This window comes from Engraulis encrasicolus, chromosome 16, assembly GCF_034702125.1.
Source record: "Engraulis encrasicolus isolate BLACKSEA-1 chromosome 16, IST_EnEncr_1.0, whole genome shotgun sequence".
Classification (NCBI taxonomy): domain Eukaryota; kingdom Metazoa; phylum Chordata; class Actinopteri; order Clupeiformes; family Engraulidae; genus Engraulis; species Engraulis encrasicolus.
This window is the reverse complement of record NC_085872.1, coordinates 42,321,688-42,464,080: the sequence shown is the minus strand read 5'-3', so window position 1 is coordinate 42,464,080 and position 142,393 is coordinate 42,321,688. Positions and strand designations below refer to the sequence as shown.

General features: G+C 42.9%; 11 protein-coding genes across 13 annotated transcripts in view; 7 read left to right on the top strand and 4 right to left on the bottom strand.

The window, feature by feature from the left end:
- The window catches only part of LOC134465796 (tyrosine-protein kinase JAK1-like), a 13,452-nt gene extending 13,377 nt beyond the window's left edge, over nt 1-75 (bottom strand). Inside the window, exon 1 of the mRNA XM_063219672.1 lies at nt 1-75. This exon is cut by the window's left edge and continues 138 nt beyond it. The gene's annotated coding sequence lies outside the window, so the exon portion shown is untranslated.
- A 182-nt stretch (nt 76-257) lies between these two features.
- LOC134465795 (leptin receptor gene-related protein-like) lies at nt 258-4,845 on the top strand. The gene is made up of 4 exons (XM_063219671.1): nt 258-632; nt 1,261-1,336; nt 1,705-1,891; nt 3,556-4,845. Exons 1-4 carry the CDS (start codon nt 617-619, stop codon nt 3,670-3,672), a joined length of 396 nt encoding a protein of 131 aa, XP_063075741.1. The 5' UTR covers nt 258-616; the 3' UTR covers nt 3,673-4,845.
- Nucleotides 4,846-7,586: 2,741 nt separating this feature from the next.
- pde4bb (phosphodiesterase 4B, cAMP-specific b) lies at nt 7,587-54,994 on the top strand. 2 transcript variants are annotated; one of them, XM_063219669.1, is made up of 17 exons: nt 7,587-7,894; nt 14,854-14,966; nt 17,263-17,492; nt 23,843-24,037; nt 24,730-24,766; nt 25,680-25,750; nt 28,421-28,470; nt 39,445-39,557; nt 45,113-45,206; nt 47,561-47,778; nt 48,071-48,169; nt 49,288-49,452; nt 50,271-50,370; nt 50,649-50,803; nt 51,074-51,196; nt 51,922-52,104; nt 52,851-54,994. In XM_063219669.1, the coding sequence occupies exons 2-17, from the start codon at nt 14,925-14,927 to the stop codon at nt 53,205-53,207; spliced, it is 2,232 nt and encodes a 743-aa protein (XP_063075739.1). In that variant the 5' UTR covers nt 7,587-7,894; nt 14,854-14,924; the 3' UTR covers nt 53,208-54,994. The 2 variants fall into 2 exon arrangements, with proteins under 2 accessions (XP_063075739.1, XP_063075740.1); XM_063219670.1 differs by lacking the exons at nt 7,587-7,894; nt 14,854-14,966; nt 17,263-17,492 and adding an exon at nt 19,385-20,757.
- Nucleotides 54,995-66,105: 11,111 nt separating this feature from the next.
- On the top strand, nt 66,106-88,610 carry sgip1b (SH3GL interacting endocytic adaptor 1b). Its single transcript, XM_063220497.1, has 23 exons — nt 66,106-66,402; nt 68,622-68,685; nt 68,896-68,920; nt 69,084-69,140; nt 70,769-70,826; nt 71,943-72,118; nt 72,808-72,819; nt 73,979-73,990; nt 74,464-74,488; nt 74,607-74,670; nt 74,895-74,980; nt 75,099-75,179; nt 75,317-75,391; nt 76,181-77,035; nt 77,422-77,543; nt 78,697-78,838; nt 79,576-79,687; nt 80,225-80,380; nt 83,191-83,323; nt 83,991-84,193; nt 84,882-84,946; nt 86,167-86,331; nt 88,355-88,610. The coding sequence occupies exons 1-23, from the start codon at nt 66,393-66,395 to the stop codon at nt 88,375-88,377; spliced, it is 2,721 nt and encodes a 906-aa protein (XP_063076567.1). The 5' UTR covers nt 66,106-66,392; the 3' UTR covers nt 88,378-88,610.
- Nucleotides 88,611-91,337: 2,727 nt separating this feature from the next.
- On the top strand, nt 91,338-95,174 carry dynlt5 (dynein light chain Tctex-type family member 5). The gene is made up of 5 exons (XM_063220495.1): nt 91,338-91,373; nt 91,962-92,079; nt 93,078-93,169; nt 93,620-93,744; nt 94,429-95,174. The coding sequence occupies exons 2-5, from the start codon at nt 91,967-91,969 to the stop codon at nt 94,630-94,632; spliced, it is 534 nt and encodes a 177-aa protein (XP_063076565.1). The 5' UTR covers nt 91,338-91,373; nt 91,962-91,966; the 3' UTR covers nt 94,633-95,174.
- A 1,817-nt stretch (nt 95,175-96,991) lies between these two features.
- insl5b (insulin-like 5b) lies at nt 96,992-97,584 on the bottom strand. Its single transcript, XM_063219999.1, has 2 exons — nt 97,398-97,584; nt 96,992-97,131 (listed from the first exon to the last, which is right to left on the bottom strand). The coding sequence occupies exons 1-2, from the start codon at nt 97,582-97,584 to the stop codon at nt 96,992-96,994; spliced, it is 327 nt and encodes a 108-aa protein (XP_063076069.1).
- Nucleotides 97,585-105,508: 7,924 nt separating this feature from the next.
- On the top strand, nt 105,509-113,245 carry bcl6ab (BCL6A transcription repressor b). 2 transcript variants are annotated; one of them, XM_063219666.1, is made up of 9 exons: nt 105,509-105,591; nt 106,893-107,063; nt 107,570-107,791; nt 108,286-109,062; nt 109,348-109,424; nt 109,529-109,687; nt 110,263-110,393; nt 110,920-111,057; nt 112,017-113,245. In XM_063219666.1, the coding sequence occupies exons 2-9, from the start codon at nt 106,903-106,905 to the stop codon at nt 112,167-112,169; spliced, it is 1,818 nt and encodes a 605-aa protein (XP_063075736.1). In that variant the 5' UTR covers nt 105,509-105,591; nt 106,893-106,902; the 3' UTR covers nt 112,170-113,245. The 2 variants fall into 2 exon arrangements, with proteins under 2 accessions (XP_063075736.1, XP_063075735.1); XM_063219665.1 differs by having other exon boundaries at nt 105,522-107,063.
- A 175-nt stretch (nt 113,246-113,420) lies between these two features.
- On the bottom strand, nt 113,421-118,770 carry cmpk (cytidylate kinase). The gene is made up of 6 exons (XM_063219668.1): nt 118,523-118,770; nt 117,488-117,634; nt 116,112-116,264; nt 115,652-115,728; nt 115,200-115,296; nt 113,421-114,906 (listed from the first exon to the last, which is right to left on the bottom strand). Exons 1-6 carry the CDS (start codon nt 118,664-118,666, stop codon nt 114,865-114,867), a joined length of 660 nt encoding a protein of 219 aa, XP_063075738.1. The 5' UTR covers nt 118,667-118,770; the 3' UTR covers nt 113,421-114,864.
- A 1,110-nt stretch (nt 118,771-119,880) lies between these two features.
- fam78ba (family with sequence similarity 78 member Ba) lies at nt 119,881-121,147 on the top strand. The gene is made up of 2 exons (XM_063220494.1): nt 119,881-120,215; nt 120,625-121,147. The coding sequence occupies exons 1-2, from the start codon at nt 119,881-119,883 to the stop codon at nt 121,145-121,147; spliced, it is 858 nt and encodes a 285-aa protein (XP_063076564.1).
- A 4,780-nt stretch (nt 121,148-125,927) lies between these two features.
- Nucleotides 125,928-135,693, bottom strand: LOC134466598 (UDP-N-acetylglucosamine transporter-like). The gene is made up of 9 exons (XM_063220493.1): nt 135,660-135,693; nt 132,755-132,809; nt 130,933-131,196; nt 129,608-129,762; nt 129,066-129,188; nt 128,340-128,514; nt 127,328-127,446; nt 127,091-127,224; nt 125,928-126,514 (listed from the first exon to the last, which is right to left on the bottom strand). Exons 3-9 carry the CDS (start codon nt 131,126-131,128, stop codon nt 126,418-126,420), a joined length of 999 nt encoding a protein of 332 aa, XP_063076563.1. The 5' UTR covers nt 131,129-131,196; nt 132,755-132,809; nt 135,660-135,693; the 3' UTR covers nt 125,928-126,417.
- Nucleotides 135,694-139,562: 3,869 nt separating this feature from the next.
- The window catches only part of LOC134466596 (U3 small nucleolar ribonucleoprotein protein IMP3-like), a 6,733-nt gene continuing 3,902 nt past the window's right edge, over nt 139,563-142,393 (top strand). Inside the window, exons 1-3 of the mRNA XM_063220492.1 lie at nt 139,563-139,823; nt 139,915-140,022; nt 140,131-140,205. Of these exons, the coding sequence (XP_063076562.1) occupies nt 139,687-139,823; nt 139,915-140,022; nt 140,131-140,205 (320 nt within the window). The 5' untranslated portion in view covers nt 139,563-139,686. The remainder of the gene's footprint in view (nt 139,824-139,914; nt 140,023-140,130; nt 140,206-142,393) is intronic.

The following is a 142,393-nucleotide window of genomic DNA, read 5'->3' as shown; positions in this document are numbered from 1 at the left end:
CTCTGCTGTATTTTCCTAAGAACACGTCCAGGAAAACAGGTTTGTGATTATGTCGATTCCCGTAAAGTCTGACAGTATGACTCCGCCCCCGTGTACACTGTCGCCGCTGATTGGCTGTGGTGTCTAGTTTGCTCAACATCACAATAAGGAAAATAGGACTATTACTTTGGATTAAGTGTCTGTCTTTTGTACACATATATTTGGGATATTATATATTTGTCACTATTAGAATGTTCTATTGACATTAAAAACCAGTAGACCTAAGATTTTTTTTACCCTCTCCGAATCCAAATTATTTACAATTTTACGCACAAAATTACGCACGACAAGGCTGCATAACAAGGCTGCATCTTACAATAACTTCACGTTGATTATCAATCATTAATAACAGACAATGTTGTTCTGTATCGTAGACTAAACGTGGAATGCATTAAGTAGGCTAATTTAGCACAAGCAGCTGGGGTTCCGAAGCTACCACAGAGGTTCACTTCACTTGGTTTCTGTGGCTGTTTCTTTAAGGACATCAGCTGGTGGAACACTACGAAAAGGAGGAAATAGGAAGTGGATTGTGAACTGTGTTCGCACAAAGAAAAGAAACTGGTAGAAATTACGAAATATGGCGGGGATTAAAGGTAAATATGTGATTCTTGAACTTTTGTGTCGACCATGTGCTTTGTTCGTAACTAACGTATAGTAGATGGGTTGTCTCTGCATTAGGATTGTTGTCTACTACGTTAATGTGTCAAGTTATTTTTTATGGAATAACGTCGTCACACGACAACTCAAAACAATCAGGGCGCACACAATTCATGCTGAAGTTAAGGCTACGTTTGTCGCTACGTTCTTGATGATTTAGCTTTGTTTCCAAGAAAATCCTTTCCACAAGACCTTTGCCAATTTAACGTCCTAAAAAAATCCAGTCAAAGTCCCTAGGTAAAGATGATCAACAATAGCCATCTTTATCAGTGCTCATCATCATCATCATCATCACCATCATCCTCATAATCATCAAATAAAACGAATTAAAACAACGGTGTCAAAACACTTTCCACAGTTTAAGTTTGAGTGTAAGGCAACAAGTTCCAAGGTTAACATGCAATGTGCTGCATTTTCATCTTATGTCCTCTAGGGGGCAGCACATAATTCAAAATGCACAATTCAGATTTCTACATCTCTGTTTAATCTATTCTTTAAAAAAAATCGTGACATATACAACCATACTGCAGAAGATATCTCTTTTTTTTGTTTTGTGTTTTCTAGCATTGGTTGGGCTATCATTCAGCGGGGCAATCGGTTTAACATTCCTGTTGTTGAGCTGTGTGTTGGAACAGTATGGGTAAGTAAAAGTTGGAGCACATCAGTGGTAACTGAACCTAGATGTTACAGCTGTTAGGCTATACATTGTTGTGTATCAGAACTGTATTTTTTATTATTGTATTCTGCTGTGTTTGAGTAAGATCTCTCTCCTTGTTGGTAAGGTTCCAGCTCATTTTCAGGCAATTGCTGCTAAATTATTATGGATGGACCGATCTGTGTATTTTCCTAAGAAACCTACAACAGTGGGCATAATTCATACACAGTTACAGTTTTAAAATAGCATTGATGGGAAAGGTTTGGGGTGAAATGTTTTTTTTTATATATGTGTGTGTGCATTCGTGTATTATGTCGTCAAGAAGTACAGTTGTTCTGTTGTATATTCCACAGGGTGTACTGGCCATTTTTCGTCCTCATCTTCTACGTCCTGTCTCCCATCCCTCACTTCATTGCCCGGAGAGTGAGTGAAGATACAGACTCTGGCAGCAATGCATGTCGCGAGCTGTCGCTCTTCCTGACAAGTGGCATCGTGGTGTCTGCTTTTGGTCTACCAATGGTCCTCGCTCACAACAGTGTGGTATGTGTGTTATTATCAGTACTTATTCATTTTACGTGTTTAAAGTTGACCGCCGTCGAATGTTGTGAATTTCATGCCACCCCGTGCCAGTGAGCTATTGAGGGCATAAATGCCTAAGGGTGCTGATTATAGTGAGAAGAGTATTGAGTATGTCAACATTGTTTTACAATATTGGGAATATCAACGTGACATTTGCAGGACATTCAAACGTCTCTGGGACATTGAAATTGGATTTGGCCCAAGAAATCTAACTGTTCAGAACCCATTGATAAAGTAAAATAAAGTGTTACAAAATGAAAATGTCATTGGTGAGAACACTAGACACACACAAAAAGAGCAGTAAATCAAAGTATGTAAAATAAAGAATGAATTGAATTGAATTGAATTGAATCTAAAAGCGCGTTTAAAAGCAGTGCTGTCTATCAGGAAAATATAGATATTTTGTCCATACAAAAATGTTATGCAGATGCAACAACAGATGCTACAAACAATAGTAGGGATCAGACACTTGCAACCTTACTTATTTAAATATAGTTCACAGCAGTGTAGCTGTGTAAAAAAAAAACGTATTTCAAGACTTCACTCACAGGGGCCCTTATCTGCAAGTGGGAGGAACATCGCTGCACTGAACTACTGGGCACCTGGAGTGTTTCTTGCAGCTTTTCTATTCTGGGAGTCAAACGGATTGCCAGAAAAGTAGAGAGATCTTGAGGACATGGATATAGCAGATATGTTTGTTAGTACTACACAGCAAAGAAAATCCAGTAGGCCTACACTTAACTTAGCCTGGGCGAGAGCGACTGTTGACTCTTTAGGTGGAGTACATAGGATGGCGACGCCAGGCTACACTTAACTGCCATTTTTCTTACAAATAAATCTAGTTTGTTAAAAGGTTTGATCAAACTTCAATCTTGGTACTTTATACCTCATCCAAATGCTACTTAAAACTTAGCATGTGTCTTTCTTTCAGTACTTGGGGGTTAGGGTTATACACGTAGGCACACACAGAGGGAGTTGCAGCTTAATGATAAATAATAATTATAATACATAGGCTTTATATAGCGCTTTTCATGACACTCAAAGTCGCTAGACACATTGGGTCTTTCTCAAATGCAAGGCCAGTGTCCTTCCAAGTGTATCAGCCTAATTAGTCACGCCCAGTGATTGGATACTTTTTGGTGAACTCTACAGAATATCCAATGACTATTGGTATGACTAATAAATGGTATCCAATCACTGGGCGTGCCTAATTAGGCTGATACACTTGGAAGGACACTGGCCTTGCATTTGAGAAAGACACATTGCCTATTGCCTGATGGTCAGTTGGTCTTGTAGCAGAGGTTTGACAGTCTCTTTGACTCCCCGAGTAGAAAGCTTGTAAGAAGCATTTGTGGTTGTTCATATGGTGGATGGTAGAAAAATCAGTATTTTTAATGTTTTAATTATTTTATGGAAATATCAGATAGCATTAAACCAGTCCCAATTTTCCTGATACTGTCTTACAATCAGATTTTAAACAAATATATGAAAAATGTATTGAAATTGCTTTTACAGCGTTTTGAAAAAGAGGTCTTCATATACAGCATACTGCACATAAACATATAATAATATTGTTTCTCTTTTCTTCTCTTCTTTTCTCATGCAACGCTACTTATGTGAACTAGATTCAGTGGGGCGCCTGTGGGCTGGTTTTGGCTGGAAACACGGTCATCTTCCTCACCATCCTGGGCTTCTTCTTGATATTCGGCGGTGGGGATGACTTCAGCTGGGAACAGTGGTAGGACTCCCAACCTTCATGAAGACAACAGACATCCAGAGAGAGGAGGGGGACACCCCCCCCACCCCTTAACCATTCTCCCCAAAACCCCTATATAACACTGCATCTAGGTGCGGGAAGGACTTTATTATGGGAAAATTAAAGGCTAAACTGTACTACTATAATGCAAAATGTCACTATGCTTTTGCAAAACAGAACCCCTGTTTAAAGGGAAGAGGAGGAGGACAGTGGACAGGCAGCCCATGAGGCTGAAATAAGGAGGGGGGGATGTACAAAGGTGGGCTGTTTTTCACTATTTCTTTTCAAGGTCTGACTGTGAGGAGATTGCGGCCTTCCAGGCCTTTGTCCGCCTCTTCCACAATCCCTCATTCTCTCTCACACACACTCACTCATTCTTTCTCTGTCTCTCTCTCTCTCTCTCTCTCTCTCTCTCTCTCTCTCTCTCTCTCTCTCTCTCTCTCTCTCAACACCATGTTGTGGTGACTCTCTTCCATCCATCTCTTAGACCTCTGTGGTCCTTTAGTTTCAGCAGAGGTGTCAACTCTATCTTGCCTCCTGCGGTTTGCCTTTTTCAAATATGTGATGCCTCTTCATGTTGGATATGATGGCGGGGATGGTCCTACTGGGTGGATGTCCCCATCACCATTTTGTGAGGTTGTTGCCTTTTGTGATTGTCTTTTGTAATATGATTTGTTATCTTTTTGTCTACTTTTTGTGAGTGTGGGTGGCATGTGGAAGTCACTGTTATGCAAGTTTTAAGAGTTGACACCAATCTTGTAATTGACAGTGTATTCTAATGTCAGTTATATTTATTGATGTTAACTATGGTTATCAGGACTTTTCATTACACCCCTTTGTAATATTGGAAGTTTTAAATGTTAAAGTTTACACTACACTAGCCAAAGCTGACTGGGATTATGTTCAGATCTACACTCTTTTAAAATTGTACACCTTAAAAAACAATTCTTTAAACGATGGCCACATATCGTATGTATGCATTAACACATTAACAAAGGGACTTACTTTGACTGCAATGCAGCACACAGCTTTTGTAAAACTGACAAATTGAATATTTTCAGTTTAAATTTGTTGAACGCAAAGATCGATTTTATTTCTGTTTGTGTGTATTTTAGTAAATATATTGCACTTGTTGTAAATACAGAATGTCATGGTAATATTTCCTTAGTATTAATTTATTTTAAGGGAAGTGAATTGTATTTTTCACATTGTCGCATGGCAAGCATACTAATATGAAAAGGACATGTGCAGCAGCAATATTGGCACCCCTCCTTCATATTTGGTTGCACACCCTTTTTCCCTTTTCCAACCATTTGTGTGCTTGGGGTTTCTCTCTTTCTGGAACACACATGATTTTCAACTCAAACCAAGTGTTCATGCACAGAGTTAACCATTATGCCTCCAATACCAGCTGCAACAAAGCAGTAATAATATTATGGATCTGACACCATGTATGATTTTTAGGGTAGGGTAAAGACTTTTTTGCAGAGCATTCAAGCATACTGTTTGCATTACCAAAAAGCAGAAATGTGGACTTGAGTCAAACTTCAGTCACAAAATGACTTCACTTGGCAATATTAGGAATGACTTGACTCGGACTCTGACTTGCAATGACATACCAAGTCGTGATATATTCCATCCCCATATCCTAGGAAGTTCTTTGCAGTTCCACGATTTTCAGATTTCTGAATAACATAACTCACCGTTGAAATTAGAATACCTTAGTCTTATGAGATGGCCTCTTATCATTTTGAGGTCTTGTTGTTTTTGCAAAAGCTACTCTGTCTTCACCTCTGTGAAAGAAGAACAAGATGTAACAGGTGACTTTTTAAAACAGAAATGTCAGCATGAATTGGCTAATTCATGTCCTATAGACAAAGAAAGTTGATCAAAGATGATTCCCATTTCTGATTTACCACATTTGAGTCAAATTAGGTTTACACAGTGATATCAAGTTGCCTATAGGGTGCCAGTACCAGTGAAACTGGAAAGTTCAAGGGTGCCAATACCGCTGGGCGGGGCTGTATACTGATGGACATGAAGAGCTGTGTTCACTACTCTGGCAGAGGCTTTTCTGAAGTAGGAAATGTTGCACCTGACTGGAAATCAAAATTGGAGGGACATCAGCCTGACATTGGAAAGGAAGGGACAGTAATGGCCTCGCACTGTAGCTACCCTACAGCATGCAGCAAGGATTCACATGATGATTAAATGAGGTATTTGGCTCCCCTCAACCTCACCTTTCAGTCCTTTGCCTGAGACACTATGACAGATATTGTAATGAAATGGACGATTGGACTTTGACAACAACACAACAATGGTTTAAGATCCGACTCTGCCAATAAGTGGAATAAGTGAAAGATATGGTTTCTCTTTTTCATTTTGCAGATCGCACAGGTATCCATTTTAATGTGTCTGACATTAGTTGTGTATGTCTTTATGGGCCTTGTTTTTCATTACAAAAATGCTCCCCAAAGTGCCACATGTTTTATCTGTCTTCAGAAGCAGCCAAAAAGAGCACAAAAGACCTTACTGGTAGACTAGCTTATTACAGTGAAATCTCCAGGGCTGCATAAGGAAAACATATCTGGGCTTTTGCTTTCTAAAACCAGAGTTGCCACCTCTGGTATACTGCATCACCACCCAGAGCTGGTGTACAGGTGGTGTACTCCCCTGATGCCTGAACTGCAGCTATGTATGATGCTGTCACCTCATCTCTGATCAACTGCATGCTCACTGACCTGTCAAGGACAGTGCATTGGTCTGGCTGTGGGTACATGGCCCTGTTGTGCATCGCTGATGGTAACTACTGCGGCTGTCTGTTCCACAAGAGGATACAATATTCATTGGGAAAGGTCTGAGTTGGTGGGCAGAGCAGAAGCTGTCTCTAAAGCATTATCAGATTTCTCTAAATTTTCTGTTCTCAAGCTGTCTCTTCTGTCTGCAAAGGCATAACTAAATGACTTCCAAATTCAGCATACAGTTGCTTTTATAACAGCCTGCCCTGTTGTCTACAGTTATTTCTTTGGAAAAGATTAGACCACACAAAGCCAGCGTATGATGAGGAACAACCTTTAGACTGTGTGTGTGTCAGTTGGAGGACTAAATAATGGTCCCTTTGTGAGAGAAGACTGTATATTGATAGTAAAGTGGTAAATATTGTATGCAGCCGCAGGCTGTGAGGAGATGAGTTGAAATGGTAGGCAGGCCTTTGTTCTCGCTTGAGCTGATTTTCAGCACACAGTCATTACAATTTGATAATGATCTTTGCAGCCGTCCACTTCAGCATCAGTGGGCAAATACAGTAGATCACAGTCAGCAACTTAATTGACTCCACGACTCCCCGGCCCCTGCAGTTTGATTTTTGTCAGCTTTTACAATGATAATAGGCTAACCGCATAATTAATTTGGGTACTGACCTAGACATGGGGAACAGCAAGATTATGGGGAGTCTGCCAATAGTGGAAATTTGCATATTCAGGTTGTTCGTGCTTTTCCACATAAGGATGTTAATTTCCCCAAAATTGGATTTATGCTGACAATGTACAATATAGTAGGCATTGACTTTGTATTTAGAAAAAGAAACAAACAAACGAACAAAAAAACAAACAAAAAACAGAATTTGATGACAGAAATCTAAATGTATGAATATATAATAGGACATATTATAATATAATACATATGCCTAATATAATATAGCCTAATATAATATAGCCTAATATAATATAATTAATATAATATAATATAATATAGGGCCTACACTCATGAATGAATGACATTACTGTAGTCATAGGTTCTAGACTACATAAGTTTATTCATGTTGTTACTTGCTCCATAGGATTGTCTGAAAAGCCAATCGCAGTGATGATAGACCTAAAACTCCCCCACCCAATGGAGTCCAGTGTGCCTGTGAATCGAATGTCTTCTTACAGCATCGACAGAGCATCTTCTGTGGGGTCGTCGTTCAGCACTCATAAAGTCTGCAACGTCTAGGAGGAGAGCATGATACAGGTATGCATGCAGCATGGACCAATCGGGCAGGGTATGGTCCTTGCTATGTGGGCTTGCGCCGTAGCCCACTCTTGTAGCGAATGAGACCCGGATCCGGTGCAGGTTCGTCTTTCAGTGTTCAGATGGGATGCAAAGCCTAAATGCGACGTACACTTCTGCACTGGCCGTTCTCTGAAGACTGCCCAAAGTGAAAAGCGGTAAGATTCCAAGTCATATTTCCAATCTAGCTATCTTATGGTTCTTGCCTTTTCAGTCAACTTGCTTGCGAGTAGACAAAGAAAAATGAAATTGCCTGGGATAGGCGTAGTTGCATCATGCTTTAAGTGAGGAACTTTTCAGTCAGTAGCCCACACGTGTAGGCTAATCCACGATACCTCACCCTCGTACTAGCACAGACTGATTATTTAATTTCTTTGCTGTATCTGCATTAGCCTATAGTAATCCCTTTCCTTTACTGCAAACTTGCATGCCTGGAATTTCGGCTAGACAGTGCGGTTATGAAGAACGACGTCTGTCTGATACCTGTTTTCACCAAACTCAGATCAGTAGCCTACTGTATTTGAAATTATTCAATGGTAGAGTGTCATACGTCGTTGTCGTGTAGGCTATACTGTACTACTAAAGTTGAACCGTATTGGTCTCCTGCAAGTTAGCTAAGCTATATGACAGTGTACTTTTGCAATTGCACCCCACCTCTGTAACTAGCGTTGCCATCTGGCCAGGTTTTTCCTGATTGTCCAGGATTTTAATGACCTCAGACTGTCCAGTGTCCAGGAAAAAGGCTACTTTCGTGGACAATGAATGAAGGACAAATAAGGTGGATTCACCTTCTTTGTGAAGGATACCAGCATTGCGTGCAAGCAATAAGGTCAATTGAGTTTGAAATGTGCAGGATTTTTTCAGAGGTGGCAACCACTGACTTGTATAGTATAATATAGGCTATATAATTATAGTATACAAGTCAGTGGTGGCAACCCTATCTGCAACTATTCTTTCAGGAATTCTTGAGATCAGTAGAAATTTCAAGAATCCACAATTTGTAGGCCTACAGACATATGAAGACAAATAAACTACTGCAATGTCAGGTTATGAGACGTAAACATTAAATTAATAGTGTGCCTGAAGCTGCAGAACTGTTTCACAGTATGGAACAATACATATTTTTAAAGCTTCTTTGTCTTGAACTTAAAGTACTGTTTTACCAAAAGTATTCGCTCAACTGCCTTGAATCATATGAAGTGAACTGGCATCCCATTCCTAACCCAGAGGGTTCAATGTGATGTTTGCAGCTATAACTGGGAAGGCTGTCCACAAGGTTGAGGAGTGTTTTATAGGGCATTTTGGCCATTCTTCCAAAAGCACATGGGTGAGGTCACTCACACTGAGCCTGGTCAAGAAGGCCTGGCTCTCAGTCTCTGCTCTTATTCATCCCAAAGATGATCTATGAGGTTTAGGTAAGGACTGTGCAGCCCAGTCAAGTTCATCATACCATACTCTGTCATCCATGTCTTTGGATGGACCTTGCTTTGTGCCCTGGTGCACTGTCAGACCCTGAGCTATAGGGAGGGTGAGCAGGGCATTTGCTCCTGGGCCCAGGGCCCTCCCGTATTCATGAGGGGGGCCCTGTTGCGACCTTGGCAGACAGTATGGGGGGCCCCGTACCTGTCTTGCCCTGGGGCCCTGTGTGCAATTATTATTTCACTGTGCACAGTCATGTTGGAATAGGAAGGGGCGCGCTTCAAAACGCTCCTACAATGTTAGGAGCATGGAATTGTCCAAAATGTTTTGATATTTTGATGCTGTTCCTTTGCGTGTCTAGCATACAAATGCTCATCTCCAGATTTGCTAAAGCACGCCTCAGCAATGGGTGCTGTGAAATGTTGTCTGCATGTCCAGGAGTAATTATGACAGGATGTAGGTCCATCAGGTCATTTGGCACAATAAGGCCTCTAGATTTTTAAAATAATCATCAATTGTTTGGCCTCTCGTGTTGCATGGAAATGATTCATCCCATCAAGTCCTTCATCCAGTAAATTACCAAAAAAAAGGAGCTGGAAAAGGACATGCGGTCGAGTCTGGTGGCTCTCCGGGGGGCCGTGAAGAGAAATCTGAGGCCTCTGGAGTTGTACATTTGCATCTGAATAGGGAAAATGGACAAAAACCTTTTACAATTCCCTAACAAAGGCTTGGTATTTTCTCACATAAATGTGTGAAGTATAAGGAACAAAATTCACGGGTAAGCGTTTAGGGCGTCAGACTTGTAGCCCAAAGGTTTCCGGTTTGACTCCCGACTCGCCAGGTTGGTTGGGGAGTAATTAACCAGTGCTCTCCCCCATCCTCCTCCATGACTGAGGTACCCTGAGCATGGTATGGTCCCGCCGCACTGCTCCCTTGGGGCGTGCCATTGGGGGCTGCCCCCTTGCACGGGTGAGGCATAAATGCAATTTCGTTGTGTGCAGTGGCATTGCTGTCGCAATGACAATGGGAGTTGGAGTTTCCCAATTGGGCTTTCACTTTCTTTCACTTTTCAAAATTCAGGAATTGCATAGCCTAATACAATCAAACAACATCCATATACTTGCAGTAACTGAGACTCATCTGGACTCTTTTATTCTTGATCCAATGGTTGCATTAGATGGATACTCTTTATTTAGAAATGATAGAAACAGGTATGGAGGGGGAGTGGCCATTTACATACAAAATCATTTTCCTTCTAAAGTGTGTCAGGAATTTATGTGCAGCAACGTAGAAGCGCTGTGGGTACAAATACATCTATCGCACTTGAAAACTGTTTTAGTTGGTTGCTGTTAACTTACAGGCCTCCCAGTGAAAATTTCCCGTATTTTAACGACGTGTGACATGATTGACAGGGTTGCTGACTCAAAGACTGAAATCTACCTGCTTGGCGACATGAATATTGACTGGCTAGATAGTAATTGTTCTTTTAAAAAAAAGGTTATCATCACTGGATAATGCATGTAACTTGACACAAACTGTTACTGCTGTAACCAGAGTAGTCACTAATTATGTGGGACATACTATATGTCAGTAATGTGAATTTATTTCCATAAATGGCAGTGTTTGGAAAAATGGCATGCTAAAAAAAATGGTATCAAAATGTGTATTGTATCAGGTGGGGGGAGTTACAAATCAATGCCACCCTTCAACCTAAAGAAACACTCTTAATAACACCTTAATGCTTGGTATTCCTAAAATACTGATCTCAATTTCCTTAACCCTTTAAACATACAGTGCAAGCATCTTATTGTAGAAGCTATTTGAAACTTTTTTTAATAAATAAAATATTAAGAAAGTATTTATGTACTGGATTAATTTCCAAGTACAGCAATACTTGGTAAAATTCACTGCCAAAAATCACATTTTGGCAGCCATTTTGTTTATTTAAATTTGACAGTCATAAAATCCAGCCTGGGAGCAGGTGTAGTTGAAATCAGAACACTTAAATTATGCAGAGTCAACATTTTCCCACCTTTTTAATAAAAATGTTTACAACATTCACACATGTCAAATATGTCTCCAGTCTACTATGCTGCTGCTTACTGTGTCTGAGGGCTGCAAGTAATGGGCCATGTTCCATTCAGGGCGTTGTCGTGATTCTCACAAACCAAACCAGCCACCTGGCCATGCCCTCTCTTCACACATGGTAATCTGATCTCAGACCAAACTTTTGTCTGTTGTTATCCACACTGTAGCCATGAATACACAGCATTGTGTATGATGTGTACTATCCAATGGTACTGTGGACTAAAAAGTAGGCTTGCATTGAAATTCAATGTACGGTACTGTAATCTCATGCAATAATGGCAGAGGAAGGGAAACTGAAGTACATAAAAATTGTTAATTGTTTTGGCTCAATTATCAAAATTAGTTGTTTTTCTTTTTCAAATGGCTATGACACGTACCTTGATTGCATAGTAACAAGCCACAGTATCACTGAAGAAACCTAAATGAGCCTGAACATGCATTAGGTATCTTTTTGATAGTGCCAACTATAAGTTGGTTGGAAGTAGGTAGTGACTGAAACAAGTTGTGCAGTATAACCCAAGATATGGCTTTTGTTGTATGTTGCTGCCGTTAGAAGAGATACAACTAACACGATTGGGTATGGGTTAGGTATGTGCCAAATGACAAGTTTGTAACGCCCAATAAACGGCCATGGGCCATCATAAACCACACCTTCTTTCCTACAAGAAATTGCATATGTAACCTCCGGACTATCTCACTTGTGAGATCGCCTGGAGTTAATCAGGCAAACAAGTATCAGCATCAAAGTGGGATTCGGTATCATAATACATGCCAAGAGAGGGGTTTCCCCCAACTCATTGAATGGAGTTTATTTGCTACACCCTTATGTATTTAATCGAATTGAAAGCAGTTTTATAAATGATCACTTTTGAATGTCAGGCAACAGAGGCCCTCTTTGTTCAGGCCTTGTGTTGACCTTGCAGCATGATGTTCACTCCCTCCCACCACCTCCTTACTAGCTTTAGGGAACTTTTCTTAAACGCTTTTTTAGGGGCTTTTATGCCTTTATTTAACAGGACAGTGTGAGATGGAGACAGGAAGCGAGTGGAACAGAGAGACAGGGGAGGGTCGGGAAACGGACTCGAACTGGGGTCCCCGAGGGCATGCAAGCTGAAATATGGGGGGCTTAGCGCGCTGCGCCACAGTGCCCTCCTGGGGAACTTTTCTTGATACTTCCCAGTATTTTTTTTGTCTGACATGGCAAGCTGTTTGCATCTTGGAAAAAAGATAGTTGTGGCATAGGCTTTGAGAAATCTTAAATTAATTCTAAGAAACTCAAAACATTTCTGGAATACGGGGGTTGTTGTGAGACCAGGTGATTGTGTACCTTGAAAGGGTAGACAGCTGTGACAGAAAGCCAACGCGCTGGGTTTTTATGTGACGTATCCATCTTGCCTGCCGTTTTGTCCCCTAACATATGAGACCTGCCTCCTTGGAGATGCGGTGCCCTCTCCTTGACCTCAACAAGCAATCTTCACCACCACTTTGGCAGTTGATGGCAATAACCCAGCAGTTGGATATGTAATTGAAAGAGCCAGACCATCAAATTGAAATGACACGAAAATGTCCCCGTCGGAACGAAACCATTAAAGTCAAATCTAAATTGTATCAAATGGGATTGCTCAAGGGACGTAGAAAAATAATTTACCGCTTTACCAGGAAATTGAATTGTCGGTCTAAACGTACATAACCTCCTGAATCTCATCACCATGACCCTTAAAGCTGCCTTTGGGATGAAGTGCTCCTCAGACGTTCCCAGTACTTACTATCAGTTATCATCTCTCCCATTAGAAAGAGAACCGGCAACCTTTGGGCTACAAGTATGACACCCTAACCTGGATATGGGTGGTTATGGGTAAGGGGTTAGGGCGTCATACTGGTAGCCCAAAGATTGCCGGTTCGACTCCTGACCTGCCAGGTTGGTGGGGGGAGTAATTAAGCAGTACTCTCCTCCATCCTCCTCCATGACTGAGGTACCCTGAGCATGGTACTGTCCCACCGCACTGCTCCCTTGGGGCGCCATTGAGGGCTGACCCCTTGCACGGGTGAGGCGTAAATGCAATTTCTTTGTGTGCAGCGTTCACTTGTGTGCTGTGGAGTGCTGCGTCGCAATGACGATGGGAGTTGGAGTTTCCCAATGGGCTTTCACTTTCACTTATCGAAATAAGATTCTTGAAACTTGGGGTTACAAGCTAGTCTTTGCAAAATCCTTGTGCTATTTGATAATACAGTAGATAATACAGATAATCTATTGACATCTGTCCTGGTTTACTGTGCAACTTAGTTCTTTGGGATCACAGGAACTTGTTCAAAAGTAAAAACTGCCTTTACAGCAGGACCTTGCTAAAATAAATCACCGGAATGTATTGAGTCTCATTCTGCTCACACGCTGCAGATTGAATCTGTGTCAACCGTGCTGCTGTTGTTGGTTGTACTGTAATTAAAGTTTCTTGGTTGAGCTCAAGAGTTTCAGACACATGTCACAGAGTAACACTTCAGTCTGATTTATGTCCACTCGTCACTTTTACATTACAGCTGAAACTAATGGAATTGCAAAAGGTGCACAGTCAGGGTTTGAGGCTTGGTTGCATTTATTTTTTTCGCAATAAGGAACCAGTAGTGTTTAAATACAGTACACTGCAGAATGTACCATCTGCGGCCAGATATATTTAACATTCACGCAAGAGAATATGATGCCTCTGTACGTCATTTTTGTGGGTGATAAATGGCTCCAGAATCATGTGCCTACTACTGTAAAACGGCGAAATGACAAAGCATTATGTAACATTTAATTTTTTTCTAGGTGTTTTTACAGCGTGCATAGAGATTTTCCTGCATGGTCCACTGCTCACTCTCTATTATCATTATGTATGCTCCCCCAGACTCTAGTCAAGGTGACGTTTGCACACTGCCCCAAAAGAGATTAAGTATAGTCGTAGCGGCACTGCTAAACTGCAAGAGCAGCCTACCTAAACGTGGTGTCTGTCTGTCTGCAGTGTGGGATGTTTTCATCCTCTAGTATAATGCAGCTGATTCGTGCCACAGGAGCCGAACCCCTCAGACCAGAGACGCAAATCTTTTGGAGATTGAGCTCTCTCTCTGCATGCTCTTGTCTTGTGAGAGTTTTCGCTCAAGCAGAAGGTCAGTTTGACCTCTCTCATCTGAGGAAGAATCATCGGTCGACTTGGATCTCACTCCATCTCTGCTGCTTGATGACTCAGCAGCAGAACTTTTTGGATCTCTTTGGATCTCTCAACTAGCTTAGATATTGTTTTATATTACTGTTTTAAGTAATTATTTTAAATGTAGTGTTCCCTTGTGGACAAAGTTTTTTTTTTTTTAAAATAAAGTCTGAAAATGTAGCCAAATAGTGTTGTGAGGTAAGTAATGGTAAAACATAGATGTCAATGAGTTATGTACAGTAGATATAGCTATGAGTGAGTTTAGGAACTGCTTTTGTGTTATTGCACAAAATATGCTCTAACAAAAAATATTTTCACTTAGATGACCGAGTAATCAAAACATAAATGAGAGCAGAGTGCAACAACATGTGCATATCATCAAACATAACAGACTTTTGTTGTTGTCCTCTGTCTTTTCCCTTTCCCAGGGGTCCCGTCCTTTTCCAGTTGAAGGAGGGCGAGGTGTTGGCTGCACTGTGTCCGCCTGGTTCATGCCAACATGAAGAAGAGTCACAGTGCCCTTACAGTGACTCCCAGTGAGGTGAGAGGAGTCTTGTTAGCACCAACTGTCTGATGTGTCTAGCCTCCTCATTAGATTACATTACATTACCGGTACATTATATAACATTGCATTACATTACCGGTACATTATATAACATTACATTACACTTACTGTAGCTGAGACTTTTTTCCAAAGCGACTTACAGTTATTTACTGGGTTTTGCTTATAGTCCCTGGAGCAGTGTGGAGTTAGGTACCTTGCTCAAGGGCACTTCAGCTATGGATGGAGTTGTAGGGGGAGAGGTAAGGGTGGGATTCGAACCGGCAACCCTCTGATCTTAAGACCACCTCCTTAACCATTAGACCACGGTAGCCCCACTATTAGGCTGCCCCACTCCTCCTCCTCCTCCTCTTCCTCAGTCTCCCTTCCGCTCTGACGCAGGGGGAATACATTGACTGTATGCAGGCCCATCGTCAGGGGGGGCAAAGGGGTCAGTTGTCTCGGGCCCAGGGAATGGAAGGGCCCAGAATTGGGACCCCATTACATTGTAGGTATTGAAGTGGGGGGGCCTTTTCATATGGTTTTGTCCCGGGCCCAGCAGAAACTGTCAGCGGCCCTGACTGTATGTACAGTCATGAGAAGCCACACCTAAGCTGGGCAACTGGCAAGGGAATAGGGGCAGGAGTGTTGTTGATGAGTCACACAGCCACATGACCACAGGAACAGACTGCCCACCCACAGGGAGCAAGAGAGTGACACAGAGAAGGCAAGCTACCCCATCTGTTTATCCTCTCCTCTCACAGATGAATTATCGTGTGGTTCATTTTCCGCCACCAATTTTTTTTTGTCCCATTTCTGTGAAGATTACATTTGTTTTGCTTACCTTCCTGTTTTTGTCATGGAATAGTACATTTCAGTTTGTAGCTCACTGGCATAGAATATTGAAAAGGAACCGCGGGGGTTGCCATGGTAACTTCGCTTGTCCTTGAGAGAGAGAGAGAGAGAGAGAGAGAGAGAGAGAGAGAGACTCTGTAGTCTCTGACAGCTTCCTCTTGTCCGAATGCGTTTCGGATGATTCCAGCCTGGTCTCATGCAATTGGACAGTTGCATTTTATTTTCGTTTGTTAAAATTGCACAAAGTTGTCCATAGCGCAAGCCATTTCATTCAGTTGGAAAAAATAATTACCTTCTTGACTTGACGTTTTCTCTCTCTCTCTCTCTCTCTCTCTCTCTCTCTCTCTCTCTCTGTTTATCTATCCCTTCATTTGTTTTGCTTTCTTTCTCTTTCCTTCTTACTTCCTTCTTACTCCAGCTCTGGCAGTCTTGCAGTCGTTGCCATTATTTTCTGAAGACACTAATAATTTGTTGTCTATTCTAGTTCTCCTGTACATGAATATTACATCACTCTGTGTCAGGCCAAACTGAAGAAATGATGCGTGATTTGAGATTAGGGTTGCACCACCAGAAATGTTGTACATCAAACTATAAATAAGTGGCCGTATGTCACTATTAAAAAGAATAATAAATGAGTAGTGCTGGTTGAAGAATATGACACAGACCTAAGTCAATGTCATTGGCCATGAATAATTTAAACATCTTCTGTAAGCCATAGCTTTGAAACATAAAAACCTCTCTGCAACAGCACAGCATGTCATGGAGACAACAGTTAACTACAAAAGTCGCATAACACATTTCTAATTTTTAATCAATGTGTTTTGTGCGTTAAATTTGAAATTGAATTGTGTCCTTTCTTGAGTAGCAATTTGTTAAGGACTTTGATGCAAATTGCATTTTTGGCCAATGTCTTGTTTCTGCTTCTTTTGTGGTTTCTACTCTCTTGTCACAAGTTACTTTTGCTGTATATAAGTTGTAACTTGTGTGCTTATAACTCAGTGTGCATCGAGTAACTTCAGATTAATTGGCTGCCATTTATCAGCATGACAGAGAGTGCCACCCAGTGTCCAAATGAAGAATCAGTCAAAAGATGAACATTTTGAGGCTGTACTTGTTTTTGTTTGTGAGGACCATCGACTTTGTGATGTGATTTCTCTTCCGTATTACATGTATGTAGTGTTTCTTGTCCTCTATATGATAATTGAAGTACTAGCATCTCTCAAAATATTCTCTGTACAATCTATGATGTGAAGATTTTAAATGAAAGGGAAGAATGGAATATTGCCGATGTCACTATAAAGTTTTTCCACTTAATCCGTGTAATTGTGCAATATTGCACACATCAGTCTGCTTTCACTGTCTGTTCAGGGACTCCTCTAGTAATTGAAACTTGTATGTCAGTCTGGTTGCGGTAGTCTCACCGACACTGCCCCCTTCACAGGAGAACAAAGACCTCCTGACGGTGTACCCGCCCGGCAGCACGCTGGGGGTAGACCTCCGCCGGAACCGACGGCGCCACTCGGGCACCCTGCAGCTGCCTCCGTTGTCATGGAGACAGGCGGAGTGGGCGGAGAGGGCGTACACGCCAGACGAGGACCCCGTTTCCAGGCCGTCCTCTCTGGTTTTCCCCAGCCCCCCGCGAATCGACATCACACCCGTCTCCTTTGAGGGGTGAGTGCTCGTATAACCCGCCACCTGACATTCTCACACAGGTTGTAAAATCACCAGCTGGGCTGGGCTGTGCATGTGTTGACAAAGAACAGCTAACATGTAATCGGCAGTGCAGGCACGGCGCATATTAGTCTGAATATAAACAAATATACAAATTGGCCTGTATGTAAATGATTTGCACATTTGAAAAATGGGCATAATGTCTACTTATGTGTTAGACTCTTACTGTTCTAGTCATTTTACGATATGATACGATCAGACTTTATTTTCACTGAAATTCATTTTGCGTCCCTTTTATCGCAAGATGGCTTACAAAGACTCTTATTTTGTCACCTTCCAAGCTGTGGATTGGATTCAGTTATGAGGTGTGTTGTTGCTTAATCATGTGTATACATTTGGGGTTCAAAGTCAGCTGAACATTTGTTTTTCTTATTTTAACACCCCCCTGGTGTGTGTGCGTGTGTGTGTGTGCGCGCGCGTGTGCGTGCGTGCGTGCGTGCGTGCGTGAGCGTGTGTTGTAAAAAAGCCCTGGTTTCATTACACTGGAGATATTTTATGGTGCCATATTTCACGAGCAAGTGTCTCGCAAGTCCCAGGGGAACAGGGGAGAAAGAGAGGGGAATGCAATAGAATGCCTTCTTCCCACAACCACCCCAGACCTCGTGTAGGGCAGAGGCCAAAAGGCAGTACTGTAGCATTCAGATGGACTAACTCAGACAGCGAGGCAGCAGTGCCATTGCCAACCACTGCTGAAGCCAGGGAAGGAATGGACCAAATAAGTATGTCCAGGACACAAAATATAGGGTGGGACGTACATGAAGAACAAAAAGAGAAGAGAAGGGAAGGTACAGTGCAGTAGTGTTGCTGCTGTAAGGTGATGCCTCTGGTGTTGTTGAGGGGCGCCTGGTGATTCGAACATGTCGTCTGAAGACGTCAGACCGAAGCCCTCGGACACAGCTGATGATCCTGAGGGTGAGCAAGGGCAAACCTCCGTCCAGCACGGCCCAGAAGATCACCACCAGCAGAGCTCTTATGGATCCACAATCCCCCCAACACAGGCTGAGCTGGAGGCCGTGGGACCCCCCGCAATCCCCCCAACACAGACTGAGCTGGAGGCCGTAGGATCCCAAACAATCCCCTCAACACAGACTGAGCTGGAGGCCGTAGGATCCCAAACAATCCCCTCAACACAGACTGAGCTGGAGGCTGTAGGATCCCCAAGCCAAGGGAGTCAGACGCCATCTCAGAAAGCCTCACCTAAGACTTCACCGAGCCTCTTCCGCAAGTTGGTGGTGAAGAAGGGCATTCGCCAACGTCGGCGTTTCACTGTTGCGCACACATGGTAAGGTGGATCTTTGAGGTCGTGATTACTGGCTATGAAGTATCTTGATGGTAGTCAGATCCTTACTTTGTGGCTCCCTACTTTGTGACAAGGGCATCAAACAATGAAGGACAACACTGGAAATGTAGTTTTTTGATACATAGTTTGATAGTGTAAAATGCCTCTACTTTATATGATCCTAGATTCATTTATGATAGATTATCTGATTGTCTTAGATTGCCTAATTCAAAAAAGATAATTTTTCAAATCGAAAAAGAATAAAAATGAAAAAATGTGTAATTACATTCACTTAGTTATTGCTCTCAAGAATATAAACCATATGCGTTACATTTGCTACAAGTTTTAGTAGACTTTCTCAAATTACCCATAAAGCCCTTGTCTCATTAACAATATAAAAAACACGGAAACTTGGGGAACATGGAAAACGAAGAACACAGAATGTACAAATGACTGTCTGGCCTTGAATATTGCTGTAGCATTGGTCATCTTGACTGTTCCCAGTTCCCAGAGAGAGATGGGCCCGCTATTCTGTGTAGTTGCCTTTAGTCTTCCTGCCCTCTGCCTTACATGTGTGTGGCAACACTGGAGCGTCCCCATCCTAGCCTCTCCTCCTTAGGGCTGGACTGGGGCAAAAGAATCAGGTTGGGCATTTCCTTTTTTTACTTTTTTATTTACACTTTTACATACATCACACGAACATCACACACAACGTTGATGGTGACCAAGACCGGTCCGCCAGGCAATTGAGAGAGACGATGGAGCCTGTGACAACATTTTAGTCATCTATTATGAGCTGTTTTGACCACAACAGGCAAAATGACTTAAATTAAATTATTATTTCAATCTGACTCGGACAGGCCAGCTGTAGCGGCATGAGGGCTAAAGGGCCGTACACACACATAGCTCCTATTTACTAGCTTCTCGCTTGCTCGCCTACTCGCCTCTATTTCATGGAACGTTCGCCGAAAGTTCCCGCGGTTTTAACTGCCAATGAACAGGCGATAAGTACCGAACTCTGCCTTCCAATTGGTTACTCGCTTACTCGCCTCGCTCGAAGATAAAATATTTTCAACTCGGGATCCGCCCACATCGCATCGCTTGTACAGTACTCGCCTACTCGCCTGCTAGTCTCGCTGGAACACATTAACATTCTATTGAGTTCATTCGTTGAGCGAGTAACTAGCAGCGACGTGTGTGTACGGCCCTTGACACCACTACACTGAGGGAAGGACCAGGCCAAAATCATCAACAGTCTATCGGGCAAATGCCCTGTATGCCTAATGGCCAATCCAGCTGTGCTCCTCCTTCTTCTTCCTGTCAGCTTCACACTAGCCCAAAATGCTGCAACTCTTTTGAGGAAACTGCTCAATGATTCCACTGAAGCTTTCTGTTTTGGTTTCCCACACATGTGCTGTTCCTATTCGCTTTGGACAGCGTTCATCTTTCAGTGTCACAGTCATAATCACCGCTTTGTCGAGATTAGTATGACAAAGCGGTATGACGTTAAAGCACTTTGGATATAGCGTAAGAGAATGACAGATCATGGGGGTGGGGGCAGAGAGAGAGAGAGGGGGAGAGAGAGGAGTAGGAAAGGGAGAGAGACAAAGGGTGAGAGACAACGGGAGAGAGAGAGAGAGAGACAGAGGTCCATTTTCAGCTAATCCACCCCAGACCTCCGGGCTCGTCCGCTGTGATCTGTGTGCTTTACTCTGTGCGCTGGGATCTGTGATCTTTTCACTGTGATGTGAGCTGGCATCCCTGGGGGCAGTCTGTGTTGGATCGGAGGCGGCCGTGGGGGGCTCTGGTGGCCCCTGTCTGAGCCACCATGTTCAGGGTGTCCCCTCGGCCCCGAGGCCGGCGCCCGTACTTCGACTTCAGTGAAGAGGTGGTCAAGGCCAAGGGGACTGACCTGCCCACTGTCAGGTGAGACTCAATTACTCTCTCTGAGAAGGCTTGAATGGCCTTTGCTGTGATTGAAGTGGGTGAGGTTGGAGTGTGGTTTAGTGGGGCAATGGTCTAGAATAGTATGTCAAACACAGTTGAAGTCCCCTAAAAAAAAAAACAGTGATGTGTATGAGGTCAGGAAGGAGAAAAACTCTTTACACGTGTCTCCGGACCTGAGTTTGTCAGCAGTTCAAAGAATGAATGTGATTTGATTTCTTTTACTATTGTTGCAATCTAAAAATACTTTATGTGTCAATAGTCGTTCAACTATTGCCATCATCAACACGTCCTCGACAGCAAGAGATGGCCTGTGTGCTTTTCCTTGACATTATGTGTCAAACAACTGTATCACTGTTTTTTCGTCCCATATTCAGAGTGCAGTCTGAAGGTGTTGGACTGCGAGTTCCATGCAACTGTGCATAGATAATCCCTCATGTTCAGATTAAAGGGAGAATCACCATTTGAAAAAAAAATCATTTGACTGAAATGCCATTACCATGTTGAAATGTCTTAATCCATCTACCAAATGACGTGGTGGGATTAAAAGGATATTAGAGCAATGGAGGTGTCTATGGTGTGAATCATAATGGGTGGATGCGCAGAACTGGTGACAATGGTTACAGTTTCATATGTACAGGGTTCCCACTGGTGCTTGAATTCCTTGAAAATGCTTGAATTTCAATTAAGTATTTTCAAGGTTGTGAAAATGCTTGAATTTTCGGTGAAGTGCTTGAAAATGCTTGAAATTTGTGTCAAGGCAAACTCAATAAGCCAAATATTAGAAATCAATTGTTTAGGTACATAAAAAATCTGAGGGAGTGAGATGTCAGATGAGATTTGATTTGCCATTCGACATCTTAAAATTGATTAGAATGCAGGAAATTGCATCTTAAAACACTGAATTTTCTGGGGGAGGACCCCCACTCCCCCCCTCCCACTCATAGGCGACCTTTAAATTTTAAAGGTGCTTGAAAACTGAAAAAATGGTGCTTGAAAGTGCTTGAAAAGTGCTTGAATTTGTTCATGAAAAGGAACATGATAGAGAGTGCAAGCCGAAGGAGTTTCTTTTGTGTTTTTTGTCTGATTTTATAGTAGAGGATAAAATTGAGATAGTGAGTGTCCAGCAAACTAATCTGTCCAGCAAAATGTTACTCTGAGCACTTGGGAGGGTTGTTTCAGAGAGTGTTTATGGGTAGTACGAGAGAGCAATCTCGCTACTTTTTCCGGGTGGTACTGTCCACTAAGTGGCGCCATCCAGACAGCGCAGAGGAGCGCCAAGGAGCGCAGAGGCTGTTGAAATGAATGTGGTCCCATGGAGCTCAACCACGATGCTGCCATTGCTTTGGGAGAGAATTGGTATCATCGTTTCATTTTATTTTTCCAAAAGGCAGGATAGATTATCCTTTCAAACAGCAGTTAGTTTGAATGTTTAAACTTGCTGGATCTTTGTAAAATACGTCTTTATTGTCAATATGACGTCACGAGTGGCTTCACACACTGCGTTTGGATTGGTCGGCCGGCTGCATTGCTGTGATCACGACGGCCGTAAAGCAATTTTGTTAGCAAGATGCTAGCGGAGCCTGACTCATAAATGCCAAAGCTGTAGGAAATCAGAAGGACATAACTCCCATGTTATTGTACATGTAATTGAAATCCACATTGGTTTCACAGAACTTACAGTAATATTGTCAAGTTTCAGCAGACAGCGAGCACAATTGTCAGTTATTAGCGCCAGCCTTATGACCTCTGCTGTCTCGACAGCGCTCCCTAGGTGAACTGCAGGCACGGGTTTGAGGGCGAGATTCAACACTGTATATAAACCCACTGTGGTTGTTTTGATAAAGTCATTCATTATTTTATCTATGGGGTCAGATTGGGGTCAGTAGGTGCCTGCTTGGAATATTGTATGGGGGTGGCGGGGGGGCGGCAGGGTGTATGTGCTTTTCTTTTTTATGTTTTTTTTTTCCAAAGCCAGTAGTGATGAATGCAGATGTATCACCTCTGTTATTACCTTAATACGCTGTATTTGGTATACAGACATCTCTTGGTTGTTAATGGTTACACAGTGACTATTAAGTCCACATTGATCTTAAGATGATGTATGACATTTTGCATCTCCTCTCAGTAGCCACTGTCAAGCACAGGCCATTATTTAACCTCAAGACTTCATCAAGGCCAATATCTGGTAGTTGTACTTTTACGCGTTTCAGTGGGATTTTTTTGTTTTAATAATTCTAACAAAAATGCTTAGTGGCTGTTAAATGATTTTGTTACTATTTTAGATCCAGAATTAAGCGGAAACACTTCTCTTATACCCCTACCTGCAGCACAGCACCAGCTTATTAGTAGCCAACTGTAATTAGTAGCCACTGTAGTGTAACCCTGTACAGGGAGCCTGTAATTGTGCACAAATGTATGATGTGTAGAATCGACGGCTACACTCGCTTACATATGTGCAAACTAGGGATGCACGATGTATCGGCCAGATGTATCGGTATCGGCCGATATCGGCCAATATTCAACACATCGGACATCGGTCTGATGGGTAAAACTGGGCCGATGTTAACGCCGATGTTTTTTTTAATATGTTACGGTTCTAAAAGAATGGACTTGACGATGACTTTCACTGTTTGTCTTCTATTTTGTCTCTATTTTTTATCTAATTATCACAGGGAGTTAAAAAGTGTTTTTGGAAATAAGACGACATTCAAAAATTCTGTTTGTTTGCATCATTGTCATGTCTTTTTTTTTTAAAAGAAAGAAAAACATCGGTATCGGTTAATATCGGTCATCGGCCAAAACCGCAATATCATAATCGGATATCGGTATCGGCCGAAATTTTTGACATCGTGCATCCCTAGTTCAAACCTTTATGCAAACACTGATGCATCTGTTGGGGTATTGGTGTAGGGGTCAGAGGGTTGCCAGCTCAATCAAATCCCACCCTAACAAGTTCGTACGTAACGGCACCTAATATTAAATTGCTCACGGACTGGATAAAAGCTTCACCTACTGTAAGTGTAATGTAATAGAAATTGGTCCTGCATGTGTGTGTGTGTTTCAGCTTTGACGTTGAGAATGGGGCGTCGGGCGGCTGCAGCCCGCTGGACCCCCAGGTGTCCCCCGGCTCCGGGCTGGTGCTGCACCCCAACATGGCCAATCACGGCCAGCGCCGAGAGTCCTTCCTCTACCGCTCCGACAGCGACTACGACCTCTCGCCCAAGTCCATGTCCCGCAACTCCTCCATTGTTGGCGAGCTGTGAGTTTCAGACATGCACGCGTACTACTATGCACGCACACAGGCATGCACGTGCAGACACACACACACACACACACACACACACACACACACACAAACACACACTGTACACACATATATACACACAAACACACACACACACACACACACGCTCGAGCACGCGCTCGGGCGCACGCGCGCGCATTCATTGACTCTTAAAAGAGAGGTTCTTGAAACTGGATGTCACACGTTCATATCAGTGAAACTTTTCAAACTACTATTTACTTGTAAGCTGTAGATAAACTGTGTTTAGTCGGATCACACCGCACTCTCGATTAAAAGGTGCCAAACATAAACAAAAACTGTGTAAAATTGAAAGAAAAAATGTGTGCACACTTTTGTGTTCTTCCCCTTTGTGTTCTTTTTAATAATAGGCCAAGCTTTCGGTCTACTGGACCCCTGAGGAAGGTCAGTAGACCGAAAGCTTGGCCTATTATTAAAAAGAACACAAAGGGGATTTAAGTGTGCAGACATTTTTTCTTTCAATTTTAAGCTGTAGATAAACACAATTTGCTCAAAGACATTTGATACTTGCAGCATCCAGAAATTTAACTGAATTTAACTGAAAATGAAATACATTGTTTGTTGTATTATTTCGGCTCATGAAATCGACAGCATTCTCATCTGTGTTTTTTATCATTATTATTTTCTAGACATGGAGAAGACCTGATAGTCACACCATTCGCTCAGGTTAGTAACTTTAAACTTTTGCTGAAAGAAAATTTGGTGAATTGGAAATCGAGCACTCCACCAACTGCAGCGCGTAGGCTGCAAGATGTGATGATGTTCTTACACTTTGTCAGAGTTTCTGTTAGTGTCGGGACCTTTAATCTCATATTTTGATGGACTTGATACATTACCAAAGTAGCATGCCTTAATCCAGTGTTTCTCAACTGGAACAGTCTTGGGACCCACCATTTTCCACTCTCATTCGGTTGCGACCCAATTTTTTTAGCGATACTCGAATGACTGCTTGCACACTACTATGTCGCATAAACATTCTGATTTTATCTATGATGACAGATGACACGCGTTCAATCGCCTATCAAAATAAAAGTTGTAAATTGTTTTTTTATTCTTTTTATTTAGCGAATCAATGAATTACGATTTTTTTTTACACCAAGGCTCCGCGACCCACCCATGGCCCCTCCGCGACCCACCAGTTGAGAAACACTGCCTTAATCAATGACTGTATTTGGTAGTTTTGGTACAGCCACATTTCTAGTACAGTATAATCGAGTAGCCAACTCCACACAATCCAAGCTATAGCCTGACATGGCTTCAGATTTGATCTGAGTTTTATTTTTTTTCTGGACAAGCCTATACTTGTGATTCAACATTGGGATTTCTATTGTCTTATTTCTCTTCTTTTATAAAATGTCTACTTATTTTACTATTCAGGTCCAGTCAGGTTGTGTTGAGGGTGGTGTTATCTGTTCTGTGTTTTAAAAAAACACAAACAAAAACAAAAACAAAAAAACTTTTCTTGTGTATTTTTACACTATCACTTTCAATAACAACACGTTTTTTTAATATAAAAAAGTAAGTTTCAATCTGATTGAAGAATGGACACAGATTAATTTACTTTGGTGTATATCTTTAGGTACTTGCCAGTCTTCGGACCGTGAGGAACAATGTCACCGCCTTGACGAATGTACAGTGTCCATTAAACAAGTAAGCCTACTTACTTTTCTAAAAAAAAATGTTTGTCTTTATTTCGAGGTTGGACAGTGAAGACTATGACAGGAAGCAAGTGGGGAGAGAGAGATGGGGAAGAGTTGGCAAAGGACCTGGGCTGGAATCGAACCGAGGTCGCCAGCGTAGTAACCCAGTGCCCTACCGATAGGCCACGGCTGAAATTAGCTATTACTTTGTCTCCTGGAAGTCTTATCTGCTGACGCTACATGTGAATTGGAAATGTGCCTGTGGGAACGTTTCAATTTCAGGCATTGCACACTAGAGGGTGCTCTCATCCCTTTGTTGTGCACAGAATATGTACTTTCTACAAGTTTTGGAAGGAAACCATTCAGCCAGCAAAAGCAGGGTAGAGACACACTGTCTTGAAATTACCTGGACGCAGATGTTTCCCTAATGCCTTGCTAATTGTGTTCTGACTTTAAATAAAAGTTTGGTGTAGATCCGTCCAATTCATGTAAATATACAATGTCTCTGATTTTGTAGTTCTTGGAAAATATTATATCTGTATCAAACCCAATTAGATGTGTCTCTCCTCTGCCATGAAAATGTGCTATAGGGCTAGGTTTGATATTTATGGTACTTGGAAAACCAATAATTGACTGTCAAGATGACTCAGCAATGGTTTGCCTTAGTGGTTGTCAGGCATGAGTTGTTTTTTTTTCTGTGGACGTCAAAACCATGAAACCATCATTCAGTTCTCCGAAAGGCGTCTGTACAAAATCGACTCACTGGAATTATTAATTTACTGAGGTACGTATGTGAGGACTACTTTAGTCTAATGAGGCATTTTTGTTCTGTGCCTGTTTCGTCATAATCTAAGAAAGTAGTTTCTCAGATACGCAGCCAGAAGCCCAGTTCTGTATAACAATCATTTTAATTATTTGAGCTCAGTAAAAGTTGATGTGGCTCTTAGAATTTGCTATTACTGACTCATGCCACCATGGTTTAGAAATGTCTTACTCTATTTTTTAATGAAATTCCTTTTTAATGTGATTCCTTTTACTTTAGATGGATGCATATCCTTGTCAGAAACAACTTCATTGTTAATCAATGAAGCCCATAGTTTCTTGCTTGCTTTAGACGATATACTGTTGCAGTGTTTCCCCCAGAATATTTGTTAGTCAAGGTGGTGGGGCGGTAGAAAAATATATTTATTGGCTGAACAACTTTAGAAATTACATTCACAACATGAAATATATTACATAATGTGTCTTTTCAGGGGACCTAGTCAAGTTGGTCAGTGTTTCTTGTCAAGGTGGCCACCTTAGCAATAAAGTGCTGGGGGAAACCCTGCAGTTGCAATGCTGCGTGCATACATGCACGTGTGTTTGCGTGCGTGCGTCCGTGCGCACGTGTGTGGTATGGACTTGTCGCAGACTGAGATATTGGGTCAGTGTACTGAACAAATAGACATAATCCAACATGAACTCTGGTCACGGTCTGTTTGCTGGGAATGGTCGTGTGAGTGTAAAAGAGTTGAAAGGAGTCACGGAAGGTTGCTAGACCCCATGCACCGTCCCTAACCCCTGCTGCTGCTGCGCTCTACACTCCGCTGTACACTCCTCTACCTTTCCCACCTTCCTCCTGATTCCCAGCTAGGGCTGCCCGAATATGAGAACAGTCAATATCGCAAATATCTCAGTCAATATTGACCTCACAATATTTTTAGACAATATTGCTCTTAAAGACATTAACTGTGCTAAACAATTCACAATCTTCCCTCCCTTCAGCAGTTGGAGTGGAGGGCCATAGAGAAACACACAGTGGTGTTCTGCATGAGTGTTGGGTAGCAAGTCTGCTTTGTGCTCACAATGGCTCAAGTGGAGGGGAATGTATTGCACTTAGCGTAACCTACCTTTTGGTAGTATAGACAAATGGCAAAAATATTGTTTCAAATCGACATTATGAAATTTTATATTATTTGAGTATATCACTATATTATTACGATATATGAATTTGCACAGCCATATTCCCTGCTGCTCTCTTCACATGCACTATCCACCCCCACCCCAACCTATCACCACCACCTACATTCCCTCCTCTCCACAGCTCACACTCCAGGGCTACTGAAGGTTGACAAACATGTCTTGGTTATCTTGGTTTTGGAAGACAAATCTTGTTTTTTAACCCTTTGGTTTGTCTCATATTAATTACACACTGTTGACAATATTTACTATTTGATATGAAAATGCGTAAGCAGTGAAATGTGTGAGCATAAAGGAAAACTGTAAGGAACAGTGCAAAATGCTGTGGCTTAATGCTCAACACCAAGTTATAGATCTATGAAGACAGGCGTTACATTCTGACATGACCGTCAACCATTGCTGGGAGCATAACATGTCAAGCAAAACAAAATATTATCTGTGTCAGATGTCAGAGTTACAGCACATGGGAGATGTATGGCTCTGTTTATGACAAAAAACAGCATTCAGATTATATCAGTAGTTTTTGTCTTTCTTTCTGCATCCCGTCCCCCAAAATATGCCATTTTCAAAAGTGCATTGATTGCATCGCAGAACTGCCTTGAGGTTCAGTGCAGAAAGATAAACAAGGCGGTTGGCAAACTGAGCTTCTGGTCTGTGTCTTTATAATGGATAGCATGCTGTTGCCCCATTTTAATGACCTCTCCATTTGTTTCTTTTGAAGGAGGTCCCCAGTTGCTAATCAGCCTGCGTCAGCAAAGCTCTGTCCTTCAGGTGAGTGCTTCAGCGGAGCCACGGCCCTCTTATTATGCTATTATTTGAGTCTACTTTACACAGTCCCCCTTTTCCTCTAGTAGGCTGCTGTTCACTTTCGTTAATGTGTGTATCTGATGTGTGTAATACTGATGTGTATGATTTTAGACAGGGGCTGGGCAATGAGCCAAACATTTCTCATTGTAATGTTTCATAATTTATTTGGAAAAATGAGTTGCAATAACTGAAAGACGTTTTTTATAGGAAGCCCTGAAGAGTCTGTTTATCTGTTAAGAGTCAAACGCCGGAAGTTGCTCTGTTGCTCTGTTTTTGGGTTCTGATTGATGTGATTAAGATAAACCACAGTGTCAAATTTTAGCAGTTTGCAAAGAGGATAGATTTTATTTTGCTGAGATAGTTGTGTGTAATAATTTCAGCATTTGAGTCTAATTCTACCACTATACATTTGTAGGTTGTTCTTTTCAGGAGTTGACTGTTAGAACCCATTCAGATGTGTACATCTATGCATCTATGCAGTTGTGCTCACTTAGTTTCCCATCCTAGGGAATGAGGAAACTGTGTCAGAACAGGTTTGTGAAAGTAGGTTAGAAACCATAGTCCTGATTTCCTCTTATCCTTCATTTTCAAAGGAGAAATTCGCTTGTTTCAGTTTATCTCTGACTGACACATCTGCCTGTGTATGTCACTGTCTGTGTAGATAGATGATCTTCATGACAAAGCCTGACAAAAGCTTTCCACAAAGGGCTGTTTGCCTGTGACTAAATGTTTTTGTATGAGACCGAACGTAAGAGTATGTGTGTGTTCATCACCATTCATCACAACACGTGCAGTGTGCGTACATGCTCAGTGTGTGCGTGTGTGTGTGCGTGCGTGCGTGTGTGTACATGCTCAGTGCGTGCGTGCGTGCGTGTGTGTGTGTGTGTGTGTGTGTGTGTGTGTGTGTGTGTGTGTGTGTGTGTGTGTGTGTGTGTGTGTGTGTGTGTGTGTGTGTGTGTGTGTGTGTGTTCCTCTACCACAGTAGACCAGGTGGAGGTAGGGGAGAGAGGGGGATGGTTGTTTCGGTTCCTATTTCACGGGCACATTCAGCCTCATTGACGTCAGCCGCGGCCTACTCTCAGCTCCCTCAGCTTCCTGTCTGCGCAAATCAGCACACACTCACGTCCTGTGCAAGGAAAGATAGTGTACACACACACTCGCATACACAACCGCACTCTGCCTCTCTCCCTCCCTCTGCCTCTCTCCCTCTCTCTCTCTCTCTCTCTCTCTCTCTCTGCCTCTCTCTCTCTCGCTCTCTCTCTCTCTCTCTCTCTTTCTCTGCAAGGAAAGATAGTGTACACACTCGCTCGCACACACAACCGCACTCACCCTCCCTCCCTCACTCCCTCTGCCTCTCTCTCTCTGCCTCTCTCTCTCTGTCGCTCTTTCTCTCTCTCTCTCTCTCTCTCTATCTCTCTCTCTATCTCTCTCTGCAAGGAAAGATAGTGTACACACATAGTCGCATACACAACCGCACTCGCCCTCCCTCCCTCTGCCTCTCAATTTCTCTCTCTCACTCTCTCTCCCCCTCTCTTTCTTTCTTTCTTTCTTTCTTTCTTTCTTTCTTTCTTTCTTTCTTTCTCTCTCTCTCTCTCTCTCTCTCTCTCTCTCTCTCTCTCTCTCTCTCTCTCTCTCTCTCTCTCTCTCTCTCTCTCATGCGCACATATACACACGTACACACCCACATGCAACAACATAGTCTGAGACAGCATATGAGCCCATGAGCTGCTTAAATGTTTTAAGTAAGTGCAATGCACACACACTCACATGTGCTGTGATCTACCATGCTGAGGACCAGGCTTGTAGACGGGCTGCTATGCCTGCAGTGCACTATATTGTACATCAAATGAGAGGCTCTTAAAGACGTCATAAGGCTGCCCTTTCACACCCACACATGTTCTGAGCTGAGGGGTAACGCACATGAGGAACATGAGTATAAAAATCCCCCCACTATACCTTTAAGCAATCCCTCTCCCCCTCTGTGGCTTGTACGATGGAGCAGTTGTGTGTGTGCATGTGCGTGTGTCTGTATGAACATGAGTGTGCGTGCGTATGTGTGTGTGCATGCGTGTATGTGGCTATTGCATCTTCCAATTCAATGTTTCATGCTGTGTTTCATATACGATAAATGCTGTTCGCCTTTTTTGTAATGCCATTGTGTCAGACCTCTCCCTGTGTGCTGAGAAGAGGCGGTTAGATGAGATTTTTGTCGTTCTGAGATAAAATGTCATGCCTTTTTGTTGGTGTGCGCTACTGATACTGATCTCACCGTGTGCAAAACAAATGGTAGGTGGTGGCTGGGAAAAAAGGCATATGTAGTATGCTGTCACCACAGAGTGTACTAGTATGCTCTCACCACAGTGCAGCTGCATTGTGACTAACAGACCTGGAAAACTGTTTGGAAAGCATGAGGAGGAGGAGAGGGGAGGTTGCAGACTCAGAGCGAGACCCTGTCCACTCCACACTGCTCACAGCCGCCCAGGAAGAGAGGCCGCGGTGGCTGCTGCTGCTGCTGCTGCTGCTGCTTTGCCCCTGGTGACTGAGGTTTTCCAGGTTAAGGACTCTAGATATCATCCAACTGGCAGGTGTTTGCCTCACAGTAGGACGGTGTTAGTACTGAATAAAGGAGACGGAGCACACTGGGACTTCGGCCGGCATAAACATTTTCTTTTATTTTCGTTTTTTTCAAAGCACCAATTAACCCTTTTTAGCCTACGCACCAGCAGAAAAACCCTACTGAATGCCTGAGCCTTTTTTGGGAAAAAGGTGCACTCTGCCTAGTAAAACCTCTTCCTCTGAAGCACAGAAAAACATTAAATAAGTTGCATTTAAAGGCTAGGACCCTCATCTTGCGTTAGAATGTGTTCATTTCGCTCTAATACGTATATTTTCAATCAAAAAAGGCGGCCAAACAACATATACACAGCATCAGCCTAAAATGGGTTAAAAGAAAAAGTGCATTTTTGGGGGGGTCTCAGTTCGGTGCAAAATAACTCACTATTTATTCACCAAATACAAGTTTTGACTGAGGTATTCCCTCCGAGGCCATAGAGAGAGAGAGTCTCAGAGTCAGCAGGGAGGGACTGGCAGGAGGGTCAGAGGAGCCTTGTGCATGTGCGGAGAGCAACGCTGCTCAGGGCATGGTGCCTGCTGCATACATGTTTGTACAGGCACGTCTGCAGCCATGTGGCCAGGGTTTGTGTACACAATGACTGTTTCGTCTCAAGCCTGTGTACGCGTCACAGACTTGATTTTATCTGTGTCTGTGTTTAATTTGTTTTGTTGGTGCTACTAGTGACGAGTCGGTCTGGGTGACTGTTGATGTGAGATAAATCTGTGGGTGGTTATTCGTTCGTGCATGGTGGCACAACTCCGCTGTCTGTAGGCCATGTCTATACGCTTAACATTGACTCACGGTGCATGTGTTTGTGTTTGCGTGAGCACATGGGTGCTGGTGTGTGTGTGTGTGTGTGTGTGTGTGTGTGTGTGTGTGTGTGTGTGTGTGTGTTTATGCTTGCGGGTGGACTGTATCTATAGGCTGTGCGTGACCGTCAGTATACCCATTCTGAAATGTAGCACCTTGGTGGCAAATGTGCTGGGTCAGCACTAGCCCCATCCAGCAGAGAGGTGATGGGGCTGCTGTTTTTGCTCCTGACACACAGGGGCATGGAGGTGTCTCACACACACACACACACACACACACACACACACACACACACACACACACGAGCACATGTAACATGTACTGCAATACAGGTGGGAGATGCAGGGGCATGGAGGTGCCAGACACATACACACACACACACGCACGCGAGCACGCATACATGTAATTCAGGTGGGAGATAGAGTATATGCCTGTTGTGGGCATTTATATCAGTAAAAAAAAGACTCTCAGACTGTGGTAATTCTAGACGTTTTTCAAATAGCATTGTGCTGGATTTTCCTGTCACTGCGTACAAGATCAAACTGTCTCCATTTATGACCCTGATTGGAGCTACAGGCTCACCGCTGATTAAGTGGATTGATGTGATGGATTATACACCCCCTTCTCTCTCTCTCTCTCTCTCTCTCTCTCTCTCTCTCTCTCTCTCTCTCTCTCTCTCTCTCTCTCTCTCTCTCTCTCTCTCTCTGTGGCTCTGTCTCTCTACTTAGTTTTTTTTCCTAAGCTCAGCTGAAACATGTTGCTGACATCTTGCGCACCATACCTCTCCTTGGCCTCCTCCTCCGCTCCGCTCCGAACCACACCCGATCTGCTCCAGGTCTTTGCTCAGGCCCCGGACGCACACACACCAACTGGCTCCTCGAGGCTGAAAGCATGCAACCCTGGTTTTTGTTTGAATTATGCCATTGACGTCAGCAGAGCAGTAAAGCTGACTGTGGCCCTTCCCCAAAGTAATCCCCAGCCAAGAGAGCTCCGTGGCGCATTGTGGAAGCTGTCAGCCAGACACGAGAATAATAGCAGCCAAGGAAAGGAAAGGGGGGGTAGAGTGAGAAAAAAAATACTAAACTATGGGGTGCGGTGTTTGTTTGTATCATGTGCCATTTTGATGGTAGCTGAGATAAAGTCTGTAAATTGTTTTTAAAACCGCTGCGTGTGTGTGTGTGTGTGTGTGTGCGTGCGTGCGTGCGTGCGTGCGTGCGTGCGTGCGTGCGTAGGTGGGGAGTGTGGATGTTGTCGCTGAATTCCTGTGAGAGGAAGCACTCAATCACATGTCAGACTTGAAGCAATACCGATACCTTTCTTCTGCCTCATTTTTTTTGGAAACCACTCCACCAAGTATGCATGTAATTATTGTAGCTTTCTGTGAGCTTGTAACAACACATGTAATACACAACTTTGCCCTCAGCCAGGGGTCAAACCCCAATTAAGACACTTTTTGTCACCCAGAAATAGAAATGACTCTGTAAAGGTCTTAAGAGGACCTCTGGATGTTCAGCACTTTCGTAGCCCCTTAATGCACACCGTATCTCCAGTGGCACGCTGTAACAGTCATTGAAAGGTTAACTACCATAGTACTACAATACTATGACATAGCACAGGGCCGTTAGTAATGCAGTGCCATTCTAGTAACAACAAATTTATAACGCTGTGTTTTAACGGGTTAAACTTGTTTTTTTATGTCACATCTGGCCAAGAGCTGCTGTTGCTTTATGTGTCATCTACGCCTCATATCCCACCATAAGATGACCAGGCGACATAACGCAACGCTGTAAGGAAGCGTCAGTGTGTTTGGTGTTGTTGTCACATGCCTCTGTCGTCATTGACCCCGGCCACCGTCCCACCTCACAGGGCTCCTGTTTGCCTTGCCTTGGCTTGCCTTGCCACTCCGCTGACAGGTCCTTAACTCATTTGTTCCTCTCCGCTAACGATTGCGCTCGAGGCTCACGTGCCCAGACAGCCCAGCCCCATGAAGTAAACTAACAGACGAAGTGTGTGTGTGTGTGTGTGTGTGTGTGTGTGTGTGTGTGTGTGTGTGTGTGTGTGTGTGTGTGTGTGTGTGTGTGTGTGTGTGTGTGTGTGTGTGTGTGTGTGTGTGTGTGTGTGTGTGTGTGTGTGTGTGTGTGTGTGTATACTGTAGGCCAGGGTGGGGAATGCATGTCACGTGGCCAGACAATGTTATGCAGTTTCACATGAAATATGACATGTTTTGCTAAGAAAAGGTGAGGTCTGTTGTGAAGGTGACCACCTTCAATATAGGCAGATAAATTGCAGAGGGAAATCCTGGTCTGTGTTCATAGTATGGCCCTTGGAGGACTTAATAACATTTGAAGAGGCTCCTCGAATGTAAAACTGTTCCCCACCCCTGCCCTGCTGTAGGCGGTGGTGGTGGTGGTGGAGGAGGGAGCTTTGTCAGCTGGGGGCTAATCAGCAGCCGTGGGCCGGGTCAAAGGCACGAGTGCGTGCGTGCCTGACTCCTCGCTGGCCCTCAAACGTGTTTACTCACACAACTGCTCACGCACAGAGAGCCGTGGTGTGAGGTGTCTGCCAAAACACTTTCTTCACGGTCAGCCACTTTGTGTTTTTTTGTTTCCCGTCTCAAAGCTCACGGCTACAACAACAGGCAACAACAGAGTCCAGAGGAAATGAGTAGTTGCACATCAGTGCTAGAGTTCACCTGAGCAACACGCTTCCAAGGTCAGAAAAAAGGAACCGTCGGCCCCTTTGAAATGCATCAGGGAAAGTAATGCAATAACGAATACAGCTTTTCGTGCCATGCAGTACAGTGCCTGTAATATTCTGGGCCTGCGTGGCTTTGTTCTAGTGAGACCTGAGTGTTGCTCATGCTGTGCTTCGTTATGATGAATTAAGTGAGCATGCATTCACCTGTTTTGTATTTCCGTCAGAGGGGTAATCTGAAGCACTGTTTAATAGTCATTCTGCATTGTTTAGACCAATGATTCTCAAAGTGTGGTCCGGGGACCACTAGTGGTCCGCGACAGACCTCAGGTGGTCCACAAGGGGATTTCTACTTTTCCAAGACAAGCCAGCAGAAGGCTATATTTGTAACATCAATACAAAGCAAAACATGTCTGAAGTCATATTTTCACCACAATAAGACAGGCGTGTAAATGTGAATAAAAAAGTAAATGATCTGCATCAAAAATCAGCAAATTAGCACCCGTCAACTGCCAATTCAGTTGACAGGTGGTCCCTGAACCTTTTTGGGTGGACAAAGTGGTCCTCGGTCTGAAAAGGTTTGAGAATCACTGGTTTGGACGTTACAGCTCTCCCTGGACTGCATGTACACCTGGTGTATCAGCCAAATGAAACCATCTGCTGTTAAACGACATCCTCCTGGCATGTAAGACCATCGATCTCAAGTGCTCACCCCGGCATAGCTCATAAAAAAACCTGCCAGGTACAGATGCCCTGCGGACAAAGAAGAAAACAATTTTGGCGTGTAGCTTTTAGTAAGTGTGTATATCCTTTCCAGAACTCTTAACCATTCCTCACTAATAGTTTAAAAGGAAGGAAAGAAGTTAATATAGTTGCTGGAGTTGGGCAGAGTGTAGCTTTGTGAGATGCTGGGAAGTGTGGCTGGCAGTGAACACAGTCATGAAACGGCAGTTGGACTAGGCACCAAGTGCAGTGTGGAGGGAGGGATGGCGTAAAAAGACCACCTTTTTGAATGGAGTGTACTGGTTGCAAGCCGTTAGCCTTCATTACTGTATAAGAGAGAGGGAACATACTTGTTTACAGTATACTGTGTGTATGATGACAGTTTAATATGCCAGGAAACTCACAGAAAAAAACAGATTGTCCTCACAAAGGGGCTGTTTGTGGGCTTCATAGTATGTGGGCACTTCGGAGGAGGAGGAAGAGGTGGAGGGTCCACACTGTGGCCCGTTGTAACTAGACCACACGGGAAGAGTCAAATTGAGGCCGGACTGCGTGCGTGCATGCATGCAGGGTCGCTGACAGCTTTGACTGGGCCCAGGACAAAGTCATCTGAAAGGGGCACCCACCCAATACATACATGAATGGAATGTGAACCCAATTCTGGGCCCCCTCTGTCCATGGGACTTGGACAACTGTCCCCTTTGTCCCCCCCCCCCGTGTCGGCTTCCCTGCATGCATGCATAGAGGAGGAGACCTGAATGACCAGGTTGTCATGAGCAAGAGGGTGGCTTTGGGGTAATCCCTACGTACAGTACGCTCGCCAGCCCCCTCTGAGGGAAGTGCGTCAGAGCGCACCGGACCAAGAGTGCCATTGTGGAGAGGCAGCCTCACCGTTTCATTAATAATCAACATCAGACTCTGCTGCTATGCTTAAAACATTCCCTGTTGAATGAACCAACGTCACACGTCCGAACAAACGGGTCACCGGTTTACTATTTCTGTCTGTTTCCAGTTAGGCATCGCCTGTGTTTGAGTTGATGTGACCTTGGCATTGAAGTGACAGCACTCCAATTTGCTTGGACCTCATTTTCACAAGGGTCAGCTCAATGCTAACTACTCAAGTGGGTCAGCTTAAACTTAATTTGATTCCCCCCCCTTTTTTTACCCTTTTTTCAATTGAAAAAAGCACCTTTTTCCAACACAACTGGAGCGTGCGATGATCTGTTGGCAGGCAGTCTCCATGTGGCCGATATATAGCTATGCGCTTGAATTGATGGTTTCCATCAACACTTAAGCCGGTATGAATTTGGGTAGTGTTGCCAAAGATGTTTCATTAAACCACGCACACACACACACATGCACGCACACACACACATAGGCTACGCACCTACAAAGTGCATGCATACGCACAAGACGGGCACACGTGCTGCTTTTCTCCTCTGATGTGGCTGCGTGAGTGTAGCTGCGCCAGCCGTATGATTCCCACATGTGGACCGAATGGACTCCATATGTGAGTGAGCGAAACAAGGCGCTGGAGTCCGAGTCCGCCACCACTCGCAGTGCAGTGCCTCCGCTTCAGAAGGGAGCGATGGCCTCCAGGCCTTTCATGACGTCAGCACAGGACGTCCGCTCATGCCATGTGGAATCGCCTCTCTGTTGTTTGTTCGCTAATGGCAATTCATCTCACGCTCCATCAAGTTATAAACTTGTAATTACCGGCAGCCCAAACACTGGATGTAAAAAAAAAAAAATTGATCTTTTTACTTTATTTACGACTTTATTTGATAGGACAGTGTGAGAGGTGGACAGGAAGCGAATTGGGAGAGGGTCGGCAAAGGACCCGGGCCGGGAATCGAACCCGGGTCAGCCGCATGGCAGGCGAGTGCCCTACAAGTTGGCCACGGCAGGGCCCAAACACTGGATTTTGTCCCCTTTTTTTACAGTGCGCTTATGAACTGGGGCAGTATGACAGCATTTTAGTGACCTTTGCAAACAAAGTAAGGTCACTCTGATTTTTTTTTTTTTTTTAAATGTCGACCTGTGCGGCCACTCAGAATGTCACAGTAACCAGATGTCCCGAGTGACTCACATACAGACTAGTGCGTAGACATCTTCAATGTCACCACAGCTTGACATCAGTACAAGTCAGCGATGTAGTACAGATTCTGGTTGTGTGGTGGAACAACCAGAAATGAACAGAGCAATGTTTGGGATTCATTTAATTTCTCCCTGTCACTCGTCGATTATAAAAAAAAACAACCACCGCCATGTGTGTACAGTTAGTATGTGTACCTCTGTGACTGACACAGTCCTGTCATCAGTGTTGCCAGATTGGGCTGTTTCCCCGCCCAGTTGGACTGCTTAGGATGGCTGTGTGCGAGTACATTTTTTGGCCATAGAAATCAATAGAATTGGGCAGGATTTTGTGCTTCCAGGCGGGTTTTGAGCATTTTTTGGGCTGGAAATCATCAGCCTCATCTGGCAACCCTGCCTGTCATGAGGGACGGTCACTCCTCCATGACTCAAGTCCAGTCCAGCCTTTGGATGTGTCTTTACACGGAGGGGAAGTGGATCTCCTTTCTCTGGCAGAGACTCAACCGGGGCTGGACTGTTTCCAGCCGAGGGAGTAAAGTTTGCCTCTTGTGTTGCTCATGCAAACAGAACCCCCGCCCCCCCCCACCCCCCCCCCCTCCTGCCTCCCTCACTCCAACCCCACCCACCCCCCAATTTTGGGTGGATCAAAGGAAACAGTGCAGGCTCATTAACTTGAGTCTTTCTAGTTGCCGACGCAGATTTGAAGGGTTGTAGTGTGCGGAGCGGGAGCTCAGGAACATCTGCCTCATGTTACTGAATCAATCTCTGCTGCCCCCACCACCCCCCACATGCAAACACACATACACACACACACACAAAAGTGCACGCTCTCTCTCTCTCTCTCTCTCTCTCTCTCTCTCTCTCTCTCTCTCTCTCTCTCTCTCTCTCTCTCTCTCTCTCTCGCGCTCTCTCTCTCTCTTTCTCTCTCTCTCTCTCTCTCTCTCTCTCTCTGGCTCACACAAGCACACTCTTCCATTCTTCTTTTGTTCTTGTGATTACCCTTTTTTCTGCTCTTACACTAAACTAGTCACACCCAGTCTCACTGGTCACAGTACCTTACACTGTTCCACATCAGACATAACCTAGTATGACCGTCACCCAGCCTACGTACTTTGTGCACACCTGAACTGGTTTGGGATTGCGCTCTGGTTTCGAGGTAGACAATCTTCAACAGTGTAACACAGAGTCAGTCCATCCTCGGGCTGTGAGGTCATTGACACACTAGCGCTCCAGGGGGACGGAGAGGGAGAGAGACCCAGAGATGGAAGCACAGGAAGGGAATATTAGAAAAAAGAGAGTGATACTCTGCTGTTGAACTGAAAAACAACACTCCAGGAGGGAATGAGCCAGCAGCAACAGCAGTCTGAGAACAAGAGCCTCTGAGAAACACAGAGAGCGAGAGATACAGAGAGATACAGTACATAGAGATAGAGACACAGAGATATGGAGAGAGAGAGGGAGCGACAGAGAGAGAGAGAGAGAGAGAGAGAAAGGGGAAGCAGGGGCAACATACCACAGTTCACACAGAGAGCAGTGCTCCTGGGGTGACTGATGCACCAGAGGAGATCTTTGCTGCCAGAATAGAGGGGAGGGGAGACCACCACCACCACCACCACCAGCTAAACCCTCCCTTGGTGCTTGGAGTTTGGGCCCGATCAGGTAGTCACAGTGGGACCATGTGCTGCTTGCTCAGAGCACCTGAAGCCCCTGAGCTCCCTGGAACCTGGGGGGTGGTAGGGGGTTGGGGGGGGGGTCCTGACTATGGACTCGACAAGACACACACTGCGTTGAAACGTCAGTCCTATTCATGCACCTACATTTGAAAAAGATTCTAAATTTCCACTGATGTACCTACATTCCTGTGTCTTGTATTCAGTTAAGACGTAGGCTTGCCCAGCCCTTTGTGTATGCTGTAAGAGGGGGGATTGTATGCTGGCTGGGGGGGGTCTGATTATGTGTTCATGTGTGTGTGTGTGCTGTGCTGTGTTGCCCCCACCCCCCAGACGAGTCCTACCAGCGGCTGGCAGTGGAGACCATGGAGGAGCTGGACTGGTGCCTGGACCAGCTGGAGACCATCCAGACATACCGCTCCGTCAGTGACATGGCCTCCAACAAGGTCAGTGGTTGAATGGTGCAGAAAAAAGGTATATGTGTGCGTGTGTGCGCGTGCGTGTTCGTACGTGTGCGTGCGTTCGTGATTCTGCTTCGTGAATTATAAATCAATGTAATGGCACTTTGACGAATAGGAGTTATTGAAGTGGTGAAATATTTTTCTACTGTACAGCCTAACTTGATAAAAAAAAACATTTAAGAAGACTTTTGAAAGACAAAGAAAAACAGACAAGCAAATTAGTCTACAATAATGTGCGTGCATGCGTGCGTGCGCTCACAAAATTAACATCTAGATGTTGCCGGGGCCCCACAGGCTGCTATTGAGTGTGAGCGTGTGTCTTTGTGTGTACGTTGGTGTTTGTACGAGAGATGAGTATCTATTGTAAATGTCGTTGTGTGGTGCTGCAGGCCCACAGCCTGGTGTTGATCTGGCTGCACTGCCTGCATCCCACATGTCTGTCTGTGTCATCATCTGGGGGCTATAGTGAAAGTGGCCGTTGCAAAGGGGGAGGGCGATCGCTCAGAGCGCCTAACGTGCATGCAGGGTGGTCGTGACGTGCACTCGTCACTTGTCGTGCATGGGTGTGTGGCGGCGGCGGCTCTGTAAAATTCTGGGGGCTATAGTGAAAGTGGCCGTTGCAAGGGGGGCGGGCGTCGCTCAGAGCGCTAGCTGCCTAACGTGCAGGCAGGGTGGTCGTGCACACTCGTCACTTGTCCTCCTGCATGGGTGTGTGGTGGGGGCTCTCTAAACTTTCCCTGCACTGTTGATTTACATGGAGGATAAAGATTTTCATGTAGGGGGGTGGTGTATGGTTAACTGATACCCACTCACTGTTTAACGTGAACAGTGTCACTCGCTGAGAAAGGTCAGTTGGTTCAGAGGGAAAGCAAACTCTTGGACTGTTGACAGTTTTACAGGCAATTACTGTAAATGAACTTGGCAAAATAGGCAGGGACACAGTGAATAATGACCCTTAGCCTGGTGCGAATGGTTGCTACCACTTCATGGACACACACATTCATTCATTGTCAATAGGTCTTAAAGTCAGTAATTCTTAAAGGTCAGTAAGTTACTAGGACCTTGGTCGCTTAAACACATACATATGGGTGTGTTCAAAAATTAAACTGATGTACTGTCAAGGAAAATTAGATATATTATATATTATATATTACTTACTTGTTTATTTAGCTCAAGTTTTCATTATTTGTTTCCTGGATCCATGGCTAATAGTGCAAGAAAGGAAATACTTTTGGAAATTTCACATTTTTGTTTCGGCAAACCTTTGTACCTTTGAACTGTTGACTCTTGTATCAACACTGCGCTGGAAAAGTAAACTCTTGTTGACTCTAGCATAATCGCTCAATACTCACATAGAAACTCATTTGAAAATTTCTTCATGAGAATTATAAATAATACTTCTCTCATGCATGACACATTTGCTCTCCTGAGGCTGAAACTCTTGTTCCTTAAAGGGGTATGCCACTATTTTGGGGCTTAATACAGTTACAATCGTTGGCTGGGGTTTATAAAGGTGGTGAAGTGTCTTATTTTTCATGTTAAGCGTTGTCTTGCTTTAAGACAACTTAAAAGAGGGAATATGTCGCTAAGCTAGTGAAAGTCAATGGATCCGTGTAGCATGCTACAATGCTACACGGTTACATTGACTTTCACTAGCTTAGCGACATATTCCCTCTTTTAACTTGTCTTAAAGCAAGACAACGCTTAACATGAAAAATAAGACACTTTACCACCTTTATAAACCCCAGCCAACGATTTCAACTGTATTAAGCCCCAAAATAGTGGCATACCCCTTTAACAAGCCTGTAGCTGTAAGAAATCAACTGGGCCCTGCCGTGGCCAACCGGTAGGGCACTCGTCTACCATGCGGCTGACCCGGGTTCGATTCCCGGCCTGGATCCTTTGCCGGCCCTTCCCCGTCTCTCTCTCCCCACTCACTTCCTCTCACCACCTTCATTGTCCTGTCATAAATAAAGTCAAAAAGACCAAAAAAATAAATACATTAAAAAAAAGAATCAAACTGGCCTGGTTCAGTAAGGTGCAAACGGAGGCAGTCTGTCTGACCCCAATGCACATCAGAGTTGGTAAATTGCCAACGGGTCCGTCACCTGACCTGACCCAGGACCAGGTCAGCCGTGCCCCAACCTTACGAGAGGTCAGAAGCCCCCTAAGGGGTGACTATGTAGACCTCCCCTGCTTCTCTATCTCCTGCCACAGTCATTAGAAATTAGCATCTTTTTTTTGCAAAAAAATAATATTTTTTTCCAACATAACATAACAAAGCTAGTCTATTGCGTTGCTTAAAAATTAGTAACTTTGTTTTGCAAAAAAAAAGACTTTTTTTCCAACATAACACAACAAAGCTAGTTTATTGCCATTGCATATACCTGGGTAATTGTTAAAACAAAAAAATAAATGAATGAAATGAAATAAGAAGTCATTCCCTTCTCTATTTCCTTGAGTCATCTTGTTAAAACAGTAAAACATGAGAGAAGTGTGTGCATGTGTAGCTGCAGGGTATAGACACAGAGTGTGTGTGTGTGTGTGTGTATGCATGTGTGTGTATGCATGTGTGTGCGTGCGTGTGTGTGTGTGCGTGTGTGTGTGTACGTATGCATGTGTGTGTGTGTATGTGTATGCATATGTGTGCGTGCGTGCTCAGCAGAGCTTGCCCTGTAAGAGAGTGAGCAGCAGTAGTGTAGCGCGGAGCTAGAGGAGAGGAGGAGTTAGACAGGAGGCAACTGTGTGGTGGAGTTGAATCAGCCGGGACTTTGTCTCATGCACTTCCTGACAGCCGTCACAGTGAGCAGTCCTGTGCGAGTAAGCACAGCACAGAGCAGAGCAGAGCAGAGCAGAGCAGCGCAGCGCAGCGCAGCACGGGAACACACACTCACATTCACACACGCTCAGCCGCTGGAGCGCTGCTCGAACAGACATGGGATTGTGTTGTTCAGAAAAGACGCAGAAATCTAGAGGAGTAATGAAGGGCTGGAGAGAGGTGAGTGTGCACAGTGTTTGGAGCTGATCTTTTAAAGATTTTTCACCTTGCTTTCACTCTATGGCAAAAAGTGTGAGCCATGTTGAAAAGCGAGTTTTGGCACAAAGAAAGTGTCTTGATGCCACTGCTTGGATGCGATGCTGTGTGCACCTCAACTGTAAACTGTTGACTTGAGTTGGTTTCATATTTATTTCTTTAGTCTATGTTCTGATGCTGTCTCACCCTAATTTAATAGATTTATGTCATTCTCTGTTTTTTTATCAGTTTAAGTTTATTCTTTAGAAGTTTATTGCGAAGAAATTATGGGCTGGATAGAGATCGCCAGAAAGCTGATTTTGGAGTTGTTGTGGCTCTTTACATGGCTTGAATTAGGAAATGTTGAGCAGCTCTCATCTACACAAAAGAAAAATATTGTTGTTTGCCAAATTTCCAAATAATTGCTTGTGTCCAAATAAATTGCTTGTTTAGTTGAATTCGATTATACAGTAGTGCAGTAGTTTTGGGGTTTTTTTTGTTTTCATTTTTTATTGTTTTAAAAAAAAATCTGCCATAAAATGATTTACCGATTTTGTTCACGGAATGCATGGGTTGATATAATTGAAGATTGTGGGAAATCGGTCCCTTAGGTAGAAATGGTTTAAGTGGTCTGCAAGTTGCAAACCTGCTTGCAAGTCGTGCATAATCTCCACCTTAGTATTTATAAGTGTCAAGGCTTTAGGAAATCAAACCTGATCCCAAGACGGGACTTTGAAAACCTCCTTTGTGGAGCCATGTGACATAAACAAACTGAGTTATGTAGCTTAAGTTGTGTAACCTGTTGCAACCATAAACAATGTTTTGTAAATTTGAGTTGTTTTTTGTTGGGGTCAGTGCACTGCATGGACAGTGGAAGTAAGAAAAAGAATAGTGCAGGGAGACTCTAGTATATCTCAAACAGGAAGAGGAGAGACATGGTGTTGAAGTGCGTTTTGTGGATAGTGTTGAATTTTGTTTTGTGGATGAGTGTAGTAGACAGTTGTGTGTATTTAACCTTTTGAGAGAGTCATGACTTATCTGATAAGACCAAGCCAAGTGACTAATAACTGAATGTGTAGGTGAGGTGTTTCTGTCTGCTTTTCAGTATACTCTGTGTAATTGAAATGTCAAGATACCAGAAAGAACTCACATGCTCCAGTAATGAACATCAAGGTTTATTATGTTGAAAACACTGATGACGAAGAGTGGAGAGAAATATGACTGCTGTGCTCTATGTATTAGACATAGGTGAAACCATGACTCTCCTTGCAGAAAACAGTCAGGCAGTCCCTAATTTTTTCTCAAAAGCAATAGGCAGTTTCTAACTTGTAAATCGATTACCTCCAGAATGACACTATTAGTCATTGCACGATTGAAAGGGATCAACTGCATTTCTGTGTAGTTAATTACCATTGTGATAAGTTCATGTTGTTGATGCATCACCCTGAAGACGGGTAGAAAAGAGAATCAAGAGTGTGGTGCGCGTGTGTGTGTGTGTGTGTGCGTGTGCGTGCGTGTGCGTGTGTGTGTGTGTGTGTGTGTGTGCGTGTGTGTGTGTGTGTGTGTGTGTGTGTGTGTGTGTGTGTGTGTGTGTGTGTGTGTGTGTGTGTGTGTGTGTGTGTGTGTGTGTGCGTGTGCGTGTGTGTGTGTGTGCGCGTGTGTGTGCATATGTGTGTGCCTGCGTGCATGCATGTGAGTGCATGGGAGAGAGAGAGAGCAACAGCGGAAGAGGAGCGGGAGCGGGTAGCAGAGGGTTGCTAGCAGTAGCAGCGTGCTGATGTGCCGTGCGCACACTAGACTCAAGGAGACAGCAGGATAGCGGAAAAGAGAGAAACGTTATTTTGGTTGTGGCTGTTACTGCAGCCAGCTCAATACAGCCAGCGAGTTTTTTTTTTCTTCCTGGGATTGGTTGTCGGTGTTGCTGTGCTTATATGTAGTGTTGTGAGGCTGCTACTGAGGCTGGATGAGACGGGGGAGGATGAGAGGGAAGCAAAGGCTGAGAGCAAGAGAGGGGGCGTGTGAGGCTGGAGGCTGGATGCTACTGCTATGTGGTCCACGCATCGCTAACAGAGGTACTGTACAGATCAGCCACAGCGTAGCACGCTAGGATTTCAGGACGCCAAGATGCCAGAAGCCAACTATTTGCTGTCTGTGTCATGGGGTTACATCAAGGTGCGGCCACTTCTTGCGATAATATGTGTTTGTGTTCAGGGGGGGCCTGCGTGTTGTTGTGTTGATATCTCTGCTTCATGATTGTGCATGGCTGTGTACACAATTTTGTATTATTTTGTGTTTTGTTTTAGCACATAGAGCCTGTGCTTGACAATATGTCATGTTGTGCCCCAATGATTACGGTTTCAGCGTGCCCTTACACATCAGGCGACAGACCTTGCTGATTTCCCCCCAGTGTAGGTTTTACCTCGTTCTATCCATCAGTGTTTTTCTGTATTCAGGCACCCTGATTGCAAGCTTGCCTTACCTGACCCTCTCCTCTGTCTTTCTCTTTCTCTTTCTCTTCCCTCACCAGTTCAAGAGGATGTTGAACCGAGAACTTACTCATCTGTCCGAGATGAGCCGTTCTGGGAACCAGGTGTCAGAGTACATCTCCAACACCTTTTTGGGTAAGTGCCAGTCTGTCTCTTTAGAGTGTGTTAACCCCTTAAGACACAGCATTATAAATGAGCTGTTACCAGAATGGCAATGACCAAGTCGTAATGCATTACTAAAGGCCCTGTGCACTGTCATAGTAGTGTAGTACTATAGCAGTTAACTTTCAATGTCTATTACAGTGTGCCACAGGAGATACGGCGTGCATTAAGGGACTACGGCTGTGTCCGTGACAAAAAAATTCAGTCTGCCTTTACCTTCTACGCTGTTACATTATGTCGGAGAGAGAGAAGTCTGATGGGGCTATGCTTTTCCCAATAGTGGTGTCTGAGTGAGAGGAGTTAAGGAAGAGAGAGGAACTGTAACAGAGAGTAGAGAGAGAGAGGTGCCATAGAGCTTGAAAGTGACGTCACTTCCCCCGATTTCATGGGACCTCAACAGCGATTTTAGCCGAACATTGTAGCATGTAATCCAATGGCGGTATTAAAATGATGTTTCGATCACCTTCAAGTTGTGCCACGAGCTCCATATATGTTGTTTTTAATATTTTTGTTTAATTTTTCGTACGAACCCCCAAACTTTTTAGAAAGCTGTGTTTCTTCACATTTTTCATGCCGACGGCCTCGGAACAAAACATTGATACTTCTGCATGAATAATCTTTATCTAGCCTCTTAAACAGCATATTTGTAGCCCAGCGCATATCATGACTGAGATCAGAAGATATTTACTCTCTACCATGTTGTTAGATGGTCAGCTTAGGTACCGTGAAACGCGGAACTAAGGGGCGGGACTTTCGAGCTCTATTGGCCCATTGTTTCCGGGTTCTATTATTGGGGGGAGAAATCCCCCTTTAGGCAGACCTAGGCAGACCTAAGGAATGTTCTATTCAATGCTAGGAGCATTATGACACGCCCCTTTAGGCAGACCGGAACCTGGTCATGTTAGGTGCCCATAGAAACCTATTACATTGGCATATCTCTGTATACTTAAAGAATCTCTGACTGTAAGGGGGATAGACTGAGGGGATCCTTGTTGTTCGGACGTACGTCTTGCCTGCACCGCTGTGCTTACTGCTGCTTAACCAGTCTTATCTGGTCTACAGCTGCTATGCAGTCTATGATGAAGAGCGCCTATACACACACAAACACACACATGCACACAAACACAAACACACACACACACACGCGCGCGCGCACAAACACACAAACACACACACACACACACACACACACACACACACACACACACACACACACACACACACACACACACACACACACACACACACACACACACACACATACACACACACACATACACACAGGCATACATTGTCATATCTTTGTGTACTACATGCTATGTTTTAGTGCACTGGTTTGTTGATGACATTGTTCAGGGTATGTACTGTATATTCATCAGGGGATGGAGGAGTAAATGTACCCTGGCTCGGTGCCCTGAAATGAAGCCCTGAAATGGGCTTCTCATTAAAGTGTGACAAGGGAGTGCACGGCACTGGGAGACATCACATGGTGTCCCATGGAGCGATGCAAACACTCTCCGTCAACAACAGTATGCTGTACAGCCAGCATGGGAGCGAGCACTGGTGCCAAGACAAATAATTATGAACGGGAACATTAGTTATTCCACCATAGGCGAAATACAGCATTTCACAAACACTGGGATATTTAATGTGGCATACTTTAGCATAATTTACAGCATACTGTATATTACTGTCTATTATTACTCCAACTTGATGCCTATTGTCTAAATTATTTAGTGACAATACTTTCAACTGTTCTCGAGAGGTGTTTAAAGAAAAGCGTGACCTCGAACTGATTTGCCGTAGGCCTGACTGTGTCAATGGGCTGTAACAGTATCGGTTTGCCTGCATGGAATTGTGCTGACTGTCATGTGTGATGCCAGCATGATACAATTCCTCGTGAACTTGTTTCTTTAGTCCACATTTCGGCATCCGGTTTTCTCCGTATTATTTACAGTATGTGGTGATGAGAGAGACGGTGATGTTGACGATATCGACAAGTCCATAGTGGTTGCTGTTGCAAGGGGCTGTTTCCACATGAACTATGATACACTTTAAGAGGAAAGTTTTTTTGAGGAATAGTCAGCACATTTGTGTAAATGAGACTGGACCGAAATATAAAAAAACACTTCAAGTGTTACTTCGCACATCTACCAGGATCACGTGAAATTGCCCTCTCTCCTTCACACTTCCCTTAACACCGTTTCCTGCTCGCACACACTCCCCCGTTGCCTTCTTATCGCTCTCGTGGAGTCCCTCGTGCCTTGGAACGGAACAGTAAATCATTTCCTGTTTTGAAATTCTTCTCTCCCTTGTTTTTCCTCCAGACAAGCAGAATGAGCTGGACATCCCCTTGCCCCCGTCGAAGGCCCGTGAGAGGAAGCGACGGCACCAGCAGCAGCATCATCACCATCAGCAGCAGCAGCTCATGATGAGTCACATCACTGGGGTGAGGAAGGTCACGCACGGGCCCAGCATCACCGGAGGCTGCAGCAGCGTCGGCCGCTTCGGGGTCAAGACGGACATGGAGGACCTTCTGGCAAAGGTGAGACACCTGTGGCGCTGGAGATATTAACAAGGCGTTGATTAAACTCATTCATTCGTTGTTTTCGACCGCATTTCTTTTGCCCAAGTGGTAATTATTTCAGTTCCTTATGATTAGCTTGAATTACTAAACACAAATGAGTCACATACAGTAGCAGTCATAGCAGACATTGCCGTTGACAGGGTTGTCTTTGTACCTGCAGCATTCTTCTCTTTAGGCTTGAACAGTAAGGAACATTTGGAGACTGTCAAGACTGAGCATGTATGTGATGCCGAATATGTTTCTCTTACAGGACCTTGAGGATATCAACAAGTGGGGTTTGAACATATTCAGGATAGCTGAGCATTCCCATCGGCGGCCCCTCACCTGCGTCATGTACGCCATCTTCCAGGTGAGTCAGATCATCTCCCCCGAAGGGTATACTACGAAACTGCTTCAGGAGAAAACCAGGTTGATTTAAGGGGTAAATCATCTACTGTAGTAGAAGAGCCTGGAGTCATTATTTTCTTAAAGATGGCCTCTCAACGTCATTTAATTAATATTGCCGTGTTCCCAATTGTTATTGAATGTGTTACGCGTTGGTCCTGTTTTAAAAAACTTTCTGGTTGCTTTGTTTCAAGACGTTTTTGCAAGCTGGCAAGGTGGCTTGTGGAGAAACGAGAGAGTGTTCCGTGTTTCTCGTGGAAATGCGTCTCTGATTGGCTCACTCCTCCTGCTCTCAAAGAAACGCGTCTCTGATTGGCTCAGTCCTCCAGTTCTTGGAGAGAATGTAATGGGAAACAGAGTCGCCACTTCCCCGGGTGGTACTGCACTATAGGGGCGCCAACGGAGGCGTGTAGGCTCCATTCAGGGCTGTGCTCTTTCGACAGCGACCCCTAGGCGAGCTGCATGCACGGAGCAACCGGAGTGAGCAGGCTTTATGTATGAGGCTTTGTGCTGTGTGTGTACCTGAGAGTAGCAACCAGCTGATAGCTAAGCTAAGCTATGTTTCGGGCCACCAGACGTTGCTTGTTTTGAAAAGAAGCAGAAAAAAATTACTCGACATGTTTTTAGATAAATGGGTCGATATAAACCTTTGTGGGCAACGCCTTCTTTCGACGTGACGAAACACAGAAAGGCTTTCGTGATTCGCTCGTTTCTCTGCATTATTTATGTAAATTGGGAAACACCGGGAAACACAGCCAGGAGACAGAGAGTTGACGCACCGCTATGAGAGCCTTGCAAGTGAGTTTAACTTGGGGTGACCGTCCGATCTTCGAAAGGAGTGAGTAAAACTGAGTTTTATCGGAAGTTGGCCTTTAAGAAAATGAGGACTCCTGGCTCTTGTATTAGATGATTTACCTCTTAACTGAACCAGCTTCTTACTGTAGGATAGGCCCCTGATGACTGTAGGATAGGCCCCTGATGAGTCATCAAAGCAACACTCACAGCAAGTTTGAAAGTTACTGCTGGCTTAACAAAATCACACGGCAGGATGTAGTAAATGTAGCGTTTGTCTTCTGCTTCAAGGAGAGGGACCTGATGAAGACGTTTAAGATTCCCATGGACACGTTTGTGACGTACATGATGACGCTGGAAGACCACTACCACTCGGACGTGGCCTACCATAACAGCCTGCACGCAGCTGACGTGGCCCAGTCCACACACATCCTGCTCTCCACTCCCGCTCTGGACGTAAGTACACGCGCACACACTCACACACTCACACACTCACACACTCACATTAAGACGCACTCCGTAATCAGTCATAACAGTCATTAAATCGCCACCATGCCCAACTGTCATTTCAGCGGGTGTTTACAATTCCCGGTTCTTACGTCTTATTTCAATTGGTGTTTACAATGCCTCACAGCCGAGTCAAGTCCGTGTCAAAGGTGAAGGGGTGTTGGCCAGACTTTAGGTCTTTGTTTGCATTCCCATGTTGCGTAAATCTACTTAAGCTGCACATGAGTAAATGTACTCATATTTGTTTATACGGGAGGGGTCACTTCACACGACTCTGTTAATATTTGCTAAATAGTGAAGTGGAAGTGAACGCCCACTGGGAAACTCCAAATCCCATTGTCATTGGACACTGCACACTGCAGGTGAAAAAGTGGATCGCACTCGGGTTCTTCTTTTCTTCTTTTTTATTTTTTTATTTACATAGCAGCAGAAGTGTAGACAAACGTTTCGGCTGTTGCCTTCGTCAGTGTCTCCATTGGACACTGCACACAACAAAATTGCATTTATGCCTCACCCGTGCAAGGGGCCAGCCCTCAAAGGCGGCCCCTAGGGAGCAGTGCGGCGGGACGGTACCATGCTCAGGGTACCTCAGTCATGGAGGAGGACGGGGGAGAGCACTGGTTAATTACTCCCCCCGCTAACCTGGCAGGTCAGGAGTCGAATCGACAACCTTTGGGTTACAAGCCTGACGCCCTAACCGCTTACCCATGACTGCCCTGAATTGTGCAGATTGTGTTAACCCCTGTTCTCCTCCCGCTCGACAACAGGCAGTCTTCACTGATCTGGAGATTCTGGCGGCCATCTTTGCTGCTGCGATCCATGATGTGGACCATCCGGGTGTCTCCAACCAGTTCCTCATCAACACCAGTGAGTAGAACCAGAACTCTGAACCCCCTGCTGGTTGCACACTGCTGACAGTTGACATCCTAGACATTTTTGTCGCCAACTGGGTGGTAGCATAAAGAATAGGTTGACAAAAAAGAGATTGCATAAAACAGAAAGCAAAATGAAATGTTGCAAACAACTTATAAAATGAGGACGTATGCTAAATAAAACATGTGGGGGCAGGAGATAATCATTCTACATACTATACATGTGAGCACACATTTTTGACTTAACTCACTGCTCAATGTGTTACTGTGTAGATTCTGAGCTGGCCCTCATGTACAATGATGAGTCGGTGCTGGAGAACCATCACCTGGCTGTGGGCTTCAAGCTGCTGCAGGGGGAGAACTGTGACATCTTCCAGAACCTCACCAAGAAACAGCGGCAGAACCTGCGGAGGATGGTCATTGAGATGGTGAGAAGAACACAAGAGTTGTTTCTGGTGTAATAGATCAGAGTTGTAGAAAGTAAAGGTAGAGGTATTCTTACAGGTGTTATTACAACACTACTGGTATGATATTACATGGTTTCAACTATTTAATATCACACTACTTGTGTTGTTATTATATCTGTAAGAATACTTCTACTCCAACTTTATACAATTCTGTAATCTATTGCTCTTCTCTGGCTCATTTTGTTGGATGTATAATTTACATGTGATTTTTTTTTGTTGCTGTTTTTTCAGGTCCTGGCCACAGACATGTCAAAACACATGAGCTTACTAGCAGACCTGAAGACGATGGTGGAGACGAAAAAGGTCACAAGCTCTGGAGTGCTGCTGCTAGACAACTACACGGATAGGATACAGGTACATAACATAAACAACAACAGTGTTTCTCACATTTTTTACTTTATCCATCACACTATCGTGTTAGCAGTAACACCTGAGGGCGATGCTAAGAAGCTGGTTCAGGAGTAAAGCAGGTTCAGTTAAGAGGTAAATCATCTAATACAAGAGCCAGGAGTCTCAATTTTTTAAAGAAAACCATGCATTCCTCATTTTCTTAAAGGCTCTTCTATTAGAAGAGGCTCTTCTAGATGACTTACCTCTTACCTTAAAGGGGTATGCCACTATTTTGGGGCTTAATACAGTTAAAATCGTTGGCTGGAGTTTATAAAGGTGGTAAAGTGTCTTATTTTTCATGTTAAGCGTTGTCTTGCTTTAAGACAAGTGAAAAGAGGGAGCATGTCGCTAAGCTAGTGAAAGTCAATGCATCCATGTAGCATGCTACAATGCTACACGGATACATTGACTTTCACTAGCTTAGCGACATATTCCCTCTTTTAACTTCTCTTAAAGCAAGACAACGCTTAACATGAAAAATAAGACACTTTACCACCTTTATAAACCCCAGCCAACGATTTTAACTGTATTAAGCCCCAAAATAGTGGCATACCCCTTCAACCTGGTTTACTCCTGAAACAGGCTCTAAGTATAGGCCCCTGGCTGTACTAGTCTGAGTGTTCACTTAAAACCGTAAAAGATCTGTGTCTTATAGTGTCCCTCCTCTGCCCCTCTTTCCTCCCCTCCAGGTCCTCCGTAACATGGTGCACTGTGCGGACCTGAGCAACCCCACCAAGCCCTTGGAGCTGTACCGGCAGTGGACGGACCGCATCATGGAGGAGTTCTTCCACCAGGGCGACCGCGAGAGGGACAGAGGCATGGAGATCAGCCCCATGTGTGACAAGCACACCGCCTCCGTGGAGAAGTCGCAGGTGAGCAGTGAGCAGAAGCGTTCATGCTCAATTGTATTTATTTATTTATGGCATTGGACTGCTACGCCGGTGGGCGACCCGGGTTCGATTCCCGGCTTGGGTTGTTTTATTTATTTATCTTTTCATGTATGTTTTATTTTAATATTATGTTTTGGTGTTTGGGAGGTGGTGGTGGGAGCTGGTTAATGTTCTGGATGGTTGTTGTTGGTTTCAGTACCAGCTTCACCACTGCCACAGTGTAACACGAGTGCACTCGTCTGTGCAGTCATCTGTTGTTTTTCATTCATTGACTGTTTTCTGTTTCATGTGAAACTGTAATGAATGCTGCTTGTTCTGAGAATGAAACAGCACTGTATGGAAAAAGAGTTCAAAGAGTTCAAAAACTAATTTGGCAAAAACAGTATTGAGTAATAAGTAACGCTCTCCATAGCACTAGCTGTCATGTCGTAATGACCTCCGAATCTCATTGTTCTTGTTTCTCTCTCTCCCCCACTTTTGCTCTCGCTCTCCCACTTTCTTTCTCTCTATCTCTCTCTCTCTCACACAATCTCTCTCTCTCTCTCTCACACACACACTTTCTCTCTCTCTCTCTCTCTCTCTCTCTCTCTCTCTCTCTCTCTCTCTCTCTCTCTCTCTCTCTCTCTCTCTCTCTCTCTCTCTCTCTCTCTCTCTCTCTCTCTCTCTTTCTTTCTTTCTCTCTCTCTCTCTTCATATCTCTCTCTCCCTCCCTCTCTCTCTCTGTATAGGTGGGCTTCATCGACTACATAGTGCACCCTCTGTGGGAGACGTGGGCGGACCTGGTGCACCCGGACGCCCAGGACATCCTGGACACGCTGGAGGAGAACAGGAACTGGTACCACAGCATGATCCCCCAGAGCCCCTCGCCGCCCTACTGCGACGGGGAGGACGGCACGGGCACGGGTTCGACCGGGGACAAGTTCACCTTTGACCTGGGCTTGCACAGGGACGCGGGAGACGAGGAGGAGGAGCAACAGGGGGGTGAGCAGCAACAGCAGCTCGGCACACGGACTCAGCAGCAACATGGCGGGCACACGTCTCCGCCGCGCGTGGAGATCATCACCCCCTCGCCTGTGGACACGTAGTATTGTCTCAACAGCGCGCCGCTTTGATGACGGCAGCGTCGAGTTTAGAGTTTATTTTTCATTTCTTCGAAAAGGAGAAGCAAGGGAAGCAGGAAATAAAGGCCTCTCGGAGGTGCTGGTCTTCAGAGGAAGCGTTTGAGCACCTGAGCGAGGAAGACTGTCGTCACGAGGGCACTGCAGGTGGATGTGACGCCGTTTGCGCGTGTCACAGCCTCTCGAGAAGATGTGGGGAATTTCCCGCGCAGGCAGCCAGACGCAGTTCTCTTTTCCACTGCCGTGCCGAGTCAGAGAGACCTCACCTGCAGATGCAGGAAGTGAAGGCAAATTAAACTGAAGAGGAGAGGACTAACAGGTTCATGAAGTAATAAGCCTTTGGTATGCCGGACTGGGACAGGAACCTCCAACCACTAGGTCCTTAGATTTTGCATTGGACTTTAAGGAGTTTACTTTTGTACCACAAGCCTGAAGGACTTTATCTGTACAAATGACAATGATTTGTATTTTTTATTTTTTTTGCAAGTAATTTATTTTGAATTGCGACTCCAGTTTAAAGAGTCTTTTGTTAGTGCTATCTTGGTACTGAGAGCAGTTGTCTTCCAGGATGTATGTGCAAGAGTGGAGGATGAATAGACAGTTATTACTGTACAGAACACATCAGGCACTTCACTAGTGTGCAGAGCACACAAAAATAAACCAAGCTATTCTGAAAAGCATACTGCGGAAACTGGTTAATTCACAGCAACTAAAGTTGATTCCAAAACGCAGGAAATCCTACGTTTGACGAATAAAGGCACTTTAGAAGTAGCACTTGGTGTACTTCGAGACAGACATATTAGCATCTAAATTAGATGTCCACTTTATGTAACACCAATTTTGAAAATACTCTCAATTAGCTAAGAAATCTCAGAAAATCTGAGATCTTGTACTCAGTTAGTAGTGAAATATTTGAGTTTAATGTGTGTTTAGTGGCTTGAATTATATAGGAGAGAAAAAAAGCATGTGACCATTTTTTTGGGAGTCATAAAATAAGTTTGTCAGCAGTTACAAACAGCCTCAATGTTCTGCCTAGCATGCCCTGTATCAGGCTAATTAACATTTTGTCCTATGCTAGGAGCAAGTTTGCCACACACCACACCACTCATTTTACGTACTGTTGATATAATTTACGAAAAATGTTTTAACTTTGATCAAATACTTCACTGCTGATATTTCAGCATTAAATAATATGCTGTATTTGTAATAATATTTTCCATTGTGTATGCTGCTATCCTAAGCTTTGATGTCTCATCTTTGTCCATGTGTACAGTATGATCATTCTCTATTCATTTAAAATTCAGTGTTGGTACACAGTATTTATACTTGGGGATCTATCAAATACATCTGTGAAAGATCCAATGCTATTGTCTTATTTCAACAGCAGAATGCACTACTTTGGATATTCTGAATGGAATACGAGGGGAATCTTGGTCTTTTCTATGGTTTTTATATTGTTCATTGCTAAACTTTGAGCAGATCCCAAATAGCTTGTTGACTAAATCGAACAAAAATTAAATAAGTGAAAGTCTATCATGCAGATGTGGACAGCAGTATGTTTTTTTGTTTTCTCAAAAGCATTGACATGTATTTGGTTATACACAAGGGTCTTGTTTGAGTAGATAGCAAGAATCTTCATATTTGGCAAAAAAAAGTCACATTCAGAACCATTAATGAAGCTCTGCACTATCTGCACAATTTGTTTTGTAATAAAGAAAATGTTTCCCGTTTTCAAATAAATGTTTGAATCTACATGATAAGTCTCTGTCTCTTGTCTCTTAACTTTAAAAGCAGGCAGTTCAGACTTGACAAGTCAGAGATATCCCAAGCTGATAGTACGTAGAACAATGATGGGCCGGGTACTTCTTGAAAAGAATACCAGTCACAGACATGCCACCAGGGTGCCACACACAAGCAGTTCAACCTGTGTCGCACTCTGGGAGGAAGGCTGAGGACGGACTGTTTATCTGGAACTGGGGAGATAGTGCGCTGAGAATGCGCTGGCCCATCTCTCGTTGCCTCTCTCCCATGACCAGCTCCACAGATTAGCATCAGCGGACGTGACCGGCTGGCTGCTTCAGTAGAAACTCTGGAGCATGCTTGCTGAGATGAAGCCTTTTTGACAGATGGTCTTGGCTGACTGTTATTGTGAGTTAGAGATCATGGTGGGCGGTATTTTGAGCATAGATAAAAATTAACTTATGCTTTTAAAAAAAAGTTGTTGATGGGTAGGAAAAGGTGAATGCCACTACGAGATTTGCCCTCTCTAATTAGTTTGTATTGTTCTTGGACATTCACACACAGTCAAAAATGAGTGCCGTGAGTTCTGTATGTTCTGTGAACTTATTGGAAAGCATACTGTATGTTCAATGCATACAGTTCAAGTTCTACACGGCTGAGACTGTGAGCTGGCATGACGTCAAGGCAGTAGGCAAACCAACATGGCTTCCTGTTTGTCCACGACAGAAAGTTAATTTTGTCATCTCTCTCGAGACCTGTGAACTTTAGTGGACTGTTTAGCAAATACACAGTGACCCCATAGGCCAGTGTTTTCCACCCGGATCTTGGAAGTGTGTGTGTGTGTGTGTGTGTGTGTGTGTGTGTGTGTGTGTGTGTGTGTGTGTGTGTGTGTGTGTGTGTGTGTGTGTGTGTGTGTGTGTGTGTGAGAGAGAGAGAGTTATTTATTCATATATTCATAAAGTGCTATTGAAACATAGCATAGGCTACTTCTTTCAGTGGAGTGAGCCCACAGCTAATGTCAAACAAATATGAAGACCCTCTAAAAATTAACAATGTAATATTTTCCAACACTTTCCACTCATATCAACCAATTTAAAGTGTACATCAGAGCCAGACAAAGGGGACTTCATGTTGGCTGCTGACTCATCTCTTAACTTGGAAGCTAAATAGCAGAGAGAGAGAGAGAGAGAGAGAGAGAGAGAGAGAGAGAGAGAGAGAGAGAGAGAGAGAGAGAGAGATCTGTCATTTGAGGGGTTGGAATAGGCTACAGCTGCATGTTTACTATATTTCTTGAGGGAAAACAGCCTACTGGGAATCAGGAGGATGTTCTTCAAAAATACTCGGGAGGCCTAGTTTACAGTGAAAACAAATGTCAATGAGTGATTTGTTAGATTGCGGGTGCTCCTGTTTTTGTAAGTTGCAAGTGATCCTTGGCCAGTGCTACAAAGACACATCCTTCTCATGCTCATTCACTGGAATTCCTTAACAACCACAGTCAGTACTTTATTGTGAAAAAACAGCTTAACTGTTTCCTTGTTTCGCTGTGTGTATTTCTGTGTGTGTGTGTGTGTGTGTGTGTGTGTGTGTGTGTGTGTGTGTGTGTGTCTGTCTGTTTGTCTGTCTGTCTGTCTGTGTCCCTCTGTGTGTGTGTGTGTGTGTGTGTGTGTGTGTGTGTGTGTGTGTGTGTGTGTGTGTCTGTCTGTCTGTCTGTCTGTCTGTCTGTCTGTCTGTCTGTCTGTCTGTGTCTCTGTGTGTGAGTTGTTGGTGAGGTTGTCAGAGTGTGTGTGACAGAGAGATACGTAGAGTTTAAGCAGAATTCTGAACTTCTGAAGAAATACGACAAAACCTATATCTAACAGATCATTTATCTCCTTTTTCTATGTAATTAAGCTTGGGAGGATCCCATAATAAAGGACTGATTGCTTGATTTCTTCAAACAGTACCAAATGTTTTATTAGGACCAAATAATATATTTACTTAATCTGAACAGAGACACATTATATTAAGCAGCTACCTGCGTGAAGCCGTTTTGTTTTATGATAATGCTTTTATTGTATTAATAGCTCAAACGAATTTTTTTACATCACTATCCGGCATGACCATCGCACATACAATCTGCAGTGTTATTTCAGCATATTTTGGGTCTGAGAGGGGGCCAGCTTCACGTAGGTTAAGCACCTTCATCTTCCTTGATGGAGCAAAACCACAGCAACAACAGGCAGAGGTGTCAAAAGTAAAAGTAGACGTAAATAAGTACAAAACTAGCACACTATATTACATAACTGTTACACCAGAAATGCCACTGTACTCAATGAGGTAGATAGACGGAAACAATAATTACCCAAAAGAAAAAAAAAAATTCTATCCAACCAGCAGAGTCATCTACAGACGTATAAGCTACACTGGTTTCCTGGTTACTCAGTGAAGTTACCTGTGTTGGAAGGAAAGGGTGGCATTTTTTGTTATTTCTACTATTACATTTGACATCTCTGATGCCAGGTTAAAGGAGCGCTTCAGCCAATTTCAATATGCTGTTGTATTGCTCACTCTAGCCTTGACTTGACAGTACCCGGTGATGCTACATTTTTTTGGCTAAGCCCTATCAGAGATATGAGCTATTCCAATGGGGGCAGCGTTTTTTTCCCAAAAGGTATTGCTGTTTGCTAGTTGTCTGCTGATGTTGCATAACCTTTTGGAAGTTTTCAGGAATAAATAAAAATGTTTATTTTTTTTAAATGTAAACAAACACCTGCCCCCATTACAATGACCAGGATCTTGGAGAAGGCTGAAGGAAAAAAAAAAACTCAGGTACTGACAAGTCCAGGGTCGTGTGAGAAATTGACTGAAGTTACCCTTTAAGCAAGATCTCACTGAGGCAACTTGTGTAGGCCTACTCATGCACGCACACAGGCAGTAAATGGTGGCGAGTGAGTGTGAGCCGAGGGGTGAGGAGGGTGATGTTTGGGTCACATCTAATGAATGATGTTTTCCCCATCGGATAATTTGCTGCCTGAAGCGAGATGGCTGATGCGGTCTGGGCAAAAGCAGCATGCCTTCCCCAACTGTACATGAACATACAGGCTACTGGTTCGTCTCGGAAGCCTTGCTCGTCATGGTTTGAGGTCAAAAGTAACCATGCATATTTTTGTTCACACGTTCTTTGTTTGCGTGCGTGCGTGCGTCTGTGTGTGTGTGTGTGCGTGCGCGCGTGCATGCGTGCATCTGTGTGTGTGTGTGTGTGTGTGTGTGTGTGTGTGTGTGTGTGTGTGTGTGTGTGTGTGTGTGTGTGTGTGTGTGTGTGTGTGTGTGTGTGTGTGTGTGTGTGTGTGTGTGTGTGTGTGTGTGTGTGTGTGTGTGTTTTCATTCTGCGGTGGTGCTGTGGTTGGTCACAGCAAAGGCCCTTCTATGAAACTGGTGAGCACATGTCAGTGTAAGCTCCTTGGTGACGTCAGTTTGGTGAGAGGGACTACAGTAAACACAGTCTGGCTTGTTTTGCAGAAGAACTTTATCTTTGGCTCAGTAATGACACTCTCAGCCTTCACCAGCATAGAAATAAACCATAAACTAAATGATTATCAGCTGTGATAAGACATCTTCTGTTGTGCCGTCCCTGCTCTCGGGGAAAGAAAAACACCATTTCCCCTACCCTGCTATCTGCACGTAGTAGCCCAAGTCCTCATAGTAAACAGGAATGTGCACGTACATGCTTTCGGGACACCTGCACTGATCTGACGCCAGTTGGCTTGCCACCACCACTCACTGCAAAGTGATTGAGTGTCTGTCAATGATTGAGGGTGACTGTCTGGACCTGAATCAGATTGGACCTGGTGTTAACTGAGGAGGGCGAACTGGCCCCTTTGTGCAGGGCCGGTTCTAGGCAATTTGGTGCCCTAGGCGGCAGGGCTTGACATTGACTTTTTCGCTTGCTGGCCACTGTGGCTAGTGGTTTTCCTGAGTCACTAGCCATCCAGCTATTCTACTAGCCAGAAATTCGGTTTTTTTGTTTTTTTTGTTTTGTTTTTAAATAATGATGCTGTACATCTACACTCAGAAGGTGCTTAAAAGCAAGAAGATGGGTGCATGGGTTTCTACATGGAAAGAAAACAAACAAATAGAAACTGAGCTTTTTTTTTAATTTAAATACAAACAATTTATACACAAGGGGCAAAGTGTATACGGTATATATATATCAGGATACACTATTCTGATATGCCATACCATAGAATAAGCTACCTGCCAAATTGGCTAGTGACACGGAAATTCTTACCAGCCACAGCCAAGTTTTACCAGCATTTGGCCGGTTGGCAGGTGCCAGTGTCAAGCCCTGCTAGGCGGGCACCAATTGTTGCTTTTTGTGGAATTTGGCATTGGCATCTGTAAACATGGTGTCATTCATCTGATTGAACACAGCTGATCTAGTACCATGTATATATACTGAGAGAGTATACTGAAAGCGCTTTATTTAGCTTAATATTGCAATTCTGTGGGCCTTGGTGCCCCCCAAGACATTTGGCACCCTAGGCGATAGCCTATGCCTAGCGCCGGCCCCGCCCTGCCTTTGTGCATGCGTTGATTGGGAAATCTTTTGATGATCAATGTGATAACTTCCTATCCCCTGCCAGTCAGTCCTGTCCAATTACCGTGTATTAAATGTAGCCACATGGGTTCATAATATTTATGCATATACATAAAAGTGAAATGCTATGTACTGTAGATAGAAGAGCTATTGTTGGATGGCAGGCTCATAATTCAAAATCGCCTAAAATTGTTTTTGTTTGTTTTGGCCAAATATTGAAAAACATGCCCTAAGTAACTAAAAATAATATTGTGGGCCTTAGGCCATCAACGACAGTCCATTCTCAGAGACGAGGGCACGCCAACACTATGTCTCCCTCTAGTGGCCAGTAGCTCTGCTATGTATTGCTCTGATGTCATCCTCAGTCGTTCATGATCAGCAGCACAACCACAATAATGACACAGCCGAAGGCAGGTGGGCCCTATCTTGACCTTGGCAGGCCATGTGGTGCCCATATCAATGTTTTGCACTGGGAGCAATTCCACCACTGTACACAATATTGTTACAACAACAAACACTTGTAGACACAGCTACAAATTGTTAAAATGTAAAATGTAGGCATGTTGTTATCACTGGATACTATACGCACACCTGTCACAGGCCCTTCATCCTTGTTTTCACACTTCTTGCATCCTCCGGGCTTCTCTGACGAGGAATCATTCAACTTGATTTAGTGGTATGTGATGATATGGGGGTGCAGGAGTGCCCTGTGTATGGTCTTTTTACCCATGAGAGTTAACATCAATGCTGAATGACACATACAGTATACAGGTTTTGAACCGCATGCACAGCTATTATATTTTTGAGGACTGCCTTTAGATATTGCTATGTTATAATGATGGCAAATTGCATTCTCTACTATGTTCCATCATTAGAGTAACCAAATGATAAAATGTTCAGGTTGCAGTCAGGATTTGTCACATACTAAACATAGCAAAAAAGAAAACATGATGAAAAGGGTACCTAGTTGAGCGGCTAAAATCATTACATTACATTACATTGCATTTGGCAGACACTTTATAACCAAAGCGACTTTCAAAAGAGGACATAATCATAGCCAACATCGCTAGCCGATACAAAGTGCACAGGAAATATACAGAACAACAAGTGCAGATGCAAAGATGCAGATGCAAAAATCATGTCCAGGACAAAAATAATTGTTATATACAACCAAGTCATCAGTTAATGTAATGAACTGTTAAGTGTCCTCCATCTTGTCTTCAGTCCTATTCAATTTCACCAGCATTTTATTGACCATGGTCCAACTTTTTTGGAATTTATGATGTGAAATTTCAAATGAGCACATATTTTCCTCAAAACCATAATCTTGCTTGGTGTAAAACAAGGGGTCCCCAAACTTGACGTGGCCCCCCCATACCAGTAGATTCTAGCCAAGGACCCCCGGACATGGGTTGTGCCAGAATAATTTTTCTGTGCACCTCCTTTCATAAGTCGATAAGTGCACCCCTAAATCCATGCAACTACAAAGCGGATAAAGTTTGTACTGACACGACCCACCCCCTCTCAGTTAAGTTCCAAACACTCCCTTCAGGGCGCAGGTATAGATACCCCAATATTAGAACGAATAGAGCAAAGAACTCCTTCATCCCCATGGCAATTAACGAATTGAACAAGATGTGGGAGATACATTCATGACATTATGGACTTTCATATTGGGTTAATGGATGCATTTGACCAGTGGTCTGTATTTATTACGTATTTATTTACATAGTAACTATATGTTTAGCTATTTATTGAGTGTATTTGTTGTACTGTATGTGTTTTTTTTTTATTGTAGGCCTATATGTTTTTATGCCACTCATTCTGCTGTGCTGTAAATCAAATTGCCTTTTAAAGGACATTAAAGCTTTCAAGTCAAGTCATGTCAAGTCTACAACAGGAAATAAATAAATATATCGGTGTTCAATATGGAACGAATGAGGCCATTTTGTTTTGCCTTTCCTTTCAACCTGCCGCGGCCCCCCTAGCAGCCCCTCATGGGGCTAGGCAGCAGCAAACCTCACTCTTTTAGTATTTATATTAGAGTAACCAAATGATAACACATTCAGGTTGCAGTCAGGATTTGTCACATACTAAGCATATCAAAAAAGAAAACATGATGAAAAGCATACCTATTTGAGCGGCTTAAATCATGTCTAGGTCAAAAATAATTGTTTTGATATACATATAGTTTGAAAAAAGGTTCGCACACTTCTTTGGATTTTTCTTCTTGAAGTTATTTTTTCTTCTTTTTATTTATTCATTCATTGGCAATGACATTTCGACCTCTCTGTCTTCCTCAGATTCACTAACAAACACAGGCTTGACACATAATCTACAACACCTGTCTGAAGGGGTGGAGTCAACTTTAACCCCTACAGCTCCAGGATGAAAGCTTGTGGAGTGACTAGAGCCAAATGAATTACAAAAAAATAGAAATCAAAACATAAAAACATAAACAGTTGGAGAGAAATATTTTCAAGTGAAACCTTCAAATGTGTGTATATGACACAGTTATTGACAAATGAAAACACCATGAAAGATTGGAGAGGATTAATTCTTAGGTTGGGATCCTATTCATAGTCCACATAATATTTACAGAAAAGGTCTGATATCAAAGTCCTCATTGAGCCCTCTTGGGGCCAAGGTCCCCAAGTTATGGATCCAAAAGGCCTCTCTTCTTAAAAGCTGATTGTCCATATCCCCACCCCTGCAGTGTTTTTGATATGTACCCCTAGAATTCTCACAGATGAGGGAGGGTGGCCTAGTTGATTGACGTGAACAGCCAGGGGACCTTTTTCATTGTTATTGCGAATTGTTATTCGGTGTTCACTAATTCTTGTTTTTAGTGCCCGGCTTGTCTATGTAGGCCTTTCCACAGGGACATTTGATCATGTAGACCACATTGGTGGTTGTGCATGTGATTTTACCTTTAATGTGTATACTCTTTCCTGTTGTTGGGTGGGTGAAGGACTGGCACTTGTGTGTGAAGTTGTCTTGTGCAAACCATCCACAGGGGTAGTTGCCATCAGGGATTTCGTTCAAAAAGTGTTGCGGTGCTGGTGCTGGTGGGCAGTCTGCCTTTACTACACAGTCTCTTATGTTGCGTGGCCTCCTGTAGGTGATTCTTGGGGGGGCCTGGAGGGTTTTGGGGCATGTGGGGTCTGACTGGATAACGTGCCAGTGCTTTAGCACTGCTCGTTTGATTTGTCCCGCCACTGGTGAGTAATCCAAAATGCACTGTACCTGTTTTTTTGTGTTCTTAACACTCTACAATTGTTTTGATATACAACCACATAATTTTATTGATTTTATTATTTTCTTTAAAATCATTACACTTTAGACTTGCCATGCAATAAAATGTTACACCCAATCATTACAGATATCTGCTTTTTTTCACTGAAAATTTCCTGTTAAGAGGGACAACACATACCTACTGTACTAGAAAGCGCTTTGAAACAACTTTAGTTGTGATATTGCGCTATATAAATGCAGGTTGTATTGTATTGTATTGTATTGTATTGTATTGTATAGACCACTCTACATGAATCCAATGAAGAGGAAAATCATGTTCTGGTTTCCTCACATATCTTAAGATGGGATCGGAATTTCCTGGCCTGTAAATCTTGTGCAGACCAGGGCATGTAGTATTTGGGGGAGTTTTGCAGTCTCTCACTGGGTCATTTAGTGACAAACTGTAAAAAAAATTCTCAAGTCAAAGGTATTATTACAAATACATCTGCCATCAGATTACCTACACACGTATAGCATGACAGATCAAGTCAGGCTGGGCATTTTTAGGCTGGGCATCACCCAAGACCGGTTCACGAAACATTGAGACAGGCAATGAAGCCTGTGACATTTTTAGTCATCTACTTAATGTGAACTAATGCAACTGAAACAGCCAAATGCTTTATTTATATCTGACTAGACTCTTGCAGCCTTCAAGAAACAAGTAAAGACATTCCTTTTTCGAGAGAATCTACTAGACTAATGCTTGAACTGGCCTTGCCCCAGGGCAGACTCCTGACATGATGTTTAGTTTAGTTTAGTTTGTGAGTGTGTGTTTGTGTACTTGTTATTTACTCTTTATATATATATTTAAAAAAAAAAAAAACCTAACCCCTCTTTGCAACTGCACTTGTTGTTCTGTATATCTCCTGTGCACTTTGTATTTGCTTGTGATGTTGGCTTGATTATGTCCCCTTTTGAAAGTCGCTTTGGTTATAAAGCGTCTAACAAATGCAATGTAATGTAATCTGACTATTTCAGATAGACCTGCTGTAGCAGCATGAAGCCTGAAACCATTGAGGAGGGGTCAGAGGTCAAAATCATCAACAGTCCACCGGGCAAATGTTGTGTATGCCATTTGGCCAATCCCGAGTGTGTGTAGCCGTGTGTGTGTGTACATGTGTGCACATGTGTGTGCATGCCTGCTATGCATGTGTATTTGTTGAGTTCTGAGTCAGACACTGTCTTCAGCCTCCTCCACGTCATCATAGTCACCTTGTTCTTCAAAGTCCTGCATTTCCATCTCCTGACCTCCAGGGGTCAGCGCTCCTCCTCTGCTCCTCAGCTTGAGCCAGATCACAGCAACCACCAGCTGATGCTGTTGCTGAGGCTGACATTCCTAGTGGGAGTGGACCAGTTCACCTGGCCAGCCATCTTCCCTCTGGATACGCATGGCAGAGTGACCTCTCTCTTTCATGGCCAAATACACATTTAGGGAGTACCATAATGTTTCTCAATTATAGTCTGGCAATGAGCTCCTTTCCATACTGTGCAACAAAAATAATACAGTTCACCAGCAAGAGCCTGGAAGTCAAATAGCCTCGCGAGCCATCCTACGTACTTCCGCCAAAGGATTGGCTCCACTACTGTAGTCTGGCCGTGCTTCTCTGTGGAGTGCCTGGAGCAGTAGAATTTTGATCGCAACGCCCCCCCAGAAAACAGCCAATAATCAAATACGCCCCCCACGTGGGGACGAAAGGGGGAGGACGCTCGTGACAATGACGTACACATCTGCGCCAGAGCCATTGGTCTGCGCTATGTTGTTGTTGAGTAACTGCCAGCGATTGGGTGAGAGGTGTCCAATAATGGGACTAAAGTGAGCTTCCAATAATCACGGAACACCTGTATACTGGTCCCATAGTCGAGAGTGGAATCAGACTTACACAGTACACGACCACTGTCCATTGATGGGATGCTGAATGTTTCAATCAAACTAAGGGGCGTAACGCGCTCAACTCAACCAAAGTAAAAAAAACTGGGTGCTCATTCCTCAAGAATAAATGAAATAACTTTTCATTTCAAGCTGCCATGGGGTCCCCCCAGGGGTCCCCACCCCCCATTTTAAAAACTGCTAGTTTAAACTACTGCATGTCATCTTTGCATAATGCTCCATATTATTATTGTGGGAGACCTATACCACAGAACCTCTGAAATTGATATTGACATTGTATTTTCTATTTTTACCCTTTATATTTGTTCTATTTTTAAAGTATTAGATACTGTGATCGATCCAGGGGCTATAACAATAACATCCTGTGCTATGGAGCTGGATGCCCATGGTCAAATGAGACTGCAGGTATCCTGGAGTAGATATATACCGTGCCGTACACACACACACACCGCAGGGGCAGTATTTAACAGGCATTATGGGCACAAATAGCCTACATATCAATCAACAACTCTATTTAGAGTGCCATACATGGCAAACCCAGGACAATAGGGGTAATGTGTACTATCACCAACAGCAGCTTCACATAGCAGATACCCTGAGGGCAGTCTAGGACTGGGGCTCCTGTGGTGATGTGATGAGGGCCCTGAATGTCTGTTTACTATTCCCACACCGCTGATAAACAGTGGGAAGGTTGTAATCACTGCTGCCTAGCTTAAGGTGATTACTGTCCCGCACTTGGCAGTACAGACAGAGCGGCTGCTTTCTTAACCCTGCGTTATATAAGAGCTGCATGTCCTCAGGAGAGCAGCAGGATAAGATGCTAGACTCACACACTGTCAAGAGGCTCACGCCGGCGTACGCGTGTGCACATGCGCGCACACATTACGCACGCAAACTGAACCCGGTCCCACGTAAACAAACATATATCTCACTCACCAGACACAGCCTCTCTGTCTCTGTCTTTCTCATGTCTGAAAAATGTGCATTTCCTCCTTAAAATCGTATCACATTATAACCTATTCTGAGAAGATAAATGGATGGATAGATGGACGGGGTTGGCCGGCGACACATACATCGCCATGGTTTAAAATAAAAATTATAACATTATGATTAATAATAATTCAAAAAAACAAACAAAATACATTTTAATTGTTATTGTGCCCTTTGCCTTCTGTTGGGCACCTTGTCATATGCTTTGCTTTGCCCTACGCGAGACATCAAGAGCCAAACGGCATGTGACAAAAGTACCGCACCTCTCCATTGGCTCAAAGGGAGCGTGACATCAGCACATCGCCCTCCGCTCTCCCTCCCTTTCCTTTCCGTCCCTCCTTCTGGCTGTCTCCCGTACTTTCTCTTTCGCTGGCGTCTCCCCTCTCCTGTCCTCAAAGTCCCCCCTTGTGATGGCGTGCGTCTCCGCTGCTGCAGCGGCGACCGGGGCCTAGCCAACGGCCTTGCCTCCGTCATAGCCGGCATCTACAGGGGGTAACGCGAACCCACGGGGCTTGGCGCCAGCGCTGCACGGAAGAAACCATCTAGAGCTCTACTCCCTGTCTGCCTTTTAGAGTTATGAGCTGTTCAGCATCCTCCCTAGCTCGTATTTGCACGTCCATCTCCCTTCAGCTCTCGTGAGACTGAGGAATGAAAATCTGCAACCATGATGGAAGGTATGTGACACTGATGCAACTATCTGTGTAGGCTATGATGGTATTTTTTACCTAGAGACTATCAAGTCGTAGTATTGCATCGTAGTCAGTGCTCATCACTGATTAACGGTATCGCTGCAACGGAGCGTCCGTACGTCAGTCGCTCGCCAATGCCTGTTATGCCGCTGGTCGAAAATGAGGAAGAGTATGCTATGCTCAGTGCATAGGATGTCGGTTTGAGAATTATATGTGCGATTGTGCGCGAGGTTGCCCTTTGGTGGCAATTAAGGGCGTTGTAATAATGAGGTCGTTTCGTTCCCGACAAAACAGGATGATGAGACGTCCTCTGCTCGTCCTTTCGTTCTTAAATGCAGCATTTTTTGTTAGGCTATAGGACTGAATACATTTGACACACCAAAATATTAAACGCGTGGGCGACTACGTGGATAACAACACTCGGATAGTAAAGGACTGTCATATTGTCACACGCCTTTGATTAACCTTAGCACTTAACAATTCATTGCTGGAGGTCCAATAAGGCTGTTAGTATAATATTTGCTGTACTACTGTTGGTGTTGTCCTTTGACAATACAGCTAGACTTCCAGGAGAACTGCAGTCTACGTTGTTGTAGTCCATTCTAAAATATGAGAGTTCCGTGACCTTAAATAGCAGGTGCCTCACGTAGACTACGATCGTTCTGAACTTATTTAGCATAAGTGGAGTTTGTGAACGAGTGGCCTTACTATAAGGTGGGTGTTGTGCTGTTGGTTGGTTTCCTTTTTTAGTACTGATACTGCAACCAGATGTGGTGACCATTGACACAGAGTGGTGGCGACACATATCATATGTGCAGGTGTGGGTGTGTGTTTAAGTTTAAGAATGAGCTCAGTGAAAGGCAATTGGGTAAATGGTGCTGTCCAAAACAATAGGTCTGTGTGACTGCAATTCTGTCTTGAAAATGTGTGTGTGTGTGTGTGTGTGTGTGTGTGTGTGTGTGTGTGTGTGTGTGTGTGTGTGTGTGTGTGTGTGTGTGTGTGTGTGTGTGTGTGTGTGTGTGTGTGTGTGTGTGTGTGTGTGTGTGTGTGTGTGTGTGTGTGTGTGTGGCCTTGAAGTAATGTTACAGGTTCAGTTTGTTACAACTTAAATATGTAGTAGCCTACTGTACAGTACAAACATGGAATGGAATACAGAAATACATCACTGAAGCAACATAATAATGGTCTTCAGTTTGTCATGTGTTAGTTACCTGTATGGTTGTTGAATGTGATTCATGGAATGGAATACAGAAATAGGCCCATAGCACTGAAGCAACATAATAATGGCTTTCTGTTCGTCATGTGTCAGTTACCTGTATGGTTGTTCAATGTGATTGAGGGGGTGTTTCTTGCACTTGAAGTCCAATGTGAAGGCCATGCATCCTTCCACAAGTGTGGATCTGTGACTGTGGGGGGTCGTGAGATACAGTAATCTAAAGGCACACTTTTTCATGGGATGCTCTTTATGTTTGTTTTGCATTGTTATTACATGATTATTAATATGGCCAGCTGTGGATGTAGGCCTATGTAGTGGGACATTAATTATGCAGATGATTACGGATATGTGGAGGAATTTATGCATGTTTATTAACAAAATGAGATGGCAGTCATGGAATGGAATGGGGCCATTGCCATGGAGGCTTTGCCCTGTAGTCTCTGTTATTTTATTTGAATGTAACTTCTCCGGGTTAGTAATCAGGGGACTAGACTGGTCCATCAGGCTTATTATTACATTAACACATGGGCAGTATCTTGCACAACAATCCTGTCATGAGTAATACAGTTAGTGTCTCACCATCGAACATTCACTGTAAAATATCAGCTATATAACAGGGATGGGCAATCATGCGGCCCGCCTCCTCACTGAGTGTGGAGTGCCATAGATAACCCATACTTGAAAAAAATTATGAACAGACTTTTTTTAAACCATCTGTTACAACTATACTGTTGGCTGACAGAGAACAGTCCTATTCCATCCTTCCAAACTTTTTCGGCAATCACTGAGCAACCAACTTGCAGTCAGATCCGAGGTCATCTGGCCCTCCGATGGTCATGATGAAATAATGTGGCCCTCGTACGTTATCATGAAAGTTGCCCATCCCTGAGCTATAACAACCACATATTGTCCATGCAACAACACAAATTCCCTGTCAATTCCTTTCCTGCTCTTACTCCTTGTCTGTCTGTCTCCATCTTACAATCAGGATTGAAAAAGCGTACCAGGAGGGCGTTTAATTTCAGGAAGAAAGAGAAAGACAACGACTCAACGTGAGTGTGACCGCTGGCTGATTTGTCTCTTTTATGTAATTGCATAACTGCACGGCAGATACCTGATCCAAGTGATCCAGGAAGTGGGGCTTTGATATCATGGCCCTAGAGTATAGGAGTGTACTGAGAGCATGCAACATATCGTAGGGTACACAGGGACCATCTCACATCACCTCCCTCTTTCTCTCCCTCTCTCCATCTCTCTTTCAGGGGCTCACCAGACAAAGACAGATCTGTACGTATATCAACCTGACGGAGACCCTGTTCTCAAACTCTATTTTAACGCTATTTTATACCTTATCAGGTTGCGTTTGACATAGAGTTGCCAGTAAAGGCCTTTGTGTCATGGCCTTTGTGTTGCCTGTTTCACACTCACGTTTGTTTTATTCCATTTGTAGAGAAAGAGTAATGGAGCTCCAAATGGATTTTATGGCGAGATTGATTGGGATCGCTACGTGAGTGAATTTTCTGTTTACCCCATACTAGGGCTGCATGATATCAGAAAAAAAATTCGATACGCGATAACAGCAAGCAAGACCTCGATAACAATATTTGAACGATATTAAGAAATATATTTTAAAATATGTTTAAAAGCCGGGTGTTCTTCTTGACACTAATTTGTTGGTCATGGCGCACATTTGTTGATATTCAGCTAGTGATTTGACTGCACGGAAATGTTTTACTTGTTAGCGATAATTAAGTCATTTTCCCGATACGCGTATCGCCACCCTTGAGATCGCGATTTCGATACATTTTCGATATATTGTGCAGCCCTACCCCATACCCAGTTTTTTTGTTGTGTTTTTACTGCTGCTTATGCACACTACGTGGTCAACAATCATTTCGTTGCTCTCTATTTACCCCCTCATTGTATGAGTTTGAACTGTGTTAATGTATATCTCATGTAGAAAATTATTGAATCAACTCACTCACATACTGTAGAAACATCACAAGTCACAAGTAAGTGACAACCACTGAAATCATCTACTGTAGTGGTTCTTAACTGGAATAGTCTTGGGACCCACCATTCTCCATGCTCATTATGTTGTGACCCAATTATTTTGTCACAGCTTCAGAATCCTCAAACAATTATCCAAAATATATCCTCCATACATTTGATAATAGGCATCAACATTTGCATTGTATGTTGGCATACAACACGTCTATCACCTAGTGGAGAGGAATATATAGTGGAGAGGAACTGGTCCCGACCCACCAATTAAGGTGCCGTTTCCACGTAGCTGGATATTTTTATATGTGGATATTTTTTTCTCCTGCTTGTATTGGTTTTGCATTGGTTTTGGCCTTCCGTTTCCACGTAGCAGATATTTAAAAATCCAGGTGCAGGAGAAAAAAATAGCAGGAGAAAAAAATATCCTGTTTAGGGGTCTGAAACGCATTTGTTACAATGGAGGATTTTTTTTATCCACATGTTGCGTTTACACCTAGCAGGAGAAAAAAATACCCTGCTAAAAAAATATCCTGCTACGTGGAAACAGCACCTAAGAAACAGTGATCTACTGTACTGTACACCCACATCTGTAGCAGGCTCAGCCCACTCTAATGTCACTCCTACATACACGTAATGGAAGCTTCAGTCAAGCTAACTACACTAACTGATGTCCATACTGTAAGCTGGAACCAAATGATTGGTTCAGTTTTGTTTACCAGGATGCCCTGTATGTTCACATCATCAATCATTTATGTTTGTCAAAAGTGAAGTACATTGATGAAACATAAACGCAGTGTTACTGTGTGGAGATCTCTGCATAGCAGTCCAATCAATCTTAAGTTTTTAAAAAACATTATCATACTAACAGCAATGAATACAAACACTAAATTGCTTGCATGACTTACTTAGAACTACTGCATATTGCTGTATTGTTGTTGGGTGTTGTTAATTTCATTCAGAAATGACAACAGTCTCAAACGCGTGCACGCACACGCACACACACACACACACACACACACACACACACACACACACACACACACACACACACACACACACACACGCACTCACACACACACACAAAGACAGGCACACGACCATGCTCATTAATTGACGTTTTTGTTCCCTCAGAACTCCCCTGATGTGGATGCTGAAGGGTACAGCATCAGGCCAGGGGACCAGTCAGAGGATATCCTTTCATTTGGGCTTTTAACTAAGCCGTGCACGCATGCTCAGAACAAACATCTGTTTTTTGCTTGGCTAATATTTTTGTAACCCCTTAGCACAGCACCTATGTTATAACCTTACTGTCACCAAAATTGTAATGTCTATTACTGTTACTTAAGGCTCTCGGCACTGTCATAGCAATGTTGTGATGATGGAGTTGAGTATTTTCAGCACATAGTGAATAGGCCCGCCGGCGACCCCACCTGCAGTGAGAGGCTACCTAAGCCATGCACACATGCTCAGAACAAACATCTCTGGGTTTTTTTTGCTTGGCTAATGGTTCCTCAAGACAAAATCCATGGACATATATCTTCCAGGGTGTCCTGTGAGAGTTACAGGAGTGAGATAGCCAGGGGTCAAAGGTCAGGCAGAACAGCAAGCAGTGTTGCCAGATTGGGCTGTTTCCCGCCCAATTGGGCTGCTTAGGATGGTCGTGTGCGGGTAAAAATGGCATTTAGCAGAAAAACCCGCCCAATTTTTGCCATAGACATCAATAGAATTGGGCGGGATTTTGTGCTTCCAGGCGGGTTTTGAGGATTCTTTGGGCTGGAAATCATCAGACTCATCTGGCAACCCTGAAAGCAAGCCCCCTGAGATGCAGATACAGGCATGGTGTCGGGTGATCAGTAACCCTTCTGATTGCTTTTTTTTTTCAAGATACATTTTTGGTCTTTTAGACTTCATTAGTGTTATTATTTGTGACAGGACAGTTTGAGAGAGGAACAGGAAATGTTTGGGAGAGAGAGACAGGGAAGGATCGGCAAAGGACCCGGGCCGGAATCGAACCCGGGTCGGCTGCGTGGTAGACCAGTGCCCTACCGTTAAGCCACGGTAGGGCCGATTGATTTTTTTTCATATACTGTACTACGTCTGTACAATTTCCCTGAAAAGGCTGTACTGAACATGCCCCAAATGTTGTTGGTGTCTAATCAAACATTTTGTCTTCACAAGAGACATCACTGAACCCCCAAAAAAAGGTTTTGCATTTACCACATGTGTGGTACAAAGTCCCCATATGTGTCCCCATATGTCGCATGTCTAACACTAGAGTGCGTTTAGCTCCTTGACGAATCCCTACGTGCACCTCGAGGTAAGGCCGTCTCATCCAGCGAGTCTGAGGGGGAGGAGGACCAGCTGAAGAAGTTTAAGATCAGGATCAAGCCCTTGGCATCGGACAGCTCCAACTGCTCCGTGCCCACCATGGATGAACTCAAGGCTTCAGTGGGCACCTTGGCAATCTCCCCCTCTCCCTTGGTGAGTGCCGGGAGGTCATTTTGTCGTTCCTCAGGGGCCTGTACTAAGAAGCTGGTTCTGGAGTAAACCAGGTTAGGTTTAACCCTTTGAGGAGTACCATCACAAATATGTGATTAGAATTTTGCCCAAATGTTGAGTTCTCATTATGATGTCATAATGTCTTTGCGAGATTTGTAACACAGACGTCTATAGGAGCTGTAGAGTGTTCCAGTAAAATTCTAGAAGAACCTCTAGAAATTCCTTACTCCTCAAAGGTTTAAGAGGTAAATCATCAAAAAGAAGAGCCTGGAGTCCTCATTTTCTTAAGACGTTTACTCCTGAACCAGCTTCTTAGTACAGACCCCCGTTTGCTGCATAAGATTTACCTGTGTCTATCCACCTTATTCCACCCCACCCATTTCAACATTGCCATACTCTGGCAACGTTTCCAGTCTTCTAGCTCGGGTTAGACTGCTGCACCCACAGCTTGGAAAGCTATCTTACTAGCAACCAGAATTTTGGGGGGAAAAAGTAATGCTGCCGCCCTTGTAATCATGGATAATAATGTGGTGAGATTACTCTGTAGAACACAAGGTATAAGGTTGCTGTCAATTATCTGGTGTTGTTGAAATCTAATGTTGAAATTATGCTTCTCTCTGCTTCCCTCCTCTCTTCCTCCTCCTCCTCATCCATCCATGGGTGTCTCACAGAGGAAAAGCCCGGTAAGTGCAGCTAATGTCTGGAGGCGTCTTCTCTTCTGCCTCTGCTGCGCTCCCTCTCTGTCTTATTACTGAAGCTAAGATGGATCGACTCTGTAAAGCTCTAGCAGTACTCCATCTCTCGATGTCTTGGGTGGGCTTTCATGACATTTAGATTTACTAGTTCACAATCTACACCAGCACCACAGAACTAGACTTAAGAAAATACACTCTAGATCAGTGGTTCCCAACCTATGGGTCGGGACCCAAACTATGGGTCACCAAAGATCCACAGGGGGTCGCGAAGCCCTCTTGATTTTAAAGGGTTTAATTTTAATACCATATACAGCCCATGTTGAATAAATGACAAAGCATTTAAACTAATATATGCATCAAAGCAACAAAATGTAAGTGATACATTAAACAGTTATTCTATATTTGACTGAAGACAAATTGAAAAATAAAATGATAACTAATGAGTTTCCGCAGGAAACAGAGTATTGTGCGGGCGCTCGCGCGATTGGGTCACCAAAGCTTACAATGGTAAAAATATGGGTCCCTGAGGAAAAAGGTTGGGAAACATTGGCCTAGAACAGTGTTTCTCAACAGGGGTGCCGGGGCACCCTGGGGTGCCGCGGGCCCACCTCAGGGGTGCCGCGGAAACGTGGCTGATAAATAAATTATGCAATAGAATACGTATTCGTCTACATTGATACGTTAATGCTAGTCAGTGGAATCTTTCATCTGCCATTTACGCACAATAAAGTAAATGTAGGTTGCCCCAGTAAGCTGCAACTTCGAACGTAGGTTGTGTGACGTCTCCAAATGTGTTACTTTTCTAAGCTTTTGTGGTATCCGATGCCATGCCATGTTACAGCTTGTTGCTTATGGGTGCCTTGAAAATGTTCAGTAATTGAAAGGGTGCCTCGCCTAAAAAAAGGTTGGGGGACACTGCTCTAGATGATAACAAGGTTATCTACTACGCTCCTTTCAATCCTCATTTGCTTCTTTTTTTTGATTAACATGTTTTTGTTGCTGTTGTTCAATGTATGTTGTGCCTTTAGCTAGTCCAGATGTTTTGCTTAGCTATTTTTTTTTCAACCTATTAAGTCTTTTTTTTCTGTCATTTAATTTACTTACTCTCTGACCAGGCCTATTCTTTCTTCCTTTTTGCCGACCTCAGAGGAGAAGTCCGGTAAGTCCAACCCACTCCTGCTTACTCCCACCTGTACCTTAACTGATTTCTTTTATATATATGTACATATTTTTAGGGACTTTTTATGCCTTTATTCACAGAACTGTATGAGATGCTGACAGGAAGTGAGTGGGAGATAGAGATGGGGGAGGATTGGGAAATGACCCTGGCTAGACTCGAACTGGGCTCCCCATGAGCATGCAAGCCCGAATGTGGGGGGCTTAGCGCATTGTGCCTTAACTGATTTCTTACTGTCTATCTTACTGAAAATGTAATGAACCTACGTGAAGTTGGACCATTAGATCAGGGTTTTACCATTTCTTTTATAACCCAAATGTCATGCCCCCAAGGTACTGTCTGTGGTGTAGGTGCTTGTTAACGTACTTGGGAAATGTGGATCTTGTCAGCTGTTGTTTAACGCTGTAACATCATACCACTAGAAAATTAGTCAACAGTCTCTTTTTTTGCTACAGGGTCAAATGAGAAGAAATCTCTCAAGTGAGTACATGTTTCACTTCCTTAGGTTTTCTTTTTGGTATTCATTGTTGTAGAAAAAACCTGTGCTGTAGATACCATTTGAGTGGTGTGGTGCAGAAATAATATTCTTTCTTCACAGGTGAAGAGATTGCCAGACCAAGACGCTCCACCCCAACACCGGGCCCTGAACAAGACACTCCAAGGTTATCCATTCACATTTCTCATCTTGGTTATAGAGTTCTCCTAATGAAAAAAGATAAATCACTGATATTGTGTTGAGCTGGACTAGAACATATTGCTTTATGGAAGTAAAGGAGGCAGCCTCAGTTTGTACTGGGTGATTCGCTGCATGAATCCACGTACTGTATCTTGCCTGTGCTTAATCGTGCTTGGTCTATTATCTATTCTCTTTGGTCATGCACTGTAGCAAGAGATCGTCGGAGAATGCCAATGCTTTCTTTGGTCCACCATTCGAAGTAAACTTTGAATACTATGAAGCACAGCATTCAGAAGGTATGGGTTTTTAAAAAATTGATAGATTATGCATTTAATTGTTTTGGGTAAACAAAACTGAATGTTGGGGAAATTGTCCACTCTATACATTTTGTAAGGTGTTTATACTGTATTTCAGTGTTCATTGTAGAGACAGACATCTGGTGTCAAACGAAAATTCAACCACCCTCACCGTTGTCCAGGCCGTATCCCTCTGGAGGTTAGTGGTTACACATTTTCTATTGATAACAGCACTGGTTATAAAGACTGATTGGTCATAAGAGACAGTAATGAAGGTTGTTCAGCAATAGTATTGATGATGACATTAAGAGTAAAACAGTGGTTTCTTGTTTGCAGCCCCTCCTCCACTTCCTCCAAAGAATGTTCCATTAACGCCTCCCACGCGCACGTCAAGTTCAGTAGGGTCCTCAGGTAAGAACTGACACAATGCAGATACTTTCAGCCTAAATTAAGTTAGTAATAACAAATAAAGAGACTACACGTGAGAACCTGAAGTGTTCATAGTTCCTTAAAGGGGCACTAAGTAAGATGACGATAGTCTCAAAATCTACACCGTAATGAAAAAATGCTGTTCAAATAAACTCGCTGTGAGACTGTTTTTCATCACGGAATGCCAGCAGCAGTTGATACAAATCTGAATACGATATGTAAAGCAATGTTTTCAAACGAAAAGTGTTTCACACAGACCATGGAAGTGGTAACGAGAGCAATCGTTCACTCACTAATGACTCGCATAAGCATCGGCTGACTCGGGACCGCGATTAATTCAAAGTTTAATCCAACCTGGAGCCCCTTTAATGCACGCTGTGCCTACAGGGGCAGGCTGCAATAGTCACTGATAGTGCTACACTGCTGTGACAAAACACAGGGTCATACATAATGCACTACAACTTGCCATTGCCATTCTGGTAACAACAAATTTATAACACCGTGTCTTAACGGGGTAAGGTTAAAGCGACACCCCAGGATTTTTGACATTGGACCCTATTTCCTAGTTAGCTAGACATGTGGAGATACTTTTTTTTTCAGTTCCAAGCAGTCCGTGTAATTCCAGTGGTCGCATGATGCTAGGCTAGCGCCAGTGAACCACTTTGTGGTAGCATCTCACTAAAACGGTAACTAGAAAATAGGGTCCAATGTCAAAAATCCCGGCGTGTCGCTTTAAGGAGTGTTTCTGATTTCTTTCCTGTTCTTTCACAGGTTACTACAGTGTGGTGCCCAGCGTGAGGGCAGACAGTTCTACCTACGTGGACGGCTTGGTGTCAGAGGCTCCGTCGGTGTCTCCTATGCCTGACCTTGACAACGTTTTCGGACCGCCCGACCCCCCAAAATCTGCGGATCATCACACATTCCACTCGGCCTGGGCCAGCTTTGGCGAGGGCTCCCCCACCCGGCCGCCCCCTCCAGATGAGCCGGCGCCCCCTCCTCCTCCACCCTGCTCCCCACCCCCACCCCCCCTCTCCTCTCCTCCGCCACCCGACCGATCTCCGCCCCTGATCCACAACTCCATACCCCCTCCAGATTCGCCTCCTCCTCCACCTCCGTCCGCCACTCCTCCCCCCCTGGACTCGACCCCCACCAGCCCAGTGGGTCCACCACCCGAGGCTCCCGCTCCGCCGCTACCTGCTGACTTCATCCTGCCGCAGCCCACCTGCGATTCTCCTCCGCCGCCGTCGCTACCACCTCCTCAGCTGCACGAGGATGACCTGGAGGAAGACGAGGACGATGAAGAGGAGGAGGAGATAAAGGAGCTGTCGATGGCTGCTGCAGCCGCAGCCGCCGCCGCCGCCACATCTGGATCCGCTTCCGCCTCCGCCTCCGCCTCCGCCTCCGCCTCTGCTTCTCCATGCCTTCCTCCTCCTCTCCCAGCAGAGCGCTCGCCCCTCACAGGGGCTCCGCCTCCACTCGGCCTCCGGCGGACCCCGGAGCTGGCGGGAGCCGTCCTGAGGGAGGCGAGCCCAGTGTTTGCAGCGTCGTCAAAGGAGTTCCGGGGAACCCCACCGCCGCTCCCTCCAATCACGTACAGGAGCATGGTGTCTCCAGGACCAGGAAGTGGTGAGCGGAGCGCAATGCTCTACGCAAAGCACACACAGATCAAGAGCTAACCAAGAGCTTGTTGCTCACACATGGACATGCATGCTCTCTCGCTCCCTCTCTCTCTCTTTCTCTCTCTCTCTCTCTCTCTCTCTCTCTCTCTCTCTCTCTCTCACGCACGCACGCGCGCGCACACACACACACACACACACACACACACACACACACACACACACACACACACACACACACACACACACACACACACACTTTCCCCAAGCCTTTTTACACAAACACCATCCTGAAATGCTCATTCACTGTAATGCCACCTTGTATAACTCGCCTTGATGTGATTAAAGAGTATAAATGTTGAGGTGATGTGTGTGTGATGTGTGCCCTGTCCACAGGGACATCCACCCCAGCCCGTCCTTGCACGCCCCATTCTGCAGGCAGCCCCGTCCCTCCCCTGCCCCCACGGCCTTCATCGCGACCCAAACTACAGCCGGGAAAGACCAGTGTCAGCGACTTGGTATGTTAAGTTATGTGGGTTGTATGTAATGTATGTATGCATGTATGTCTGTATATAGGCCTGTGTCCTCTGTTTTTTGTTTTGTTTTGTCTTGTTTTTGTTTTTTGTCAGTTGAGTTGTGCAGTAGTCTTGCGATGTGATGTTATGTGTATGTCCTGTCTTAAGCGAGTGTTGCTCAGGGACGCAAAAAGAATTTCAGTGAAAACTGACAATAAAGTCTAATCGTATTGTATCGTATCGTATGTCAGTTGCATAGCAATTTCATCTTCAAGTTATCAAAACCTTATCCAAACAAGTATTTAGAACATTCTAGTCTTTCTAATTTAGATATACCTTACCATCCACATCCACTATGTGCTTATATCCCATTCATTTATTACCATTTATTCATTATTCAGAGGGTCACCACAAGTCAGCTAAAATATATAAAAAACTTTTACATGTCTGAAACAAAAGAAACTTGACGATTTGATGACAAAATTACAGTTAAAGCTTTCAAACAACTGTACATTTGTGTAACGGACCTTGATCATTACCTGGATTTATTTCCAGCTTCTAACTAGTAGTGGCATCATTATACTAAGCAAATGGCTGAAAGAATAGGTCAAACTCAATGATTAACTGAAGGAGAGGTGTAAAATGAGCTTACTTCCAGAAATGGTACAGTATCACTTTAAGGGTAACGATAACCAGCCATAACATTGCCTATGAAATGACAAAAGTAGACATATTTATCTCAGCAACAACATACACAAACTCTGTAGCCCACTGTAATAGTCATTGAAAAGGTAACTACCATACTACGACACTTCTATGACATAATACAGGGCCTTTAATAATGCACTTCTGGTAACAGCAAATTTGTCTTAACGGGTTGACATAGACATACTGTTCACAGGTCCAGAGGGCCAGAGGTGATAATTTGAAAGGATGAAAAATAAATTCAGTTGTGTGTCTCAAAATAAGCCATTTGGTTGACATCGACATAATCGTAAGCTCTGGACTGGGTATTGTGTACTTCCAAACTGTCATGCAGGTCAATAGCAGACATCCTCATCTCAGAAATTCACATTCTCATCTCACTGACACGGAGCTCTCTAACCTCTTAACCCCCAACACTTCTCCCCCCCCCCCCCCCTCTGTTTTGTTGTAGTCGCGGTCGTTCAGCCCCCCAGTGCACTCCTGGAGCCCCCCTCCCTACGCCCCACTGGCCCGAGCGGAGAGCACCTCCTCCATCTCCTCCGTCACCTCCCTCAGCGCAGCCTCCACCCCCACCCTCTGCCTGCCCATCTCCAGTAAGGACATCCACACAACTATGGATACATCCAGGACTCTAAATTCACTTTTTTAATCACTAGCCTAAATGGCCAGTAGATCTTAATCTTACCAGCCAAACACACACACTCATATCACTGATGGGTCTAAGTGGCTGGTAGGTTGGTCTTTTCTTTTGAAGGAGGAAACCAACGCACACCAGAGGTTTCGAGGTGCAGGTAGCGGGTACAAGATCAATTTTGTAGAAGAAGATACCGCACACTCTTGTCCATCGTGCTGCAATTTATTAACAAAACAACGTGGGCCGAAACATTGTTTTGTTAATAAATTGCAGCACGATGGACAAGAGTGTGCGGTATCTTCTTCTACAAAGTTGGTCTTTTCTACCAGCCAAACTGAAATTTTACAAGCATTTGGCCAGTTGGCTGGTGTTAATTTAGTACTAGTGTTAACTTAGTGTTAATTTAGGTACACAGTGTAGATAAGTATGGGATTCTCTCTCTCAATTTAATTCAATTCATTAGAGCTTTATTGGCATGACAAAATGTATGTTGCATTGCCAAAGCATAGTCTGAACAGGTACATTTGTAATCGGTGCATATATTTAAACAAAAATGATTAAAACAAACAAACAAAGTAATGCTTGCAATTGTATTGATAATAATACAATTATTCCCTCCCTCTCTCTCTCTCTCTCTCTCTCTCTCTCTCTCTCTCTCTCTCTCTCTCTCTCTCTCGCTCTCTCGCTCTCTCTCAGCCTGTTCTCGCGGCCCCAGCCCCCTCACCATGGGCCCCCAGGATACGCTACCTGTAGCTGCTGCCTTCACGGAGACCATCAGCGCCTACTTCAAAGGAGCTGACCCCAGCAAGTATGTACATGACGCTTACTGTACTGTACATGCACACAAGTGTGCAGACAGACAGACAGACACAAGCACACACAGTGGGTCTCTCACTCTCTCTGTTTCTCTCTGTCTCTCTCTCTCTCTCTCTCTCTCTCACACACACACACACACACACACACACACACACACACACACACACACACACACACACACACACACACACACACACACACACACACACACACACACACACACGCTGCCAGACTGCTAGCCTCTGCTGCTTCAGTGCTGACAGTGGTTGGTGAGCTTCCCAGTTCTGATGAATGTCATTATGTTCGATTGAAAATGCCAAGCACTGTTTACCAAATGAGAAAAACTCTCATCAACTGCGCAGATGGGTAATATTAATCATAGTTATTTTAGCATGATTTTATTTACTGTGCATCTATTATACCGGTGCCTATGCTATATTGTAGATTGCAAACTACACAGTACTAAGAATGAATGGGGTGTCGTGTGTCTAATGAGGCGAACTGTGCTGTTTTTTTTGTTTGTTTGTAGGTGTGTGGTGAAGATCAGTGGGGAGATGGTACTCTCGTTTCCTGCTGGAATCACACGGCACTTCGCGACGCATCCATCACCTCCTGTGCTCACCTTCAGCATCACGCATTACACCCGTCTGGAGCAGGTCCTCCCCAACCCACAGCTACTTTGCTGGTATGCACACACATGCACACGCACACACACACACAACACACACACACACACACACACACACACACACACACACACACACACACACACACACACACACACACACACACACAACACACACACACACACATAACACACACACACACACACACACACACACACACACACACACACACACACAGACACAGACACAGACACACACACACACTAGGTAGACACATATCCACATACACATACACTCGCCTCCAAAAGAGTTGTCGCCTATCCATCTGTTTGGAAAAACAGCTAATAACCTGACTTTCAATTAATCACTTGGCTTCAGAAGTCACTCATATGAAAGCTACAACCCTCCCGAATGAAAATATATGTACAAAAATAAATTTCATGCACCAACGAAAGATTGACCCTTTATTGAACACAGACAGGGCAGATTTTCACAAGACAAAAGTTTTGTCGCCTATCGAACATAATGTGAAAATGAGCAGATAAGTCTCTTCAAAACACTTCAAATACGCAGATTGGGTGTCATACTTAATCACTGAATCACTCTCACCTCTCCAGAAAATCAACTTTGGCCTTAGGTGTATATTTAGGGTCATTGTAATCATGGAAAGCAACACAATGAAAATCAATGGAGTTCAATGAGAGATGGGGACATATTCGCTATTCGTAGAGCAATACATGTTTAACTTCATGATTTAATCAATGATAAAAGCCCTCAGACACCTGCAGCATGCATGCAGCTCCTCATAAGAGCTGTATCTGTACCATGTTTCACGTTATGCACCATTTCTCTTTTTTCATATTCTTCATCTCCAACACCATATAGTTTTGATGCTATCAGTTCTAAAATGGTTGATCTTGGGATCTTGACTTCAGAGTATGAGTCCCATTAGCCTTCATTTTTGTCAGAATTACGCCTGACATACTCTTGGCTGGCTTTTTTGAGACAGGACAGTGGGAGAGACTTCTTTGGTGTTAAAGGTGAAGAATTTGGAAAAAATACATGGTGCCTAAAGTCGAACATGGGAGGGATACAGCTCTTATGTGGAGCTGCATGCATGCTGCTGGTGTGTGAGGGCTTTTATCATTGATTACATCATGAAGTTAAAAATGTATTGCTCTACGAATAGCAAATATGTCACCATCTCTCATTGAACTCCATTGATTTTCCTTGTGTTGCTTTCCATGATTACAATGACCCTAAACATACACCTAAGGCCAAAGTTGATTTTCTGGAGAGGTGTGAGTGAATCAGTGATTAAGTATGACACCCGATCTGCGTATTTGAAGTGTTTTGAAGTGACTTATCTGCTCATTTTCACATTATGTTCGATAGGCGACAAAACTTTTGTCTTGTGAAAATCTGCCCTGTCTGTGTTCATTAAAGGGTCAATCTTTCTTTGGTGCATGAAATTTATTTTTGTACATTCATTTTCATTCGAAAGGGTTGTAGCTTTCATATGAGTGACTTCTGAAGCCAAGTGATTAATTGAAAGTCAGGTTATTAGCTGTTATTCCAAACAGATGGGTAGGCGACAACTCTTTTGGAGGCGAGTGTACACACGTTACATGCTAGATTTTGTGCGTCTCTTAGAATATACAACAGTACTAAAAATCTCTAACAACAATGTAATTAACATGTAACACTTTTGTTCTATTTGTTCTACAACTAAGGCTCCAACACCACAGCTCTGCAAGTCAACTGTTATTAAAACATATTAATTTGTCAGTACACAATGAGACCATGACAATCAGATCAGGTTTACAATTGACTTTTGTGAGATTGGGAATCCTGGAAAAAAATTTCTTCATTTGTCGTCTTTGGTCTCTCTGACTCTCCTGCCACTGTAGTCGTCTAAGATGGGACACACACCAAAGAAGAATAAACAAACAGACCATAGTTCAGCTAATTGGTAACTCTTGTTTAAAATGAACTTGGGAGAGATGTCTCCTCGTCATACAGATGTCACCATACTGTAATTCACCGGCAAGAGAAACATAGAAAAAGAAGAGCGGGCCCTGCCGTGGCCAACTGGTAGGGCACTCGCCTGCCATGCGGCCGACCCGGGTTCGGTTCCCGGCCCGGGTCGTTTGCCGACCCTTCCCCATCTCTCTCCCCATTCGCTTCCTGTCCACCTCTCAAGCTGTCCTGTGAGATAAACTTGTAAAAAGACCAAAAGAAAAAAATATTAAAAAAAAAAAACTTGGGAGAGATGTCTCCTCATGATACAGATGTCACCACAATTCACGAGCAAGAGAAACACAGAAAAAGAAGAACAAAGTCTTAACTACAGATAATAAGTATTTGTACACAACCCAGATAGATCCCCGCTTTCAGCATCCCTACACGCAACATATGCATCTCTTTACTTACATAACAGGTGCTGACCCCTTCCTCCGCACCGCAGTAAATATCGTAAGAGCCTAATCATTTTGAAGTCCTCAGCAATTAATTTGTGTCTAATCAGCCTTGGTGTTTGTAAGAGGATACCTACATGCCAGTTTGCATAGATGTTTCGCTGAGACACACATTTGCTGTCATGGCATCTGCTGAAAACCACCGTACGTCACGAAGTCTGTATCTTGAGCTATGATGGCAACCTCTTAACCCGTTAAGACCAAGAAATCCTGTGTCAAGAAACTCTGTGGGTATTAACCTTGAAGACCTGCTGCTGCACCTATGCGTTTTTACCCTTAACAATGTTGACAATTCTGTTATTTTGTTTTAGACCCATTAGGTCTTACTGAATTAGATTTGTTTAAATCCTGGTGGGGCTAATGGGGCTGCTTATCCACATCCTCATCCACAGTGACACGACGGAGCCCAACACTGACACAAAGGAATTCTGGGTAAACATGCCTAACCTAATGAGCCACTTGAAGAAAGTGGCTGACCAGAGGCCTCAAGCAACATACTACAACGTGGACATGCTCAAATACCAGGTGAGTTAGGATCGCCTATTGCCTTTTCTCTTTTATGGACATGGTATTTTTTTATTTCAGAACCCTTTACCAAGTGCAGTTTTTGTTGTTGTTGAGGGGTCATTATTCTTGTACAATCTCTGGTTGTCTGTCACATACTGTAATGTCTTATCTGGATGCTGCATCCAGCAACCTATGTTAACAGTAGCAGTTACTTTGTGTTACTAAGTTTCCTGAGTATTTATGCAGTTATTTTAAGAACTGTTCTATTTTGATACACATACAGTAAATTCTGAATATGGGAGCAGTTCTCAATGTTATCCCATCAAGAACACAAGTTTACAAGGATGTTTGTTTTTTTACTATTATGTTCTTGAAGGATTAACATTGATTGCAAACACACTAAACCGATATGTGCATTGTTTCTCCAAATATTTATGATGATTGGAATCCCAGGATGTCACAATGAAATGCATTAGTATGGCAAAGACATTGTAAGCCCATGTGTTCGTTTGTTAGAGTTTGAATGTCCACAAAACCACCACCCCTACGTCATACCAAAACAAGTCTTTGGAAAAATAGTTATTTTAAGTTGTCTTTTTACATAATACTATTTTAAACATCCACCCTCTGTCGTTTATACCTTTTCAAGCATGAAACATTTGTAATGTGCCTCTTACACCTGTAGGTGGCAACAGAGGGCATCCAGTCCACCCCACTGAACCTGGCAGTCAGTTGGCGTGGCGATGCCATTAGTACTGACCTCAGGATAGACTACAAGTACAACCTGGAGGCCATGCCCGACCCTGTGCCCCTCACCAACATCCACTTCAGGGTGCCTGTGGATGGAGGCGTCACCAAAGTCCAAGCCATGCTCCCGCCTGCTACTTGGTACAGTGTGACCTTCCTTCCTTCCTTCAGTGTGCAAAATATGTGCAATATTACAAATAAGTATTTCTGGGCCATTCTACGAACTTGGTGCCTTTTTCATGTCAAAATTTATTGAAATTCAAGTTTAAAAAAACACATTTCATACTGAATGTAATACCATACACATTTACCTAGTATTTCAAATAGGGATGGGGCCATCTTAAAGCCTCTTACAGTAAATATATATGTTTATTAGGACATACAATTTATAGCTATTTTAAAGCTGTTTTATCATGGTTAAATGCTGGGACATAAAAGGCACCGATTTCATTGAATGCCCTTCTACAGTAATGATCAAATCAGTAAAAGAAAGTCACATTTTAATCAAACAACGGTTTGACTGTTGATAACTATTCGAAAGGAAAATGCTGTTAAATTAAGATCGGGAGAGAATGTTAGTAAAGAAAAACAAGGCTGGCATTGTCAGTGTACGGTTTGCCAAGGCACCAGTGTACCCCTAATCTAAAAATCCTTTCTTAAGTTGTCAAAAGCACATGCCTGCTTTCTTATTCAACTACTTTCAAAGGGATTGATTTGGGTATTTGGTATGACGTACTTGAACACTATATAACACAATCCAAGATTTAATGTGTGATTTTCTACGAAACATGTGATGGTTAAGATGTTATTATTTCTTTTCCATTTAAAGGAATCCAGAACAGCAGGAAATGCTTTGGAAGATTCCGGAACTTTCTCAGAAATCTGAAAATGGAGGTCAGCTTTTCATCTACTTGTTTGCATGTTTGAATGGGGAAACAGTCTCTGTGTCACATATTCTTTCTGTACATGGACCAGAAAGAAAACACCAGCATTCCTCATCTATCATCCTAATACACAGAAATACATGTAGTGTTTCTCAGCAAGTGTTTCAGTGTTTTACCTTAAATAGTACAGCAAAATGCCATTAACAGCATGTGCCACCACTATTAGAGAGCACACCATGTGCTAAGCACACTAAGCGCTTCAATAATGAGACAGTACTCCAGCTGTCTGCGGGAGCAACTGCCGTTACATACTGTAATATCAGTAATAATATAATAGTATATATAGTAATAGTATAGTATAGGGCTGGGTTCAAAAGATCGAATCGCGATCCAATATCGATTCACGTTCGAAAAGTGTCATATCGATTCACAACTTTGTGGATCGATCTTTTGCCGATGATTATAGGTGCTATTTTCTCAACCACATCCTGTAGCTTTCTCCCACATTCATGTAGACTACATGCACAAATACACGCGGCCTGTTCAAGTAAATAGTGCCAGTGTTTTCCCACCTTTCCCTCTCATAACAAGTTTCCCACTTCTTTCTCTCATACCAAGCTATTTCATGTTTGTGTGGGTATCAAAGGTTGAGATATTTAGGTTTTTATTGCCGGTCTTAGAATTTTAGGCATAAATGGGTTAAAGTGACAACCCAGCAATACAGAAGATCGATATTGAACCGAATCGGATCGTGGATCGAATTGGATCCTAACCTTCTGGATCGGAATCGAATCGATCCAGGAAATTTGGATCGACTCCCAGCCCTAGTATAGTATATAGTATACATAGTAATAATATAGGCCTGTCAATATCATTGTTGTTCAATATTGTTTGTAAAGTTACTACTCTACATCTCTACAATACAATGGAATTCGTCACAAAAATAATCCTGTGATCTCAACACACCACAATTTGTTTAACCCCTGTCATAGCAATGTCATTATGATGTAGTTTTCAGCAAATAGTGAATAGGCCCACCGGCGACCGCATCTGCAGTAAGAGGCTACGCTAGTTACATTTGTTGGGCCCAGTATATTTCCGACCTAACATGTGCCCGGAGGCTATCTATGGTTGTGAGATGATGCTTATCAGAGGTGATATATTTTTTTAGTATTGCCCTCTACAAGAGATTGCATGGCTCTGAAATGGCTCTCACTGCTGTGTCCGCAGGAGTGGGTGCCCTGCTCGGCCGCTTCACCCTGACCAGTGGGCCCAGTAAGCCATCCCGACTAGCCGTGACGTTCTCCAGTGAGGGAGCCACTCTCTCGGGCGCCGACTTCCAGCTAGCAGGGACTGGGTATCGACTCTCACTCGTCAAAAAGAGATTCTGTGCAGGTGTGCATCATATTGTGCTTTAACACAGTGATGGTTGATAATAATTAGCCAGGCAACGCCCTCTTACACAGTAAATTGTGTAGTGTTAAAATAACACTTAAAGAGTTAAAATTAACACTGTTCTAGTGTCTATTTGGTCCTGCTCCAGATCAGTGTTAAACACTGGTGTTAGATTTATAGTGTTAAGCTAACACTATAAAGAGTAAAGCAGTTTCGGGGAGCACCCTACTAACATTTTTTTAGTTCTAAGCAGGTTCCTGGAACACATGTGTTTTGGTCCTGCCCCACTATCTCTCACCATAGTTGAGGTACCCTGATCATGGTAATTAAGCACCTCCCATCCTCCACCATGACTGAAACACCCTGCGCCTGGCATCAGTTTGCCACACTGCTCTCTTAAGATAATGTTTAAAGTTGCTGAAAACATGTAAAATGTCTATATTTTATATATCAGTCTATGCTGTACTGCACCACAATGTGAGAGAAATATCAGCTGAACATGTATGAACACAATCTAGTGGGGATTAATACCAAATGTTTTCCTTAATGAAGTTTAAAATATAACCATACCATCTACTTCAAGTGCACAATGGAGCAAGCAATGTAACATGTGCTGTTACTGACTAGCTCACAAAGCAAGGCACAAGCTGTAGCTAACAAATGCCATAAGCCAAAAGCGCCTTTAGCTTGCTTGCAAACATCAAGAGCACAATGGAGCAAACAATGTAACATGTGCTGTTACTGACTAGCTCACAAAGCAAGGCACAAGATGTAGCTAACAAATGCCATAAGCCAAAAGCGCCTTTAGCTTGCTTGCAAAGCAGGCAAACAAGCGCTATGCTGTGCCATGCTGACCAGCCAGCAGGCAGGCAGGCAGGCAAATATTTAAAGCACTGTGACAGTCCAGGTTTATATACAGGCTCAAGAGTACCATGTGACCAGATTGATTAGGAGTTTTTCAGGTGCAAGAAATTGAGTCATGATATACCAGCCCTAAGTAATTAGGTTTGGCCAGGCGCTGATGGACAGATTGGTTGTGAGGGGCCTGCTTGTTACCGGCAAAGGTGTAACAAGTTCTCAAGTTATTTCTTCCACTCAACACATCTTTTGTGTGATGTTGTGTGCACAGCCAAACCTTAGATCAACCCAACCAAGTTGAGTTAAATGAATGAAATGGAATAATAAAAAAAAGATTGTGTACATGATTAAATCTGGAGGAAATACTGTTACTAATATGTAGACGTATATGATTTAATCGGGTACTAGGGCATACAATGGCGCAGACAAACTCCATCACCTCGAGGAGGCGGGGGCTCTCTGGAGTACTTCTAACTCCACACAATTTAACAACTTCATTTGTCACTGACACTGGAGAGCATCTCACTCCATTTGGTGTTGGAATTACTCCAATAGTGTCAATAAGCCTCAACACTGCAAAATTAACACTGGCAAATTTACTGTGTAGTGATGCTATACCTTTGGCGTTGCTTCTATTCAGGCCAAAAGCAATGTATATATTGTTATTGATCTCCCAAAAAATCGGGAACTCAAGTCTCAAAGAGATTTTTAAAAAGTCGATGATAATCAGGCTAGATAATAGTAACCATTCCACCCACTCCTCGTCAGTGCTCTTGTGGTCCTTATGTTAATCGTGTGCCTGAACGGTTAAATGTAGCAACAGTATCTGAAACTTGTTAATATTATGTTTCATCCATGGCTACGTATGTCGTTCATTAGTACAGTAGTGAGTAATTTCGCTTATGACTATGAACCTAGCTTACATAACGTTTCGGCCCGTCTGGCCTTTCTTAGAAAAAAAATTGAGAAAGGCCAGACGGGCCGAAACGTTGTTTTGTAAATAAATTGCAGCACGATGGACAAGAGTGTGCGGTATCTTCTTCTACAAAATTGATCTTGCACCCGCTACCTGCACCTCGAAACCTCTGGTGTGCGTTGGTTACCTCCTTCAGAATATGAACTTAGCTTGACATTTCAACGTTTGAACTACTTCTTTTCTTTCCAGGGAAATATATGGCTGATAATTAATGCTGCTGAAAATATCTCCATATCTGCAATGGCTTCAGACTGAGGGAAGGACGCCTGTCTTTCATTCATGCCATGAACTGAACTGAGAAGGAACGAGGAAAGGAGAACGTTTTTAATTGAAAACATTAATCTGAGGTCCTTTATCATAACTAAATAATAACTTATCATTTACAAAATAATTTGTGTGTGTTTCTGTGTGTGTGTGTGTCTGTGTGTGTGTGTGTGTGTGTGTGTGTGTGTGTCTGTGTGTTTCTGTGTGTGTGTGTGTCTGTGTGTGTGTGTGTGTGTCTGTGTCTGTGTCTGTGTCTGCGTGTCTGTGTGTGTTTGAGCGCATGTGTATGTCAAAGACCTGAGCCTCGTTAGATACATTTATTATGAAAATGTGCAATACCATGATTCCACAACTGACGTTATGCAAGTTCACACTATCTTCATTTTTTTATTATTTATTGCAGTAACACACTGTTCTATCCCTCAACCACAAATGTTTTATGACAACAGAAGGTAATTCAAATAGGGTGGTCCTTGTCACTAGTGCTGCTTAAGCCCTGTTTGAAACACTGAGTAAAACTGAATTTGGTAAACTACTAGCCAGGCCGTGCCCTCCTAGTGACACAACACCTTCAGCGTTGCTTCTAGTCAGGTCAAGAATAATGCAAGCACTTTCTGAGCTCCCAAAAAATCGGGAACTCCTCCCACTTTGTCGGGAAGCAAACAACCATTAGCAAACTAAGGGAGGCAGGTCAACCATGTCATTTGGGAAATGCTAATTGTTATGCTCTTGGTCAGACCAAGTCTCAAAGAGATTTGAAAGTCGATGATAGGCAGGCTAGTAAACTACCACCTTTGATAAGTAACCCAGCTATGTTTACAGACTCGTGTAAAGGAACATTGTAAAAGCATACCATATGTCTTGACCAGGAGGCCGCCATAATAGCGGCAAGGAGTTTGTTATAATCAACAATTACATAACCACAGGTGATTAATAGCTGTGAATTAGCATTCAAGTGATGTGGACCTTTAAGGAATGATGTTGTCGTGTGCGATAGCACTGGATGTGTATAAGCCTGAGCGTGGAGTGATAAGATGATTGTTTTGGTGAAAGCGATGAAAGCCATGAATCGACTGAAAGCAAGCTATAAATGTAGTTAGATTTCAGGAGCTGTTCCACTAACCACTGAAAACACTGGAAATTATATATCATCATTTTGAGGCAGGTGCCTTGATGACAGGTTATATTGACTTGAGTGTAGAGTTTTATATTATTGTTTATTTTCCTTGAGAAAAAGATGTAATTCCATATGGACTGGTGACAGCTTCATAGTCTCAGATATAGACACAAGCTAGGTGTATTGTCAATGGTGTCTTATCATCCTATACTTGTGTTTGAAAGTTTTGCTTTTTCTCATGTTTGCTGCTCAGTTGTATGTTTGTGAGTTTAAGTTATACCTCTCAGACAGAATGCAACACCTTGGGAAAAAAATAAGATATTTTTCATATTCTTTCTCCATTGCACTCTAAAATACAGAGGATGTGCAATGACTGTTTCCCAGTCAACTTGCTCTTGACATGTGTGCACAAGGAGAGTTAAACTGTGTATATCGGTGACTGAAATGCAGTTTATCTCATACTGTATGTTAATTTGTTTTCCACAATGTGGAGTATTTTGTTTACCATTTTTTTCCCTGTAGCAATATCTAAAGACATATGTACAAATGTAAAATAAGAATTACTATTGCTATATCCACATGGATATAGGGTTTCTATGTATTATCATAGAAAGGTTTTATGTTGCTAAATAATATGGCTTAGCCTTTCCAACACACGACTGCACTTTATGATTTATGTTTTATTTGTTTATTTTAAAGTATGTATGCCATTGAATTTATGTAAGGTATCGCACAACTACTGTATGTCTTATGGATTTAAATGGAGTTTCTATCATTATCACTAGACAGTGTTTGTGTCCCCATTTATTCTCTGCGGGAAGCAGCACTACTTCCTACCTAGATCCATGGATAATTGTTGATTTACACACATTTGTTGGGAGTGTTAAAGATGGTTGTTCATGTTCATCTTCATGTTAATGCACTTTGCAATTTAGAGCAGTAGTAACTGTGCGTGTACATATTTTATCACAGTTTCTCCATGTGCAACCTGTTTATACTCCGCTCAAAGAGTTTGGTGTCACTGTACCTGGCATGACTTTGATTCAGAGAAACACCCCGAGTATGTTAACGTGGAAGAGCTATTTCTAAATGCCATCAAACAACTATTCACCTCATCAACACATTAACCTGGTTCACCTCTCCCCCAAAATAAAAACAAATTAAATAAACACGTGATATGTTATTATTCAGTTTGTTGTCATATTGCATTCACCTTTCAAGGCGTTATTGATCATATGGAGACAATCATGGGCAGTCATGGGTAAGCGTTTAGGGCGCCAGATTTGTAGCCTAAAGGTTGCTGGTTCAACTCCCGACCCGCCAGGTTGGTGGGGGGAGTAATTAACCAGTGCTCTCCCCCATCCTCCTCCATGACTGAGGTACCCTGAGCATGGTACCATCCCTCCGCACTCCTCCCTAGGGGTGCCATTGAGGACTGCCCTCTTGCACGGGTTAGGCATAAATGCAATTTCGTTGTGTGCAGTGTTCACTTGTGTGCTGTGGAGTGCTGTGTCACAGTGACAATGGGAGTTGGAGTTTCCCAATGGGCTTTCACTTTCATCAGGGGAGATTATCAGAGGCAGCATGGATTCTAAGACAAGCATGTTTACACTTCCCAAGTGACCCTCGCGCACCCAGCGCCTTTCATGTGCACCAGTAAACTAAATGGCTTTATTGACGATGGGCAGAGCTCACTTGCCCCCTACACCTTACCAGCCGCAGCCAGGAGGAGGCTTTTGCATGCAAACTGGAAAGCCCTCCCCTCGTTGTCAAGACGACACAATGCTCAAGCCGACTTCGGAGTTTCCGGTTTTCAACGTGAATTGGGTATGCTCTTATCATCAGTTTTGTATTGTCGTAATATGCATGCCGCCCGGTACAGCAGATCTTAAAAACCCTGTCTAACGTAACATCTAGGCAAAGATAATGTCAGGACTTGTGCCCATTCATTATGCTATTCTGGAATGTGCATGGCTACATATTTGGCGCATCAAATGATACAAGTATGCGTCCATGCGCCTTGCGGCAACAGTTTCATTTAATCAGTACGCTCTAGACCTGTATGAAAATGTTATAATCAGACAATGTGGATGCGCGTTAGATAGGCAGTATCTTACTATGTCACCTGTCCTTTAGCAAAGTGAAATTCTACACTTACCCAACACCAGACAGACACTACGTGCCTGCTCGTGCACATTCTTCTGGTTGGGTTAAAGAGTGAGACATTCACAATTTTAATTTAGCTGTAAAGCTATCTTGTCTGATGAAATTCCAAGTGCTATTTGCGAGTGTGGTCTTCAAGTGGGACATTTTAGTCTGAAATGCATTTCAAAGGATTTAACAGGCATGCCCATCATATTCTTTGAAAAATAAAATAAAATTAAAAGTGTTTTTACCCTCATTTTTTTTGGACAGCAGTGATGTCTGATCTTGCGAAAGAAAAAGCTGCCAGGCTGTTGAAGAAAAGAGGCAGTTTGTCCTCACTTGGCAGCCATGAAATAAAGGCCAAGGAAACAGTTGGCAAAACAAAAGAGTAAGTTTGGGCATAGCCTACTATCAGCATCACCTCTGGAGTGTATAATAAATAATATAATGAATGAATGAATGAATGTAGTATAATGACGTATAATAAATAATATAATGAATAACTAATCAATTAATTGATGGATACTGTAAATGTTGCTGTTTTTTTCACTTTGCAAGAGCATTCTTTTCAACATTTTTAAATGGACTCCATCTTCATAATTGTTTTATTTCACACATGAATGACAGCAGCCTACAGGAAAATGTTTTATTTTCCAGCACTGGATAGGCCATAGTAACCTGGTTCTCACGCAAAGTTGAGCGAAAATGCACGAAGGGTCTGTGTGAGAACCAGGCTAAGGCCATAGTGCATACAGGGTATTTGCCTGGTGGTCTGTTGATAATTTTAGCCCAGGCCTTCCCCTAGTAGTGGTCCGTTCATTAGTTTTTAGCAGCGGAGGTTGGGGGGGCAAAGTTCTATTAGGGGGCGTTAGTGTATTTTATTTTTTCTTATGATGAAGCCAAGGGGACGTTTGTTCAAAAAAGGTTGAGAACCACTGTGTTACAGCAGGCATTTCTGAAACAGTGAAGCATTTTTGGGTGTTGAAGGATAAGCAGCTTGTATTGTATGAGACACGGCGTTATAAATTTGCTGTTACCGGAATGGCAATGACCAAGTCATAAGTGCATTACTAAAGGCCCTGTGTTATATCATAGTACAGTACTAAGGTAGTTAACTTTTCAATGACTATTACAGCGTGCCGCTGGAGGTACGGCGTGCATTAAGGGGCTACATGACTTGTGTAAAATGCCCGGCCTGATTTTTTTTTACCTGCCCTGCACTCCACCCATCCAGTTTCTTGCTATGGCTTTAGTTAAACTGGAAACGTCTCCCTCACCATTGGGACATAGCTGCCCTGATACTGCGTATATTATTCATTCTAGGTGTTGTGCATTGACAGTCCACATTGTTGAAATTGACCGGTGCCTTCTCTGTGCTCATGACAGCTCCATCAGCACAGTCTCCTACATTGACGACCCTGGTCACCATGACGATAACCCGCGGCCAGCTGTCCAGATGGAGAACACCTATCAGCTTGGTAAGATGACACCTATTCTCCACGATACTATGACAGACTTCAACATAATGGAAATATCATAAATGATTCTGGTTTCCTTCAAGATTAATACAAGTTACTCTACTCTACTCTAATCCTTGTCAAATCCGTCTTGTCCCTCAGTCATTTTCATTGTAGGCATTCTTCTTTTGTGCTCTCAGGTAGAATCTGAGATTGTATGCCTACTACATGGTTATTACACATTATTAAATAAATAAGTCACAGAACAAATTCTTAAAATATCAGTGCCACCCTCACCCACTGTGTGGTGGTGACTATTTCCGAAAGTTTGTATCCCTGGGATCAAGAAGCAGGCTACCTGTTCGTAAGAGACCTTGCTGCAATGAATGCAAGGAATTTGGTCTTCGTGAAATGTTGTTGGCAATGCCATAAAACATCGTTTCTCCTCCCTTTCCCCCAAATTACACAAAGGCCCCACCGGACGATTCCCTGTGACAGCAGTCGATGACATTTTAAAGGATGTTCTGGCTAGTTACCTGCAGGAGGAGAAGTACGAGGCAGAGCTTTGTCGACAAATGACCAAGACCATATCAGAGGTACAATGGCTCTAGTCTGCTCCTCTTGAATGGGGAGTTAAAGTGAAAACACTGTCGTCATTGTTTGTGATGATCCTTGGCTTTGAGCAGTTGTGTAGCCCACACATTGTATGTTGTTGACTATGTCCTCTTTTGTAGTAGTACGCCTCGGATTAAGTATCTGCTAAATATAATTCAATGTAACTGCAGGTCGTGAAGACCTGAAGCTGCTTTTACAATGAAGAGTTGAGGTTGTCAATCAATTACTTTAGGTGGAGATTAAAAAAACAAAAAAAAACATGTAATGTGTTCTCTCTCTCCCTCTACCTTTCTCCATCTCTCTCTACCACTGACTTGTCAGACTTGTGAATTGAACCCTGGGCCAAGATCAGCTCTGTCTGACTGCGAACCTCTTTAAAAGCGGAAAGATGCCTGTCTCTCGCTATCTTTCTGTCTCTTTCTGTCTCTCTCTCTGTCCCTCTCTTTCTCTATCTATCTTTATCTATCTCTCTCTCCCTCTCCCTCTTTTTATGTCTGTCTGTCTGTCTGTCTGTCTGTCTGTGTCTCTCTCTCTCTCTCTCTCTCTCTCTCTCTCTCTCTCTCTCTCTCTCTCTCTCTCTCTGTATCATTACTCTCTTCCTCTGATTTGTTGTCTTCCACATTCCCCTGTTGTGTGTCCGCCTGGCTGTGCTGCCCCCATGGCAGGTGGTGAAGGCGAGGGTGAAGGAGCTGATGATGCCGCGCTACAAGATCATCGTCCTGATCAGCATCGGGCAGCTGAGCAGCCAGAACATGCGCATGGGCAGCCGGTGCCTGTGGGACGCCGCCAATGACACCTTCTCCTCGCACACCTTCAAGAACAGCTCACTCTTCGCCATCGCTAATGTCTATGGAGTCTACTCAGAGTGAAATCTTATCGTTGTTACCACGAGGTGAGATCATTACTTCACCACTGCATCATGCCTTTCATGCTTGAGAAATTTGCCAATACGCAGGCCTACTTAGAATTAGGTTAGAATTAGAACATTCTTGGCCATCTTAATGTTATGGTTATGAGACAAATATGAATTTATTCTTTTTATATTATTTATTTCATCATGGGAATCGTCTCATTGAATGAGATTCACCTGAAATTACTGAGGCAACACTATTTTCAATCTGACAAATAATGTTTCCAAGATCTCTGAGTTTCAGTGGTTAATCACTCACTGAATTCGCTTTGTGATCCTTGATGGGGTATCACAACACTATATACATTTGAGATGAAACAAACCATCTCTCTGTGATTTAAATAGGAGACTGTTTGCTTTCAGCCTGTAGACCGAAGACAAAAACTGCTTTCTGTTATTTTAAATGACATTCCTTTTCAGATTGACAATCTCAAAAATAGCAAAGCTGTTACATTACAAAGTTGGACTACTACTTTTTATACTGTATATTTATCTGTGTATGTGCATTAGAGCTGGGCGGTGTACGGTTTAAAAACCGTGATCTCGGTTTACACTACACAAGGTTCTCTTTTTGATGAGAGACGGTTTTGTTGTTGTTGTTTGTAGCCTACTATGTTATGTGCATGAGCTTCATACTCCGTGTCACACTTCCAAAGATTCTTCTAATTCATAAGTCTCTGACACTTCATTTCAACTCTGCTAAGTCCACTGTTGTTGCTGTTCTACTAGGGAATGTCACCACAATGTAAGATGTTGATTGAACTAATAAAATAATTGGTTACGCGCTAGAGGCTAGTGAGAGTGAAACATGATGAACACACATGGCATGGATGAATCATGACAAACATTTCAATTCATTTAGCCTACCTTTGATCTCACAAAGTTAAATAAAAGGCAATTCTATGTGGTGCTATGTTAACAGGCTACAACAGTTATCTGATTCTTAACTGTATTTAATTACCATCCCAACTGTTGTGCGCGCTGCTGTTAAGACTGCTTATAAGCTAAAGTAGCCTAGCTTTCAAATGCAATGGGCAGACAAGATGCATTGCTACATTGCTATGTTTGAAATGATTTGGGGGCAAAATATGAGCGAAACACATCGCAATATGACACAAACTACCGGACAAAATACCTTCTACGTTGGATTTGGACTTTAATTCAAAGACAATATGCACACAATGTCAAGTAAATCCGTTTGTTTTCCGTGTCTGTCTTCAGTCTGTTTCGTTTTTGTCCCACTGTTGTTTACTCGCTAGTCCAGCGGCAGCGGCGCGCAACACACCGGATGTGTTGCCAGGTGTAGAACGACAAATAAGCAATTAGTGTTGCCAGGTGTAGAACGAAATAAGCTGTTTTGGGCTGTCTTGGAAAAAAGCCCAAAACAGCTGCTTATAATCATTTAACCCTTCTTCCTTGAAAAATCTATGGCACCCTGGTCAAGATTTTAGGTTATTTTATAAAATGCTGAATTTTCTCTAATTTGAGACTTTCTTGGATAGGGAAATATAAACTATAAATTATAGAAAATATTATTGAAATGAAAAAATGATAAAATATAAATGGAGATTAATTTAAATTCATGATTTTATCTCATTTTAACATTTAATTTGAGATCTTTTCCTCAGAAAGATTAAGATTTGGGGGGAAATCGTCGCATATCAAAAAACCGTGCAGAAAACCGTGATATCAATTTTCACCAAGAAAACCGTGATGCTAATTTTTTCCAAAACCGCCCAGCCCTAATGTGCATATCTGTGTATGAATTGAATGTGCTTAAAAGGAGCTGAATTTATGTTTGTTAACTTACATTTTTTGTATCAGGAAATCAGCTGATCATAACTCAGTTGTGGAAATAATATTTGTGATAACCAGAGAACTAGTTGGTTATCACAGTACTTAGCTTGTTTCTTCTTAATCTGGGTTTGTTGCTGCTATCGTATTGAACATATCAAGAAAACACTACCTACTTTGTGGATGAAAACATAATTTTGACTCCTTTTGGAAGGGTGGAAAATAAAAATGTTATTGTTGTACATTTCCTCTGGTTCCGCAGGTTTGTGTAAATCACATCAACTCTACTCTGTGTGTTCGTTCAGCAGTTAAAATGGTCAGGTGAAAAAACTTGAATTTCAACACCATCTACAATATCAAGACGTTTTATTGCTGCAGTTAGCAAAATGTTGAGTACAGGTTCCGGAACAACTTAAAAAAAATTGCCAACAGATTGCTGTAACTGTGGAAACCTGAAAAAAAATGTGTCCTGTGATGATGATGAGATCCCCCATATGAAAGTTAGTCCATACGGTATGTGCCTGTCAGCACAGCTTGGTGATGTCACTCTTGCGGCAGCCCACCTGGCAGCAGATATTGCTCAGGAGCTCCGTCAGGTCTCTCCTCAGACGCTGTGTCGTAGGAGCGTTCTCCGCTGACTCCAGCCCAGTCTGTGCTCTGTAACCTATGGAGCAGGGAGAGAATTTTGGTTTACATTTTGTGGCATTACCGATTCCTGGTGAATACTTTTCCAGGTTGTCACATAACATATTGTGGAAAAGCTTTTTCAGTGTCTACAAAAACATGAAACAGTGATTGGCAAAGAATGAACCAAGCCCAATGAGACAATAGTCATCTGTGTAGATACCCTCACATTCACATATAATGCCCAAGTCTACATTGCTGCTATCAAATTCTGTTAGTGATGTCAAGTGCACAGATCAAATCAACACAGACCTTCAGTGTCTGTTCCAGGAAGGTCTCGTTTCCACCTGGAGCCCCCACAGGTGTAGACCACGGCCCTCAGGAACTCCCGTCCACACAGCCTGAGCCCTGAGCTGCCACTGCCCTCAGCCTGCCCACTCAGTGACAACAGCAGCATACTCAGAACCACAACTGGAAGCAAGAAGGATTTCATCTTTGTGTTTTTTTGTTTGTTATTTTGTGCCGTTGAGGGAAAAAAGAGTAGATTTGTATCGTCTTGACTTCTTGATGAATAGACAATGATGCTGTAGGTAGCTGTCCTCTTCAGGCTTTCACTCTGTCAAGGAGATTTGCAGTCACCCATTTATACCTACCCCTTTCTTTATGCTTTTACTTTGGACATGCTGGTTTCCTTATTGTACCTGAAAGCCAACCTCTGTATCGTTTTTCCATCGTCTGCCTTAATGAGACCATTGCCACGCCATCATGTGAGCAAGACTCTCCTCTTATTCACGTTTGATGGGGCTCGAGACTGCGTCACGATTTTGTTTGTGGAATCACAAGAAGAGGCGATTAGTGCCATCCACTGAAATGTCATAGGGAGGGCTTGGGAAATGATTTTAACAACTTTGCCGCCTTAACGACAGGCATTTCACTGAAGCAGCAGCAGTTTAATGGCACTGGCCAGGTAAAGTGAGTTTTAATGGTCAGCCCTTCTGTGACAAACACTGACCCATCCTCCCATAAACAAGGAGATTCCCAGTACTGATGGAGCCACCTGTCCACGTGGCTGTATCCAGGGCCGCAGACAGCTTTGGCTGGGCCCGGGACAGAAACATCTGAAAGGGCCCCAAACCCAATCAATACAATGTAATGAGGATCCAATTCTGGGCCCCCTCTCTCCCTGGGCCCGGGACAAGTGACCCCTTCGTCCCCTCTTGTCGGCTTCCCTGGCTGTAGCACTTCGGCTTCCAGAGCTTTCTCCTGCATCGGAGGAAGCAAACACATACTGGTGTCGTCTTAGAGAGGATATGGTGGCGTGGATGATGACTGTGACTCAGCAAAGGTCTAATGGAATCACCGGTGCTGGGCACGTCAGAACACCGTCACCATTCTTTAGAAGGTTATGCGGGACTAGGCCGGAATTTTCATGACAAGCACATCAGGAAGCAGTGTTATGCTAGTTGACCATGGGCCTCATGTACCAAGACTTCCATAGACTTCCATTGAATCTTTGTATATGTGACAATCTTCAAAGATAAATATGCATCTAAAAGTGTTCACAAGCAAACTTTGTCCACGAGGCCCCAGTTTACCAAACACAGGAAATGATAATGGCTTCACAATCAAGTTGGAGATATTGGTTATTTTTGTATTTCAAGTACCGTTTTACTATAATATATATGCAAGATGCACTCAAGCGTGATAAACTCAGCACCATTTACACTATGTTGTAACTTTACTGTCATAAAATTATAACCGTTATGTCTTAATCTGTTACTTAAGGGTCTCTGTAATTTCATAGCATTGTTGTTATTATGTAGTTGAGTATTTTCAGCAAATAGTGAATAGGCCCGCCGGTGACCCCATCTGCACAAAGAGGCTACAAAGGAAATGTGAATTGATGTCATATGGACATCACAAACGTAAGCTTTCTTATTTCATTTGGAAATGTACAGATGCTTTAGAGATTAAGACAGAAACATGAACCTTGCCTCACAACACCAACTACCACCCTTCCTTCCTGTCTTCCACCTAACTAATGACTACAACCACATTTCGCAATGAGTGTCCTGACAAAGATATTAAAAAACATATAAATCCAGGGGTAGACTGGAAATCTGGCATACAGGGCATTTTCCCGATGGGCCAACAGTCCCCAGCGGCCGATACTGTTGTTGTTGTGGTTGTTTCCTGGGGATTGGCCCACAAATTAGAGGGGGAGGCCCATTGGTCCATCGCCAATATAGACAGTGGATTCAGCCAGTCAAGAAAATAGTATGAATCTGGCCTGTGCATGTTCGGGCCCGGTATATGCCAAAAATGCCCGGGCCACTTTTCTGTCCTAGTCCATTCCTGTATAAAACACTCATATCAAGATGTTGACTCAATCATGATTGTGACATTTATACATGGGATGTAGCCAGATGCCACCGGCATGAGTATGGATCAGAGATGTCACCATCAACGCCCAAAATGTCTCCCAGTCAGAGAGGGAAAGTGCTGAGCAGACTCTTCATGTGCAGTTTCCTGCCTCGTCTCGAGGACACTCAGCAAGAGACACATGACAAACTATCACAAGATCAGAATCAGGCGCTGTATTTTTGTCTTTGTTTTTGTTTTTTGGGGTTTTTTTGTAAAACATTTCACCAAGAGTTGCTTGGGAGGTGCTACTGAACATCTGTAAGTAACTGCTGTGGTAATGGACTACACTATGTATATGGTAGGTCAGAAGCACTCACTAAGGTTGTCATAGCATCAATGGCTCCTATCTATGAAGAAATCTCTGCAATACCTTGAATTGGCTGTCATTCAAATGCATGTACTCTTTCTGAACATGAACAGATTGAATATTCCAAGAGTATAATTACTCCCAACAGCACTGACATGATATGACAGTGTGGGGTTTTTCTTATAAATGTCAGACAGGCACTCTTTGTTCGGTGAGTTTCTGCAGATATTTATTACTGTTCCATATTGGAACAGGGAACGTCTCAGCTCATTCTCTATGATATCTCTAGTTGGAAAGCCCACTAGCCAGTGGCATCGTTCAGGCTTATATAGGTCTTGGCCCACCCAGGGCCAGAGCCTTCTCATATGCTAATCAGCTCAATCACACCTCAGCTGACAGGCCCTCACACTCAGGCACAGACTAGCCTTAACACAACTGGAACTCTATATATAGTCACATACATATACATCTATATTCCTGCATATACATGTACAGTACATATAAGAATCTACATAAGGATCATATAAGAATAACATTTTACGACAACAGCACAGAAAGCAAACACTACCTAAGTGTGTCAAAAAGAGTAGCACTATTAACAACCCCCCATCCACCACCATAACATCTACAGTTTTACATCAGTGATCATTTTCATGTCCTGTCACCCGTGATTCAGCTTCAAAGGAAAGAGCGATCATGATTCATTTTGATACTACCCTCTATTTAACTTTCATAGATGACTCAAAAATACTGAAATAAGGACTCATTCTGGTGCATGGGCCCGAGTGAGGAAAATATTTTATTTTAGGTTTAGGTTGTAATCTGGTGTGAAAAATATTGACTCTATGCATGGCGACACAATCCATGGGAAATTATTAATATTATACAACTAAACAGTATTGGCATTGTTATTGAATGTGTGGCTACCTCCCTTCATAATAACCTTTTATAAACTGATATTTCATGTGACGTTTTCCAAGTAAACTTCAAGGAGACAAATATGTCATTTGAAACCAGTTTATTGATCGCTTTCATATGGGCCTAAATTAAAGATGAATTAAAGTTAGAAAATGTAGAAAAATAAAGTAAAAACGAATTGTGCTGGTTGTACGTTGGGGAAGGACAGGTATGGAGTCTGTTGAATGGATACCTGTGCAGTGATCTGAGCCCATCTCCTCTGATATCTCCACAGGGTGAAAAGTGAAAGTGTTTGTCAGTCAAATAGTGAGTGATAATGGGACTGTTGCTTGTGATCTGTGGAGAAAGGATTAATGCTATTGTAATGAGTTTGTACGGACTCTTCACATTCTGTAGATACTTATTTTCTGCCCAACTTCACACACTCCTCTTTCCACATACAGAAAGATAACCATATGACCGATGTACAGAAAACTTTGTCATCTACTGTAACCTGAAAAGGAAGCTCAACCCGTTAAGACACGGTGCAATAAAATTGCTGTTACCAGAATGGCAATAACGAAGTCATAGTGCATTACTAAAGGCCCTGTATTATGTTGTAGTGGTGTAGTATTATGGTAGTTAACTTTTCAATGACTATTACATTATTTTTCCGCGAGACTGGGCTCGTGTGAGTTACACAGGTCTTAAGACCCAATATGGTAACTGTTGAGTCTCTCACTTGTGTTTCTCCATGCTATCTTGGATGGAAACAAACCACTCTTCTGGCACGGCTTCAGTCAGCTTCATAGGCCACATCACCTGTGGTAAAGTGTATCACAAAGCTAATGGCCATGAGACACAAGACGCCTCTAATACAGGGCAAATGCGAGAATATCATAAAGCATCTTAGAAAAAGAAAAAATCCAAAATCATATGTAATTACCAGTAGTGCAATTTGAAAAAAAAAATGGAATGAATAACGATAACAGTCTGGCATTCTATTTTACACTAGGTTATGGCTTTAAAGCTTGCAATGAGGTCCCTTCTCCTTGGTTTTGTGATACTGCATTTACATGATTTTCTCCTACTCTTTTAAATAACAATAATATATCATTGTCAGCTGTGTCACACAAAATAAACATCACAAAATAAAAGTCTTGCGTAGCACTTAAGCCTAAGTAGTACTTATAATTAAGTATGAGGTGCCCCCTTGGCAGTAGTTCAGAAATAGGTCTCACATCATCACTAAAAGTTTATACATACACTATTTTACCTCACACATGCTCTTGGCACAACGGGGCCCCCTCATACTAAAGTACTAGGCTTAAGTACTACTTAAGAGTTTTTGGGAAACGCAGCCCTGTATAATGTTCCTCAGACAAGAACTGATGTTAAACTGAAAATCACGATTCAATATAATGAATTTCATTGACAAGGAGTGGTAATAGGTCACATCATACCATTGGCTGTGGTAGAAAACAGTGAGGCAAAACTAAACATCACAGATTCACAGTTGTTTATTTCTATATAGCTGCGTCCATTTTGTGTTTGCTTGTGTTTTTCATTCAAATTAATTCCCCCTTTTTGCTCGTAAGCTTTTATTAAGACATGGTGTTCACTTGGCAGGAAGTGAATGAGATAGTGACATGGCAGCATTGGGAAATTACCACAGAACGTAGGCCTACTTCCATGTAACCTCACTCACAATGGTGAGGTCACACCAGCAGTGAGTTAACCAGCAAGATAACTGTCACCCCTGAAAAACCACGGCTTTCTCCCCTGTAGCCACATTGAATTCCTCCACAATTCGTTCACATAGGTAGCTTGTTGTCACCAGTTGTTACCACTGACCAGTGCAACTGGATCACCATGGAAGCAGGAAACGGTCTGACAAGTCTTTAATTTTCCACTGAGAGCCAACAGCTGAACAAGAATGCCATGAGGGGGCATAGGACTGCCGCCCATGGCAGAGGCGATTCTAGGGTAAGTTGGGCCCCCAAGCAGAAATGGAAAAGCTGTTTTTCACCATTTACAGGTTTGGGGGCCCCAAACAGCTGCCTGCCTAGCCTGGTGACAAGATGTGCCTCTGCCTATGGACAAACCTCATGAAGTGTTGATATCAGTGGGCACGGCTGCTGGACTGGTGGTGGAAAGGCAGTGGATTAGGCAGCATGCAGGTCAGCAGCAGCAGCAGCAGCAGAGTGATGTGAAGATGCTGAGCATGTGCAAGGTAGGTGGTCTGCAAAGTTGTTGCTGGATTCACACACTGCTCACCACAGTGACTTCCTGCCAGAAACCTCATGTACAAAGCTTACTTGATGTGAACAAAAAGAAAGATATGTAGGCTAAGTAACTTTTCACGCAAATGTTCAGATGTAGGCTACTAAGACTGACTTACCATGAAAAACGACACGAGTGCTACATTTCATGTGAAATCGGATATACCACATGAATCAGCATGAAAAGCTGTTTATGCATGGACAGATACATTTTAAAAGGTGCATACCAGTATTTTTTTAGATTGTCACATAGGCAAAGATTCACTAAGAAATCTATGGAAGCCCAGGCCCTGCCGTGGCCAACCATAAGGGCACTCGTCTGCCATGCGGCTGACCCGGGTTCGATTCCCGGCCCGGGTCCTTTGACGACCCCTCCCCGTCTCTCCGAATTCGCTTCCTGTCCACCTCTCACACTGTCCTCTCGAATAAAGTCGAAAGGACCAGAAAAAAATCTGAAAAAGAAAACCTTAGTACATGAGCCCCCAGGAGTCCTCTGCAGCCCTGACCTATGATGCAGTGGGATTCCCTTTTGACTCTACTGCCAGGGCCGTAACCAGACATTTTCAAATACAGAGGATGCTTCAAATATACTTTAGTCAAATTCTTAAGCTTGTTTTTATTAATCACTGCCTTGAGGATAAATGGGGTTGTCGTATACAGACTGAGTTTATCCTTGTTGATCATTTTCATCATAAATAAATTTTACATTACTGAAAAAAAAATACAGAGGACATGACCTCTGTGTCCTCGATGGTAGTTACGGCCATGTCCACTGCCCCTCTGACCACCCACTCTGCTCCTCTGTCATGGTGGCTTGCCAGTGCCCATCCACCCCACTCCTCCTGCCCCATGCCAGCCTATGCCAGCAGCGAGCACTCACACTCACAGGGGATCATAGAGGGAAATCTCCTCAAAGATATGACTGTTTCACATGCTGTGGCAAGATTTTTTTCTCTCTACAAATGCTTGTCAATACTGCTGATTGGTTCTTGAGATGAGGGATCAAAATGCTGCTCTCTGCACTGTCATTCAAATGTTGTTGACCCACCTTTTTCCAGGAAAGTACACTATGACAACCCTGCCTCAGTCATTTCTAGGGTGGCTAGGGGCAGTCCCTTAGACCAATGTATTAGGTTTACCAGGAAAAAAATATCTTTATTGGTGAAGTGTGCCTTACGTTACTGAGTAATTATGTATTCTTCTCATGACTAATAGCCTAGTGATTGATTTGTCAGCAGGCAGCGTTTCAGTATTGTCTGCTATACACACTTTGAGAGAGCAGACAGAATAGATCCTGACAGCTACTGTAACTATCTGTAAAGTAGAGGATACACCTGAACAGTCAATCTTGTAAACCTTTACCTTAACTGCACAGATCAAGGACTCTGGACAGGGCATACTGATAAGGCTGTGGGCCACGATAAACATAGAAAATGACAGGGCAGACCCAGTTGTTCTCAATGTCAATGTCGCAAACAGCTGACCACATTTCCCTGTTGCGACCGACTTTTCCAAGTCACCAAGCAAAGGCATGCCCCAGTTTGGTCCATCACTCAGCGTGGCAAAACTGTTTACCCACCTACATAAATGCTTTGCTCAGAAACAGCAAAAAACATATCGGAAGGTAGCCTACTGGTTGCTTTTTATTAGGCCTATCCAATGTTGAACAGGTGGTCTACACATTTGTGCGTAAACGTAGGCTACCCTACCGGTATCTAAGAGGAAACCCTATCTTAAATTGGCGGGGAATAGGCTCGCAAAACAGTGTAGTTAAAGAGGTTATGTCCGCTCGTGTGATCAACTTTCAATATTACGCAGAGTTACCCCTAAACGTGTCGTAATTTCTCAATCACTGTACTCATGACGGCTGTTACCTCCAGGCAGAGCCATCTAATAACAGAGTTGCGCAAACCGGGGACCAGGAAGTCGGTTGGTGATGTGATTCGCGTAGATTAAAATGTTTCTTAACAGTAAACTTCTGTTCGTTGGAAACTAACACAGAACCATCACATACCAAACAAAGACTAAGTACAAACAAATTACATGACCTTTACCACATTTTCTGTGTTATACCGCCACCTCCTGGAACTAAGTAACTTCTAATAGAACTAAAGTCAATGGGGATTTCCATGTTAACTCTCTGTGAGGCTCCATGAGAGCCGCCATTGCTGTGGAAAGATTGGTCCATAGAGGTCTATGGGAGTGGCGTAACTCTGATATTAGATGGCTCTGCCTCCAGGCATTCTCAAGAAACGCGTCTGTTTCGAAATTCTAGTGTAGACGTCACTTTCGGTCGTACCACATAAGGGGTGGTAGACATTGATTCTTACAGATTCAACTATATTCTGTCTGTTTACGTTTGAATAATTAGCCTAATATACAGCCACACGTTCATGTTTGACTATTGTTTTTAGTCTATAAGCGCTTGTCTTTTAAGGGCACACCTGCGTGCCAATTACGCAGCATTATTTCCCCCCAGCCTGTACACAATGGTATAGTCTTTCTGCCAAATTCCGAGAATTATGCTGTCGAGATTCTAAGAGTTCACTTTCCGAGAATTGCTGGAGGACACTTCGTGGAAACACAACAGGTGGATTTTTAAGAATTTCACCGTAGCGGTAGACTATATGGCTAGATTGAATTATAAGATTCTTCTTTTTATAGACTGTTTGTCTTATACGGACATGTTTTTTTCTTCTAAAATGCTGTTATGAACCATTAACTCTATAGGTCTATTAACATTATGCCTGTTTGCTTGTTGGTTTATTAGAGGAGCCTACTTGTCAAACCTACTCTCTGGACATTAGTTACTGACAATTGTTTAAAATGATGTGTTACAGGTGAATGTGTGAGTGCGTTCTTAAGGGAAAGCTTATGTGACGTTTTTATCTCATTAACGTAATCCTATTGTAAGTGTTGACAGCGTCGGCCTGTGCACTTTGACATCTGATTTAAGTTTTCATCTTTCATTCATTTGTGGTCAGTCTGGTATGATTAGGTCTACGTTTCATTTTTTTTGGAGTGTCTTCTTTTCACAATGAGAAAGGAGTTGTTGCATTCAAGTGTGAATATTTAATCTTAAACGCATTAAGATTGTTGCTTCCGAGGACAAGTCCTGGGTCAAAGCAGGCTCTTAGTTTCATCAGCAGGCACTGCAGGCCATCTTGTGTTAGGTGGTAGAATGCTGAAATGAAAGCAATAGTGTAACCAAAGCGAACCTAAAGGGTGATCAAGAAGTGGTCATTGGTTGTTCAAATAATACCTCTGCAGACTAATAGAAATATTTCTTGTTTCATATTAAGATATGTGTGTAATTGTGTATGGTTTTATGTTCATTTAATGTGAACTTCTCTGGAGAAAATGTTAGAGGATGGTGGCTTTTCCATTGAATCAGCACTCTAGTTCTATGTCATAAAAACCATAGCATAGGACTAATTGTGCCTAGTAAGGTGGGATGCTGATGCATGAGCTTGCACCATTTTAAACAAGCAGTAGTTCATCAGTGTAGCTTTGAAGAAAGGCAACCATCTAATTGTCAGAAATGGCTTTGTGTTCGTAGGGTCATTCATCCCTTCACTCAGAGTGAAATTTAGTGGTAAAATTCATGACTATGACTCGTGAAATGTATTTGCACAACATGTCTCTTTGTTAAAATGCACTGCAATGTAAAATGGTGAAGACAATGTATAGTATGCTATTCTATTTCAACCACTGACCCGTATGTAAGTATCATTGATTTCAACATAAGCATATGAAGTATGGTATGTTAGTGTGTACGTTTCAGTGGGAACTAACTATTTGGCATCTTTCATTGAGTCAACAAACACCTTCATCCTTCTAATGAAGGCCTGCTAAGTTCATGTAAATGACCCCCACTTTTTGTGACTGCAGATCTGGCACCATGGCCAATAGTGCGGATGGCTGTATACAGTTTACGCGGCATGCTGGAGATGTGCTGTTCAACCTCAACCGTTTACGCAGCCGAAATATCATGACAGATGTAACTGTAACTGTAAACGGCCAGCAGTTCAGGACTCACAAGGCAGTTCTCATGGCATGCAGGTAGGTGTCCCCTGTGCCCTAAACGGGACAGATTTGAATGTGATGAGATTCAATGTACTAGAGTAGAGTAGAGTAGAGATGTCACACAAAGTGTGTATCATTTATTATATGTTACATTCAAAATTGTAATTGTTCAGTGTATAAGTAAGTAAGTATGCCTTTAATTATCCCGCCATGGGGAAATTCATTTGTTGCAGCAGTAACATACAGATTGTGCAAAGACAGTAGACAGTATACATACAACAACACAGGACCAGGAGGTTAAAAAGTATATGTAGGATAGATAAAAAACAGATGTTTAGGAAAATAGAAATGTACATGATACAATGATACAAAATAAGAATCGAGGGTTTGAGTCACTGTGTGTGATGGATCTTTTTTATTTTTTTTGTATCTCTAAAGATAAGAACTGCTGATACAGATTAGCACATATGGTCAGATAAAAGTTGTCCTCAGCTAACCGTGAACTCCGTTCTTCTAATCTCCTCCTTTCTTTTCTCTGGAAGTGGACTCTTCTACACCCTGTTCACCAGTTCTGACAAAAGGAACTCGAGCACCATTACTCTGGACCCCGTTGTAGACTCGGTGGGTTTCTCGGCAGTACTAGACTTCATGTACACCTCCTGCCTAACCCTGAAGGACAGCTGCATCCTCTCTGTCCTCACCACAGCCATATACCTCCAAATGGACCACGTAGTGGAAACATGTCAAAGAGTCGCCAAGGCCAGGTGAGCAGGGAATTAGATCGTCAGGCTTTGTGTTTTCAGACCACTAAAATAGAAGTAGAGTGCCTTATTGTCACTATATAGATACAGTGAGATGATGTTTGGAAGCAACCCACATATGTCCACAAAATTAAAGATATATTAACAGTGTAACTAATGTGATGAGAAAAACAAAAATTAAGCTATAAAATATACAATCAACCAACTGATGATTCAGAGCAAGTGCAGAATGCAAGTATTCACATGTACACACACACACACACACACACACACACACACACACACACACACACACACACACGTCATTCAAATATGTGCCATTATTAGTATATCCATGGTGGAAAATATGGGAGTTGACTTGTAAAATGTTTTGTGTGTGTGTGTGTGTGTGTGTGTGTGTGTGTGTGTGTGTGTGTGTGTGTGTGTGTGTGTGTGTGTGTGTGTGTGTGTGTGTGTGTGTGTGTGTGTGTGCGCGTCTCTCATCCCTTTAACCTCAGGGGCTTACATAAACACCAGCAAAGGGAGGCGGACTTCACACGGATCAGTTGGTTTCCCCAGGATCCCTCTGCTCCTCCCGTGCTGGCTAATGGCACTAATGCCTCCCTCTCTGGCCACGGCCGTGCTCTTGGCCATATCTATAGACACGTCCCCATTCCCGTAATGCCGGTGACCCCTTACTGGCAAATCCGGGACCACAGCAGAGCATCTAGAACTTCTCCTCCCTCCCCTTCTGATGCAAGCGTTTCTGGAAAGAGGGGCTCTCCCCTTCTGCTCGAGAACAAGGACCTTAGACGGCCTATCTCACCTCCGTCATCCACCGACAATCACCGAGGGCTGCCGTGGCCCATGGCTCACACTAGACTGGTGCATGGCCACCACACACACGCGCGGGAACCTGACGGCGGCGAGGAGATAAAGAGGGTGAAGCGGGACGAGAACGAGAACGAGGAGCAGGATGATCTTCTTCTGCGGAGTCCTCACAGGTCAGACTGCCAACCCAGCTCTCCAATGGAGTCAAGCAGCTGCAGCAACGAGGTGCAGTCTACCTCCTCTTCCTCCTCCTCCTCCTCCTCCTCGCCTGCTCCACCCAGTCCTCTCCACATACACAGAGAAGCAAAAGTGCACAACTGGAAGAAGCACAGGTTCATTGTTTTGAATGCCTCTCAAGAGGACGGGCAGTACAATGAGAAATGTACCTCAGAGAGAAGCCTAAAAGAGAGGATGGAACAGGACGACCAGGCCGAGAAAGACAATTGGTTTAATAACCACAGCAGGTACGGAGATGCTATTCACAAACTCGAGCTGGTGTGTGTGTGTGTGTGTGTGTGTGTGTGTGTGTGTGTGTGTGTGTGTGTGTGTGTGTGTGTGTGTGTGTGTGTGTGTGTACGTGGTCATGGCCACAAAGCTCTTGTTTGTCCTTGGATGTGCATGAGCATGATACTGTTGAGGAAATCCTCCTCCTGTGTGTGTATGTGTCTGTGTGTCTGTTTGTGTTTCTCTGTCTGTCTGTCTATCTGATTGACTCCGTGTGAGGTTAATGTTTTGATTTTCAATTCTAGGGAAGCTGAAGACGGCCAAAGATTTGAGCCTGTAAAACCACTAGAAGAGAGTTCCAAATCAAGTTATGTTGTATCAGGTTGGTTTTTAACACTTATTTATAGATATAAAGAATATTTTCATGACCATGACCAGGCATTTTTTAAATCACATTTGCTTCTGCATCTGCTTTTGATGTCTTAGAGCATGTTCCAAACCTGCGCAGAGAAGATGACTCCAATACCACAGAGAGAGACCCACACTCTCCTCAGGATCGTGGTGCTAAACTACACAAATGTGAACACTGTTCTGCAACATTCAGCTGCAAAGGAAACCTGACGAACCACAGATCACTGCATACAGGTAAAATCCATTGTTTTCTGAAAAGCTAATGAGTATCATTTCATGTAATTTAAAGAATGTACTGTATGTTTAATTCATAATTTACACATGATTAAACCCCTTTAAATGCAGTGTGAAATTGTTTTATATTCCCTTCATACTAGCAGACATTTGGAAAGTAAAGTACATGATTAAAACACTTTTAAGAGCAGTGTGAAATTGTTTTATATTCCCTTCATACTAGCAGACATTTGGAAAGTAAAGTACAAATTCTGGTAGTTGGTTCTCAGAATACTTCTATCCTTCAGGAGTCTGTAAATGTCAAGTTGGGCATAATATCTCTGATGCATGTATAAACTGCATTTTTTTAATACTTCAAAAGAAAGAAGTTTACTGCACACTTTGTTGACTTTATGCCTGAGTAAACCTGATGACGCACAGAGGCGGAATGCGTTGTTCACTCTCAGTCAAGAAAGTGTGCGGTAAACTTCTTTCTTTTGAAGTATTGAACACGCCTGCGTTTACCAGCACCTAGAAGCTCTGCATGGATCTTTGAACTGCTGTAATTTGTAAAGTTTGCTGATTTTTTTTTTCAGGTGAGAAACCGTACCGTTGTTCGGTGTGTGGAGCTCAGTTCAACAGACCAGCTAACCTCAAGACCCACAGTCGTATCCACTCAGGCGAAAAGCCCTACAAATGTGAAACTTGCGGTGCTCGGTTTGTTCAGGTTTGTCTTTTTAACTCCTCTGCCTAGTTGTCACTCCTAGTCTTGCAGACCGGATAGCAGAAAGCTGCAGACCGTGCATTGTTTTTTTTTGTACACATTGCAGTAGAGTAGTAGAATGCACTTTATTGAACAGGGTTTTTTTTCTTGGGCTTGGTCACTGTATAACATACCCACATAATTAATATATACATGTAGTATACATAAATAGCATTTTTATGCATACATAAAACATAAGAATTGCTGCATGATAGCAGGGCTCTAAATTAACTTTTTTCGTTACTAGCCAAACTGGTTTGAAGATGTTTATCTTACTAGCCAAACACACACTCACTAATGTGTCAAAGTGGCTAGTAAGTTGTTTTTATTCTACCAGCCAAACTGAAATTTCACCAGCATTTGGCTGGTTGGCTGGTGTGTTAATTTAGAGTCCTGTTGATAGTGTTGAGTCACATCAGATTTGCCAATTGTTCTAGAATCAGAGCCCTCCTTTCTCAGACGCTCCTCTCTGCTCTACCCCTTCCTCCAGGTGGCGCACCTCAGGGCCCATGTGCTCATCCACACAGGTGAAAAGCCCTACCCCTGTGATGTATGTGGCTCTCGCTTTCGTCACCTGCAGACCCTGAAGAGTCACAAGCGTATACATACAGGAGAGAAGCCCTATCAGGTGAGCTGCTGTATTACAGCAGGGTTTTGCTCATATTTCTGATTTCTCAGACACAGATGGCAAGTCATGGGTAAGTGGTTAGGGCGTCAGACTTGTAGCCCAAAGGTTGCCGGTTCGACTCCCGACCCTCCAGGTTGGTGGGGGGAGTAATCAACCAGTGCTCTCCCCCATCCTCCTCCATGACTGAGGTACCCTGAGCATGGTACCGTCCTGCCGCACTGCTTCCTAGGGGCGCCATTGAGGGCTGGCCCCTTGCACGGGTGAGGCATAAATGCAATGTCCTTGTGTGCAGTGTTCACTTGTGTACTGTGAAGTGCTGTGTCACAATGACAATGGGAGTTGGAGTTTCCCAATGGGCTTTCAAGTGAGGTAGTGGTGCGCACATCCAAGACGCAGGTGCAGGGCAAAAGGGGAGACACAAAGAAAATAAAGGTTGAATGTCCTCCGCACTCTATCTCCCGTTTTTCTTTTTGTTTTATTTTTCAAGGGAGCGTTTTCGAGCTATGTGCTCTTCATCAGACTTCAAGTGTGCGGATATTCAACCTTTATTTCCAGATACAGATGGCACAATAGGAGTTGCCTACCGCCAAATTCTACAGAAGCTGTTCTCCCGCATTTCAGCAAGTCATCACTTTCAGCAGAAAGGTGCTATCGTGACCCAAAAACACTTCAAGCAATGTGGCAGAACCTGTCAGTTTCAGTATTGTATTGTCAATCCTTATTGTCTTGGCTTTCATCCAGGCTTCTCAACATTCCTTTGCTGAGATTCTTTATTGTTGGAAAGATGCACACCATGTTTTCAGCTAATTCTTTCTGAGATTTCACTCTATTCATTTACATTTCTTAACGTTTGTTGTGTGTGTTTGTGTGTGTGTGTGTGTGGGCTATACATGGATATGCAACTGCCCTTTCAAGTATGAGGGGCTCTTCTGACACACAACTTTTTTTCTTTCCTCCAGTGTGATCACTGCAATTTACCCTTTCGCCACAAGAGTCAGCTGAGGCTTCACCTGCGGCAGAAGCACGGCGTTGTGACCGCCAGCGGGAGGATGCCGCTCCTCAAATCCAGCAGCGCCCCCTACTGTTCAACAGGCAACATCCTCCACCCCTGATACTCACTGGTTATTCTATCATTTTCTGTTTATATCTTTCAAGTGTAAAGAAATCCCGCACTCTGTCCATTCCACCAACAAACTTTAATACAACATTTCGGTCATCCGACCTTCTTACCTGAAGAAGACGTATTAAAGTTTGTTGGTGGAATGGACAGTGTGTGGGATTTCTTTACACTTGAATGACAACCCCACTGGGATAATATCCTACGCACCTGCCCAACTATAGAGGTGTGCAAAAGCGTCTTTTTGAACTGTTTATATCTTTACCTCTGGTCAGATATGTGATGGATTTATATTGAGTTGGGATCTTCAGAGGGTCCATTTACATTTGACTTTGACTACTCCATGTGTCTGGTTTACACATGCTTGAGCATTTTCTATTTTTACTGCTGAAAGAGATTAGTTGTTTTTTACAATGTAAATAGAGGTACTTTTATTTCCCTACTTTTTAGGTTGTGTATAAAAGACTGGAATATGTGTAATTTATGAAAGATGTTTTTGTATTACTACTTGACAAACGACTATTTAAGTCAGGTGTACTGTATTCGGTGTTCATATGGTTTTGCTGGCTACGTTCATACTACCCAAGTTTTGGGTGTTTAAACTCACTGTGACGTTGTCCTTTGTTTACATGCAGCCTTGTATTCGGATGAGGTAACAGTGTTTACAACATGTGCACATTGCCCTCAGCGATGGGCTGGCTCACTCACAACACACCAGTAAGAGTCAGTATGATGTAATGTAATGCAATTCCCATGCACCAAGTGCTGTACTGCGATGTATATATTTTTTAACACAGCTGTACTGCGATGTATATATATTTTTAACACAGTTGCATTGTGTAAAGTCTCAGGGATGTTTATTTTTGTACAGCGCTGGCAACAGTAGTATACAGTTTTGACATGGCGTCTTCGTGTGGTCGATTGCTCCACGGCCTCTTCTTTATTTTTTTAATGTTTGTGTTATGGACAACCATTGTAAGGAACGCCATGAAAGCTATTTTTATGCCATATCCGCTAAACATGAGTCTACAGTCATCTTCATGTGTTATAAATAAATACATTAATGCTGCAGGAGTACGTATCTGTGGTCTTTTGTGAACTTTGAAGTTGGGAAAGGTTGTTTTAATGTTTGTGTCCCATCATAAATGTATATTACTGTGAAGAATGTAAGGTTGAGAGGATTAAGGTTATAAAATGTTCAAGTTTGGTGAAAATGACAGAGTGTACAAAAAAAGTCTGGCAAATGTAATGTTCCAATGCACTGGTCCTTTTACTTGAACTCAAAAAAGCTGTTGTTTTAGAACGAATACATTTGGAAAAGTGATGAGTGTTTGTGTCACTGTATTACAAGACATGGTGGTACAGCAAATGTAATGTTGGAACTTACAAGGTAAGACACTGCTTTTACACAATTACTGGCCCTTTTGTAAAACCAAGCACTGCGCTGTCAACTTGGCAAATTCCAGCAATGACAATAACACAAGTCCAAATTTTATAAATGAATCTAACCAGCTGTCCCTCTGGTCTTGTCCTCTTTACCATTGTCTAATCTCAGTCTTGTATAAAGACTGCAACAACATCAAGTGTTTTTAGTTTTAGTTTACTGGGCAGCAATACACTGTTTCATTCCCAGTGTTCAACATTGCCTAGTTGACATTTACAATATGAGGATGACAATGATTGGGTATAAAGACATATCTTAAAACAGAGTACTCAACTGATACAAGGGAAAAAAAGTATGGTCAGTCTAAATACTCATGATAAGGAGTTAAACTTGAAACAGCCTATCCCAAATTGCCTACAATCACTTTCCTGGGTCAGTTTCCTTAAAATTGTTAAAATTAACCAGTCAGATTTGCCATCGCTGGGAAAAGTCTATATATTCCCTATTCTGACTCTGCATTACAACATAAAGGTAAGCACTGGCAATGCTGTGCTGTGCAGGGGACGGCAATGTGAAATATCTCAATCCATGTAGTGACACACTAATAAATCTCTCTCGGTTCAATATGGATTAGTGCACCCAAGTTTCATTCTGAGTCAACCATTTCAGTCTACAGTTGTTTATGAACGTCGAGACGAAACAGCATATCCTTGTAACAAAATTGGCTGGTTAGGTATCGACCTAGAGCAAAGTCAGTCAGGAAAACAATAAACTCCTCGTTGGAACCAAACTTTGGCCATTTCTACTTATCAGATACAACACAATGTCTGTCATGGAGACATCCCTGAAAAACACAGATTTCATAAACATTACTACATATCTCCTAAACATGACCTCGAGGGTTTGTACTTTGTACCCTCCATGATTCAGTCACTAAGTGACGGCCTAAGTGGCTAATGGAAAAAAAAGAAAGCAAGAAAACAACAACTCAATGTTTCAATCACAACCCTATTCTGCAGCCTTTCTCAGAAGGGATCTTATGCCTAGATTAAGAGTGCCCTCCACTCACACACATGCACACTTTTACACATTAATGGACACTCACACTAGCCCCTTTCCATTTCACTAGACTAACCTACCAAAAACAAACATGTATAATATATATTTATAATATAATTACATGAGTAAAAAGGCAAAAAATGTGGACATGTGAACAAAGCAGAGAATTTGCTGACACTGATAAAAAGAAACGCTGAATGACCGTGGCAGCCACACAGTTCTTGGCAGTTAAGATGCGAGAGGATCCTCAGCCCTCCTTATCAAAGACGCTCTTCACGTCCTCAAACACCTATAGTTCGGGGAGAGAGATGCGACAAAATGATCAGAGCGAGCTGGCAGAGAAGACAGGGCATCAAAGGCAAATTCAATTAAAAACACCAACACAGCACTACAAAGTCTTACCCTCTGAGCTTTCAACAAATTGGCTGTGTCATATTGACTTGAAAGTGTAGTGTAGAGTGTGTGTGTGTGTGTGTGCTGTGTGTGTGTGTGTGTGTGTGTGTGTGTGTGTGTGCTGTGTGTGTGTGTGAGAGAGACAGAGAGAGCGAGAGAGAAAGCGCATGAGGGTAATGTTAGACTCACCGCGTCGACATCCTTTGACGCATCAATGGTGCGCACCTTCTTCTGCTTCTCATACAAGTCAATGATGGGACGTGTGGACTGAAGGTACGTCTGGATCCTTCAAAACAGGTCAGACAAGTTAGTTAAGACTAGCCAGCCAGGCAGTTAGAGCTGTTCAATAACCACGTCACATCTACCCACCACTTTATGTTAATTTACCCTGTCTTTCAAGTGTATAGTAATCCCACACACTGTCCATTCCACCAACAAACTTTAATATTAAAGTTAAGGTATACAAGTAGTTTGTTGGTGGAATGGACAGTGTGGGGGATTTCTTTACACTTGAATGACAACCCCACTGGAATAATATCCTACGCACCTGCCCAACTACAGAGGTGTGCAAAAGTGTCTTCTTGAACAATTTATCCTGTCTAAAGTCTATGTAGGAAACATGCATTTTGATAGGTCCTTACCTCTTTTCCAGACTCTCTCTGTTATCGTCCGTACGTCCACTGCTCTTTCCTCTCTCTAGACAGCGGTCAATACACACCTGTCAGTGAGATAAATACAGTGATGTCAACCCGGAGCAGACACAAAACCATGTCATTATATTCTACATGTAGCATTTTTTAATCGTCTATTCATACATTTGTTGGAAACATTATACTTAACTTTAGCAAAGGTCCAATTTTGACAAAGAGGAAAGAACACAGAAGGGAATTATCATGTAATGTCTCATAATAATGAAACCTTGAACTATTTCCTTTTTCTTTTTTGCAAACAAAGCTGATCAGTGTTAGATAACAGCAACCACAATCAGCACTACATACTATGCACAAGGTGACCAAAGACAATGCTGCAATTGTTGTGCTGCATTTTAATTCTCTCCCAATACTGCCCTCAGAAAATGTCCTAGATTCAATTATAGCTCACCTCATTGCTGCAGTCAAAGAAGAGGACAAATTTGACATCAGCTTTGCCGTCCATGTCTTTGTTCCAGCCCTGCAGGTTGTCTTGGTTGCGGGGGAATCCATCAATCAGGAAACGGAACTTCTGCTCATCGGCCGCCATCGAGGATTCCATGGCCTGAGGGGGGACAGGGGACATGTGTGGCATGTGAGTCTATGCTAACGCCTTTGACAAACACAGCAATGTTTAGACTGTGAAAGAACGGGCTTTGCCTGTGAAAGAACAGAGTCTGCAACTGTTGTAAAAAAAAAGTACACATCAGGTGCATTAAATATATTCTAATCTAGGGCTGCACAATTAATCGAAAATAATCGAAAATCGTGATAAAATTGTGAAATCGAAGTCGTGATTTAAATCGTGATTTAATCGTGGCAATAGTGACCTACCTTTGAGAGCGTCCTTGAAGCCAGAACATACTGACAGGCTGGTGTTTCTGTCCAGAAATCTGTCCACCTAAGTTTCATGCTATTGCCTTTACATAATTAATTTTATTTTTCCGTCCCGTATATAATTCATTCTTGGTTATATTTCATCTTGTTATAATTTTCAGAAAAATATGCAAAAAATCAATAATCGTGATTAATAATCGTGATTACGATTTTGACCAAAATAATCAAGATTATGATTTTTTCCATTATCGTGCAGCCCTATTCTAATATGACACTTTATCATTACAGTCATTTCATCATCTCAGTAATGGAATTGTTTATACACTTCTAACTTGCTGTGCCCCTCAGTACAGACATACTGTACATTGTGTTTGCAAACAGTCTTGAGTCTGAAAATTCAATATATGTCTCTTCATTTCTATATGAACACCTTCCAGCACCAAAAAATGGGCTGGTAGAAAAGTGCATATGAGGCACTGCAAAGCTGCTAAGACATCAAAGGCCCAGTACGTAATTTTAGTAGTTTATTTCCAAAATGTATGCTGCCCACTCATGACATTGATCACATTTATTGAAATATTGGTCTCGTTTGGAAGGAGTAAAAAGATCTATAATTTGTATGACTGGTAATTCAAAATGGTGTTTTTACATGGATAGATCTAAATAGAGCCACCTATCCACATACATTTCTAAGCGATAACGAATACTTGTTGGGGGTAGTACATAACATTTGTGAATGTGCCTGTAAAGAATGTTGCATTTAGCAAGAAACACGGTCTGCATCTTAAGATCATGGTACTACGCATATGTCACCATAAATATCTGGTATTGTATCCGGATCCCCATTAGCTTATGGGAAGATCTGGGCTCCATACATAACCCATAACAAACACAAGACATCAACATACCAATCCACAGAACATCTGCAAGACAAGACACACATTTCCGAACCTTTCTGAGTAAGTTGATGGTAATCTCCACGGGCACGATTTTGCCATCCTTGATGTAGTTGTCAATGAGCTGTCCAAACTCTGAGCCAGTCCGGCTGCGCTCTTCCCTCAGGAGGTCCCCAGCAGACAAATGGGTATAGCTGTATTTCTACAATGGCAAACACAGGCAGGCCAGTCTTTGTTGAAGTTAATAACGACTTTGTAACACCTCAACACACCCTTCTATATGTAGACCCGCATTTGAAAACACCACTTGATCTGACCACATGTGGAGTTCTTTTGAGAATCACCATCACCACTGTCTGTGAACAGTGGGAATTTAATGTTCCTTTCAATCAGTCTGTAACTAAGACACAAAGCATGGTCAGTCCTTTTGCTGCAACTAAGAACAAAAATCAGTCAATGATTTTGATAGATAGAAGAAGATTACCAGGTTTTGGCCTTTCAGGCCTGCAATTGAATTCCAACATGCATTCCAGCGTGGATTATACTATATGGACTGTACTACAATGGTACTAACATGCACTATGACCTACAGTGAGGCCATTGGGCGTGAATATGAAGTCACATTCATAATCACGCCCAAAATGCGCCGTGACATAAGCTCCTTAGAACTACATTGGCATTTGCTTGCACAGTGGCTCAAAAGGCATCCTGTTGCCTTCAGGAACACGGGTGTTGGCATGCTATGGCATGACACGTCATATTGCATCATGTTATACCAACTCATAAATGGACCTCCTATTTATAAGAAGTCTACATTGTACAGTATACAAGACATGTGTTCCCAGCCACAAATCTAGGAATAGACGTCTCAACAAATACCCTCTTTAGTGCTCTTTTTTGGAGGGCACCCGGAAGTTGTGCTAGCTAATGAATGGTAATGTGCTAGTGACTACAATAGAAACTGAAGACAAATCTCGTAGATGTACCCCTTTAAACTCCTCATCCCCAACAAAGAGATAATATAAAATAGTTTAAGTAGCAAGTACACACAGCTCAGCATGAATGCACTGCCCTTCATTCCCGACCCTACCTCAACGATTTTAGCGCATTGTGTTCCTTTGCCCGCGCCAGGTCCACCCAACACAAATACAACTTGAGGCTTCATGGAGGAAACGACTCGGTGCACTGCACTTGGTACTTTCTCAGCTAACCTGCCAAGCAGTCTTAAAATCATAAACGGGATCCAGCGACGGTGTGATCAAACATATGAATGACAACCAACCCCAAAAGAGTCGGATTTCTTTGCTGAATGACCGCCGGTGTCGTGTCACTAGGGAAGTTAGCAGCAATATTACCATTTCCGCTATGCGCGCCTTCGTCCAATAAGAATACAGAAGGCGGATCCATGGGCTGCAGGCCGCGCCTCTCCATTGACAGCGACTCTTTCAATGCAGAGGGCTATGCAACTCCCCACCCCCGCCTCTCTCCACCCTCTCCCCCATGCGCTTGTGTTCTCTAGCATCAGCACCTTGCCCTGCTGAACAGCGACCGTCCTCGAAGATACGATATTCTATCAAGCATTCAATTGGCAGCGAGAACAATAATACGACGACCATGACAGCTGTTTGCCAAGGCAATCAAGGAACATTTCAGCCTATGGGATATTTCAAAGCGTCAACGAATGACTATTTTCCATTTTACAAAGCCCACATCCGCGCTTTTGTTTCTTCCTCAGATGTGCAGGGTCTTCGGCGGAGCTAGAATGCAACGCACAAAGGAGGGCAATAAAATAAGATCATCCGCTGGGACATTCACCCTGAGCACGTACAGGTGAAATTATCTCTCTTCCATCTTCCTCCTGTTGTGCTTAATTGAGCTGAACTTCAATCAAGCGTAGCCTTACGTATCATATGCCTGCTCGCTCCTAGATTTTTTTGAGGGCGCCGCATCCTGATGATGTTTGGAATGTCAGTCACCGCGGGAAGAGGAACCCGGACACCCTCCCTGCTTCACCAGCTGCTTGTAAGCTACTGACATGACAGCTCGTGGCAGAAAAACAAAGATCAAAGGGCTCAGACCTACAGCAGGACGCGCGAATTGGAAAAGAAAGGGTCTCACACCAGGTAGCCAAACTGGGGGAGGCCGACATACATCTGGGGACAAGCAGCAAGGGCAGTGCGGAACTCCGACGCGCCGGAGAGAGACTGGGAGAGGTAGCGGTGTGTCGTACCCTCCTTACCCTAATAAGGTCGCATCCTTTCCTCTAATTGTTTGTAGCATGCCCCCCAAGACTGACGGTAGACGCGTGCTTTAACCTATCAAAATGAAGATAGTTTTATCTTCTCTTTCCCCCAAATTTGTACGATTTTGTTGTTCGTACAGGCAGTGTCCAATGAAGAGGATCGTTCTCCTCAATTCGATGCTGATTATGGAAGAGCAAAGGCACCGATGAATATACTTGTTCAAACAGATCGCGTTCTACCGTCGCTGGTCGTTCTGGCATTGCTTCTAACCAGCACCATGGGTTGCATTCAGAGCATCGTCTGCAAGCCGCGAATCAGACGGGAGAATATAGTGGTGTATGAGGTCTCGGCCTCCATTGACCAGTGCCCCACTGTAATCGAGGAGAACTCGCCGATTGTACTGCGCTACAAGACGCCCTATTTCAGGGCTTCTGCGGGTATTGTAATGCCTCCCGTGCCAAGAAATGAAACCTGGACTGTGGGTTGGATTCAGGCTTGCACTCAAATGGAATTCTACAATACATACGGGGATATTGGAATGTAAGTGGCCTCTATATTTCTAACCATCTTTGAAAAAAAAAGTAGGCCTATCTGAAAAACCCAATCTGAAATGTGGCCAAACACAGTTCTGCTCAATAGTTTGGCATGCCACTGTCATGGAGCAGTTGCTTAGCTTGTGTTTATTTTCTAAAACATCTAGCCTACATACTGCAATCATTCTATTCTTTTCAGTCTGGAATTTCCTCCTCAAAGCATTTTATTTATCAACACCTCATAGGCCTAACCATAAGTCTCCCTACTCCCCCAGTCTTTCATTTCACTTTCATTAAATCCCCTCTTACTGCCTTGTCTCTCTCTCTCTCTCTCTCTCTCTCTCTCTCTCTCTCTCTCTCTCTCTCTCTCTCTCTCTCTCTCTCTCTCTCTCTCTCCTTGGTTATGGTCCTCTCAGGTCCAGCTGGGAGCTGCCAGAGCTACGGGAGGGCCGTGCCAAGGCCATCAGTGACTCTGACGGTGTCAGTTACCCCTGGTACGGGAACACCACAGAGACAGTCACACTGGTGGGACCGACGTACAAGCCCTCGCGTTTGACTGTCAGCATGAATGACAACTTTTACCCCAGCGTCACCTGGGCCGTCCCCATCAGCAACAGCAACACCCCCATGCTGACGCACATCACGCGCGACCAGAGCTTCATTACCTGGCTGGTGGCCCTCAACGCCGTCACCAAGGAGCGCATCGTGCTGCAGACCATCCGCTGGCGCATGCGCGTGGACATCACCGTCGACCCCGGCATGCCCCTGGGCTCACGTGCCTCGCTGATGGGCCGACCACACCAGGAGCAACCTCACATCCTCAACAACCCGGAGCCCATCCCGCCCAACGCGCTGGGCCGCCCCAATGCCAACGACGCCCAGGTGCTGATGTGGAGGCCCCGGAGGGGGGCGTCGCTCGTGGTGATTCCACCCAAGTAAACTGACGCTGCAGCTGGAAACTTGCTCTTGGGCGTGTGCAGGGTTGAGATGGGGTGACCACTCCCTGAACCTTAGCAGGGGCAAGGAACTTGTGGAGGTGGATGGGATCGTAGGTGGGAGGTGTGGTGGTGATGAACTGGACTAGCGGTGCAAACCGTGTGCTTTGGATGAAGCTGGGTCGCTGGGAACACTGATGGCTTGGCACAAGACTTGTTCACTAACATGACTGTGCTCAGTATTAAAGGAAATGCAGAAATCAGACTGATGCTATGGCGGCATATCGGGCTGGTAGTGTCAGTGTAGCACAAGCAAGGTTATACCATGGATGTGAAACTTAGGGGCCAAACACCAAAAGGTCCTGCACTTGGACAGTACAAGCCAAATCAAACTGTGCTTACTGAAAGCAAATTGTGTGGAGTTGGAGAAAAAAAGCAACAACATTAGAACAACATTCGTAGACTTTAAAAAGTAGACAGATATCCAGTCATTAGTAGTGTCATTAAATGAATTCACAAATATCAAAACGGCCTTTTTTCAATGGACTGACTTAAACATTTTGAAACAATTCTCGACTTACTCTGGAGGAGAAAGCATGTATTGTCATCACCGACGCCGCCATTGATTAGTGTTTAAAATACCTGAACACCTGAAGTTCACACAACCCTCCTATGCCTTGCATGAGAATGGTAGACTGTACATTGTGGCTCTAAGCGGAGGTGCTGCACCGTAGGGCCAATCCCAGTGAGTCATGTGCCACACGCATACACACAAACACACACACACACGCATACGCACACATACACACTCCCATCTGTGCCACTCCCCTGCTTCCATTATCCCCTCCCATCTGTCTTTTTTCCAAACCTCCTCCTGATTTTTCCATCTTTCTACCGCTCTCCACAGGTATGCGTATTACATCCCGGGGACCTGGATGCCGTCTGCGGGACATGTCTGATGTGATTATGTACTGTGGTGTTCTGCGAGTGAACGCTATTATGGGTGTGACTTCATGACGTATCTGAAAGCTGGCATCCCTGAGCTGCGTCCACTGATCCAAAGGGCGGACAGCTGAATGGGAATGATAGGGGTCAGGCCGTAGCAACTCCATGAGGAGACACATGGACGATTGATCTTTTACAGCGAGGTGCATGTTCTTTTCTTGTCTGTTTTGTTTGTGTTAGTATTGTTGTAATAGAAATAATGGGGGATTTTCGCATACGTGTGGAACAACATGTCAAAGGTTTTTCTTGATTTGTATAAACAATGTCTGGAACGTCCACCAGGGTGGCGAACAAAAGCGTTTCAGGCAGAATCCAGTGAACAGGTAGTAGGACAGGGAAGACATTTTCAGAATTGGGACAGTGGTTACTGTTGCCTTTGACGTGAATGTCACACCACAGTCATGCTTAGCATTTATTTCAAGATATTCGGTCCAGGAACCACTGAAATGTTGAATGCACACTCAGGGTAACCAGTTCTGGAAGTGGTCACCACTGTCGCAGAGGGGCATTCTGTGGTCTCAGTGATGTTATAATAGTATTTATTTTATTCAAAGTGCAAGAGAGTCCTTGTGCACAACCCTTCAGCTTTCCAGGTGCAGGTGTAAGGCAGGAAAAGGTGATCAATATGAAAAGTTAATAGGCCTAAACACTGCACACTGGATACTGTTCTTTTTTTCTCTTTATTTTTTTGTAGCGAACAATGCGTTTCGCCTAGTGCGTCTTCAGGTTCGCTCTTTTTCTTATTTATTTTCATCACCTCACTCAACTCCACAGTTTCAAAGTAGTCTCGTTATCTTGCTGACCACAAGCGGTATCTGCTTGTGTGCTCTTTGGAACTTTTCACCAAATGATGACACTCATGGTCATTGGGACAAGGCAGTGCCCATAGAAACAAAGCATCTCAAAACAAGGGTTTGGAACACCAGCAACATATTTGTGGCTTAACCTTCAACATGAGAGAGACTGCAATATTTGATATCAGTGTTTTTCAACCATGACTGTGTTCTGGACAACGAGAATTCCTTCCTCTTCCATTTGGAGGACATTTAGAAGACTATTATACATGTAACTATTTACCAAACTTCAGGTAAATCCAAAACAGGATAAATTATAATTGAAGCCATTTGGTATTTTATTTAAAAACAAATCACAGATCAATCAACCATCATGGAAATAGCAAATGCCATCTCCAAAATTCTTCCAGACACAGCAAGACCATATGTTCTACATTAGCTGCCTTTTGTTACTAAGGGTTTTTTTTTAATACATGTCACTCTTGGAAAGGTGGGAAAGTGTCAGTGTTGCACTTCAGTTGGAAGACAACAAGCAGTGATTAAGCGAGACAGGTGCTGTTCTGTCAAGAGTGTCCTGTGTACCTCATATAAGCACACACGACAATGGCTTATGGGTATGGCAGATGTTGTTTCTACATAACACTATTTGTTAATATGACAAATTTGTGACAGAAAATATTTATTTTATAGAATTTCCGAGCAGAAATGTCCTGGTCCTGTTTTTCATGTACGAAGTGCGATCACAAATGTTGAAACAGCAATTATGTTCACTCTGCTGTCTTCTTGCCTTTTATTTTCTTTTTCGGGTATGTGACATACTGTTTTCGTAAATATATGTTTTTGCTTCTGAATCAATGTTACCTCGACCAATATGCATAATGTAACATACTCAAAATGACACAAAAGAAGGACTTGATTGTATTTTCTGTATTAATTGGTTACAAGAACACCTAGTATGGATGGAAGTAGTATGCTAAGGTGATCATTCTCAATGGAAAAAAAGATATCTAAACACCAGAGTTAAATGCATGGCATTCTTTGTGTTCTCATCGATATAAATAGACAGAAACCATTGGTAATAACTATCACCCAATAAACACGAGACTATGCAAGGTAAGAATGATAATGGTGCTTAATCTTTAGGCATGACTGAAAAAGTTGACTTGACACAAAGGTAAATAAACTATTCTTTCGATTGATTTCTTTCACTGCATGCACGCTTTTTTGAATTACATACCTGTGACTGACTCAGTATGCTTTGTGCTTAATGCACAAGTCTAGAGCAATGAGGTTAAATGCTTTACCTGAAGATTTCTAATAAACAGCTAAAATCTCTTATTTTGTTTTGTGCTGCCTATTACTACAGAGATTATTAATGTGGACTCATAATGTGCACCATTCCACCAGTGCTGCTGTTTATTTTATTGTGTTGTCTTTTACGACTTTAGTGATGATAGGACAGTTAGAGATGTGGACAAGAAGTGAATGGGGAGAGAGACAGGCAGGGGTCGGCAAAGGCCCCAGGGCGGGAATCGAACCCGGGTCAGCCGCATGGCAGACGAGTGCCCTACCGGTTGGCCACGGCAGGGCCCAGTGCTGCTGTTTTATTTGTGGAAAAGACTTTACTGCCATAGTACTACACTGCTATGATATTACGCAGGGCCTTTAGTAATACATTAAGAATTGGTCATTGCCGTTCTGGTAACAGAAAAGTTATAACACGGGTCATGTAGTAACAGATTAATTACTTGCGAATCTTCACGATTAAGCATTTCACAGTTTGTGTATCTTTATCATAGATGTCTTCATCGATGTGACCCAGTGACCCCAATGGGCAAGTGATCACTCTGAGGGAGAGTTTTAGCTTTTGTCATCGTCATCTCAGAACATGGCATTTCAGGCAACAGTGATTTTGACTTACATGCATAACTCCACACCGGCTATGTTCAAAAAGCACCTATAGAATCACATTTATTCACTGTGGCCTATGGTCCTTAACCACCCTGTCCCCAGCCCCACTTTTACCCCCTCCTCTCTTCTCCCCTCTATTCCCCTGCCCAATCTCCTTTTGTAAAGTCACCTTGGGTTACTTGAAAGGCGCTATATAAAACCAAGTTATTATATTATTATTATTATTATTATTATTATTATTATTATTAGCCTATAATCCTTTGCAACAATGTCTCTCTCTCTGTTGCATCCTCGCCATCTCTGTGAAATAGTAGTTGTTGCGATGTTGACATATCATGTTGATGTTGCTGTTGTTGTGATGTGAAATTGGCAATGCATTTTTGCCTCTTATTCATGACCATGCTGCTTTGAGCTCATTCCTGAGGAACAGCATGGAAACCTAAGATACAATCTGTAGTTGAATTTGGGACCCCAAACACAGAAGGGGGAGGGAGGGAAAGACATATTATTAGACAAACAGAAGCTTGTAAGAAGTGTCAGATCCACCATGTAGTCACTAGATGTGAAACCAGCTTTCCCTAATATAAGCTTTAGATAGTATTTTAAAACGTTTAGATTGATCTCCCCTAAAGAATCTAATTTGTGATATAGTCCAGCAAGCTGGCTCTTATGTGGTAAAGTCTGCATCGAAGTAAACAAAAACAAAAAAGCTTTATATATGCATATATGCAATAACATTGAACAGTGTTGCACTTAATTTCCCGTATTTGTTACATGTTGAATGCCATTGACTGATGTATACGTGTGGAAATACACATGTATTCAATTAGATAGGCAAGTGACAAAGTTGGTGGTCTTCCAACAGTATTTTGTGTTATGGGTGAAAGTCAAGTCAAGTAGGTTTTATTGTCAATTTCTTTACATGCACTGGTCATACAAAGAATTTGAAATTAAGTAGAATTTGAAAGAAAGGTAAAACAATGTTTTCCTTACCAACATATAGTTTTTACACATAAAATGTAACTTGTCCAAATACAGTGTTAAATTAAAATTGGATGACAAAATTCCACATTGCGTAATCCATACCGCAATATTAAAGGCGTCACTCTACATGAATATTCAATGCCATATTCACACTGCACTGGTATGGTAAACAAAATTGCTGCTGATAATGGAACCTATACTGGCCCAGTGTCGCTTGACCAAAATGCATCTGTGAGAGTTCTCAGCTTTGCAGTATTCTGAATGGACGTGGTGTGGTGAAGGCCGAGATCTTTCAGAAGTCCCATAATGATATGTAGCATTTCATGTCTACAGCAGCAGAGCTCCTCTCTAAATGCAAATGGGGGACAGGAAGACTGTGTCACTGTGTGATTATCCCCTTTCTCCATCATCCCTTTGTTCAAAGGGTCTGCCTGCCCCGCTGATCAGCAACCCGATTCCTTTCCTCTTTCATATCCCGACCTCTTCCCTGTGTCGGCTCGGCTTGGACCCCACTCTATCCTCCCTGCTGAGGACTCTTACTGTGCTCCACTTCCTCTTGCTCCGGGCCTGGCTTCTTCTTCTATACCGTTTCGGCACGGCCAGATTCCTTTACGCTTCCATCAAATCCGTAGAGAAATGTAGCAGCAATGACCAGCACTGCGCCAAGAAAGAAAAAACTGTAACAGAAGAAAACATTTAAAAAAAAAAAAAACTTGGACGGATGGGTGAGTGAATTATAGTTGGAGTCTTACTCCAGGAATTAATCAAAATTACTTATATAGTACATTATCATACACAATTGTCATTCAATTTTCACTCAAGATTAGAGAAAGAGAAAAGAGATGAAAAAAATATTGCATTATAGATAGTAGATAAGTATCTATCACCAAAGGCAGATGAGAATTAAGCTGTTTTAATTTCTTTTTAAAACAAGATACTGTTGGGGCAGTTCTAATTTGGACAGGAAGCTGGTTCCAGCATTTTGCAGCATAATGACTAAATGCCATTTCACCCTGTCTAGATTTGACCCTAGGCACAACCAGTAGAGGAGATTCTGAAGACCTAAGACATCTATTAGGATGATATATTCAAGTATATTTACAATGTACTAAGGGCCTAAGCCATTTAGGGAGTTATAAACTATCTGAAGAGTTTCAAACTCAATTCTATATCTCACTGGTAGCCAATGCAATGACCTAAGTACTGGAGTGCTGTATAGGCCTAGATTAAAAAAACGCTCTCTTGGTTCTTACCTGGCGGGGTCAAAGTCTTCAAACCAGAGGTATGATATGAAACAGGACAAAATGATTGAGAATGACATTGCAAAGCTCTTCAGTATGTTGTCAGCATACTTAATAGCAACAGCGACCATCAAACCCCCAAAAGCCTGTCAAAAAGGAAAAGAAGTAAATGGGGTTGTATGGGTATGAAATGAAAAACAAAAAAGACCATTTCAATTTCAATTTCAATTTCACGTCAAGATCACGTACCTGTAATACAATAATTATCCAAGTCAGTTCATTGTATCCCTGGAACATACCAGACCTTATCACTGCTTCTCCATCCTTAACAAAAAGGACCACAATACCAAAGATGAGCCCAAAGAAACCTGTACACAACACAACAAACAAAGAAGTGAATGTTTATTGTCAACATACTTTACTTAAACGGTATGCCCATGTCCATTTCTGTCCTTAGAACTGCAGGTCACCAAGACTTGTGTTCACTGGCAGTTCCTAACAAGTTTGACATCAAAAGATGGCTTTTTATCATGTTTCATTTGGCATTTTGTAAATTAAAGAAAAAAATGTGTTTTACAAATAAAACGTAAGATAAGATGTATTTTGCCTGAAAGTCAATACCAGTGAGTACCAATAGCCACACGTGTTTTGGGCAGGTTTAAGGAAAGAATGTCCATGGACAGCCATTCTGTATGTATGTAATATGTATGTATGTATGCATGTATGTATGTATGTATGTATGTATGTATGTATGTATGTATGTATGTATGTATGTATGTATGTATGTATGTATGTATGTATGTATGTATGTATGTATGTGGTGTATGTGAAAGCCCAGTGAAAGGCCGGTAAATAAAACATAGTGTCGTGCTGTGGGTTTCTTGAAGTGGTTAATGACTTCACACGACAGAAGTAAATAAAGTGTCCTTCAGCAAACTTTATAGAAGACCGATGCAGCATACAAATACAGTAAACACTTTGTCTAAGGTATTGCCGGCTCAAGCTCTAGCTCAGACAGGAATTGGTCCTCTGTCCAAGCTAAGTGAGCAACGAGCCACAACAATAATAAAACCAAAGACTAACTGATATCAAACGTCAACATTGCTTATAAAACAGGACTGCGGGAGGCAGCCAATCGGAACGCTGGAATCGTCTTGTAGGGGGAGAGAGGGGGGACAAACAGAGCGATTCTACAATAGTATAACATATAGATCATATAGAACTTGCTTAGTCGAATACAAAGTAAACAAATCATACTAACCCAGTTGGATGTTCCGTACCCATACACCCAGTGGTGTCTCCTTCAGGATTTTCTCAAAGTAAACACCAGCAAAAGCACTGGAGCAGCACATTGCCAGAACAGCCAGCAATCCAACTACCTGGTTGCTGGTCAATAGCTCTGCTTGCTCTGAAGTTCCTGGTGTCTCCTCTGGCCACTTGGTGAACAGTGCAATGTGCACATACACACAGATGTGCACACACACACACACACACACACACACACACACACACACACACACACACACACACACACACACACACACACACACACACACACACACACACACACACACACACACACAGATGTGCAGACACATTCACTCACAAAGACACACACACACACCCAGAGAGAGAGAGAGCGAGAGAGAGAGAGAGAGAGAGAGAGAGAGAGAGAGAGAGAGAGAGAGAGAGAGAGAGAGAGAGAGAGAGAGAGAGAGAGAGAGAGACAGAGAGAGAGAGAGAGAGAGAGAGTTACTTGGCACATTCTCGGGCCGAGAAATGTAATGACTCTGGATTGACAACAGGTGGCACTACCAGCATCATGAGCAGAGGCATGATCTTGTATGAAAACATAATCCAATTTGGATACGCTTTTGGAACATTATCCAATAGCCTTTGATGCACTTTCTTGGCAGGTCATTGACATTTGGAAGTAAAACGTGTTTTGGTACATAGGCAGGCTACTTGGGCTCTCTCTATTTCTCACCTGAACAAGAACTACTCCTGCCATCAGGATGAGAAGAGACAGCCATTGGAACAGTCCTAGTTTCTTTCCCAGCAGACAGACCGAAAACAGTGCTGTGGTCAGGATCCTCAGCTGATACGTCACCTGTTACACCAAACATGAGTGTAAGTGCTTTCATAGAAAAAAAAACAAAAAACAATCTCATTTGAGAGCACATTATCATGTGCTTCCTGATCATGGGTGCCGCTAGGGGGGGAAAGATGTTACAAATTCTAAGGGCCCAAGCACTGACAAAGGCACTAACAGGGGCCCTTAAGGGGCCCAACATTTGAATCTTTCATAGGGCCCAACATTTCTGGTGGCGCCCCTGTTCCTGATTTTGTGTAAACATACTGCACTCAGTTTAAGGGTGGAAAACTGCAAAACTGTGGCAAAGGGCAAAGCACAGGGTCTAATTACACCACGTCCCAAGTCAATATTAAATGGCGTAGGACTATGCTAGTAGTGACCATAGAATACTCTTGTGTACTGGCATTACGGCAAATAACACATGCACAAATTACCTGGTAAGTAGTAGCATCAAGGTTGCTGAGGGCTATAAATGCTAAATTATTCTGGAAAGTGTAGATGCCAGATGGTATTGCCAGTTTCAAGGTTTCTATTGGCTTATTTATAATCTCATCCCTCATCACATGTTTCGAAGCCTGAAAATTGAATCCTGGAAAGCAAAAGTAAAAGGCAGAATACTGTATTAGACTACAAAGGTTTCTTCAGCAAGACTTAAGTCCAGACACAATCAATGACTATATGCTCTGCTGAAATGAAAGCCTTAAGGCAGGGGTGTCAAACTCATTTTGGTCCGAGGGCCGCATACAACCCATGTGGACCTCAAGCGGGCCGCATTAGTAACATAATCGCAAAAAAAAAAAAACGTAAAGCAAAGGATTAGTGTTCAGTACTATCACTTTTTAAGTGTGTTGAAAATGTAGAAAGCAATGCAATACTGATGATCCTATGCAAAATTTCATTGACTTCATTCAATCATTGCCATCCGTCAATGAATTAAATATGGGACAGTTGATTTTGGCAGGGGGTCTGGGGGTTTTCCCCCAGAAAATGTTGTATTTCTTAGATGTAATTTCCTGCATTTTCCTGGTTCCAGTTTCAGCTTAATAGGAACCAATACAAATCCAATTATATTTATTATTTAATTACAACCAATACCAATACAATACGAATAAGTATTGTACAATACGAATAAGTAATACATTTATCTCTGTATATGAGGTCTAAAATATATGAGGTTTATCAAATGCCTGTTACAGTACAAATTCAAAATGTATAATAAAAGTGTGATGTACACTTTACTACATATATACACTCTACAGTATAACAGAGGGACCATTGGGTTAATATCATGCAGGTCTCGATTTTGACCCGAGGGGCGTAATTGCGCATTGTGGTTATTTCATTGAAAAAAAAAAAGTTTAAAAAAATAAATAAATAAATATAACCCTTTGGCGGGCCGGATGCGGCCCGCGGGCCGTACGTTTGACACCCCTGCCTTAAGGGCATGATGATCCTGATTACCATCAACCCACCCAGGACCACAAGGTGGGGTATTCTTTTCAGGTAGACACGAAGAGGCAGATTTAAGAGGCTGAGGATTCCACAAACAAAACAATTGGCTTCATAATTTCATGTGTACATTTCAGTTGTAGGTCAGGCAAGGTCTGTAGAAGCTTTATGTTTTCATATTTGTGTTGGGCCTACTGTATATTTGTAGACCCCTCCTCACCAAATCATCAGGAAAATAGCAAAAATTATTTAAATTAACAACATAAAAAATAAATAACCATCTAAGACTGGAAGCTTTGGGTCAACTTACCATTGTCTTTGAAGACTAAGAAAATGCTGGTGACAAACTTCAACATCTCTACGGACACCACTACTGAGGAGGCCAAGTAGAGTGGACCATCTTGTTTTAGTGCACGAGAGTATCTCATAGCTAGCACCAGCGTTGTACACTGCAGTACGAGGATAGCCAAGGAGATGTACTTCAGCCTTTCCGTGGCTTTTGCCATAGGGAGGAGGTAAGCCAATCCACATGATGATGATGAGGAGGAGGAAGGGCATATCCATGTTTGGTGAGCTGCATGAGACAGCATTTAGTTTATCAGCATGAGATGGATTCAAACACCAGGTAAGATATTTTATTTTATTTCATTTGACCTTTATATAAAAGTGCACTGTATAGAACTCATAACTCATTGAGTGCCAGGCATTTTCAAATTCAGACCAGGGGGTTGCCAGGCTTTTTTCAACGTTTGAGTGATTTTTCAAGAGCCATCAAAAATTGAGTCCTTTGTCCATGTGAACAACAGACATACCAGACCAACGTGTTAGGCCCCACCCCCCATATAAAAACGCAATTGACTTGATATCAAGTCTTTGGCACTGTGCCATACATTCTGAAAAGACTTGTTTTCAAGTCCATGGCACTCAAAGAGCTACGTGATTACACCTATTCACAAGTCTAACTTGCCAGGGCTCTTAAGCAAACCGCACTGAGACCACATGAATTAAGTCTCATAACGTTTCACTTCCAAGGGGTCTGGGTACACTTTGGAGCATTCAGACATACACAGAAAATGCTGAGTCACATCCAGGTCTGATTTCGCTTAAATGGCTAAAAGGAACCAGGTGTGAACACACCCTTAGACTAGCCCACAAAGTAGAAGGGGTGTGCAAAAATGCATTAGGCCTATGGTTTCTTCAAGTCCACACCTGGTGCGTGCACAGACGTCATTCACTCTTGGGTTTTGGAATAAAACCCCAATGGAAACTTCTATGTATTGGGTAACAAAAAGGCTTGATGAACAAAAGTAATATTATCAATACAAAATGCAGTCGCTGTAGACCTGCATCTAGAACCTGCAGCAAGAGAGATGCACCACTTCCCTGTGACAGTATGTGTAGTGTTGACTGCTGAGGTGGACTCTGAGCAAGAGAGATGCACCACTTCCCTGTGACACTATGTGAAGTGTTGACTGCTGAGGTGGACTCTGCTTGCATTGCCCACAGGGGCGGTTTTAGGAAATCTGAGGCCCTGGGCCAAGAACAATTTTGAGGCCCCCTTTAAATTATTAATTAATAATCGATGGTGTATAAATGCAGGCAGTGGCATAACAACGGAAACATGGGCCCAAAAGCAAGATTATCTAGGTGGGCCCCATCGAGCTGCGGCCAAGGGTCCCGAAAGCTTAAATTGCCACCGCATGAAGAATCGATGCATAAATGTCGATTGACGACGGGGCCCCTGACTGAACTGGGCCCCGGGCAATTGCCCGACCTTGCCCAATGATAGAACCGCCCCTGATTGCCCATCCACCTTCATCGACGCCATACAATAGTACACAACATCTTCCTCTCATTCAACCACCAAGAATGTAATTTTTTTAGTCGAACATCATGTGAGATATAAAAGTTGAAGACACTCCTGCCGTACAAATGAATTATAAAAGTTATCATATACAACAAAAACCCCACATGGCAACAAAACCTACAAAACCTAGGCCTATTGTAAGTGTGTCATGCCGTAGTCTACTTTACCATTATGTAAAAGAAAATTTCATCTTCAAATAAAATGTGACCATAAAAAGTTTGAAGTGAGATGCGTGCAATTTGCAAAAGTGAAGCATAAAACCTACTTTTTTGTTGATGTTCTTCCCCCGTTTCCTCTTTTAGCACAACTGTCTGGACATCCTGCAGGAAAATTGGGTAAAACGTAAGTTTTGATGTTTATCTTACAGCTGAAGGGTCATGGTCAGCAGGGCTGGACTGGCCATCTGGCATACCTGGCATTTCCCGGTGGGCCCTGCACTTGTGGGCCCCTATATATATATATATATATGAAGAGTTCAGATGCAAAACCCCCTAACTCCATTTCTGCAGACCTGCACTTCTATATTTTTAGATAACCCTGTTGTTGGTTTGGTTTACATTTATGTACTTGATAAAACAAATAAATAGTTATATTACATACATAAAATAAAAAATATGCAATTTTGATAGCTTTGTATTAAATAAAAATGAATTAAGATTATTTTCTGAAAAGGCACTTAGGGGGTTTTGCATCTGAACTCTTACGTATATATTTACATTTCTGAACATAGGGGCCCACGAGGGTGTAAGGAATACAAAATTACCTTCCATTGATCTGTCTGGGGTTCATTACAAGATTTGACCTTTTGTAGGAATTCATGAGAAAAGAAAGAAAGCACTTTAGACCTGTACGGGATGAACTATGATATCAAAGCTTCTGGGACCTCGATCACTGGGAAAACTACAGAGGATTAAAATCCTGTAGTGCACACATGGTACCCCTGCTTCAGAAGGAACCTGTGCAGTCCCACCTGAGGTTTGCCAGCGAACATCTGACTGGTTTAGGATATGGCGCTGTAGTCAGATGAAACCAAAATCAAGCTTGGCATCAACACAATTCAATGTGTTTTGAGAAAGAGAACTGCTGCATATGATCTCAAGAACACCCTCCTAACCATCATGCATGAAAGTGGTATCATTATGGTTTGAGGGTGTTTGTCAAGGCACAGGACAACTTCACATCGTCAACAAATGGATGGAGGGAGACATGTAACGTCCAATCCTGAGTGCCAACGTCCTTCCCTCCACCACGAGACTGAAGGTGGGCCATTTTTGGATCTCCCAACATGACAATACGCAACATACAGTCAAAGCAACAAAAGAGTAGCTCAAGAAGAAGCATATTTAAGTCATGAAGTGGCCTAGATAGTCACCACACATTAACCCTATAATATTTCAATGGAGGGAACTGAACCTCCCATTTGCCAAGCTACAGCCACAAACTATTTTTTAGAGAGTTTTAGAGAGATAATCTGCAAAGAAAAGTGGACAAACATCTTTTCTAATATATGCACAAACATTGTCATCAACTAAAAGAAGATCTGACCTCTGTGCTAGAAAACAATTAAATAAGTTATTTTCTGGAATTTATTTTTGATATTCTGTCTCTCCATGTTAGAATGCATATTATTATTAAATGTATAGACAGGTCATGTCTTTATTAGCAAACCGGCAAAATCAACAAGGGCTCATATACTGGTCTCTGTCTGCTTGTCTGTCTGTATAGACATTACATGAATAAATGTCGGTGTCAAACCTTTATTTACGAGTTGCCAAAAAGTGTTCCAATTTATCTGATGTCATACAGTAGTATAAGAATAATGTATAAAATATACACCAAGCAGAAGTATGAGTTCAAATTCCAATGCATTCCTTTGTAAGAGAAGGTTATCAATCACTACGTTTACATGGTGTTTTTAATTCAGATTTAAATAGTTCTGTCGAGTTTACTTTGATCTTTCCTTTAATTCCGAATTGAGAGACGTTTTTACGTGACGTTTTCAAAGTGGAATTAATCCATTGATGCTGGATGTTGCTTTGCACAACATTGGTCCTGGCGCCTGGAGTTGCATGGCGCAACATTCAGGCTCTTGAGATTTAAGTAGGCTCATAGGCGTAGCCAGGGGTGGGCCTGGGTGGGCCTGGGCCCGCCCACTTGACATCCAAGCCCACCCCATTCACACTGTTGCCTCATTGAACTATAATTAATGGCATAGCACTGAGCAATAATTAATCATTTGTCAAAAGTCTGGTTCATCTTCTGTGATTTCTATGATTTTTCTATTTCAAAGTATCATTTTTGAGCACGATATTATAATATCTACCTATACGCTTTCGGGTTGGGCCCGTCCGATTTTTTCTGGGCCCACCTGTTTTATTATTTCTGCCTACGCCCCTGAGTAGGCCTACATTTTATGAAAAATCTTGGTATGTTAGAGCCGAATCAACACATTCTAATGCAAGATGAGGGTAGATGCAATTTATGGCATGCTTTTATGTGCTTCAGAGGCTGAGATATTTGGGTTTTATAGGATGAGGGCAACTTTTCTTAAAAAGGGCTTAGGCATTCAGCACCCTTTTTTGAAAGTGCTTTAGGCATCAATGTTTTAAAGCTTTATTCAGAATTAAATGGAGTTATTTCCGAATCAAATGTCTCATGTAAAAGTAGCCACTGTGTCCTCCACCGGGAGTGAGGACATGTTCAGTGTCTATGTATTTCAGTGCCAACATGTCATGTCTAAAAGTTTCAAATTGTACAGCTATTGAGTCATTTTAACATGTTAGGCTGCTCCTGTTTTCTGCGATTCCTAATTTAATGCAAAATACCTTGCCCCCATTTTAATATGGAAAAATACAAATGTGTTTTTACTTCTTTATTTTTAACCATCGCCAACCATCGGAAATCGCCATTTCACACTGAAGAAGGGTGTAAGCCCGAAACGTCTGTGATGTGAGGCGATTAAAATTGAAAAAAGAAATCTGAGGAGTGCTTCTTTATTTATTTTCTTTTGAGAATTGAGTTCATTCATTGATGAAGTTAAGCACCCAGTGTAAAAGATAAGAAGACAAGGTGTTGAGCGCGCTTCCTGATCTTTCCATCATAATGCATACCATAGATGGATTAATATTTACGTAGTTATATATTCTCTAGCATTTCAAGATCACTCTTACTTGTGCTGGTGTTTTGTTGAAATTGGCTTCTTCATCCTGTTCTGAACCCATCTCACAAATGTAAACAATTGGAAAAGATTTGCCTACACTAAAGTGATGCCTGTGATAGATGCAGGTCCTCTCCCGCAGACTATGCTCATGTTGGTTCTGCCTCAAACTGTCTGAGTTTTGGACAGGTATGTTCAGTACTCTTTCTAAGTCCTTCATCAACTCTAGCCTGATGGAGGACGTCTGGGCGGGCCCAGTCTACCTTCAGGCAATCTAATGTTGATGTTTGGAATACCTTGTCGGCCAGAATTTCCTGTACATCAGGTTGTCCAGTGTCATCAAATAGAGTAGCCTACACCTTGGGTCGTAGCAGCAAATGTGGGCCCTTTGTACAATCAACTCCAAGGACTGTCCTATGTATGTGCTAAAGTGTTGAGTTTCTCTTTCCATTGTCTTTGCTGTTGGAAATGTGCCAAAACAAATTCCTGTCAATTGTGTTGACATGGCAATAAACTTATTGAAAGTCGAATCCGTTGATTCAGTATCAATAGTTGAATCTTGAAAAAGAGGCTTTCTTCTGGAACAACAGCATGTAGACCAATTCGATGCAATGTGTATTATGCTTCAGCAATTCTGGAAGCATTCACACATTGGTTTTCCAAAGACAAAATGTTGGTCAACCGGTGAGGCTTGTTCTGAGTCGCATCTGTCCTGTTAATGTATAGAATGACACATATGCTGCTGCACAGTTTCAGACTCTTGTCACTCTTGTTATAGTAGCAGCAATTTATTGTCAGAGTTTGGAGAGTTCTTTGCCACAACGTGCCATCTTGAACTTAAAGTGATCAGTATGACAGCGTGTGAGAGCTGTACTACCATATTTAATACACTATCAACAGCCATTTTTCTCCTTCAAATTTGTTAGGGAATGCCATTGAACAGCCCTAACCACTCAATGAGATGCATACTTTCGAAAACAAATGTACATATTGGGCATGCCCAATAGACGGCCATCGTAAAGCCAATTGAGACCAAATCTAAAACAGCCAAATAACGGAGACAGCAGCAAACATGAAAAAAAGACAGTGAGTGGGGTTCTACAACATTGCAGACAACTCAGAAAAGGGGCTTAATGTTCAAAATAGTGCTCTTGTCCTTTAAAGTGAAAATAACCTGGACAAGTGGCAAATAACCCATTGCATCCAACTGACTCTCTGCACTTAAGCTACATTCCCCACAAAGGTTAGCCTTCTAACTCACACTCCCATCCTTGAGGCAAAGTAATTAAAACAGGCTTTACATGTTTGCTGTATTTGCTGATGAGCTGTAGGCCTACATGGGCTTGACACTGGCACACATGGGTAAGCGGTTAGGGCGTCAGACTTGTAGCCCAAAGGTTGCCGGTTCGACTCCGGACTCGCCAGGTTGGTGGGGTGAGTAATTAACCAGTGCTCTCCCCCATCCTCCTCCATGACTGAGGTACCCTGAGCATGGTATCGTCCCGCCGCACTGCTCCCTTGGGGGCTGCCCCCTTGCATGGGTGAAGCATAAATGCAATTTTGTTGTGTGCAGTGAACACTTGAGTGCTGTGTCACAATGACAATGGGAGTTGGAGTTTCCCAGTTGGGCTTTCACTTCACTTAACATGTCAACCAGCTAAATGCTGGTAAAAGCTATGGGTATCATTGTATTAGTAATCATTGCATTGTAACTAAAAGCCACTTTGTCATGTAGGCCATCAGATTATATATTTTGTTTGTCGCCTGCACAATTGTTTGTTTTTCTGTTTTCTGTTTTGTTGTTTTTTGTTTGATTCATTTTCATGTCCAATTTCTTTTTTTTTCTTACTGCAGTACTTAATCTTCTGCCCAAGCACAAAGAAGACAGAACAGAACTGTGGCGAGTGGAACGGCTGAAAGGTTCAGAAAACCCCTAGTGGCGAACATGAAAGTTACCGTCATGCCCTGGAGCCGCACAATATATTATTTTTTTATATTTAGTATGGACAAGGACTCCTTGGCAGAATCAACACCTCTTAAAATGACTTTTCTGGCTAAACAAAGGTTGAAGGAAATACAACAAATACAAAATAAATGAAAACACTTGCCCTGCCACATGGTTAAAGAAATATTAGGGAGGTAACCAGTAGCCTGGTTCCTACCGGACCTCTGTGTGTGTGTGTGTGTGTGTGTGTGTGTGTGTGTGTGTGTGTGTGTGTGTGTGTGTGTGTGTGTGTAGCTCTGGAGTCCCCTGGTGGTGCTCAGCACACACGGAGGTCTGGGAGCATGCAGGATTCCATTTCTCCAATTAAAAAATAATCGGAGCATTTATTGCTTCAATATCAATGGCAGCTCGCATTGAGGAGTCACAGGACATAGGCTATTATAGACTATATTGATGCTTTAGAGATAAACAGAAAACATTTTTGAAGGAATTTGTTGATATTGAAGCAATAAATGCTCCAATTGTTTTTTTGACTGGAGAAATGGAATCCTATGCTCCCAGACATAATGGAGCTCACAAAACTGTCCGGAATTACAGGTCAGGTAAGAGCCAGGCAAGTTAGGGCTCTAAATTAACTTTTTTCATCCCCAGCCAAAATGGCTAGTAGATGCTAATTTTACCAGCGAACCACACACTTATGGGTCAAAGCGGCTAGTAAATTGGTCTTTTCTACCAGCCAAGCTGAAATTTCACAAGCATGGTGTTAATTTAGAGCAGGGGTGTCAAACTCATTTTGGTTCAGGGGCCACATACAACTCATGTGATCTCAAACGGGCCGCACTTCATCGCACTTCAAAATGGTGTATTTCTTAGATGTAATTTCCTGAATTTTAACACATCTTAACTTCCTGTGTCCTGGTTCTGCTCAATACAGAACCCGTACTTCATACAAATACGGGACGATTCCGTATTTCAAGTGACCGTTGGCAACCCTGTGCACAACTGAAATAATTTTGTAAAAAGTATCATTTGGTAGGCCTATATGAACACAGCGAAGATCATTGGAGCACCACTCCTCTCCCTGCAGGACATACCACCCGCCTCACCAGCAAAGCAATGATGATCACCAAGGACACAAGCCACCCTGCACACAAACTGTTCAGTCTCCTGCCCTATGGAAAGAGGTACAGGTGCCTCTGCTCCCGTACCACCCGGCTGGCAAAGAGCTTCATACACCAAGCAATCAGGATGCTGAACACAATTAACCCACCCTCCCATCGCTGATAGCCCCTCCCAACACTATCGTGATTGCACATTCTACTTGCACTAACTCAAAACACACACACACACACACACACACACACACACCGCACTGATTCAAAAGCACACACACACACTGACTGAACTAACTCTAACACAGCCCGGGGGCTGTATGTTTGGTAAATACTGTACGCCTATCACAATGCAGTGAAGCTGTATCGTGATGCACCCTTTCAAAGATTTGCTACCTTTCAGGCCAGAAAACAGATATTATGGTGCTTCAAATACCACAATTTTTTAAGGGTTCACTGTGTAAGAATGTGGCCAGAGTATTGCAACTATGCTGCTCATTGAAAATGTGCTGCCAAATTTGATATTTTTTAAAATAAATATTTACAGAGTAATAAACTAATATGTATTAGTATGACCAAAGTATAGTACGTTTTGCAGCTTAAAATGGCTATTTCTGGAAATTCAAAATGACGGACCATGGAGAAGATCACCCTTTTCATGTATGCAAATAATGTATACATAGCATTTTATGATGGTGGTGAGTAGTCATGAAAAGGGTAACATTAATGAATGGACAGCATGAATTCTGGAAAGAAAGAGCAAAAAATAGTACACAGGGCACCTTTAAAAATAATGCTGGCAGAGGAAAAGAATAGAAAAACACTCACTCAGTTGTTGGTGTCATCCACGCCGCTGGGTGGCAGTGGAATGCATCATGTAGACGTGCGTGGTGGTAGAAGTAGTCATCCATGTGTGCCATTTCCTAAACATGTCCTGGAGCTGATAGATTTTCCTCTACAATTGTCTTTGCAATCTGGTGAAAATGGTGCGCAAATTAAAATTCCACGAACAGAAACTCTTAAAGAAGGTAGATTTCTTAAACTGGGAGGTCGACAATAACTTACAGGAGGTTAAAATACTACGGAAATACCATATCGAAAGGAGAGAAGACTACACCAAGTAAGTGAAAAGTCTAATAGCTGAAAGTGATGGCTGAATGAATGGGTCCTTGTTCATTATAATTCACCTCCTTGTTGTGTTTATACCCTAGATACAACAAGTTAAGCCGTAGCATTAGGGATATCGCACGAAAAATACGGGACCTGAACGAAAAGGATGGATTCAGAGCTCACAGTACAGCACTTCTGCTAGAAAAACTGTGAGTGTGTTGTCTTGTTTTGCCTTCTGTTCATTGCATCATATAATACTTACCCCAAGTCAATGTTACAACCCCATTCTTCCTGATAATTGCACTACTATCCTACAGGTACACCGCAGGATTAATCCCAACCAAACAAAACCTGTCCCTTGTTGAGAGTGTCAGTGCCTCGTCCTTCTGCAGGTAAAACAGACCACCACCACTTCTGCCTCAATCCTAACCCTGTGTTATTGAGTGTACGAGGATACATTTTGGCCTATGTAATACTTGGGAAAGTACATTTTCCATCCAAACTGTATACTGTATTTTCTGAATCCCTGTGGTGTCTATGATAGCATCAGACATATTCTATTGTTCCACACACTTGCATAGCCTACACCTAATATACCTACCTACACATGAGTGTGTTGCAATCTGGACAAGATATCATTATAAAAGCAAGTAAAAATACAAGACAGCCACCCCTGTACCATACGGGTCATTTCACGTGAAATCAGACACTTTGGGACCCGACCGACCCGGATTTCGATCATACTTGGTGTGCCTTTTCAGTAGCAAGGTAGCACCCCAGAACTGCATTGGTTTGAATCTGACACTAATATTAAGGGAGAAACAGACTAGGAAAGGTTCACATGTGAGGGTAGGACACTATACATTCAGCCTTGAATATATCAGTCAGTGTTAGTCACAAAAGATGCCTGTGGTGTTGTTGTTTGAAAGCTCTTTTCTGGGCTTACATATTACACAATCACCTTAGAATACAACTACCTCAGAATATGAATTATGAAAAATTGAAAAATTAAAAATTGAATATCTAAAAAAAACCTATATTTTAACATGGCCAGTTCCTTGTCCAGACGTAGCCGGCAATGTCATGAGCAGCACCTAAAATGCTGGTGTTCGGTTTGTTATTCATTTCAGAGAGAATTTGACTCACAAATATGCCGTCATACAGACCACTTACTAATAATATGATAATAGCATAGTAGCATCACATGACAAAACAAAAACAAAACAAAAATGGTCAGTGTCCATGGTCCCAGGTTTCAGAAACTAAGGCAGATGTCCAATTTATACACACCAAATGATGATATGTGAATGTTTGAAACATTCCTTCTCTGTGTACCTGTGCCATCTGCCCTTTACCGTACTTTAAAGAGATAATCAATGGCTACACTCTCATTTTGTACTCTACCAGTGCATTTGAAGCAGCAGCTGTGTCTTTTGTAGATAATGTATAAGTACGTCCCGTTGCAGTTACAGGTTCCACTACCAGAAGCACATCCTGATGATCCATGACAAGTCTATCTGGTCTGAAGGTTAAAGTGAAGGATGGAGATGGCCCATGAGGATGCAGGAAGTTCAGTTTCACCTCTCCAGTGCTCTGCATACATTCCTCAGCACATGCTAGCCACCAGTTGCCATCATATACAGCTACAACATACCCTTTGATGCTTGAAAATGTAACACATTCCTTTACTGAGCTCACTCTTTCAACTCTGCCTTCTCTGAATGCTCAAAATGGCCTAACTTCCACTGTGTCCATTGACAATGGGCAGAAGCTGTGTAGTTTTTGAGTACCTGGAATAGTTCTTGCAGATTCAAACCTTTTCAACAGATTCTCAGCTTCATGATGGTACATCTCTGTTGTGGCAAACTGGCAATGGATGTTCTTGACATTATCCTTGACTGACTCCCTTGAACCAGGAATGTTTTTAAAACTATAGTTTTGTAATTCAAGATGCTATTCAATCATTTCACTGGAACAACCAGTGCAGGCCACAATCCATCCATTTGTATGCTACTGCCAAGCTCAGTTGAAACTGGGAAAAAAATCTGTTTTGTTGCTATTTCAGACTGCAACATTCATGATACAATTGCTGTACATCTGTTTCAGAAGCTCCTAATTCAGTTCCTCAGTGACACTTCATCAATGACAGAACGTCCAAAGAAGATCCTATATTTTTTCTGATGGCTGTGCTGCACAATATAAGAACCTTAAAAACACAACACATTTGTGCCACCACGAGGCAGATTTTCACATACCTGCAGAGTTGCACTTTTTTGCCACATCACATGGCAAAGGTCCATGTGATGGCGTTGGAGGGACAGTTAAATGGCTTGCTGCACGAGCAAGTCTGCAACGTCCTATTGACAATTAAATTGTAACGCCATAGCAACTGTTTTGTTTTTTTTGTCAAGGATAATGTCAAGAACATCCATTGCCAGTTTGCCACAACAGAGATGTACCATCATGAAGCTGAGAACCTGTTGAAAAGGTTTGAATCTGCAAGAACTATTCCAGGTACTCAAAAACTACACAGCTTCTGCCCATTGTCAATGGACACAGTAGAAGTTAGGCCATTTTGAG

Excerpts from the sequence above, each read along its gene's own strand:
- insl5b (XM_063219999.1), bottom strand. The coding sequence starts at position 97,584 with ATGAAATCCTTCTTGCTTCCAGTTGTGGTTCTGAGTATGCTGCTGTTG. Across the intron at positions 97,132-97,397 it reads AACAGACACTGAAGGTCTGT|GTTACAGAGCACAGACTGGG; the intron begins GTTGATTTGATC and ends CCTGCTCCATAG.
- cmpk (XM_063219668.1), bottom strand. The coding sequence starts at position 118,666 with ATGATTTTAAGACTGCTTGGCAGGTTAGCTGAGAAAGTACCAAGTGCA. Across the intron at positions 115,297-115,651 it reads AGAGAGAGTCTGGAAAAGAG|GATCCAGACGTACCTTCAGT; the intron begins GTAAGGACCTAT and ends CCTGTTTTGAAG. Across the intron at positions 114,907-115,199 it reads CGTCAAAGGATGTCGACGCG|GTGTTTGAGGACGTGAAGAG; the intron begins GTGAGTCTAACA and ends CCCGAACTATAG.
- dynlt5 (XM_063220495.1), top strand. The coding sequence starts at position 91,967 with ATGTCTGATCTTGCGAAAGAAAAAGCTGCCAGGCTGTTGAAGAAAAGA. Across the intron at positions 93,170-93,619 it reads GGAGAACACCTATCAGCTTG|GCCCCACCGGACGATTCCCT; the intron begins GTAAGATGACAC and ends AATTACACAAAG. Across the intron at positions 93,745-94,428 it reads TGACCAAGACCATATCAGAG|GTGGTGAAGGCGAGGGTGAA; the intron begins GTACAATGGCTC and ends CCCCCATGGCAG.
- sgip1b (XM_063220497.1), top strand. Across the intron at positions 70,827-71,942 it reads GCCAGGGGACCAGTCAGAGG|GTGCACCTCGAGGTAAGGCC; the intron begins ATATCCTTTCAT and ends ACGAATCCCTAC. Across the intron at positions 77,036-77,421 it reads GTCTCCAGGACCAGGAAGTG|GGACATCCACCCCAGCCCGT; the intron begins GTGAGCGGAGCG and ends CCCTGTCCACAG.
- LOC134465795 (XM_063219671.1), top strand. Across the intron at positions 1,337-1,704 it reads TGTGTGTTGGAACAGTATGG|GGTGTACTGGCCATTTTTCG; the intron begins GTAAGTAAAAGT and ends TATATTCCACAG. Across the intron at positions 1,892-3,555 it reads TCCTCGCTCACAACAGTGTG|ATTCAGTGGGGCGCCTGTGG; the intron begins GTATGTGTGTTA and ends TATGTGAACTAG.
- pde4bb (XM_063219669.1), top strand. The coding sequence starts at position 14,925 with ATGAAGAAGAGTCACAGTGCCCTTACAGTGACTCCCAGTGAG. Across the intron at positions 24,038-24,729 it reads TCCTCCATTGTTGGCGAGCT|ACATGGAGAAGACCTGATAG; the intron begins GTGAGTTTCAGA and ends ATTATTTTCTAG. Across the intron at positions 52,105-52,850 it reads CCTCCGTGGAGAAGTCGCAG|GTGGGCTTCATCGACTACAT; the intron begins GTGAGCAGTGAG and ends CTCTCTGTATAG.
- bcl6ab (XM_063219665.1), top strand. The coding sequence starts at position 106,867 with ATGACCCCCACTTTTTGTGACTGCAGATCTGGCACCATGGCCAATAGT. Across the intron at positions 107,792-108,285 it reads CAAAGAGTCGCCAAGGCCAG|GGGCTTACATAAACACCAGC; the intron begins GTGAGCAGGGAA and ends CTTTAACCTCAG. Across the intron at positions 111,058-112,016 it reads CAGGAGAGAAGCCCTATCAG|TGTGATCACTGCAATTTACC; the intron begins GTGAGCTGCTGT and ends TCTTTCCTCCAG.
- LOC134466598 (XM_063220493.1), bottom strand. The coding sequence starts at position 131,128 with ATGGCAAAAGCCACGGAAAGGCTGAAGTACATCTCCTTGGCTATCCTC. Across the intron at positions 127,447-128,339 it reads GGTACGGAACATCCAACTGG|GTTTCTTTGGGCTCATCTTT; the intron begins GTTAGTATGATT and ends TGTTGTGTACAG. Across the intron at positions 127,225-127,327 it reads GGATAATTATTGTATTACAG|GCTTTTGGGGGTTTGATGGT; the intron begins GTACGTGATCTT and ends CCTTTTTGACAG.
- fam78ba (XM_063220494.1), top strand. The coding sequence starts at position 119,881 with ATGAATATACTTGTTCAAACAGATCGCGTTCTACCGTCGCTGGTCGTT. Across the intron at positions 120,216-120,624 it reads ACATACGGGGATATTGGAAT|GTCCAGCTGGGAGCTGCCAG; the intron begins GTAAGTGGCCTC and ends TGGTCCTCTCAG.